This window comes from Macaca fascicularis, chromosome 17 (genome assembly GCF_037993035.2).
Source record: "Macaca fascicularis isolate 582-1 chromosome 17, T2T-MFA8v1.1".
Taxonomy (NCBI): domain Eukaryota; kingdom Metazoa; phylum Chordata; class Mammalia; order Primates; family Cercopithecidae; genus Macaca; species Macaca fascicularis.
Genome location: NC_088391.1, coordinates 102923908 through 103067785, shown reverse-complemented (window position 1 = coordinate 103067785; position 143878 = coordinate 102923908). Strand labels below are relative to the sequence as shown.

At 44.6% G+C, this 143878-nt stretch overlaps 1 protein-coding gene and 1 long non-coding RNA gene across 4 annotated transcripts; both read left to right on the top strand.

The window, feature by feature from the left end:
- Nucleotides 1–27141: 27141 nt before the first annotated feature.
- LOC135968156 (uncharacterized) lies at nt 27142–28767 on the top strand. Its single transcript, XR_010582695.2, has 3 exons — nt 27142–27274; nt 28268–28295; nt 28632–28767. It is a non-coding gene; the product is annotated as an uncharacterized lncRNA (long non-coding RNA).
- A 14920-nt stretch (nt 28768–43687) lies between these two features.
- TUBGCP3 (tubulin gamma complex component 3) lies at nt 43688–142068 on the top strand. 3 transcript variants are annotated; one of them, XM_074021464.1, is made up of 22 exons: nt 43688–43934; nt 64052–64159; nt 67199–67266; nt 72156–72233; nt 73109–73326; nt 75843–76011; nt 77063–77181; nt 77886–78011; nt 83063–83131; nt 83496–83628; nt 85287–85453; nt 98951–99061; nt 99382–99490; nt 105010–105199; nt 107769–107904; nt 108743–108811; nt 111198–111333; nt 123261–123349; nt 123845–123976; nt 129081–129221; nt 137598–137714; nt 140927–142068. In XM_074021464.1, exons 6-22 carry the CDS (start codon nt 75978–75980, stop codon nt 141083–141085), a joined length of 2037 nt encoding a protein of 678 aa, XP_073877565.1. In that variant the 5' UTR covers nt 43688–43934; nt 64052–64159; nt 67199–67266; nt 72156–72233; nt 73109–73326; nt 75843–75977; the 3' UTR covers nt 141086–142068. The 3 variants fall into 3 exon arrangements, with proteins under 3 accessions (XP_073877565.1, XP_045233435.1, XP_045233436.1); XM_045377500.2 differs by having other exon boundaries at nt 75839–76011; XM_045377501.3 differs by lacking the exons at nt 137598–137714; nt 140927–142068 and adding an exon at nt 129330–129459 and having other exon boundaries at nt 75839–76011.
- Nucleotides 142069–143878: the final 1810 nt, after the last annotated feature.

The following is a 143878-nucleotide window of genomic DNA, read 5'->3' as shown; positions in this document are numbered from 1 at the left end:
GAATCTCTCCTGTATGAGGTAGAAAAGTTGCAGGAATCAGCGTTGAGCTTATCACTCTTCTCGTTGTTCCTCCAGAACCAGCAGCTGATGTACAGCCACAGAGGGAAACGCGCAGTCTGTGTGCCCTGAGTTAAACCTTAATATACTTTTTGGTGGGATAACTGAGATCACACTTGTTTCAATAAGGGGAAAATACACCCTAAAGAAAACTAGAGGGATAAGTCTCAGCTTCTGAAAACAGACAAATTACCTCATAAACCATGTTTCCATTTATCTGCTCTTTTTCCTTGTCTAACCTTACCTGAATTTCCTCCTGAACGGGAAAGAGAAAAACCTTCAAATATTAAAAAATAAAAAGAAAAACATGCTTTTGTATCCAACCCTAGGAATTAAAACCAGCAGATGATTTTCAGTATCTAGGAAATACAGGGTATGAGATGAAGGCTAACAAGGAAGAAATCAGATAGACCTGGAACACTGGACCTTCTACAAGAAAACTGGCCTGGCCTCTGCAGAAAGCCAGCACTGTGAAAAGAAAGGCAGAGAAGGATTTGGGAGGATATTCTAGACTAAAAGAGGCAACAGAGGCCAGGCTCAGTGGCTCATGCCTGTAATCCCAGCACTTTGGGAGGCTGAGGTGGGCGGATCACTTGAGGTCAGGAGTTTGAGACCATCCTGGCCAACATGGTGAAACTTCATCTCTACTAAAAGTACAAAAAATTAGCTGAGCATGGTGGCAGGCACCTGTAATCCCAGCTACTCAGGAGGCTGAGGCAGGAGAATCGCTTGAACCCAGGAGGCGGAGGTTGCAGTGAGCCGAGATCACACCACTGCACTCCAGTCTGGGCAACAGAGTGTGACTACGTCTCAAAAAATAAAATAAAAAGAGGCAAGAGAGACAGAAAAACAAAATATAATGCATGAACTTTGACTGGTTCTATGATACAAGGCATGTGGGGACAATGGGGACATTCTGAATTTGGACACAGTAGGAGATGGTATTAAGGCATCGTTACTAACTTTCTTAGGTGTGAGAATGGTACTTTGTGCAGGAGAACATCCTTGTTTTTCAGAAACATGTTGAGGTTGCTGAGGGTGAACCACATGAGGTCTCATGAAGTGGCCCAGCAAAAGTAAAATAAAATAAAAAATAAATAAATAGTTAAGTGTGGGCAGTGGGTTATTTTTCTCCACACTTCCTCTAAAGCTGAGGTTGCTCATGATGAAACATTGAAAACAGAGTCTGACAAAGAAAACTATTAGCGGATGGCTTTCTGGCATCTTACTTGTAAAGTGAATCCACACGACTCTGGTTGCTCTTGGGCAGAGTTGGTTTGGAGACGTTGCTGGAGGAGCCATAGGAGGCCGACACCTTGGCCTTCCTGATAGGAAGGTTGCCTGGCCTAAAGTTTATTTGAAATACATGAAAGCAAGATGGATTGGTGGACAGAGCCTTGGACATGGGGCAGATGTGATAAAATGTCCATTGCTAGCATGTAGGAGTGGGTGGTAGGCAGGCGACGGGCACGGAGGTGCTCACTGAGCCATTCTGGAAGCTTTTCTGTGTTTAAATTTTTTCGTAACAAACTATTGGGGGAAATATTAAGTGACAGAACTGAGATTTGAACCAAGGCTCCAGGATCTGGGTTCTCGGCCACGGTGCTCCGACGCCTCTCAGGCAGGGAGGGGATCGATGGAGTTCACACGGCAAAGGCATCACAGGCCTTCGTGCCAACTGAAAGGTGCACGGCCAGCCCTCCTCTCCAGGACAGGACTCGGAGGCAGGAAGTGCTGGCCCAAGGTCCAGGGAAAGGTTTGGGCCCCCAACCCCGCCTTCCCATTGCGGGGCGCGCCCACCGCTGAGGGTTGCCTTGACACCTCGTGGAAACGCCGAGCAATGCGCTGGGATGCTGCTGACCTCCTGCATATGTGGGCCCCGGGACAGGCCCTCTCGTCAACAGTGGGCCTCTGAGCACAGGGATGCTTTTCTCCTGGTACCCGGTGGGCTGGCCTGCTTTCCTTCCCGTGTAGACGCCGTCCTCCTCCTTGCATTATGTCGCCTGCTCCTCTTGGAACACATGCGGTTTATTGAGCAGCACAGGAAACGTTTACCCTTGAGATTAAACATCTTCTGGCTCCACTTCTATTTTTAATGCCTCGGGTTCGTATAGCACTTTCCTTTGATGAGGTCAGCCCTTCACAGACAGCGTCTAATGAATCCTCCTGGACTGGGGGCGTGATGGGCATCGTGAACCGAAGGCCACGGATGAAAAACAACAACCTCAAAGGAGTTGCGTGCAATTGCTGTGTAGGAGAAGGGATCAGAGAGCAGTCATCGCACCTGAAATAGAATCTTTATCTTCTGATTCCTCTTTCAGGGGGCTGGAAAACGGACACCTGCAGTGAGGACCAGGGTGTGGTGTGGAAGCAGGAATGACGACATCTCAGCACTGGAAGCAGCCTGGGAGACTGGCTGCCGCCTCTGCATCTGGCTGACAGGGAAGGGGATAAAGCTGGGCTGTGCCCAGGGTCACAAGGCTTATTAGCACAAATCTCCAGCCAGGGACTGGGCTGCGTAGCCTCACAAACTCCACATTTCAATGGTTGACATTTCATTTTCTAGGAACTGATTTTATTTTATTTTATTTTATTTTTTAACAGAGTCTTCCTCTGTCGCCCAGGCTGGAGTGCAGTTGTGCAATCTTGGCTCACTGCAACCTCCATATTCCGGGTTTAAGCAATTCTTCTGCCTCAGCCTCCTGAGTAGCTAGGATTACAGGCATGGGCCACCCTGCCTGGCTAATTTTTGTGTTTTTAGTACAGATGGGGCTTCATTCACCATGTTGCCCAGGCTGGTCTTGAATTCCTGACTTCAGGTGATCCGCCTGCCTCAGGCTCCCAAAGTGTTGGGATTACAGGTGTGAGCCATCATGGCCAGCCATGAAGTAATTTTAAATTACACACCTCATTCCTTGCTCAGGCCATACAAGCCTTTCTTCACCCACAGCAATTCTGCCTTTCGAGGAAATTGACTTGTAAGATTTACCTCAAGACTAGAGGCCTAGAGAAGTTTGTAAACTGTCACCCCTTTTAGGTGGACATTGGCACAGGCAGCATAAACTGGCACCCCTTTTAAGGGGACATTGGCACAGGCAGCGCATGCTCTGGGGGCATGAACAAGCTGAGCCGGAGGACCCCGCCATGCGGGCCAGATCCCAAGAGCGTCGCCTGGGTGCAGAGCACACGGCTGTGCAGGCCTGGAACTGCTGCCTGGGTGGGCGGGCACCTGTGTTCTCCATTGTGCTGTGCCCAGGCCCGTGAGCACCCAAAGGGAGAAACCCACAATTCCGGTTGTTCCCAGGGTCCCTCAGCCTCTTTGGGACTTCAGGGAGCCAGGCAAAAGGTCAGCTGATGAGTTTTTCTAGAAATTCCATCAATGCTGGGCTGGGTCTCCCTGAACATGTAGCAAAGTTCACCACGCCCGGACTGGTGGACTTGAAGGATGTCTCTGGGCTCTGCAATGTAAGAAATTGCTATCACAGGTGTTTATGCAAAAAATAAAAGTGCTGCCACATGGCATTGGTACTCAGTCCTCTAAACCAATATTCCCGATAAGATGTCTCATTTCATCTTTAGATTAAGGAAGGGTAAGAAGGGATAAGAGTTCCTGAGTAAGAAACCTCCTCAAGAAGGAGGTTTTTGGCCAAGCTTTTTGTCTGTTGTTTATGTATCCATCCATCTGTCTATTCATCCATGCATTTATTTATTTAATCTATCTGTCCATCCCTATCTAACTATTTTCAGGTAAACAAACTAAATTAATAATAATCCTTGCTTCGGCCGGGCACGGTGGCTCAAGCCTGTAATCCCAGCACTTTGGGAGGCCGAGACGGGCGGATCACGAGGTCAGGAGATCGAGACCATCCTGGCTAACATGGTGAAACCCCGTCTCTACTAAAAATACAAAAAACTAGCCGGGCGCGGTGGCGGGCGCCTGTAGTCCCAGCTATTTGGAGGCTGAGGCGGGAGAATGGCGTGAACCCGGGAGGCGGAGCTTGCAGTGAGCCGAGATCGCGCCACTGCACTCCAGCCTGGGTGACAGAGTGAGACTCCGTCTCAAAAAAAAAAAAAAATAAATAAATAATAATAATCCTTGCTTCACATAGCACAGTTTTATCATTGGCCAATATGTTGAGCTGTTAGTTTTATTTTGATAATGTAGACGGAGCATCTATAACCCACCACCCCAAACAAAAGCCAGGATTTTGGCCGTAACCTACCTTAAACTGCACAACTCCACCTCATCCCATGCTCCCGCACCGTCCCCTGGCTCTTCACCCCCAGGTGACCATCATCCTAAATCCCATGTCCCTGCTCCCCCGTTTTCACTTTTTAAAAAATAGTTTTGCACTCATATGTATTCCTAGAAAATGTGTGTGAGTATAGATGTGCTTAACTTTACCGACATGGTATTGTGCTTTCTGTAGTGGTTTTAGACTTACTTTTTGCCTTATTATTACATTGCTAAGTTTTACCATGTTGTGTCTCACTGCAGTGCATTCATTTTGACAGCTGTGTAATCATCCACCATATGAACATAGTGCCAGAAACTGTGAAAGACTGAGATTTCACCACTTGTGAGCTAACACATCAGCCTGCCAGTTTCACGGATGCTGTAGGAGGCATGAGATTCCGAGGTCAGAGACAAAAGCCTGTCACTCCTGGCACAGGCAGCATGGGCATCCGCATCTTTATGGCGGTCCCTCTTGTCTTCCAGTGCCATGGGGTGAGTGGATGGGCACAGGTGGGTGCCCCCACATAGAGCAGGTGCATTACAGAGAGAAACTGCGAGCTCAGAGGATACAAATCTTTTATCATAGGCAGGAAACATGCTCACCCTTTTGCTCCAGAGAGAAACTATCTGTATCTTTCAAGGCTGTTTGCTATATAGTCATTCTGGAAAAGACAGCTTTGGACAAAGGCAGTTAGTGCCTTGCCTGCCAGACACACAGCGACGTGAGAGACCAGTGGGGAATTCTCTCCCAATGTACACTACAGAATCTTCACGCTTTCAACGTGGAGGCACTACGGCCAGCAGAATAGAGGTATCTCTAAGATGGTAACTGTATTGAGCTTTATCAAACCAATTATGTCTTAAAGGAAATTAATTTATCAGATTTTTAGCCCTTTGAGAGGCAGATGAGTTACGTTTCGAGTTGGGGCACTGGGAGGGGAGGACTATGGGGGCCGAGTCACAGGATGTGGCGTGAGAGGCCACTGAGGGTGGCAGCAGCAACGCTACGCTCACCATTCCCGTCCTGGGCGACTGGATTACTGTGGCCGTGCGGCTGGTGGGACAGAAGCACTGCCTACCTACACGGCCATGGCATTGAGGAGATGCTAGTTGATCTGACAGCACTTTCATGCTGTGCTGATTCAGCAACAAAACAAGGACAGAGGCCGAAGGGAACAGGAAAGAGGGGCCCTCTAGGGCTGTCAGAGCAGGGCAGGGTCTGGCACGGACACTGAGCTAAGAGACTTGGCATTTCCAAAATTCTCCTTTCTCTATAAAAATCATCCCTCCCCTTAACAGTATACTTAATGGAAGAGGTAGATCGACCAGGAACACCTGCTTGGCAGGGGCTGGATGTGTGTATCCCCTGGGACACTGGCTCTTAGCCCGGACTGTACCCTGTAATCACCCGGCGCGCAATAACCAAGTCCCGTGCCCGGTACAAAATATGCCAGGTACTAAATAGGAGGTCATTGAATCGGTGCTTAACTGAGTCGCAGAGATGCTTCTACTCCAAACTGTGAAACAAAGGCCGAGAGCAGAGCTTTGCAGCCAGCTTCGTGGCGTCACCTGGGAACTTGTCGGAAACACCACGGCAGGGCCACACCCCAGGTGATAGAATCAGAAACCTGGGGGTGGGGTCCCGGCCAATTTGCTTTGAAAGCTTCCCCGTTGCGACGCGTAGCTCCAGGGGAAAGACATGAAGACTCAGACCCTCATTTGCTGTCTGCACAGAATGTCAGCTAGATCATGCTGGGCAGGGCAGGGCGAGGGCACAGGGAAGGTCAAGGCGCACACGCGATCGTCTGTTTGACCTCATCCTCGGCACCCTCCAAGCCTGTCCTGTGCCAGAGAGTCAGCTTTGGCCTTTTCTCTCTTCACCCCTGCAATCAAATTAAATCTTCCTGGTTCCTGCAGAACCCGCCTCATTTCACAGCGAGATGTTTTCTGCTGTGAGGTGGCAGCTGAAGCCTCCTGCAGCAGAGGTGGCCAGTGGGCCAGGCAGGGGGTTACAGGACCCACCCCCTACCCGAAGGTGGCCGTCAGGTCTGGGATTCTGCACTATCGTTCCTTCTGTGGTTGCCAGAAATACGTTACAGGACAGGGGTTCTGATCCAGACCCCACGAGAGGGGTTCTCGGACCTTGCACGAGAAAGAATTCAGGGCGAGTCCACAGGGCAAAGTAAAAGTAAGTTTATTAAGAAAGCAAAGTGGTGAAAGTGCAGCTGCTCCATAGACAGAGAAGGATGTTCCAGAAAGTAAGAGGAGGAACGTGTCCACCCTGGGAAAATGCTTGTGTATATGGGGAGATGTGCTGTGCCACAAGGGTTTGTGATAAAGGATTCACTTTATTAATTACAAGAATAGGTATTATTCACTTTAAAGCAAAATTAGGAATGCCTTTGTTCTCCAGATATGGGGATATCTGGACACCCCCAAGTCTGGGTCTGTTTAGTAAACATTGTTAATTTGTTCCCTGAACTGTAAATGTCTAGAGGCTCGGAATGCCTGACTTTCTAAGAATGCAGCCCAGCAAGGCCCAGCCTCATTTTCCAGCCCTCACTCAAGATGGAGTTGCCCTGGTTCCAACGCCTCTGACAGTGGCACTGCGTGAAGGAAACTCTGGCTTTGCAAAATCTCCGAGGAATTCTTCTCGGGGGTCTGGAGGCTGCTCCGGCGGCAGCTCCTCGGATCTGTCTGCCAACGCCAAAGTGGGAAGGAGAACGGCCCGGGCCTCGCCCTCCTCCTTCCCTACTGCCTGGCCTCTTCTGTGGGCTCCTGCGCCCACTCCTCCCCGTGGCCAGGGGCTCTTACTGCAGAATCTTGCATGGCCTTGGCTGCCAGGTGGCAGAGCCGCTGCGCACGGGCGAGGGCAGCAGACGGTGGCTCCGTTGCCCTCCTCCCACCCGTCTCCCATGTTTCTGCCACCTTTGTAAGGGTGATGCTGCTCGCTGCAGTAAATACCGTCCACTGACAGAAGCATGTCAGGCTGTGGGGTGAAATAATGACCCGGCGAGCCATGCCTGTCGTGGACCCGATGGAAGCCAGGGCCTTGCCCTGCAGCAGACGTGGGCCTCAGGAGGGTGGAGGTGTCTGCGGGCGGAGGTCCCACTCGAGCCCTTGTCATGCACAGCCCCAGATTTGCCTTTGGCCTCCAGGTGCCACATGGGGGCAAGCTGGGAACCAGGAGAGAAGTGGGATAGTGCTCAGAAAACTGGTAGCTGGCAGTGGATAGCATAGCCATGGGCCTGCCCTGCGTGTTACTCATACAAACCCTGGGACCCAGACAACCCCGTGAGGCCCACAGTGAAGGCTGTTGGTGCAAAGCCCAGGTGGAGCACAGTGAAGGCTGTGGGTGTCGGTACAAAGCCCAGCCAGTGCACAGTGAACGCTGTCAGTGCAAAGCCCAGGAGGAGCACAGTGAAGGCTGTGGTGCAAAGCCCAGGCAGAGCAGATCCTGGCTGCCGTGATGCGTGGTCTTGGGCGGCTCCTGACGTCTCCGTGCTCCTGGCTCTTCCTCTGTAACTCGGGAGTCAGTCATCGGGCACACTCGCAGGGTCGTCAAAAGAACGGCCTGCGGGCCGGGCGCGGTGGCTCAAGCCTGTAATCCCAGCACTTTGGGAGGCCGAGACGGGTGGATCACGAGGTCAGGAGATCGAGACCATCCTGGCTAACACGGTGAAACCCCATCTCTACTAAAAATACAAAACATTAGCTGGGCGAGGTGGCGGGCGCCTGTAGTCCCAGCTACGCGGGAGGCTGAGGCAGTAGAATGGCGTGAACCCGGGAGGCAGAGCTTGCAGTGAGCTGAGATCCGGCCATTGCACTCCAGCCTGGGCGGCAGAGCCAGACTCTGTCTCAAAAAAAAAAAAAAAAAAAAAAGAACGGCCTGCGTTGGGACAGTGTCTTGGCCATGGTGCACACCTGAGGGCACTGGCTGTCTTCCCCCATCCTCCCTGGAGGGGACGGGACCTGCAGGTGAAGCCCTTGCTCGTCCGGCAGCTGGGAGTGGCGGGGCTGATCTGCTGTCTGAGTTCCTCAGCCGCGCCCCTTCGGGGAGGGAGCTGGATTCTACAGCAGAGACAGTGAAGAATTGTGGTGTCTCTGGCCCCTGAATTCCTCGGGGTCCCCAGACCTGCACTCCCCCCAGACTTGTGACTCGAGGTGACCTGTTCTCCCGACTGGCCCAGCTCCCCTCATGAGGTTCTCTGTCCCTTGCAGCTGAAAGCATTCTGACGGACACGGCTGGCTTTCCCTGCATTCTGGTACAATCTTAAAATAAAAAGGGAAACCCAGTTCTTATAATTCTGGATTGGCAACTGAGCTCATTTGCATGAGTAATTGACAAACGTTGAACACTGGCTTGACAGAAACTGCTTGCGAGCAGCGCTGCAGAAGAGAAAGGGAAGCCTGCTGGAGAACGAAGACACGAAGAGCACCCACTGGAAGGGGCAAATCATTTAGATGCTGAATTAAGGAAAACACAGATTCGATCTTTGAAAGAGATGTAAAAACGTCAGGGGCAGAATACAATTTGGAACTAACCATAAGCAAATAGTATCAGCTAGATCAATTCCCATTTTGAAGATGCTATATCTTGTGCAATTTTGCAATTAAAAATGTCACTCATGTTTTATCATCATTATCTATAATGCCTCTAGGGCTTTCTATTGTTCCTTTCAAGATTTTCAAATTCTGAAATAACTGGGTTTAGCCCAGAGTTCAGATAGCCTGAAATAACTTAAATACCACCTAAAAACTGGTTTTGAATGTTTTCCTCGGGCAGATCGCCCACAGTTCTCTCTGCCTGTTTCAGATACGCCGAGGATTGGAGTCTGAACTCCTCGAATCTTTGTCAGGGTGGGAGCACACGTGGCTGTAGGACGGGAGAACATGAAGGAGTCTCCTTTTCTCAGAGCCCGTTTTTCTGTTTGCTTTGACATCCAGGATACCTTGGCTATCGAGAATGGCATTGCTGAGTCCTGCCTCCTCTAAGCCTGGGGTGGAGGTCTTGAGGTCCCAAAAGTCCTCTTTCTTTTTCTCCCTTCCTCTGACACCTGTGGGCAGAAAGTGGGAGCAAGGGACAGGCTGCCCCACATGAGACGAGATACACGCCTTGTGACTGCAGGCCGTATGCCCTGCGGGTCCTGTAATGAATTCAAGAAAGAGTTAGGGGAGGGATAACAGGTGGGGGCTGTTGATACTTGGTGTTCTGCTGGGTTGGAGAGAGTTGGTGGGAGGGGTGCCCGCCGCACCCTTTAGAAGCCCCTGACTCTGGCTGTCTTCTCACCAGAGGAATAACTCCAGTGCCATAAACGCATCCTGTATTATCATTAAAGCAAACACTGCATTGATGCCATCAAAGGCGGAAAGGCTGAGGATTAAAAAACAAGAAAATTAAAAGCCATCTATGATCCTAGAATAGATCCTGTGCTGGGGAAAGAGGACACTGAAGGACATTGTAGGTCTGTGGTGAACCTGGAACACAGGCTGCAGATTAGATAAAAATATTTTATCAATGTTAAATTTACTGAAATTGATAGCTGTGCTGTGGTTATGTTAGAGAATATCTTTGGTTTTAGGAAAGACACTGAAATATTTAGAAGATAAATGTTTAGAGGCTAAAGAAAGTATTTAGAGTCCACAATGTATGCAATTTATGCTCAAATATCATATAACTTCGGGGAAAATATATATTTATATAGGATATTTTATTCTTTTGTATGTATGTGATATTTACACATTTTATACACATATATATCAGATGGGAGAGCAAAATAAATGCTGAAGCAAATGTTAGCACTAGATGAATCTGGGAAAGGATTGGATATTCTTAGTACTTTTCTTGCAAATCTTCTATAAGTTTGCAAGTTTCCCAGCAAGAAATTTCAAGGCTCTGGGCTGAATTGTGCTGTATCAAGGAGCAACCTCTGTCTAGGAGACACACAGTTGCACTTTCTCTCTCATGGTTTCCTTCAGGTTCCATTTCTAGTGACCAAGGCATGGGTTTTCACGGTGCTGCCTCATTTACCAAGTTAATTTGAGATGTAATATTGTGAAATAACAAGAAATATATATTTGGTCTTTGTCCCCAGTTACTGGCACAGAACCCCTAATTCCTTGGAATTTCTGGGGTGATAAGAGCACCTTTTGTTCTAATGAGGTGACTCTTGGTGGCCCCTGGGAGGGGGGCTGGTCACTGGAAAGACGGAGCCACCATGAGAAGTCTGGAACCCTCAGCTTCAACCCCCCGGGGGAGCTGGAGATGGAGCTCATCACGGATGACGCCCACATGACGAGACCTCCATGAAATCCTCAACTAAGAGGTTTGGAGAGCTTCTGGTCTGGTGAGCACCCCGACATGCTGGGGGTGGGGCTGGTGGGGGTGCACCCCAGCTCCTGCACTGGCGACTTTCTTCTTCTGAGAGTTCATCCATAGTCTTTATAATCAATCAGTGAACGTAAGTGTTTCCCTGAGTGCTGTGAGCTGTCGGCCAACTATGAAACCTGAAGAGGGGTCCGTGGGAATCCCTGATATGTAGCTACACTGGACAGAAGTGGGACTCCTTTGGGGACCCACTGCTTGAAACTGGTGTCTGAAGTGGAGGCAGTTGTGCAGGACTGAGCCCTCAATCTATGCGGTCCCACTAGCTCCAAGTAATGCCATGACTGAGTTTTAGGACATTGCATTGGTGTCTGGAGCATTGGAGATTGGCTGGTGTGGGGGGAAATCTCCCTGTTTGGTTTCCATAGCATTCTGTAAGAGTAGAGAAAAACAGATATTTTTTCCTCAGACATTATGAAATGTGTCTTTGTTTCTCTTAATTCTCTGCCTTGAAGTCTGCTGAGATCAGGATAGCTGATAGTCCAGTGGTCTCAAGCTAACTATTTGTATCCTTCATCACCGCTGGTCCTTAGCCCACTCGTGTCCTTCGTCACCGCTGGTCCTTAGCCCACTCGTGTCCTTTGTCATCGCTGGTCCTTAGCCCACTCGTGTCTTTATATCTGAAGGGGAACTCCTGAGGACAGCATATAGTGGGATTTGCGTTCTGAAATCCACACTGATAATGTTTGCCTTTTAATTAAAGTGTTAATTAATACTTAAGGCCGGGCACGGTGGCTCACGCTTGTAATCCCTGCACTTTGGGAGGCAGAGGTGGGCAGATTACCTGAGGTCAGGAGTTCAAGACCAGCCTGGCCAACATGGTGCAAATTCCATCTCTACTGAAAGTACAAAAATTAGCCAGACGTGGTGGTGGGCACCTGTAGTCCCAGCTACTCAGGAGGCTGAGGCAGGAGAATCACTTGAACCCAGGAGACAGAGACCTGAGATGGCGCCAATGCACTCCAGCCTGGGCAACAAAGTGAAATTCTGTCTCAAAAAAAAAAAAAAAAAAAGATATTGTTCCACTCTCCTCTGGCCCTGTTTCTCATGAGCAGTTAGCTGTTCTTTGAGTAATGGTTCCTCACTATATCATGTACAGAGGGAAGACAGGGTGAGGACGCAGGGAGAAGACAGCTGTCTACAAACCAAGGGGAGAGGCCTCAGAAGGAACCAGTCCTGCGGGCACCTTGTCCTTGGACTTCCAGGCTCTAGAACCATGAGAAAGTAAATATCTATTGTTTAAGCCACACAGCCTGTGGTGCTTTGTTATGGAAGCCCTGGCAAACTAACATACTGGGAAGCTGTTTCCTTTTTCTAAGTGTCAATTTCCCTCTAGAATTTGTCTTCTTTTGAGTCATTCTTCAGGTAGTTGAATCTTTATTTCTTTTTTCTTGAGACAGGGTCTTGCTCTACCACCCAAGTTGGAGTGCACTGGTATAGTCTCGGCTCACTGCAACTTCCGTTTCCCAGGCTCAAGCGATCCTCCCACCTCAGCCTCCTAAGTAGCTGGAACCACAGGCTCGTGCCACCACGCCTGGCTAATTTTTAATTTTTGGTGGAGACGGGGGTCTTGTCATGTTGCCCAGGCTGGTCTTGAACTCCTGAGCTCAAACAATCCCCCAGTCTCAACCTCCTAAAGTGCTGGGATTGTAGGTGTGAGCCACTGCGCCTGGCCTGTTAGTTTATTTCTTTTTTTAAAAAAACTTTGTCTTGAGTTTATAGTACTTTCTGTAAGAGGATTGGTTTGATAGGAGCTTACTTGGTCATCAGTAGAGACAGATCTTCATTGTTTATTTATTTATTTGTTGTTTTTTTTGTGTGTGTGACAGAGTCTCACTCTGTCACCCAGGCTGGAGTGCAGTGGCATGATAACAGCTCACCGCAACCTCTGCCTCCCAGGTTCAAGCAATTCTCATGCCTCAGCCTCCTGAGTAGCTGGAATTACAGGCATGCACCAACACGCCTGGCTAATTGTTGAACTTTTATTAAAGACAGGGTTTTACCACGTTGGCCAGGCTGGTCTTGAACTCCTGACCTCAAGTGGTGCGTCTGTGTCGGCCTCCCAAGGTACTGGGATTACAGGCATGAGCCACTGCACCCGGCCCACAGTTTATTTTTGAATATTGACCTGTAGTCACCTTCATCTGTATTTAATTTTTTTACATATAAAATAATTTTTTCCATGAGTAAACACAGTTTTATATCTTCATTAGCAATCCTTAATGTATTATTATTATTATTTGCTTTTGTTCTCTGTCTAGAACTCCAGTTAAAAGGCGAGAGCGTAAGTGGTAATAGTAAACCTGCTTTCTGCTCCTGATCTCAGGGTAACACTGTTTACTGTTGTGTGATTAAGTAGAAAGCTTGTTATACTTGCTCTGTAAATTATATTTTTCAGATTTAAAGTGTTGCCATATTAATTGCTGAGAACTTTGATCATGAATGGATGTTGAATTTTATGTTTTGTGCATCTTTGGAGATTGTCACACATTTCACTCCTGTGTTCTACTACTGCTGTGAGTTATATTGATGGATTTTCTAAAGTTGACTAATTTTGCATTCCTGGGATTAATTCTATTTGGTCACAATGTATCATCATTTTAATTAGAATTACTACACATAGTTTGCTTTTTTTTTTTGAGACAGAGTCTCTGTCACTCAGGCTGGAATGCAGTGGCACGATCTTGGCTCACTGCAACTTCCGCCTCCCAGATTCAAGTGATTCTCCTGTCTCAGCCTCCTGAGTAGCTGGGATTATAGGCGTACGCCACCATGCCCAGCTACTTTTTGCATTTTTAGTAGAGATGGGGTTTCACCATATTGGTCAGGCTGGTCTCGAACTCCTGACCTTGTGATCCACTCACCTTGCCCTCCCAAAGTGCTGGGATTACAGGTGTGAGCCACCACGCCCGGCCTGTTTGCTATTCTTAATATGATTTTTGCATCTATGTTTATAAGGTATGGTGGCCTGTAAGTTTTACTTCTGGCAATGTTTTTAGAAGTTCGGTATGAAGGCTATCCTGGTTCCAAAAACGAGTTAGTGCACGCTTCTCATCTTTCTTCTCTCTCCATCAGCACATGTGAGACCGCTACGTTTCCTTAAAGTTTTGGAAGAATTCACTGGAGAGGCATATAGGTTTGGATTTTGTTTTGTGAAAAGTTCTAAAGTTATGAATGCCAATTTCCTTAATAAAAAAAGACTATTCAGATTTTCTATATCTTCTTGTCTCTGTTGGGGTAAATTGTGTTTTTCAAGGAATTTGTCCATTTCATCTAAGATGTCGAAATACTTGCATAAAACAGTTCAAAATATCCTTTTGTTATTGCTGTTGTTTTGTTATGGTTGTGTTTGTGTTATAGTAACCTGGGCTGACTAAAACACCACTTCCCGTACCATCAGCAGTGAGCTCTCAAACCCATCCTGAGGATGCACTTTTCAGACCACCTCTGGCATGGACTATTTTGCCTGGGTTGCCCCAGACAGCAGAGCTGGAGACAAGGGCCTGTGTGAAGGTGGTTGATTTGGGAAGGGAGGCCTGGGGCAGGAGAGGGAGGCTGCGAAGCGTGGAACCCGCACGGAGGAAGGAGAAATTAGGCGTGTGCTGTCAGGCTGGCTACCACTGTTGGTGACAGGCCTCAGGGGAGCCCTGTCCACTCTGCAGTGGGGTGGGAGGAGTCCTGTTACTCCTGGGCCCCTATTCCCTGGTGTCCAAGCATTGCCACAGGGAGTGTTGATGCCCTCATGCGTCCAGCCTGGGGATCCTGCATCAGGAATGCCCCAGAGAAAAGCAAGGGCCGCAGAGAGCAGCTGTGTGACACTGGCCACCAGGGCAAGGATGAGAACACAAGGTGGGACTCAGGGGGTTGGGGCAGGGCCACAGAAGAGGCCAGTGCACCTGCAGAGGGCCACAGAGAACAGTTGGGTGACACTGGCCACCAGGGCAAGGATGAGAACACGAGGTGGAACTTGGGGGTTGGGGCAGGGCCACAGAAGAAGCCAGTGCACCTGCAGAGGACCACAGAGAGCAGCTGGGTGACACTGGCCACCAGGGCAAGGATGAGAACACGAGGTGGGACTTGGGGGTTGGGGCAGGGCCACAGAGGAGGCCAGTGCACCTGCAGTGACCTTCTACCAGCTCCACTTGGCTGGTTTCTGTTCCCCCTTCAGCTCTCAGACGGCCAACTGCCCAGTGCCGCAGGGAGGCCCCATTCTTCTTCTTGGGATTACTTCCCTCATGTTTTTGTTCCCCATAATTTGTAGCTACAATGTTGTTTACTTGTTGACTGTCTTCCTGATTCCTTGAACTACAAGTCCAACTAGCCAGAGACGTGTATTGATTGTATGTTCACCATTACGCAAGTCGCCCGAAAGAAGTGCCCTTCTGGTCACATCCTTCCAGGGGGTGCCTGGTACCCACATGAACTCCTGGCAAGACTGTCCTCAGAATAGTCTGCAGAGCCATGGTTCTGCCATCCCATGGGGTCCCTGCCCGGACATCTCTGTGAGCAGTTGGTTGAACATTTATTTATCTGTCTCTCATTTATTTATCTACACAGGCAAAAAAAAAAAAAAAAAAAAAAAAAAGGTGGGGTGGTGGGGACTTCGAGAACCTTGTTAGGCATCTGTCTGAGCTTGAGCACTCACTGAATGTCCATTCGTCACCAGATGGAGGGTCTCGACAGCGAGCTGTACAGGTTCTTGGCACGGTGAACAAAGAATTGAACAAAACGCAGAAACAAAGCAACAAAAGAATGAAGCAATGAAAGAAGAAAGAAGCAACAAAAGCTCAGATTTACTGAAGCAAAAGTACATCCACAGAGTGGGAGGGAACTTGTGCCAGCGGCTCCAGAGTCCCCCGTTAGGGATTTTATTAAATCGCTACCTAAAAGAATTTGGTAACACCCCCAGCTGCCCTACAGAGGCCTCCAACTGGCCACATCCTATTGGCCCACGACCAATCAGAGGCTGAAGTGGAGGCAGCTCGTGGCCCATCAGATGCTGAAGTGGAGACAGTCTTGTTATTTCAGGAGGGAGGCTGTGGCCTGCGTGCTGCCTGATCCCGCCCAGAACTGGCTGCACCTGCTGTTCTTTTACTTCTGCCTTATCCCTTGCTTACCCTCATTCCCTATTCTCCTGCCTCACATGGGCCTCTTTTCCTCTTCTTTAAAGTGGGGATAATAATAGTCCCTACCTCACCGGATTGTCAGGAGATCGGCAATCAAGTAGGTTGGCATATGTAATATACTTACGTTTGGTACACAAGACATGCCTAGTTATTATGACTACCTGTGCATTCTAAAATAGAAGAGAACCTTTATTCTTTACCTTTCAGCCATAAAGAATACAGAGTCATTAATGCAAATGTGTCCCTTACAATGTATCTCATAAAAATATAGACAACAGAATGTTACATGAATTTTAATTTATTCCATTTCCTAAACCCCAAACGTTTATGGTTTAGGAAAAACAGGGGCTGGTGGTGGAAGCGTGCACAGCAGGACGAACCCAGCATTCTGCTCAAAGCGGCCGAGTCCCCAGGTGCCAACCAGAGTGAAAAGGAATCTTAGGAACAATAATAGTAGAAACCATTAGAATGTGTCGCAGCCTGCCAGGCGCGGTGGCTTGCGCCTGTAATCCCAGCACTTTAGGAGGCCGAGGCAGGCGAGTCCCTTGAGGTCAAGAGTTCAAGATCAGCCTGACCAACATGGCAAAACCCTGTCTCCACTCAAAATACAAAAATTTGCCAGGCTCCGTGATGGCAGGTGCCTGTAATCCCAGCTACTCAGGTGGCTGAGGCACGAGAATCGCTTGAACCCAGGAGGCAGAGGTTGCAGTGAGACGAGATCTCTCCACTGCACTCCAGCCTGGGCAACCGAGTGAGAGTGAGTGAGACTCTATCTCAAAACAAACAAACAAAAATAATTTGTCACAACCTTGAGACACAAAACTTTATAGGTGAGGATACTCAAGTTCAGGAAGATTGAGGAACTCCCCCAGGATGAGACAGCTAGAACGTGGCGAACTTGGACTTCTGCCGACCGGCATCCGGCCTTGGGCCCCTTGCTTTTCTCGTTGCTGAGGATCGAGAGGCCTGGGGCGGCTGGGTCCAGGGAGATGCCACCGGCCCTCCTGTTGTGGCTGCCACTTGCTGTCTCTGAGCAGCTTGGGATGACGTCACTGTGTCCAGGCCCCCAAGAGGGGGCGCAGGTGAGCTCAAGAGCTTCGGGGGGACCCTCTCAGGGCTCAGCACCTCGCCGCTTCCTCTCAAGGCCTGAGTTAGCATGAAGTAGGAGCTCAGAAATTATTTACTGGCTGATTAGACATTTCTTGAGTTTAAGTCTTAGTAGAGATGCAACAGGTCTCTACCAAGAGAATTTGCAAAAAGAATAGAGTTTGTAATAAGGGCTGGGGAGAAGCGTGGTGCTGGGGGCTGGGCTAGTTCATGGACTCATGGGTGACCCCACACTATAGCATGTCCTGTGAAAGAGGACCTCTCCACAAATTTCTCCCCTGTGGAAAGGCTGAGTCCTTGGGACGGCCATGTCCAGGGAAGACAGCGAACGGGCACTGAGTGGCTGCCTCTGGGCTGCCGTCTCAGCGGGCATGGGTGTGGCATGTGTCCAGATCTCAGGCAGGCCATCTCCTAGCCCAGCATCCAAGGGTCAATGCTGTCTGTCACACGGTGAAGAATCTGGAGCTCCCAGGGACCTCTGCTGTGACCTGGCCGGGGGTCTCCTGCTCTTTCCTTCTCTTTGGATCTGTTTCAGCTCTGGATGGGTCACTGGGCCCTGGAGGGAGGGGGTGCCCCAGGTCTCGCTGTGTTCACCTTCATCTTGAATCCCGAGAGAGCAGCCTGCATTTGGATTAGGACTGGTGTCCACATTCAGCCCTGTCTGCAGCCAGACATGCGCCTCCCAACAAAGACAGACGGACAGTGGGACTCCAGCCACCAGGCGTGAACCACCGGCCTCTGGACTGACAAAGCCACCTCCCAGCCCACAGGAGAGAGAGGCTCTGCACCTTGACCTGGTGAAGAATAAGGGGCCGTAAACCATGGGATTCCTTTTGGAGTCCCGTGGGGAGGGAGCTTCTGGCAGAGACGATTCTTCTGGACAGGTTTGATGTATTCAGGTCTCACTTTGCAGTAAGAATTGATTGCAAGAGAAGAAGATGGAATCATCTTCCCTAAAGGTCTTTAACGACAGGATTGGTTTCTAACTGTGTTGGGTCAGTTAACTGGATCCTGCCTGAAGGGAAGAAAAGGAATCAGGGCATTGCCCAGGTTCCTCCTAGTCCTGTGCTTGTGTGACCTGAAATAAAAGAGGGTTTGCCTCTGCATCTAGAAAACTGAGTGGACGGGCTTGGCTGGGTCTCAGATGTAATCTGTTTGCATGTGTCGTTGGAGGTAATTTAAATTATCGAAAATACTTTGTATCTGATGTCTTTTAAACACCAATTTATGAGCACAGTGAGAACAAAATGCTTTAGGCCATCCAAAGAGGTATTAAAGACAAAATACCACACTCCCATGTCAGTGGAAAAACCAAACTCTGCAAAATACTTAAAGAGATTTATTCTCAGCCAATATGAGTGACTGCAGCCCAGGGAAACACAAGCTCTAGAATCCTGACCGAGTGCTCCCAAGGATCCTGACACAGTGCTCCCAAGGATCCTGACCCTGTGCTTCCAAGGCGGACAGCTTGTAACTGTTTCACACATTTCCAGGACGTGTGACCCTTACAGGCAAAGTCACAGATCAACACATGGAGTTTATGCGCTGGCTTGGCCAAAAAGGCAGGAAGTATTGAAGCAGGGACTTCCAGGTCCTAGGTGGATTCCGAGATTCTTAATTTTGAAATTGGTCGAAGGAGCAAGGCTTTGTTTAAAACTTGGGATCAACAGAAAGGAATGTCTAACTTTTGACTTTACCATGTGTTAGTTAAGACAAGAAAGTTTGCTAGCTGTGCCAGAGCAAGCCACGGTTCCTGGGGTCAGGGTGGCCTCTTAGCAAGGCTGATGGTCTGCAGATGCAACTGTTGACAGGTCCCTTAGGAAGGAATTTGGAGTGAAGAGCGGTGGCCAGAGCTTAGTGCTCATTGTCATACTCCAGGACAAACCAGGGTACGTCCCCTGCGGAGGTGCCAGGAACAGTTCCAGACATGCACCTCCAGGCACGGAGGAAGAGAGAAAAATATTGCCAGAAGACCAATTGCAATGGTAATTTCTGGGGGAAAAAAAGCAGATGAGAGATGGATTTACCAATCAAAATAGGAAGCCCTTGAGGGCAACATTGAGTTCTCTAGAGTCAGGAGGACCTCAGGCTCCTCACCAAACCCGATCCCAGCACTTGGGGGACCTCTCTTTAATTTGGAAGAGGCAAATCCACTACTTTTCAAAGAAAGCATTGAGCTTTTATAATAAGTCAATTAATGAAACTCCTAATGATATCATTAATAATAGGAAGAATTAAAAGGATTAAATAAATTAGTTGCTGGTGGAGACAAAATAGCCTTGAGGACAGCTGGGACTTTTAACCACCTGCTGTCAGCTCCAGCACCACTGGATCACTCCCGAATGTGGTGTTTGTACTGTGGTTGTCAGATCCCAGCACCCTGAGCTGGGGGGACGGTGAGTGACCGCGGCGATAACTCTGAGACCTGCAAAGAGGGGCTGGCCGCCAGCTGCAGGGAAACTGCATACATCTGGCAGGTTGACACTCTTTTCAATGTGAAGAAATAGCCATTTGCAAGTTATTGGTTTTACGCCAAACACATGAATATCACACATCACTTGTGTTATTTCACAAAAGCCAAACTTAGGGAGTAAAAGTATCTTTTCTTAGCCTTGTAAAATGCTGAAGAATGCCTCCTATTTGGCCCCTTCTCTGAATATTTATGATTCACTGAAGGTCTTTCCCCTAAGTGCCTTTTGAATCACATTTAATATGTCTTCATTTATTTATTCATAGCAAACACTTATTGAATGGCAATATATCGATGCTGGGATATAGGTATTAATAAAGTATGGCCTCCACCCTCAAGGAGCTCAGAGTCAAATGGATGAATCGCACGAGAGTGGTGAGGTTCTGTGCTGAGGCTGCCCTCACTGCCCTGCCTTGCCCCGGGCACACCCACCAAGGGCCGCTGCTGCCAGTACCTGGGCCTCTTCCTGAGGGCTCCCTCCAACTGCCAAGGTCCACTCAGCCTATGAGGCTGGTGGGGCAGAGGGAGTGGGGTTAGCATCCCTGGGAGCAGCACACAGACTTGGTGGGTAATTACCCAGCATCCAAGTCACCAGCAGGTCGGGGAGACGAAGATACACGAAGCCAAACAGTGCCCGATGGAAGCTTGGAAACCTGCCATTTAAGGGATAGTGGACAGGAGGAACCATTCGTCAATTAGTTTTATAAAACCAGGAAAGAGTGGTGTTCCCAACACCAAGAACAGAGAGCTTCCAAAGCGGTCATTGTCCAGTGCTGGGGAGAGCTCAGGTAGGATGAAAATTCAACACTGACTTTTGACCCGGCACTGAGGAGCTTACGCTGACCTTAGGCCAGCAGAGCAGCTCTTTGAAGGGATATGGAAGGAACGAGGGCTGGGAATGCATAGTAACCCTGTGTCTACTAAAAATGCAAAAATTAGCCAGGTGTAGTGGTACGTGCCTGTAATCCCAGCTACTCAGGAGGCCAAGGCAGGAGGATCACTTGAACCCAGGACGTGGAGGTTGCAGTGAGCTGTGACTGCATCACTGCACTCCAGTCTGGGTGACAACAGAGTAAGACTCTGTCAAAAAAAACAAAAATAAACAAAAAGCCAACAAAAAACAAACAAGCAAACAAACAAAAAACATTGAGGGGAGGTTGGAGACAGGGCTCACTGGGGCCAGGGGTGAGGCGAGGTGTCCTCGACAGGGCCCAGATGTGATATCTTGGGGCGCCGCACAGCAGGTGCACATAGAGAAGAAGCATTTAGGTTTTTCCTTAGTGCAACATGATTCAGAGATCAGGAGGAAGAACGGAGACGCACAGGCAGTCAAGAGCAAGCTCCATAAAGAAGAAAAGGAGCAGGGTCGGGATCTCAAAGCCAGGGCGGACCCAGGGCTGAGAGAACAGGTGGGTCTGTCTGCAACCCCAGGAGATGAAACCTTGCATTCAAAGCCTTTGAGGAGTTCTTTAAAACACCTGCCTTGGGTTCAACCTGCAGAGATCTTGGTGGTATTTTAGAGAGCACTTCAGGGAATTGCACAGCCAGGATTGGGAGTGCTGGGTCCACGCACGGGCGAGCAGAGGCCCGGGATGGCTTTGAAGGTGATTTATGTAAAGTGCCTGCGCTCAGTGGGCACACAGGAAGTTTCTGTTTCTCTCCAGCATCTTTTAGTTCCTTCCACATTTTAACTTCTCAACCATCTCCCACAGATTCTACAAGCTTTGCAAGAAATCTGCCCTTGCTTCTCAATGTTGTGTCCTATGAGATCACTGCAAAAGAAAATCATTTTTTTAACCATCATTTTATTTATTTTGCCAAAATTGCACTTTTGAGTCTACTGTTGGCAGGGGTGGCAGCATCATTTTTAAGCATTATCGCATACCCGACAGTGGCATTATGGAAACTTGATATAAAACACTCTTTCTATCCTGCTTAGATATTGATTTACTATCAGAGGACCATTTTCTTTTCATCTCAACCAGATGCTAAAAGGAACTTGAGGTGGACAGGAAGGACGCGTCCTGGGCCAGCTACCACTCAGCTGACCGAAAATAGAAGACAACTGTTCTTCTCCTTTGAAGCATCTTGAGGCATATTTTAATATATAGAAAGGAACACGTAACTGCGTGTTAAGAGACAGCGGGATTCTAAGTGATAAAGGTAAATCTGAGGGACCCTTTTTGGCTATTTAATTTATGTGCACCCTTCACTGTGACTGTCTGGCATAGGAGCAGAGGTCCAGGCCCACCATATGCCTCCGTACACAGAACCCCAAGAAAGGCCACTCTGAAAAAGGACTAATGGCCACAAACATATTGATAATTGTGTTTATTTATTTGAATACTTCACCTCTTACCTCATTTCTTTTCCTAGAGTTTGCAACAGGGCTTCCAGGGCCATGCAGTCAACAAAGCAACTTCATTTTATTCCTAATCTTAAAGGAAATATTTATATATACCATATAAGGATTCCCTTTAAGAATTTATTTAATAATACATTATTTATTATTATTATTATTATTATTATTATTATTATTATTATTGAGATGGAGTCTTGCTGTCACCCAGGCTGGAGTGCAGTGATGCAATCTTGGCTCACTGCAACCTCTGCTTTTCGGGTTCAAGTGATTCTCCTCCCTTAGCCTCCCGAGTAGCTGGGATTACAGGCATGCACCACCACACCCAGCTAATTTTTCTATTTTAGTAGAGACGGAGTTTCACCATATTGGTCAGGCTGGTCTCAAACTCCTGACCTCAAGTGATCCACCTGCCTTGTACTCCCAAAGTGCTGGGATTACAGGTGTGAGCCACCGAGCCCGGCCAATAAAACATTTAAATGTTTGCTTTTGAGTTAAGTACATATACTTGCTTTATTTAGGTAAAATTTGCATACAGTGATATGCATGGAGCTTCAGTGTCCTATTCAATGGTTTTGACACATGTATATCCCCAGGTAACCAGCACTGCAGCCAAGATATGTGGCGGGATGTGGCATCTCATACCTGCAATTCTAGCACTTTGGGAGGCTGAGGTAGGAGAATCGCTTGAGCTCAGGAGTTTGAGACCAGCCTGGGTTATGTGGTGAAACCCCTTCTCTACAAAAAAAAAAAAAAAAAAATTACAATACATTAGCCAGGCATGGTGGTGCGTGCCTGTAGTCCCAGCTACTTGGGAGGCTGAGGTGGGAGGATTGCTTGAGCCCAGGAGACGGAGGTTGCAGTGAGTCAAGATGGTGCCACTGCACTCCAGCCTGGGTGACAGAGCCAGACCCTGACTTGAATTAACAAACAAAAAGATGTAGAACTTTTCCATCACTCAAGAAACTCCTGCATGCTTCATTTTGATCAGGCCTGACCTCTCCCCGACATGAGCATCCACAGTTCTATCACTGTTGATTAGATTTGTGTCATTTCAACTTCAAATAAAGGCAATAACACACAATTGTTTCGGGCTCCTTTATTTTTTATTTTTTATTTTTTTGAGATGGAGTTTCACTCTTGTTGCCTAGGCTGGAATGCAATGGCACCACCTCGGCTCATTGCAACCTCCACCTCCTGGGTTCAAGCGATTCTCCTGCCTCAGCCTCCCTAGTAGCTGGAGGGGATTAGAGGCATGTGCCACCATGCCTGGCTAATTTTGTATTTTTAGTAGAGATGGGGTTTCTTCACATTGGTCAGGCTGGTCTCGAACTCCTGACCTCAGGTGATCCGCCTGCCTTGGCCTCCCAAAGTGCTGGGTGTTTCTAGCTTCTTTTGTTCAACATAATGTTTCTGAGATTCATCCTACATTTTTATGCTCCAATTGTTCTTTCTTTTTTCAACTGCTGAATAGAATACCACTGTATGATCACACCACACTGTGTGTCTGTTCTCTTGTTGATGGATAGTGCTTTCTGTTGGGGCTATTGTAAACAAAACTGCTCTAAACATTATTGTGAAGTTTTTTTGTGTGGACATATACTTTCATTTCTCTAGGAGAGTTGCTGGGTCATAAGATTGGTGGATGTTTTGCTTTATAAGAAATGTGACACATTTTCCAAGCAACTGCACCATTTTATTATACAATCCCTATGGCAGGAGAGAGTCCAGCTGCTCCATACCCTTTGCTAACTGATATTATCATCTTTTCTGTGTTGGCCATTTTAGTGTAAAGTCCAGTTTTCATTTGCATTTCTTCAAGGATTAACGATTTGATTCATCCCTCGAAGTTGCCACGTGCATGAGTGTAAGTTGTAGGTATGTTCATAGTAATCCCTTTTTATCCTTAATGGCTGCAGGATCTGCAGTTGTATTTGCTGTTTTATTTATTTGTTTGTTTATATATTTATTTTTAAGACAGAGTCTCACTCTGTTTCCAACGTTCTCTTGCTCGTGACAGGGGGGAAAGAGCTCGTCCTCATTCTGAAAACCGCCTTTTTCCGTCAGGCAAAGACTGTGGACCACGATCAAAGAGACTCGTTTGTAGAACTAGGAGAACCCGCCTCCCTCGTTTGCGGAACTACAACCCTCCTTACGGTGAGTTTAGCATTTTCTTCTCTGGCACCGGTTGCGGCTCCCGCTGGACGGCAGGGGGCAGCACCAGGCCGCCTCAGGGACGGACCCGCGCGGGCGGCGCCGGCGCTTCCTCTCAGGCTGCCGGGGTGGGCGGGGCGGGGCGGGGCGGGGCGGGGCAGCCCGTGGCCTGGGCGGAGTCGGGAAGGGCCTGGCGGGCGCGAGCCTCAGACTGAGGGAAGGAGAGGGCGCCTTTCCGCTCCTCTTTCCCTGGAGAAAAGAAACAAGTTGAGAGAATTCAGAGCCAAATGTAGGTTTTCTCGAGTGGCTCATTCCACACAGCGATCTTGCTGGTAGCCGGGAGTGTGCTTCTTCTGCATCAGATGTTCGAATGCTGTCTTCCAAAATGTTTCTTACTGAGGCAGGAATTTCAAACGAGATCCTAGGAGCTAGATGAAGAGTGACAGAGAATCGCGAATTTTCAGGCAAGACGCCAGGGATCTGGGGAAGAGAACAGTAAAACGTAACAGAAACAGCAGCTTCCTGATACGGTGGAAGTCATCTGGTGAAGATTTCTTGTACATTTTATATCGACTTTTTATCTCCTACTTTATTAGTAAAGTGTTAACCGAAGAAGTAAGAATGCATTTTGTAGCTCATCATTGTTTAAATGGAGGCTTTGAAATTCAGTCCGTCTTGGCCGGGCGCGGTGGCTCAAGCCTGTAATCCCAGCACTTTAGGAGGCCGAGGCGGGCGGATCACAAGGTCAGGAGATCGAGACCACAGTGAAACCCCGTCTCTACTAAAAATACAAAAAATTAGCCGGGCGCGGTGGCGGGCGTCTGTAGTCCCAGCTACTCAGGAGGCTGAGGCAGGAGAATGGCGGGAACCCGGGAGGCGGAGCTTGCAGTGAGCCGAGATCGCGCCACTGCACTCCAGCCTGGGCAACAGCGTGAGACTCCGTCTCAAAAAAAAAAAAAAAAAAAAAAAAAAGAAATTCAGTCCGTCTTGGTGATTGTAGCTGCAGTGGCTGCGGGAGGGATCTGGCCTCTGCTCAGCCTCTCGCTGCTGTGGGAGCTTGGCCAGAACACTTGCTGTCTCTGAGCCCGTCTCCTGACACCCAAAGCCAGGCTGTGATATCTGTGGCTGGGCTGTTCCGTGAGGAAAGGCGCCTCATCTCCAGCTCTTCCTCAAGGCTATGAATATAATCACAGGTGGATGCTCAGGGCCGTGAGTAAGAGTTCAGTGATGCAGTGTTTCATCCAGTGCATTTCTCTTCCCAGGCCTCTGTGACATCGTTTTCCCGACCAGCTGCCCCACTCTGGGCTTTTACATCGCTTTGCAGTGGCGGCACTGAGAGTCGACAGCTGCTTCAGGACTTAAGGTTCCAGCCCCGTCCCCTCTTTGCTTCCCAGCACTACCTGGTCAGATGGTAGAGGACAAAGTGGAGGCAGAAGAGGGAGGCGCTGCTGACATGTGGGCCAAGGGCTCCCCAGGCATTCTGAAGAGGTGGCTGACAGAGCCTCAGCTCCATGGAAAGGTTGGGATAAAGACCTTGTGTGATTGTCTACTCCAAATTCCTGACTTTACAAATGGGCTTCAGCCAATGGTTTGGGTCCCAAGCTGTTGTTATTATTATTATTATTATTTTCATTATCATTTAAGACGGAGTCTCGCTCTGTCACCCAGGCTGGAGTGCAGTGGCGCGATCTTGGCTCACTGCAGCCTCTGCCTCCCGGGTTCAAGTCATTCTCCTGCCTCAGCCTCCCAAGTAGCTGGGATTACAGGTGCCTGCCACCACACCCGGCTAATTTTTTTGTATTTTAGTAGAAAAATTTTAGTTTCACCATGTTGGCCAGGCTGGTCTCAAATTCCTGACCTCAAGTGATCCACCCTCCTTGGCCTTCTAAAGTGCTGGGATTACAGGCGTAAGCCACCGTGCCCGGCCTCAAGCTGTTTTTAGAATGGCTTTAACTTTCTTTATATGTAATAGTGAAAAATAAATTTAAAGACAAGCCAGATGTCATGTTTGAAGAGGGGAATTAATCCCATAAAGAATAGCACATCCATGTGATGGGGTATTAGGAGGCCCTTAATAGCCAAGGGGTAGCCTTTTTGATGACAGAGAAAAATATGAGATATGATATTGAGTGAAAAGAGAGGTTACAAAATATCATGTGTAGTGCAGTCACAAGTGTATGCACACACGCAGTGGAGAGAGACTGGGTGGACAGCGCTAACTCATTACCAGGGCTGTCTCCTTTTTTGTGGTTTCCAGATTTTTCAATGCACATTTATTATCTTGGGAGCAGGAAAAAACTTATTTTTGCCAATGAAATAAAAATAAGTTTGGGCCAGGCGTGGTAGCCCACTTCTGTAATCATAGCACTTTGGGAGTCTGAGGTGGGCGGGTTGCTTGAGCCCAGGAGTTCGAGACCAGTCTGGGCAACATGGCAAGACCTCATCTCTACAAAAATTAAAACATGAGCTGTGTATGGTAGTGCATGCCTGTAGTCCCAGCTACTCAGGAGGCTGAGGTGGGAGGATTACTCGAGTCCGGGAGGTCAAGGCTGCAGGGAGCCGTGATGACACCACTGCACTCCAGCCTGGATGATAGAGTGAGACCCTGTCTCAACAACAACGAAACAGTCAACTTTGTTGGTGAATATCTAAAGATAGTTTCTCAAACTAAAAGATACCAAAAAAAAAAAAAAAACCTTGGAAATACAAAAAGAATGCATGAATTGAAAACAAAAAGCCGTAATACAAGACTCTAAAGACATGGAATGAAACCTAATAAGAGACTGGTAGGTCAAATGAGAGCAAAGCATTTGAATTTGACTGGATTGTTTTCTCACTGGAAATAGTGATTCTATTAGTTCATCGTTAACACACTTTTTGAAATTCTGTAAGTAGAACTTACGCAGTGACTTTTTGCCTGGAAAACTGCTATAGGATCCCAGGGAGGACTAAATTTGAACAGAGGAAGTAGACGGTGTTACAGTGTCTGTTCTAGCTTTAAGTTCTAGAATAGGAGAGTTAGAGCACCTATTTGGGGTGGGGAAGGCAGAAAGCAATTCTCGGTATCAATCAAGAGAGCAGAACAGCCTCTCTCCCTCCAACTTCCATCTGCCCTCTTCTCCCTCCCTCCTTCTCTGTTTTCCTTTCACTCTGTGTATGTTAGCTTTGGCCGCATTCCATAAGCCAAGATAAAAATGTTAGGCATGATAAATTTGTGACTGTTACTAACATTTAGGATTTTTTTTTTTTTTTTGAGATGGAGTTTCGCTCTTGTTGCCCAGGCTGGAGTGCAATGGCGCGATCTCGGCTCACTTCAGCCTCTGCCTCCTGGGTTCAAGCCATTCTCCCGCCTCAGCCTCCCAAGTAACTGGGACTACAGGTGCGTGCCACCACGCCCAGCTAATTTTTTTTGTATTTTAGTAGAGACAGGGTTTCACCATGTTGGCCAGGATGGTCTCAATCTCCTGAACTCTTGATCCGTCTGCCTCGGTCTCCCTAAGTGCTGGGGTTACAGGCGTGAGCCACCACGCCCAGCACATTTAGGATTGTCATTTGAAATTCTTCATAGGTTCTAAGTTTTAAAAAAACAAAATCTACCAAATATTAGATATTTAGTAGTTAAATAAAATCATTAAAAGAGAGCAAAGACTCGCCCAGTTTTAGGTGGAGTAAATTCTGGAACTTCCAATACAAAGATAGGCTGGGAAACCGCAAAGATACCTTCGCAGTTCTTCTTGGTGTGCATATCTGTAATCATGGATGGAGAAGCTGGGAGGAGAATCAGAAGGCAAGGTCAAACTTTATGGGACGTGATCCATTTGGTTCTTTAAATAAGAATCCAAAATTGGTAAAATACCACAGTTTGTGTTTCTCAGCTGAGAACATGGGCGAGAGGAAGTAAAATGATTTATTGTCATCAGTAGCAGAGCCACCCAACCCCAGTCTTTGGCCTCAGGCTCTTTCTGTGCCTTATTAAGTCAGCTGCTTTTAAACAGAAAGCCGAGTTTGCACACCAGACTATAATGCAGGTCTTGCTTTGGGAATATTTACATGGTAATCTTATATTCATTCGCATTATACACTAAATGTTAGCTGGGCCATTGTGTAGAAATATAATTTGTGCAAAATAAAACTGTTAATGTGTAAAATACATGATGGGGGAGTTTCTTGGTTTTGAGTGTCTGCCTCAAATTATACAGACTCATCTGTAAATTCCAGCTGTATCTTTAAAAATACACTCAAGCTAATGTTGAGTAAAATGAACAAACACTAGTGGCAGTGCGTGATCGGTCACTAGCCCACTCAATTGTTTTGTGAGGCAGATGAAATATAAAAATATGACAAAGAACAAATGTTTTCCTCTCCTTTGCAGAGATGAACTGAAGCCTGCCGCTGCCAAGGTAATTTATAACATATTTATAGAAATAAATGGCCCGTCTGGGCGTTCATGTGTTTCAAATCAATCATGGAGTACAATGCTCAGTGCCGAGGGAAAAGAGAGGTATTCAGAGGCCTTTTGAGACCTCCTCTGACCACGGTGGTGGCTCGCAGAAGAGTTTGCAGCTGCAGGTTCTGTGGTGGACAGAGGCTCTCTATCTTTACATTATTAACCTGGGTGAAGCGCTTTGTTCAAGCAGAAGGGGAATAAGCGCTCTAATCATCCGGAAACTCATTAACTTCTTTCTTTCAAATGTCTTATCAGATTTCTCCCTTGATGCTTTCCTCTAATTCCTTAGGACTGAAGGGCTAAAGACACTGGAGAGTGTATGAAAATATATTAAGCAATCACAAATGTCTGAATGCGAGGCACTGCCGTAGAGCTGGAAAGCAACAGCCTGGGGGTCTTGCTGCGCAGATTCAACCCTGGTCTCCCCCCACCGTGAACTTGGGCAGGCTACTCACAACTTCAGATTGCAGCTTCCCTTTCTATAAAATGGGGAGAACAAGATTGACCTTGTTCAGTTGTTGTGAGGATTGGAGATGTAACTGCTAAGCGCCTGGCACAAGGAGCAGTAGTGCAGTGATCTTAATTTATGAAACAGCAGTGACATCCTAGGGCTACAGAGGCACAGCAGGAAGTGCAGACACCAGGACTTCTAGGGTGCTGGGCTCTCTGTAGCCATGGCCCAGGGGCACCTGAGCTCTCCTACCCTCTGGCTTCCAGAAGCTTAATAGACTTGATTGGTCACAAGGAATATTCTGTCATGAAAATCAATGTTTTGGAGCAAGCTGAGTCCAGAAAAAGGCTTTGAGAAGGTTTTATAAGCCTGAAAAGGGGGGACATGGAGCTTGCCTCACATGGCTGGGGATGAGTTGGACCTGATTGGGGCACACCTAACTGCCACCTTCAACTCGACTCCAAAGGTCTGGACCTTCCAGAGAGATCTGACCTTAGAACCTGACATTCCAGATGTCTCAGGCCACCTGGGCGAACACAGACATCTCAGCACACGCTTCTCGTTACCTCATCCACTCCTTACAGCAGCCCTGGCCAGAGCTGTGGGAACTGTGAAGCGCTGTTAACGCTACCGAGAGAATGAATCCATCCTCATCTCAAGCCCGGGAGACAGAATGAGAACACTAAACCAATTTACGAAGAAAACCAGTTTATGAATAAACAAGTTAAAGTTCATGGCAAGTGCATCATTAAATGGGCCATATGAAGAAGAGCAAGATGAGAAAAGATTAAAACATTAGTCATGGAATTTTGTGTCCAAACAAGGACATTTCAGCACCATTATGAAAAGCCATTTGTATTCTTTTTAAATTTGTTTCGTTTTGTTTTTGAGACAGAATCTTGCTTTGTGGCCCAGGCTACAGTGCAGTGGTGCGATCTCGGCTCACTGCAACCTCTGCCCCCCGGGTTGAAGCAATTCTCCTGTCTCAGCTCCTTAGTAACTGGGATTACAGGCAAACGCCACTGCGTCGAGTAGAGATGGGGTTTCGCCATATTGGCCAGGCTGGTCTTGAACTCCTGGCCTCAAGTGATCTACCTGCCTTGGCCTCTCAGAGTGCTGGGATTACAGATGTGAGCTAAATTGTGTTTTACAATTAAAATACGTTTAGAATCAAAGAAACAGTGTTCCCCTTGAACACCATACTAAAAAACTTAATATGCCTCAAAAACTGTAACTATAGACCTGAGTTGTAAGACAGAAGAATACAAGCAGAAATGATTCTGGAGAAGAGGGGAGTAGTGGCTTCTGCTTGCTAACCTGGAGAGAGAGGCAAAAAGCATCCTTCGATCCTAGTGATATTTATAGTAAAGCCTTATCAAATGTCAACCTTTGAAAATTAATTCCACTTTTTAAAAAAGTATAAGAAGAAACACTACATGCTCATAAAGCAAGATAACAGAAAGGAGAGTGGCTTAAAAGACTTCTTGACTTCTAAAGTAATTTATCCATCTACTTTCAACAGTTTAATGACATTTTCCTGAAAGAGAGGAGTTTTTCAAAGCCTGGTTGAAGTTTCAATCTGTTGAAATGATGTCAGAACAACAAATCATTCTGATCTCATAAAAGAAAAGTGAGTATAAATTTATAAATTAATTGTAATTTAAAAAATCATTCACTAGTTTTAGTCAATCAATCAGAAGCTCCTGATACTAATTGAGTGGAGTACTGATAAACTCATTAGTCATACAGCTTCCAGTTTAGGCAGGTTGAATGCATTTTCCCTCTATAATATCAAGTGTGACATGAGAGATAGAATATAAAAGAATTTTAAAACTAACCCACATCACGGAGAGAAGAAATGGACTCACGCCGAGATGAATGATTTGCAGCCGTCTTTGGGAATTCTGCACCGCAGCATCCCACCAGCGTCGCGTCACCTAAAAGGATCCATTTCATAGAGAAGAGATGACAGTTGGGGCACAAGTGTGGGATTCGTAGTCTTAGCATGGACTAATGTGAACTGTGGACCTCAGTTAATAATCATGTTTTCATATTGGTCCATTCGCTGTGCACTAATGCAAGATGCTAATTATAGGGGAAACCTGCCATGGGTGGGGAGACGGGGAGAGATGTGTGACAGTCTGTACTATCTTCTCATTTTTTTGGTAAATCTAAAATAGTATAAAAATGGTATAAAATCTAAAATGGTATAAACCATAAGGTGTAGGCTGGGTGCAGTGGCTCATGCTTGTAATCCCAGCACTTTGTGAGGCCAAGGCAGGCAGATCACGAGATCAGGAGTTTGACACCAGCCTGGCCAACATGGCGAAATCCCGTCTCTACTATTAAAAAAAAAAAAAAAAAAAAAAATTGGCAGGCCTGGTGGCATGCGCCGGTAGTCCCAGGTACTCGGGAGGCTGAGGCAGGAGAATCGCTTGAACCCAGGAGGCAGAGGTTGCAGTGAACCAAGATTGCACCACTGCACTCCAGCCTGGGCGACAGAGTGAGACTCCATCTATAAAAAAAATAAAAAACAAAAACCAAAAAACCATAAGGTGTACTAATTTTTTTTAACTCCCAATGATGAGAGAATGTGAAGGTGACACAGGAACCAAGTGAAAGAACTTCAAATATTCAAGTCTGAAACAATTTGAGCAATAAAATAAGCAAAGTAGTTTTAGATTATAACTCAAAATATAAATTAACTGCCCACAAATACTGATATAAATAAACTATTGAATAAATAAAAAAATGAGGGAGAATAGACAACTCTCTCAGTCAGAACAATGGTAAATAATTTATGTGGCATTCCATCCATAAGGAAGTGGAGCATAAGGACCCATGTATTAGGTGTGGGCTGCATAGTGACTTGTTTCCAAAGACTACAGTATGGAAAGAAAAAGAAAAGGAATAACCTCATAGAATAACTTTACCTGACAAACAGCACCCCAAGTCAGGTGATCAAAGTTATTACCACCAAGAGTGACAAGTCATGTTGACAGTATGCACCCTTGATAACATGTGATGAGACCTGTACTTTACCTCTGTGGATTTAGTGCTTTTATATTTGATGTAATTTGTGAGATATTTTGGTTTGATTCTGCCATCTTTATATTCTTTTTTCTCTCTTACAGTATGTTTATTTTTATTTATTTATTTATTTATTTTTTTGATTGATGGAAACCTTTTATTGTCTAATAATTTACTCTTTTTTTTTTTTTTTTTGAGACAGAGTCTCGCTCTGTCGCCCAGGCTGGGGTGCAGTGGCGCGATCTCGGCTCACTGCAACCTCCACCTCCCAGGTTCAAGCGATTCTCCTGCCTCAGCCTCCTGAGTAGCTGGGACTACAGGCGTGCGCCACGAAGCCCGGCTAATTTTTTGTGTTTTTAGTAGAGACAGTGTTTCACCATGTTAGCCAGGATGGTCTCCATCTCCTGACCTCGTGATCCACCTGCCTCAGCCTCCCAAAGTGTTGGGATTACAGGTGTGAGCCACTGCACCCGGCCATAATTTACCCTTTATTAGTTTGGTAGTTATCAAAATTTTTACTTTTCACTTAATGGTTTCCCTAGAAACTACAACAAATATCCTTGACATATCAAAGTTTAATATAAATGGTACTTTTACCTCTTTTAGGACATTTCAAGGGTAACAGAGCACTTTAATAATATTTACCATCTTCTTTATTGGTGAGATATTTTTGTTATGTATTTAAGTCTACATATGTTAAACTTAAACTATTATTGTTTTTTCTAATCAATATCCATTCATATTTATCTTGTATTTATGGCATCCACTGTTGTGTGTTCCTGCCTACAGTGCCAGCCTTCAGCTAGTATCATTTTTCTTCTGCCTGAAGGAAATGTTCTTTAGTGTTTCATTTACTATAAATCTGCTGGTGGTAAATCTTTTTCATTTCCATTCTTCTAAAAAAGCCTTTGTTTCTCTTTCTTTGTAAAACGTATTTTGGCCGAGTATAGAATTCTAGATTGGCATTTGTTTTATTTCTGCACTTGGAAATATAATTCCATTTTCATCTGGCCTCTATGTTTTCTTTCTGCTGAAATATCGACTATCAGGTTAATTAGTGCTCCTTTGATGATAACCTCTTTTTTCCTCTGGCTATTAAGACTGTCTCTGTTTTTGCTCTCCAAGGATTTTCTTACATTTGCCTCGGCATGGCTTTCCTTAGGCGAGTGCGGCTGTGGTTTGTGGCACTTCTATCATTGCCTTGATGTCTTTTGCCATATCAGGAGTGTCACTTGCCATGATCTCTTCAGTTATTGTCTCTGACACATTTTCTTTCTCCCCTTCTTCTGGATCCCAATTATATGAATGTTATGCTTTTTCACTCTGTCCTCTATGTATTTCATATTCTTTCTCATATTTTAAATCCTTTTCTCAGCATGCTTTAATGTGTCTGTTTTCTTCATGTCACCATTTTTTTTTTAGTTGTATCTAAACTGCTATTAAGGTCACACATTGATTTTTAATTTCAGTTAATGTTTTTTAATTCTAGAGTTTCTACTGGCTTTTTTTTGTTGTTGTTCTCTAAATTCTTTTTTTTTTTTTTGAGACGGAGTCTCGCTCTGTGGCCCAGGCTGGAGTGCAGTGGCTGGATCTCAGCTCACTGCAAGCTCCGCCTCCCGGGTTCACACCATTTTCCTGCCTCAGCCTCCCAAGTAGCTGGGACTACAGGTGCCCACCACCTCACCCAGCTAGTTTTTTTGTATTTTTTTAGTAGAGACGGGGTTTCACCGTGTTAGCCAGGCTGGTCTCGATCTCCTGACCTCATGATCCTCCCGTCTCGGCCTCCCAAAGTACTGGGATTACAGGCTTGAGCCACCGTGCCCGGCCTGTTCTCTAAATTCTTTTTTTTTTTTCTTTTTTTTTTGAGACGGAGTCTCGCTGTGTCACCCAGGCTGGAGTGCAGTGGCCGGATCTTGGCTCACTGCAAGCTCCGCCTCCCAGGTTCACGCCATTCTCCTGCCTCAGCCTCCCGAGTAGCTGGGACTACAGGCGCCCGCCACCTCGCCCGGCTAGTTTTTTGTAGTTTTAGTAGAGACGGGGTTTCACTGTGTTCGCCAGGATGGTCTCGATCTCCTGACCTCGTGATCCGCCCGTCTCAGCCTCCCGAAGTGCTGGGATTACAGGCTTGAGCCACCGCGCCCGGCCTTCTCTAAATTCTTTGCCATTCCCAATCTTTTCTTTGATTTCCCTTAAGCATCTTATTCATAGTGCATTATCTATGATACCTGTAAATCTCTATTTTCTGTTGTTTCTCTTGGTTTTCCAAAACACTCGTTGTCTCCTCACCTGACTGGTTAAATTGTATTGTGTGACTGAGACACTATGTGAAAGCTTATAGAGGTACTTTGAGGCTAGAATGAAGTTTTGTTTCTCTAATGGGGATTTATGTTTGATTCTTGCAGGTACTAGGGGCACTAGCAATCCTGCACACCACATTAATCCAATCATAATTTGAGATAATTTAAAGCTGAGCACAAATCCCTAAAGAGGACAATATATTTACAGCTTAGTCTGTATTCTACAATTTTACCATCAGTTCCCAACCCAGATCCCTAAGCAACCTTAAGAGCCCATTAGTCAGGCTGACAGACCAACCACCACTCTCCTTATCATGCCATAAACTCAAATTTTTGTTTTCCTAAGTTCAGAGGTAAGTTTAAAGTAAGTTTCAGCTTGTCATTATCCCAGCCATTTCTTCTGGAAATTGGAGGAAATCCATGGGGGAAAACTATTTCAAGTGCCAAGGTCATCCTTCTGTGTTTTCTTATTCTCCCAAATCTTGGTCCCCAGATTTTTTTACTGCCTTATGTTCCAGTGCCTTCGAACATATGGTTTTTATATTGTGTCCATTGTTTCCATGTGTTTGCAATGGGAGGATTGGTCTGAATTAACTAACTAGTCTTTCATTACCCAAAATGGAAGTCTGGAAATGTTAGAATAATAGAAGTCATTCAATCTGAACAACAAGGCCGGGCGCGGTGGCTCAAGCCTGTAATCCCAGCACTTTGGGAGGCCGAGACGGGCGGATCACGAGGTCAGGAGATCGAGACCATCCTGGCTAACACGGTGAAACCCCGTCTCTACTAAAAAATACAAAAAACTAGCCGGGCGAGGTGGCGGGTGCCTGTAGTCCCAGCTACTCGGGAGGCTGAGGCAGGAGAATGGCGTAAACCCGGGAGGCGGAGCTTGCAGTGAGCTGAGATCCGGCCACTGCACTCCAGCCCGGGCGACAGAGCAAGACTCCGTCTCAAAAAAAAAAAAAAAAATTCTGAACAACAAAGAGAAAATATATTTTTTTAAAAATGAAGAAAGCCTCAGAGACTCATGGGCCTATAACAAAATAATTAACATCCATATCACCAGGGTTCTAGAAGGAGAGCAGAATGTGCACAGGACTAAAAAGTTGTCAAGGAATAATGTCTGAAAAATTCCTAAATTTAGCAAAAGACATAAACCTATAGATTCAAGAAGCTGAACAAACTCAAGGAAACCATGTCAAGACATTTCATTGTCAAACTCCTAAAAACTGAAGGCAAAGAAAAAAAAATTCTTGAAAACAGCCAGTGGGAAATAACATCCTAGCATCAGGGGAAAACTATTTGAATGAAAGAAAAGTTCTCATTAGAAACCACAAAGGCCGGGAGGAAGTGGCACAACATTTATCAAGTGTGAACTCAGAATTCCATATCTTGTGAACACAGAGTCAAGATATTTCACATGGAGGAAACAAAAATAATTTGCTGCCATCATACCTATCCCCAAAGAATGGGTAGTTCTCAAAACAGAAAGGAAATGATAAAAGATGGAATCTTGAAACATCAGGAAGAAAGTACAATGAGAACAATGAAAATACGAATAACTACAATAGGCTCTCTTCTACTCATGAGTTTTCTAAATTATATATGAAGCACAGACAGTACCACCATTTAGCGTGGTTCTCAATGTTTGTAGAAGAAATACTTATATCATAAATAGGGGAATGTAAATGGGTATAAAAGGAGATTGGGTTCACTCACACCATAAATTGTCAACAGCAGTAGACAGAAATAAGTTATGTACATGTAAAGTAGTACCTAAAGAAACTCCTCAAAAAAGATGCACTGGGAAACATTAAGGACAAATCAAACTGGAATTCTAAAAAAAATTGTTCAAATAATTCACAGGAAAGCACGAAAAAGAGAGAAATGGAAAACAGAATGAATAGAAAACAAAAAATATAATAGCAGACTTAAGCCTTACATATCATATTATATCAAATGTAAATGGTCTAAATATACCAACTAGAAGACAGAGATTAGAAGGCAGCATTAAAAAAACATGGCCCCTGGCCGGGCGCGGTGGCTCAAGCCTGCAATCCCAGCACTTTGGGAGGCCGAGACGTGCGGATCACGAGGTCAGGAGATCGAGACCATCCTGGCTAACATGGTGAAACCCCGTCTCTACTTAAAAAAAATACAAAAAAAAACTAGCCGGGCGAGGTGGCAGCGCCTGTAGTCCTAGCTACTCCGGAGGCTGAGGCAGGAGAATGACGTAAACCCGGGAGGCGGAGCTTGCAGTGAGGTGAGATCTGGCCACTGCACTCCAGCCTGGGCGACAGAGCGGACTCTGTCTCAAAACAAACAAACAAACAAACAAACAAACAAAAAAACATGGCCCAACTATATGCTATCTATCCTTCAATCACAATCACATAGTAGAATGAAAGGGGAAAAAAATCGAAAAAAATATATACCATGCAAACAAAAGAGGCAGGAGCAGTCCTATTAATATCAGATAAGGTAGACTTCAGAGCCAAGACAATTATATAATGACATAAAAGTCCATTTGCTAAGATGGCATAGCAATTTTAAACATATATACACTAAACAACAGAGCTGCAAAATCAGTTAATGCAAAATTAACTGATAGAGCTGAAAAGAGAAACAGCAATCCACAATTATTGTTAGAGACCCTAACCCTCCTTTCCCAACAATTGATTGATAGAACAACTAAACAGAAAATTCACAAGGACAGAGAACAACTTATGATCAGTCAACTGGATCTGATGGGTATTTGGAGAACATGGCGATCAACAACAGCAGAATAGATATTCTTTTCAGGTGCCCACAAAACATATAAAAAGATACACCAATTCTGACCATCAAACAAACCTCAGCATATTTAAAAGAATTAAAATCTTAGTCTGTCTTCTCTTACCACCACTAGAAATCAACAACAAAATAACAGGAAAATCTCCAAACACATGAAAAATAAATAACACACTTTTCATTACCCATGGATCAAAGAATAAGGATCAAGAGAAATAAGTGAAAGTACACTGAACAGAATAAACATGAAAATATAGCATATCAAAATTCAAAGGCTCAGCAAAGCAGTGCTTAAGACAGAAATTTATAGCACTAAATGTTTACATTAGAAAAGAGGAAAAGTCTCAAACAATAACCTAAGTGCTCACCTTAAGATTCTAGAAATAGAAGAGCAAATAAACCCAAAGCAAACAGAATGAAGGAGATAATGAAGAGATTAATGAAATAAAAGCAGAGACATAACAGAGGAAACAAATGAGACAAAAAGATGATTCTCTGAAACTTAGCTGCAGGTTTATTTTATAGATGACCTTTATGAGGTTGTGAAAGTTTCTTTCTAGTCATAGTTTTTATTATGAAAAGGTTGGTTTTGTCAAGTGCTTTTTCTGTGGCTATTAGAAGGTCATATGGTTTTTTTCTTTTATTCTATTGAAGACTTACAACATTAATTGGCTTTCAGATGTTAGCCCAACCTTGCATTCCTCAGATAAACCCCACTTGGTCATGTTGCTGGATTTAACCTGCAATCACTTTGTTAAAAAGTTGTATCTTTCTCATTTTGTAGTTTTCTTATGATGTGTTTGCCTGGCTTTGGTATCAGGTTAATACTGGCCTTGTAAAATATTTAGGAAGTATTTTGTCTCTGTTTTTTGTAAGATTGATATCATTTGTTTCTTAAGCATTTGAGAAAATTCACCAGTGAAGCGATTTGGTTCAGATCTTTTCTTTGTGGGCATGTAGTTAATTGCTAATTCAACTTGGTTAGTTATACATCTATTCTAATTTTCTATTCAGTGTTGGTCAGTGCTCATAATTTATGTCTCTTTAGGAATTTGCCCATTTTATCTAAATTATCTATTTTTTAAACATTTTTAAATTCCTTTGTGATATTTTTAGTTTCACCATGGACCCTAATATGTTATTTCTTTTATTCCTGATTTGGCAAATTTCAGTTTTTGCATTTCCTTTTGGCTTGTTCAGTGCAGCAAATATGATCAGTTTTGTTTTCCTAGAGCCAACTTCTTTTAGTTTCTTCTGTTTTCCGTATTTGTCATACTGTTTTCTGTGTCACTGATTGCCATTCAGATATTTCTTTTTTTTTTTTTTTCCCTTTTTTTGAGATGGAGTCTTGCTCTGTCACTCAGGCTGGAGTGCAGTGGCGTGATCTCAGCTCACTGCAACCTGTGCCTTCTAGATTCAAGTGATTCTTCTGCCTCAGCTTCCCAAGTAGCTGGGATTGCAGGTGTGGGGAACCACGCCTGGCTAATTTTTGTGTTTTTAGTAGAGATGGGGTTTCACCATGTTGGTTAGGCTGGTCTCTAACTCCTGACTTCAGGTGATCTGCCCTTGGCCCCCCAAAGTGTTGGAATTACAGGCGTGAGCCACCATGCCCGGCTTTATTTATTTATTTTTTTTCTTTTGAGACAGAGTCTCTCTCTCTGTCCCCCAGGCTGTAGAGCAGTAGCATCATTGCTGCTCACTGCAACCTCTGCCTCCTGGGTTCAAGCGACTCTCTTGCCTCAGCTTCCTGAGCAGCTGGGATTACAGGTGCATGCCACTATGTCCAGCTAATTTTTGTATTTTTGTAGAGACAGGGTTTCACCATGTTGGCCAGGCTGGTCATGAACTCCTGACCTCAGGTGATCCGCCCACTTCAGCCTCCCACAGTGCTGGGATTACAGGCGTGAGCCACCGCGCCCGGCGTCCATTCTGATCTTGTTGCCCTTCCTTCTACTTAGTTTGAGCTTGATTTGGTTTTCCTTTTCTAGATTCCTGATGCAGAAGCTTAAACTATTCCTTTTACCTATTCCTTTCTAATGTAAGGATCAAAACTTAGCAGCATCCCATCAATATTTTGAAATGTTTCTTTCTTTTTTGAAACTAGTTTTATTGAAACAGAGTTGGAATGCAACATGCTGCCTGGAAAGTTGGCTGCAGCCCAAATGCCTGTGGGATCTTTCAGGTCTGACCACGGGCGATGACAAAGGCCCCACCTGGCTGCCTCATGGTGTGTGGCCAGTGTACTGCCATGTCTGAAGGCTGTTGTAGGGAAGGACCTGGGTGCCCTGGGCATCCCCTGTGCCCAGCCCAGGCACTTCCCTTCCGAGACCACACAGGTCCCTTGGCTGAGGCCTGTCTCAGGTACCTCTGCCAAAGCCTCCTTGTCAGGGGGCCTGGAAGACATTTTTCCCACTCTGACTCAGTATTCAGCACTTTTCCACTCTAAGCTGCCTCCCTCTCACTCTTCCCCTGACTCCAGGGCCATAGAATGGCAGAAGCCTTTTGTTAGGGGCTCTCTGGGCAGTGAGACAGTATTCCTTCACTGCTGTCTTCACAGACACACCTAACCTTCACCCAGTGCTGTGGGGGAAAGTCAGACACTGGGGTGGGGCTGGCACCCTCCGTGAGGCCTCTGGCTCCTACTCCTGCCGGGAGTGACACCTGCCTGGTGGAGACGGTGTTTGGCCTTTGACCCACCCACCACCCGGCACCTGGCAGCCGGCCCCTCCCGCTCAGTGCCTCACAATGCACAGATTAAAAGTGTGTAGTTTATTACATTTAAGAACCAGTATTGAAACATTATTAGTCAAAGTCCGTACTTTATTCAGACTACCTAGTTTTATCTACTGTCTATGCCGGTTGTGAACTATTCCATCCTGTGTCCAGGCATAATGCAGAGAACGCTGTCCTGGCCACCATGGGTAGCCATGGCCACAGGTCATTGTCACAGAGTCCAGATGTTCCATTTGGAGCCAACCAGTAAACACCTGGTCACTGTGCCCACTCAGTGGTACGCCGGCCAGGACTCTGTAACACAATGGCGTGGATGCCCTGTTCTCTGGCTTTCCATCCCATATCTCCAGTGCTACTGGGCCAGGGATCTTTGATGTGATTCTTTTGTTCCCAATGTAAAGGGGCAAGTGGACTAAGTTGACCAAAAGAGAGGGTAAGCCAGGTGAAACCATCTCAAGTTTGTGTTATGCCATCCCAATACTGAGTGGTCTAATCTCTCGGTTGGCGTAGTACCAGCATTAAGGCATGTGAACTGGTTCCTTTTACTGAAAAGCTCTTCCTATGGCTTTTGCTTTGCAAAGTATTATTAATAGACCAGTGATGCACACTAGCCTTCGTCTTACTAGTGCTAAGCACCAATGACTGTTCCTGAGAAACACAGACACATTTCTGATATTCTGTCTACTCTTGTCCTTGAAGAGGAGCTGCCAGAACCACCAGAAAGGGGCGCGAGGCCACACACCTGTCAAGTGTTGTCCTGTAATTGACTAGCACAGGCCCAAGCCTACTGCAAGATGTTTGCTTCATGGGCAATGGCTGGTGATAGCAGCAACAAAACGTAAGAACTAGGGACAAAAAGAAGGAAATGTGGTGGGAACTTGTGAAGGAAGACCTTCCTCATCTATTAATGATGATTCTCATTAAGATACAGGCCTGGTCAGGTGTCTTGAGAAGGCTGATCGCCTCAGATGTTGTTTTCTTCTCATCCTTGTTGGAACCGGAGAGTTTTAGTTTTAGATCACCAATCCAAGATGAAGTCCAAATTGGCAAAGCAGCTTTCCTTCCATGGGTGGCAGGTATCCAGGAATCAACTCCTTTAAGCTTACTGGCACAAGGGTTGGTTAGGGGTCCCTGATAAGGTTCCTTCCTCTTTGGTGGAGAAAGTCCTTTAAACGATGCTATTTCCTACAAAGTCTCCTGGCTGAAGTATGTGGTCCTTGAGTTTTTGCTTCTTGGAGCTCAATGTGGAAAGAGTCTTTGACTAAGTAACAGTTTTTACTTAGGTGCCTTATGAGGCTGCTGCAATACTACAACCTGTCCCTTTCTAATATCATTGATTTACAGTTTCCTGGAGACAATTTCATAGGTCTGTCCATTATAATTTCAGATGGAGACAGCTGGCATTTACCCATAAGGGCTGATCTTAGGTGAAGCAAAAACAAGAAAGAGCTCCCAGTCAAGGAAGTTTTAAAACTTCAGTTAATTTTGTCAATTGAGTTTTGATTATTCTGCTTGTGCATTCTACTAACCCAGATGACTGGGGTGATAGGCACAATGGAAATGCTGGAAAATGGGCCAGATTTTGCATACTGACTGGATTATTTGTGCAGTGAAATGAGTGCCTCTGTTGCTATGAAGTTCTTGAGGAATTCCCCGAGTCGAAATAATTTTCTGTAAGATAACTACTTACCGCTCAGGCTGCTGCTCTCCTGCATGGAAATGCTTCTGCCCATGAGAAAATACACAAACCATAACTAGGATTTGCCTGTATCTTTGTGATGTTGGTAGCTGAAAAAATCTAGTTGCCACACCTCAAAAGGGCCTTCTGGTAAAGGGAAATGACCTGGAGAACTGGGTCAAGGTTTCCTTGCATTATATTCTGGGAAGACAGCAGTGACTGTATACCTAAGAGAAACAGTTGGAGAAGGTTTCTGATGACATTGTTCTCCTAAAGAAATCAATAATCTTATCAGGGTCCAGTGAATTACATCGTGTATGCACATTAAGAAAGACGGCTGGGCCAGGTGCGGTGGCTCACGCCTGTAATCCTAGCATTTTGGGAGGCCGAGGTGTGTGGATCATGAGGTCAGGAGATCGAGACCATTCTGGCTAACATGGTGAAACTCCGCTCTACTAAAAATACAAAAAATTAGCTGGGCACGATGGCGGGCGCTGTAGTCCCAGCTACTCGGGAGGCTGAGGCAGAATTGTGTGAACCCAGGAGGTGGAGGTTGCAGTGAGCCGAGATTGTGCCATTGCACTCCAGCCTGGGCAACACAGCGAGACTCCGTCTGAAAAAGAAAAAAAAAAAAAAAAAAAGAAAGATGGTTGTAACTTAGTTGGAAGTATGAGTTGGAGATTTGGATTGAGCTAATTTTACATAAAAATCTAACTTCCTTAAAGGCCAAAATGGTTTGATCTTTTTGTTCAGATAGGTTTATGGCCACCCTGTTTGCTATACTATCTGCTAACTGGCTTATCTTGCTTTTTTGAGTGTCTTTGAAAGGCCTGGAATCTTGATAATGGCTAATGATTTTGGCAATAGTATGGTTTCCCATAATTCTGAAACAAGGCACCCTTTTTTTTGTGGGCTGACTAGAAAAGGTTAAAAATCCTCTTCGTCTCCAGAGCATTCCAAAATTATGAGCTACTCTGAGCATATCTGCTATCGGTATAAAGATTAGCAGTTATTCCTTGTGCCAACTGACATGCTCTAATTAATGCTATTAACTTTGCTTGTTGAGATGGTTGCTCCTAGAAGACAAGCACTTTCTATTTCTTTGGGCAAAGGCGCTATGGCATAGCCAGTGTAATACCTTCCAGCTGCATCCTTTAAGTAACAGCCATCTGTAAACCAAATAACATCAGCGTTAGTGAGGGGGGTTTCTTGTATGTCTGTCCTAGGAGACAGCTGGTCAGATAAGATGATGCAGTCATGCAGCGTTTCAGCTGAAGGTGGGGGAGAGGCTGGCAGAATGTAGATGACATCTGGACACTGTAGTATGGGGCTGAGAGAATAACTTCATAAGAAGCCAGTTACTAACTGATCGTGTTGAGTGTGGTGCAGGTTTAGAAGCGCTTCCACAGAATGTGGATCGAAAGCAGTGAGGGGTGATGGCATCCTTGGTGCTCTGGTTGCTCTTGCAGAGCTGTGATGGTTGTTGCTTCATGCAAGGAGGCAGTCCTTTAGCTGCAGGGTCTAGTTGTTGACTGTAATATCCTACAAGTCTGCTTTGTCTCCATGTTTTTGAGTCAGAACGCCAACAAATGTTTTACTTGCTAACAATTCTGCAACCAGAGCTGGACCCAGGCCCGACGGGCTTTGCAGACAGTCACATGTGTGGCTGGCCTCAGCTGGGATGTTGGGATAGCTGGATTGTCCTCCCTCTTCCATTTCATGGGATCTCGGGATCTCTTTCCATCATTTTTCCTTCAGGAAGTTGGCCTTTTAACATGGTAGCTCACGGCTCCCAAGCGTGCACCCATGTGTAAGCTTTAACGATTGCACTGAAGATGGCTTGGTGTAATTGTCCGCTTATCGATCTTTTTCTCGGCAGGTCTTCTCCTGTTCTCTCACTCCGTACGTGATTGATTTATTTTCCCAGGACGTCCCAGTCACCCGGACCTGGGGGAGCGGCCTGCGCGGCGGTGTGAGGTCGGGCCTGAGCAGGGCGCCTGCTGGAGAGTAGCAGGTGACTTGCCACACCGCATAACCCCCTGCACCCTTTAAACAGGCTTCTTTCATCAGAAGCGTGAATCAAACCAATACCGTTAACACACACGCCCCCATATAAACACACCAAATTATGGCCTTTAAGGTGCTACCGGCCACCAAGTGCTCTCCAAGGAAGCCCGTGACGCTCGCGACTCCAGGGCCGCTCTGTCCGCGAAGCTCGAGGGCCTCGGGCCACCTGTCGCCCGGAACTTTCCCGGCCGGACGGGCAGCAGCCGGGGGAATACTCAGGGCAGGGCCGGGAACGCTTAGGCAGCCGCACGCGCGGTCGCGGCGCAGGGAAGAAGCGGGGCATTGTGGGAAGCGCCCGCGCTTTCGGCGGGTTCCGTTAAAATGGCGCCCTGGTGGCCGGCGGCGCCCGCGCCTTAGCCTGTCGGGAGCCGGGAGCTTGAGGGGCGCAGGGAGGGCGCGGGCCGCAGTCCCTGCGCTTGCGGCGGCGGTGGCGGCTCTGCCCAGACCCCCGCGCACAGTCCCGGGCAAGGATGGCGACCCCGGACCAGAAGTCGCCGAACGTTCTGCTGCAGAACCTGTGCTGCAGGATCCTGGGCAGGAGCGAAGGTAGAGGGGCCGGGCGACGCGGGGCCTGCAGACCCACCCCGGGGGCCACTCCCTGCGCGTGCAGCCCTAATACGTCCCGGGGCTGGAGGAACGAGGATGCAGGGCCGGGGCAGAGGGCTGGGGACGGGCCGAGGACGTGGGGCCCGGACGAGGGAGCGGAGGGCTGGGTTCCGGGGTTAGGGAGCCGGGGAGGAGAGCGGAGGGTTGGGGCTCGGGGGTCAGGGAGCCAGGGAGGAGAGCGGAGGGCTGGGGGCCGGGACCGGGACGGAGGGAGTGGAGAGCCCGAGGCCGGGGCCAGAGCGCGGGGCCGGGAGGCGGGAGGGCGGAGCCCGGGCCGGAGCGGGCTGAGTCACCGCTCACTCCGCGCGCGGGTCCGTCAGTGAGGATGGGAGGAATGCCAGCTCGCCAATTTATCCCGGTTCTCTGGTGTCACACGCCAGGGGAGGGCGCCTCTGCGTGCCTTTGGGTTCATGCTGTGTGGGGTGGAGAGAGCGGCTGCGCAGCGGAGGAGCGTGCGGGGTGCTGGAGAGTCACATCATCGTCCCTTTTCATTAGGAAAGTTTAACAGGCTTGAGCATTATGGGAATGGGGTGTTAACGATTATCTGCCATATTTTCTACTGTTTAAAGGGTTGAGGGTTGGATTTGATATAAAACTATTCTGGGAAAGTTCACATGGCGAATATTGTTACTAATAAGCTAAACTAATCCTATACAGTAGGCAAAACCATTTTGTAGCCGAGGTACTTTGAAAGAAATGGTACAGGATGCCATTTCTTGCTCCGTGTTTTGGCCAGGTTGGTGGGGGAGAGAGTGAGTATGCACCGTGAGGGAGTTTTCTGAGTAATGGAAGCAAGTGTGTTACGTCTTAAGGACCAAAATGTGGAAAAGAAGTTATTCAGTTTTTGAAGGAAGACTTCAAAGTTACATTTAAAGTACTGGGAATGCATTTTGACTTTTTATGCTTCATGACAATTACTGCGTGTAATTCATTGGATGTTCTATGATAATCTTTGGGCAATCATGAATTATTTTGTGTTACTATTAAATGAGTGACTTCACACAATTCTTGCTACATTTTGTAAAGTTTCATTTTATCTCTTTATTTATCTAAGAAATCTTTGAGAACAACCCCGTCCTCAAAGTTCCTCCCAGGAACTATGCTAAGTGCTGGTGATGCAGATGCACAAGTCATTCCTCCCACAGATCTGACACTCTAGTGGAAGAGACAGATGATAAACCAGCCATGTTAATTAGCAATAAGTACTGTGGTGAAAAAGTACGGTAAAGGAATAGAGAGAGGCAGATCACGAGGTCAGGAGATGGAGACCATCCTGGCTAACACAGTGAAACCCAGTCTCTACTAAAAATACAAAAAATTAGCCGGGCGTGGTGGCGGGCGCCTGTAGTCCCAGCTACTCGGGAGGCTGAGGCAGGAGAACGGTGCGAACCCTGGAGGTGGGGCGTGCAGTGAGCTGAGATTGCGCCACTGCACTCCAGCTTGGGCGACAGCGAGACTCCGCCTCAAAAAAAAAAAAAAAAAGAAAGAAATAGAAGAGACAGGTGAGGGAAAGCCTCTGAAATATTTACAGAGACCTGAATGGAGTAAGGGAGGGCCGTTTGAACATCTGGGGAAGGTTCTGAGTAGAGAGAACCAACGAAAAGGCCTTGAGTTATGAGCATGGCCTGTCCTCCTTTGTTTTTGTCATTAGCACACTGAGTTTCCTTTCTCATGTTTCATGTTCCTCGTCATAGGGGGAATCAGATAAAACTAAGATTGATAGGACTTATCCAACTTAATGTCAGTGTTTCCCTTGTACCAGTGGTTCCAGAGTTTTTTGTTCTAGGGATAAACCACACATTCATACATTCCCATTGTCATAATTGGATTTTGAAAGTCATTCATCGTGAGCTAAAATGGTATTTCTCAACTTAAAGACTTTTGAGACAGAGTCTCATTCTGTCGCTCAAGCTACCGTGCAATGGCGCTATCTCGGCTCACTGCCAGCTCCGCCTCCCGGGTTCACGCAGTTCTCGTGCCTCATCCTCCAGAGTAGCTGGGACTACAGGCGCCCACTACTACGCCCGGTTAATTTTTTGTATTTTTAGTAGAGATGGGGTTTCGCCGTGTTAGCCAGAATGGTCTCGGTCTCCTGACCTCGTGATCGTCCTGCCTCGGCCTCCCAAAGTGCTGGGATTACAGGCGTGAGCCACCACCGTGCCCGGCCAAAAACGTTTTTTTTTTTTTTTTTTTTTTAAACATTGAAGATTCTTTGATATAAAAGTTTTGCCCCTTCTAAGAGATTGAAAAGCTTCTTTTCAGCAAAATTCTGTATCCTACTGTCTTCCCATTTAGAATTGTGTCTAAATTAAAAGTGGGCTCTCAAATCCTGGCAGGGTCCTCTCTGAATTATTTATTTATTTATTAGAGACGGAGTCTTGCTCTGTCACCTAGGCTGGAGTGCAGTGGCCTGATCTTGGCTCACTGCAACCTCTGCCTCCTGGATTCAAGTCAGTCTCCTGCCTCAGTCCCCGAGTAGCTGGGATTACAGGAGTATGCCAGCACTCCTGGCTAATTTTTGTGTTTTTAGTAGAGATGGGGTTTCACCACGTGGCCAGGCTGCTTTCGAACTCCTGACCTCAAGTGATCTCTCCCCTGCCCCCCGCCCCTGGCCTTCCAAAGTGCTGGGATTACAGGTGCCAGCCACTGTGCCCGGCCCTTTCTGAATAAATTATGTCATGAAATCCATTAAAGGTGATGCTGTTTTTGCTGTGTTCTAGATAGCTAGGATTGTCAAGCATTTATGATATAATTTTAAATTATGCTGTTATTTACTGAAGAATTTATAAATAGTAGCTTACCTTGTTCGTTCATTTGTTATACCTTAGTGAGCAAAGGAGCAATATTAATTACTACCTTTACAATATTTGATGTTAAAAAATTTGATTAGTGGGCATTTTATCTGGTAACTCCAGAGAACATTTGATTAATTATTCTTTGATGACATGTTACCAACAATTGGCCTTATGCTTTTGTAATACATTGCTTCTTTAGTACTATGAAATCAAGGCATAATAGGTACTTGTTACTTTTAATGAGAATTTCATACGAATCACATTTTTTTTTTTTTTTTTTTTTGAGACGGAGTCTCGCTCTGTCGCCCAGGCTGGAGTGCAGTGGCACGATATCGGCTCACTGCAAGCTCCACCTCCCGGGTTCACGCCATTCTCCCGCCTCAGCCTCCGAGTAGCTGGGACTACAGGTGCCCGCCACCACGCCCGGCTAGTTTTTTGTATTTTTAGTAGAGACGGGGTTTCCATGTTAGCCAGGATGGTCTCGATCTCCTGACCTCGTGATCCACCCGCCTCGGCCTCCCAAAGTGCTGGGATTACAGGCTTGAGCCACCGCGCCCGGCCACGAATCACATTTTTATAAGGTATCTTTTAAAAAATTAAACAGTTGACTTCAAGGGACCTTCAGAAGCAAAGCACCTACATAAAATGGTGTTTGACAATTTTATAAAGTTAACATGTGTGATTTACCACCTTTTCCAGCTTATAACATCTGTGAATTTGCTTGAAACACATACTGCCAGCCAGTCATAGTCAAATCCTGTGTTCATATCCCTGCCCCTCCTGGGAGCACATTTATTTATTATGTCTTTGGGTAGTTATTCTTATCATTGGAAGCAGTGTGCTTGATGTTAGTGTTTCAAATCTGTCAGAGGTTACACTTCTTTTCATAGCTACTTTGTAATCCTTTTTCTATGAGGTAAAGAATACATAAAGAGGAATTTATATTAGATAAGTATTTCATCGTAAATGTTCAGGTATGACTACAGTACACCACATATTCGAAGATGATTGCCATAATATGCAAGACTTCTATTGAGTATACTACAAGCCACTAGCAGAAGATAAAGGAATATTGTTTTGGTGATTCAGTACGACAAGTGGTGTTGATTTTGTGATTTTCCAAAATGATAAAGAGCTTTTGATGAAGTTCCAAATACCACGCGATCTTCCTTTGGTTATGTAATTACATCATTGGGAAGATCAATGTGTATTACATGTGTATTAAGATATACATTAGCTGTGTATTAAAATTTCAGAGTTTCAGGCTTTGTTTCAAGTTGTACTTAATGGATTTACTATTTTTAAATAAGTTAAAATTTAAAAATTGTCTTGGTTTAAATTTCTAATATGGTAACTATGGATAGATACAACCTACATAAACAAAAGCTTTTTGGAGTTCTCAATCTTAATAGTGTAAAGAAGCCCCGAGACCAAAAAGTTTGAGAACCACACATCCAGAGTAATGTTTTTGCTGTTTTAGAGCATTGCTTTCCAACTAGAGCCATGCATTGGGATCACCTGTGATTACACAAGAACCAGATGACGTTGATTGCTTGTGGGAGGGGGAACTGGTGGCCAATGGTTGAGAACAGGACTTTTTATGGTATCTAACTTCATGCCTTTTCAATTTTTTTTTTTTTTTTTTTTTTTTGAGACGGAGTCTCGCTCTGTCGCCCAGGCTGGAGTGCAGTGGCGCGATCTCGGCTCACTGCAAGCTCCGCCTCCCGGGTTCACGCTATTCTCCTGCCTCAGCCTCCCGAGAAGCTGGGACTACAGGTGCCCACAACCGCGCCCGGCTAATTTTTTGTATTTTTAGTAGAGACGGGGTTTCACCGTGGTCTCGATCTCCTGACCTTGTGATCCGCCCGCCTCGGCCTCCCAAAGTGCTGGGATTACAGGCGTGAGCCTTTTCATTTTAAACTCTCTAAATGTGGGACCTACTCAATTAATACTGTGGGCTCCATCTCTAGGGCTTCTGATCCTGTAGGTCTCTGTTGGCGCTTGGCATCTGAAACATTAAAATGCGTGAAAGTTACTCTGACTTGCATCTGGAGTCAAGGATGGCTAGTGGATGTGCTCTGTTCCTCTACTGAGCTCTGTGGCTTACTCCCAACTCCCCCCTGATCTCCCCCATCCTTCAGAAAAGCAGGAGTGTGGAACAAATAACCCACACTGTAGACAAGAAACAGGAAGGCAGAAACTTAGGTCTTCCCAAACAGTTCAACTTTTCTGCAGTTTTTTGAATCTTGAGAAAGCACCCAACTGTGGAGTTTCTGTATTCACTTGAGTCGCATTTATTTTTGTGCATCTTGAAGTTCGGTTGTCATTTTTAACCTGAGGGTGTAGAGAATCTTTTGGGGATACAAAGGGCAACTTTTTTGTTTAAAAGCTCTTGGGCCCACATCCAAGTGTCTCTGGAGCCTTCACATTTGGGACTGAGTTCCGCAATTCCAGCTGAGGGTCTTGCCTTGGCTTGGTATCTCTTCTAGTTCCGCTTCTCCTCTGCAGTCAGAGAGTCCTTTCTAGTAAATCAGTCTCATCGAATCTGTTAATGGCTTAATTTGTTCTCTACTAATAATCTTCAGGATGAAGACCAAATTGTCTTGCTTAAGGTTAAAAATTGGGTGCATTTTTTGAGTTGTGATTTTAATGGCTGTAGTATTTTTTGAGTTGTGATTTTAATGGCTGTAGTAGATATAGTATGTATTTAAATAATATTTTCAGGTTAATAATAATACAAATAGCTAACATTTATAGAAAACTTAAAATATGCTGGATGTTGTGCTTATACCGTGGTAGAATTATGGTGAACCTCATTTTGTAGATGAGAAAACTGAGACTGAGAGATTAAGTAGTTGCTCACTATCATCTAGCTAGGAAAGTGCAGGGCCGAGGTTGGAACCCAGGTTTCTGATTCCACAGGTTGGTATTTTGAATTAATTCATCCCTGCTCTTAAGTATTGAATTCGATGGCGAATTTCTCTGTGTGCTTGATAGAGACAAGTCATGGCCCAGCCTGTGGGACGGCGTCTCACTGCTACCTGCTCTTGTGTTTAGAGTGTACAACTCAGCAGCACTGCTCTCTGGTCAGGCAGCGTGCCCTTGCATTCACTGAAATATTTTCAGAGGATCATCAGAGGAGTCTTCACTCCCCTCCCGGGAACCTGAGAACCGCCCACCCCTCACACACCCAGAGCAGATTAGAGGTGGGAGAACTAGACCACTCCTGAGGTGATTTGTGGCCAAAAAAATGGAGTACTCTATTTTTCACTGTTGGATTAAGCAGAGTCATCAGAGATCTGCATCTGGACCTTGTCACCTGGGGTTCTCAATGGAGTGACTGGCTGAGTGGCATTTAGAGCCCCGTGGCACAGCCTTCCTGCAGCAGCAGTGTCCAGTGCCGCCCTTCCCTGTGGGTTCCCCTCTCTGCTCCCGGGGCTCCTCATGCGGCAGCCTTGGCTGCCAGGCTAATGGCGCTTCCTGCAAGGCCCTCCCTCAGCATCTACTTCATGAGGTCCTCCTAGTTGTGAGCTGTCATAGTGCCCTCATTTTCTTTGACGCTCTTATCACAGTCTGCCTTGGGTACTCATGTGCCACATTTGTTGTGTTTATGTCCGTCTCGTTAACCACTGTACATCATATTGTTAGGGCCCGATGTGTTTGGCCTGTAGTAAGTACTTAGAAGTTATTCATTGAATTACTGATTGAGTTTAGTTATACTTTAAACACTGAACAATATTTTAGGAGTATTTAAACCAGAAGTGTGTGGTGGACATTGCTTGATTTTTCCCAGCTTATTCTTTGATTACAGGTTCACTAAACAAGGATTGATTGCCATGGCTAATTTCTTTAGTAGTCCAGATTCTGTGCTTTTCCCTTTGAAACACAGATTACATAGATTTGGTTTAATAAGTAACTGTTGGATTTTGAAAATATTTTATAATCAGCAAGAAGGATAGACTGGAAATTTGGTTGGTAAGAGGACAGGGAGACCCAGGTGTGGCTGAAGAGGTAAGTGGGCGTGAAATGACGACGCCCATCTGAGGTGCAGAGAAAGTGAGGAGGCGAAGAGGAGAGTGTTTCTGGCATTGAAGAGTTCCTGACTTTTTGGTGGGAGAAAGCTGAAAAACATATAAAACATTTGGAGTGGGGATATTTATGTGATGTACTTGAGTGTGAAAATGGTAACCTAAAAATAATTTTTACTGTGTGTGGTGGCTCACACCTGTAATCCCAGCACTTTGGGAGGCCAAGGCGGGAGGATTGCTTGATCCCAGGAGTTTGAGACCAGCCTGGGCAACATGGTGGGACCCTGTCTCTACAGAACATGTAAAAATTAGCTGGGCGTGGTACATGCTTGTAGTCCCAGCTACTTGGGAGGCTGAGGTGGGGGATCACTTGGGCCCGGGAGGCAGAAGTTGCAGGAAGCCGAGATCTTACCACTGCACTCCAGCCTGGGCGACAGAGTGAGACCCTGTCTGGGAAAAAAAAAAATTCTTAACTAAAATAGTGACACAACTTTTTAAGGAAACTTTTCGATGATACTTTTAATATTTATAAAATTAATACATACTCAGGGTAAAAATTCAGAGAGTGTGGAAAAATGTAAGGAAAAAAATAAAAACTACCCCAATCCTGTGACCACACAAAACGTTTTAGGTTTCATTTCGTTCCTTTCCCCACCATGTAGGCATTCCCTGGATCCTTGCTGACACAGTGCACCTGTGTCTGCTTTAGCTAGAATAGAGACAGAATGATGGGGGGTGTGAGTCCTGAGAGGATGTGGAGAAGAGCATGCCGGGCGCCAAGCTGGAGGTGAGCTTGGTGTGTTCCAGGAATAGCAGGAGTGAAATGTGGGGAGCGAGGGGCTGGCTCCGTGGGCTGGGGCCAGGAGTTTGGGTTCTGTTGTGAGTGTGATGGGGGGTGAGTGAGTAGAGTGATGATAATATTTATATTTTAAGAGGATCACTTTGTTGGGTGGATAATTCACTCTAAGGGGGCAAAGGTGGAAGCAGGTGACCAGCTCCTCAGGAGACTTCCTGTAATGGGATGGTAGCTGTGGAGTGATCATATTTGGGATTTGCTTTTAGGAATAGAATCGACAGGATTTGCCGATCTAAATAAGTACTTAATAGTCTGAAAATGTCTTTATTTCCCTTCGTGCTCCTATTCCTGAACTCTTGGATCATCAGTCAGATAGAGACATTTTGGTCTGAAGTGTTTTTCCTCTGCCCACTTTGAAGGTATTCTTTCATGATGGTTGAGAAGTCTGATGTTAATCCATTTCCTACTCCTTTGAAGTTGTATCTGGTAGCTTTTAGGATTTTTAAAAAATCTTTTATGTTCTGAAATTTTGCAATAATGTGTCTAGGTGTGGAACTTAAAAATTTACCTGAATTAACACTTAGATTAAGCAGAGTCATCAGAGATCTACATCTCTTCAATCTGAGGATTTTTCTTTTTTTAAAATTTATTTTTTTTCAAAACTAGTGACATACTTAGAAATTTTTTTTTTTTTTTTTTTTTTTTTGAGATGGGTCTTGCTGTATTGTCTGAGCTGGTCTCAAACTCCTGGGCTCAAGCGATCCACCTCAGCCTCTGAAAGTGTTGCAATTACAGGCGTGAGCCTCCATGCTAGGCTGACTTTTTCTTAATGATAGAAAAATTTTACTATTTTATTCTTCTTCATAATTTCTAACTGTTCTGTCTTTTGTTGTGTTTGATTTTTCCAGCTTGCATTTAAAGTGTCCTTTAGTATCTCCATTCTGCTGTTTAGCCCATTAAAAAAAATTCTCAGTGTTTAGGTTCACAGTGATTTCCTCTGTGCTACCATTTTGCCTTTGTGCTGGCAGCCACGGTCCTGTGTCTGTGGACGTCCCCGCTTCTAGAATTTCGTGTAAATGCAGTCATACAGTATGCAGTCAGAAGTTTTGAGACTTGTTTCTTTCACTTAGCATAACGCATTTGAGGTGCATTTACAGTGCCCTATCAATAGTTCATTCCTTTTCATTGCAGAGTAGTGTTCCATTGTATGATGAACCAGTTTATCCATTTAACCAGCGAGGGACATTTGGCTTGCTTCCATTTTTGGCAGTTATGGATAATGCTGCTATGAACATTCATGTGAACATAAGTCAGTTTTGTAGGATAAACACCTACAAGTGGGGTTGCTGGGCCTCGGGGCAGGTGCATGCTCATTGGTTTCAGAAGTTGCCAGACTCTCTTCCAGTGTGGCTGTGGCTGCTTTGCCTCCGCACCAGCAGTGTGGGAGCGCTCCAGGGATGCCATGGCCCCACTGGCACTCAGCAGTGTTTGTGGTTTTTATCTTAGCTGTTCTAGCAAGTGTGTTTTGATATCTCAGTGTGGTTTTAATTTTCATTTTCCTAGTGATGTTGAACATCTTTGTGTGTGTGTGTGTTTTGCCATTCATATGTCTTCTTGGTGAATTATCCGTTCAAAACTTTTTTTTTGTCTTTGTGTTTTGCAAATTTTTTTTCTCAGTATTTTCATTCTCTTAACAGTGTCTTTTGCAAAGCAAAAGTTTTTACTCTCAATGAAGGCCAATTTATGAATTTCTAAAAAAATGGGGTCATCATTTTGGTGTCATGTAGGAACTCTGCCAAACTCAAAGTTGCCAAGATTTCTTCTTTTGTTTTGTTTTATTTCTAAGAGGGGCTTATATTTTACTCTTTTATTTGAGTTAATTTTTGTTGGGGTGATCAGCCCCAACACGAGGTCGTGGGGGTGACGAAGTCTGGTGGAGTCAAAGGAATGAGAAAAGACAGTTTGAGAGAGAAGGTGGGTTCAAGGGACCATGGCTAAGTGTGGAGGCTGTGAAGGTCCCGAGCTCTGGAGGCCCAGACTATTTATTGGTGATCAAACAAAGAAACAGGTGGTGAGAATGTGGGGGTCGAAAGGTCACGTTGCATTAAGCACATGATTTATAGCTGTGATGGTTTAGCATATGCTCTGCTGCTTGAGATAATGGAGAGCAGGTTCTTTTAACTCAAGTTAACAGTCGATCCTGGGAGAGCAAGGAGCAAGGAGCCAGCAAGTCTAGACACATTTCACAGCCAGGATCCCTGGATTCTATCCAAGCCACGAGGGGTCTTATGCCCTGGGCTTAAATTATGGTGCATCAGGGTAGCCTTCTTCCACCCTTTAGTGCAGAAGTTGGTGTTCCAGAGGCCACAAGGGGTTTTAGACCCTGGACCCCGGACATGTTCCAAGACTCTTTTACATGATGTCAGACATGCCCTGCCTCAGCTTCTCCCAACACTCAGCTTTTCCCAACAAATTTTCATATATGGCATGTGATATAGGTTGAAATTCATTTTTGAGTTTACCAAGAAAGCTTTTTCCCCCCTCACATTTTAGTTGCTTTCTTATCTTGAAGACTAAAAGTTTTAAAACGGACCTTTAAAAAATGTTGATGCCGGCCGGGCGCGGTGGCTCAAGCCTGTAATCCCAGCACTTTGGGAGGCCGAGGCGGGCGGATCACAAGGTCAGGAGATCGAGACCACGGTGAAACCCCGTCTCTACTAAAAATACAAAAAATTAGCCGGGCGCGGTGGTGGGCGCCTGTAGTCCTAGCTACTCAGGAGGCTGAGGCAGGAGAATGGCGTGAACCCAGGAGGCGGAGCTTGCAGTGAGCCGAGATCGCGCCACTGCACTCCAGCCTGGGCAACAGTGTGAGACTCCGTCTCAAAAAAAAAAAAAAAAAAAAAAAAAAAATGTTGATGCCATGGCTCCCCACTCCAGACTAATAAAATCAGAATTTGTGAAAAGTGAGTCTTGGCATTAATATATTTTTTAAAAAAAGTTTTATTTTAGAATGATTGCAGACTTACAGAAAAATTGCAAATATAGAGTTTCTGTAAGCCCAGTACCATTTCATCTATTATCAGCATCTTACATTCCCGTGGTGCACTTGTTAGAATTAATCAGTAATGATACACTAGTATTAATGAAGCTCCATAGTTATTTAGATTTCCTCAGTTATCACTCAGTGGCCTTTTGCTGTCTCTAGGCTCCCTCTGGGAATGTTCCATTCAATTGTCTTGCCTCTTTGGGCTCCGATTGAAATGGAAAATTTCTCAGACTTTTTTTTTCATGATCTTGAGAGTTTTGAGGATTAAAGGTTATTTGTAGACTACCTCAATTGAGTCTGATATTTTTATCATGACTAGACTGGGGTTATATATTTTTGGGAGGAAGACCCCCGAGGTGAAGTGACATTTTCATCACATCCTATGGAGGGTACCTGCCACCAGGGTGATTCATCATTCTTGAAAGGGACCTTCCTCGCTTGGCTAAGGTGTGTGTGCCAGGTTTCTCTGCTGTGAGTGACTCTCTTTTTTCTGCTTGTATTGTGCTCTTTGGAAGAAAGTTACTATGCCCAGCCCACCCTTACAATGTGGAGTTATGTTTTAGCTACTTCCTTGAGAGTGAAGTGTCTACATAAATTACTTAGCCCTTATTATCTTTTAAATTTCTATAAGGTCAGTAGCAATATCCCCTCCTGATTCTGTGTTTTGTCTTGTTTTTCTTGGTCAGTCTGGTAAAGGTTTATCAATTCTATTGTCCTTTTTTTTCTTTTTTTTTTTTAAGAATCCAGATTTTGGTTTCATTGATTTTTTTCCGCCCACCATTTTTTGTTGTAAATTTCATTGATTGCTGTTTTTTTTTTTCCTAATGTATACTTTGTTCTTTTTCCAGATTTTATCGTATAAACTGAAATTATTGATTTGAGGTCTATCTTCCTTTTTAAAGAAAGCATTTTATGCTATAAATTTTCCTCTAAGGACTGTTTTAGCCACATCTCACATATTTTGATATGTTGTGTTTTTATTTTCATTCATTTTCTAATTTTCCTTGACAGTTTTTATTGCCCATGTATTTTTTTTCAACTTTGTTGAGGTATAATTGATAATCCAAAATGTATATATTTAAGGTGTGCAATGTGTTGCTTTGATGTATGTATGGATTGTGAAATGGTTACCACAATGAAGCTAGTTAACATGTTCATTAGCTCACCTCGGTACCCGTTTGTGTGTGTGTTTGTGTGTGTGTGTGTGTGTGTGTGTGTGTGGTGAGAAAAACCTGATTTACTTGCAGCAGATTTCAAGTACACAATCCATTGTCACTAACTGCCGTTCCCATGCTGTGCGTTAGGTCTCCAGAACTGATTCGCCCATGACTACAAGTTTGAAGTGCTTGCTCTTGGAGTAAGAAGTTGCATTGCTTTCTTCTACTGCAACCCCTTGAAAGTGCATTTACTGCAATTTGAGGCTTTTCCCCGAAAGATTTCTAGGACCTTTATAGAGAAAGAGAAAGGAGTAGCAGTTTTTCCAGTTTGAGGCCTGTTCTCACCTTTCTTCAGACAGCTCAACCTTGCTTCCATTAAATTTTTTAACTGTTCAGAATTACATTCATTCCATGAATTTTTAAGTCTTGTAGTTGTTACTGTGAAGATGCAATAAAATGTAACGATATAAAACAACCTTTTCAATAAAGTTTAATTTAAATAATGAAAGGGACATATATAATTTTCCTATGACTGCTGTTAACAGATTACCACAAATTAGTTCATTTATCCCCCTGTGTTTCTGGAGGCCAGAGCCAAAGGCAGTGTTGTGGGCTAACTGCAGGTTGCAGGGCTGGGCTCCCCCTGGAGGCTCTAGGGGGTGCTGCGTCGCCTTTTCCAGCTCTAGTGGCTGTGGCGCTCTTGGCTCATTGGCTCCTTGGCCCATGTGTGTGTTGACTGACTGCCAGATATTTGGAGATTTTTCAGATACCATTCTCTTTTTTTTTTTTTTTTTTTTTTTGAGACGGAGTCTTTGCTCTGTCGCCCAGGCTGGAGTGCAGTGGCCGGATCTCAGCTCACTGCAAGCTCCGCCTCCTGGGTTCACACCATTCTCCTGCCTCAGCCTCCCGAGTAGCTGGGACTACAGACGTCCGCCACCTCGCCCGGCTAGTTTTTTTTTTGTTGTACTTTTAGTAGAGACGGGGTTTCACCGTGTTAGCCAGGATGGTCTCGATCTCCTGACCTTGTGATCCGCCCGTCTCGGCCTCCCAAAGTGCTGGGATTACAGGCGTGAGCCACCGCGCCCGGCCAATGCTTTTTTTTTTTTTTTTTTGAGACGGAGTCTGGCTCTGTCGCCCAGGCTGGAGTGCAGTGGCTGGATGTCAGCTCACTGCAAGCTCTGCCTCCCGGGTTTGCGCCATTCTCCTGCCTCAGCCTCCCGAGTAGCTGGGACTACAGGCGCCCGCCACCTCGCCCGGCTATTTTTTTGTATTTTTTAGTAGAAACGGGGTTTCACTGTGTTAGCCAGGATGGTCTCGATCTCCTGACCTCGTGATCCAACCGTCTCGGCCTCCCAAAGTGCTGGGATTACAGGCTTGAGCCACCGCGCCCGGCCTCAGATACCATTCTCTTAAAGATTACTAGTTTAATTCTGTTAGTGTTAGAGGACATACTTTGAATAATCTTATTGTTTTCTGTTTAATCAAACTGCTTTGTGACCCACAATTCAGTCTGTCCTGAACGTTCCACGGGCATTTGAAAAGAGTGTGTGTTGTTTGGTTGTGGGGTGGGCTGTTGTGTGAATACCGATTAGGTTTAGTTGGTTGTTGGTGTTCAAGTCTATATCCTTGCTCGTTTTCTCTTCACTTGCTCTTTTGATTACTGAGAAATGCCCCTTGGTATCTCCAGATGTATTTGTGAATGTCTGTTTTTCCTTTCAGTTCTGTTAGAGTTTGCTTCATGTGTCTTACAGCTCTGCTGTATAGAGTGTTCACGTTTAGAATTGCTATGTCATCTTGGTGAATTGCCCTTTTATCATTTTGTGGTCCCTTCTTTATCCTTGTTAATTTTTCTTAGTCTAAAGTTTACTTTGTCTGATAGAAATATAGCCAGTTCACGTTCATTTTGAATAGTGTTTTTGTGGACTTTCTTCATCCTTTCATTTTTAAGGATGTCTTTCTTTTTTTTTTTTTTTTCTTTTTTTTTGAGATGGAGTCTCTCTCTGTCGCCCAGGCTGGAGCGCAGTGGCCAGATCTCAGCTCACTGCAAGCTCCGCCTCCCGGGTTTACGCCATTCTCCTGCCTCAGCCTCCCTAGTAGCCGGGACTACAGGCGCCCGCCACCTCGCCCGGCTAGTTTTTTTTTTTTCTTTGTGTTTTTTAGTAGAGACGGGGTTTCACCATGTTAGCCAGGATGGTCTCGATCTCCTGACCTTGTGATCCGCCCGTCTCGGCCTCCCAAAGTGTAGGCATTACAGGCTTGAGCCACCGTGCCCGGCCGAAGGATGTCTTTCATCATGTCTCAGTTGGGCTCCTTCTCGACAGCACGTAGCTTTAAGGGGCACCTTTTTCCAGCTTCCCCTTCTGTGCCGCTGCTCTCACTCTCTGGTTCCCAACACACTTCCTGATGTTCTGGTAAAATCCAAACCCCGCAGCCTGCCAGCCTTGTGATGGAGTCTCGGGGCCATTATTGGTTCTTGCCAAGTGTGGAATGGGGCAGCCCACTGTGCGGGTGCCCCTGAGTGAAGGTGGAAGGGGCCGGTGGCCTGGCACAGGGCTGGGAGAGCGGTGGTGCTTCCTCCCTCCCTCCCCACCTGGGCCCTGGCTGGGGAGACTGGGCCTGGATTGGAGGTGTTTCAGTCTTTGCTTGTTTGTGGTTTGGGTTTTGGAGTGTTACCCGGCCCCAGCTGGTGTCGTAGACAGCAAACACATAAACAAAATATCAAAAAGCAAAAATGGGGGAAGTCACTCCAGGTTTTCCTTTGATCCATGAGTTTCATACCCAGTCTGCTCCTCTTACCCATTGTTCAGAGTCTTTTTAGAGGTGTTTTATGTAAATTTGCCAGAGTTTTACATTTTTTGCCATCAGTAGTGGAGTGTGCTTACTCTGTCTTGACTGAGATGACGTCTGTCTGTAGTTCCTTCTTTCAAGTCAATCCTGTTTATTTTCTTTACATCTTTCAGGGATTCTTCAGTTTCTGTTTCACCAAGAGTGCCCTTCTTAGATCCACTTTTCTGGTTTTGTTTATGTCTTCCTTAAATCCTTTCTTACATTTCTGGGGATTTTGGATTCTCTATGGATTGGACAGGGGAAGCCACACTGGGAGCTCAGAGTGCCCACTTGAAGGTTCTCTGTGGATTGGGCAGGGGACGCCACACTGAGCTCAGACTGCTCACTTGGATTTCCAGATGCCACTCGTAGTTCCACTTCCTTCCTCTGATGGAGAACAGTGTTGGCTTTTGCTGGCGGATGCAGCTGGGCACTGCCCTGTTGGGCTGCTCGTTTGCATCTCAGGTTGAACTGGGCCCAGCACTCAGTGGTCAGGGGATACGGGGATCTGGAGGTATCTACTGGTAGCTTGACTTCTGGAGTCATAGAAGTTGGGTACACAGGCAGGCTATCCCACCCTGGTGCCAACTCCAATTCACTTATCGAAGTGATTGCTTTACTCGGAAGGTGGAGGCTTTCCTAAGTATTTCTTCCTGACCCTTGACATTCTTTTGCTGCTGAGACTGTAGTGGGGAACCATTCTTCTCCCAGATCCCTTGTACTGAGGGTGGGAGTTCCTCAGATAGGGAGTTTGCCTCTGCAGAGATGACAGCCTGGATTTTTTCTTGGGGCTAAGGCAGTTTCTGTGAACCATGTAACTTCCCAGGCCCTTCCCTTATCATCCTTTCTGTCTTGTGTGACTTCTTTGGACATGTATTGCACTCCAGGTTTCTGCCTCCCCACTTCTGCCTGGCCTGATCTGGTGATTTCCTTCTCTTGGCTGTCTTAATTTCCGTCTTTTTGCCTTTTTGTTTTTGTTTTTGAGATACTTCTTCAATTTTAAATACAAGCTTTCTACTTATTTTAAAAAACATCTGCCTTCATACTTTTAATATTCAAGAGCTTGTCTTCTCTGAATTTATGGCATCCTGTTTTATTTCATGGATGTGTTATGTCTAATCTCGTAGGCCATTATAGCTTCTTTGTTTTTGTACATATTCCCCCCATTTTCTTATTTCCTATGTTGTCACTTTTTCTTAGAGCTTCCTTTTTTCCTTCTTGTGTTTGTCTCTTTTTTGTGTTAGATGATGCCCTCGGGTGTCTGGTGATACCTGCTCTTTTCATCTTTAAGAGTGGAGTTGTTGGAAGGTCTTGGCTAGGGCAGCATTTGCCCAGTGCTGAGCTTCCTTGTGGAGGACAGGCACACGTCATCTTACTGTCCTTTATGGATACTGTGTTATTTGACAATTGGAAGGTTTTTGGCACCCTGCGTTGAGCAAGTCTTTAGGCACCATTTTTCCAACAGCATGCGCTCACTTTGTATCTCTGTGTCATATTTGGAAATTCTCACAGTATTTCAGACTTTTTCATGTTATTATATCTGTTACGTTGATGTGTAACTTGTGATCTTTGATGCTACTATTGTAATTGTTTTGGGGTGCCATGAAGTGCACAAACTTAATCAAAAAATGTTGTGTATGTTCTGACTGCTCTGTCAACCAAGGGTTCCCTGCCGCGCCCCCTCTCCTCAGGCCTCTGTTTCCTGAATCACAGCAATATTGAAATTAGGCCAGTTAATAGCCTTACAGTGACTTCTTACTATTTAAATGAAGTTAGTAATCAACAGAAAACCAAACACCACATGTTCTCACTCATAAGTGGGAGTTGAACAGTGAGAACACATGGACACAGAGAGGGGAACAACACACACTAGGGCCTGTTGGAGGGTGGGGGGGGTGAGGGCGGGAACTTAGAGGATGGGTCACTAGGTGCCGGATACCAGCATGGCACACGTGTACCTGTGTAACAAACCTGCCACACGTGTACCTGTGTAACAAACCTGCCACACGTGTACCTGTGTAACAAACCTGCACGTTCTGCACGTGTATCCCGCTTTTTGTTTTTAAAAGAAATAATAATAAAAGAAATTAGTGTTCAAGTGAAATGAAGAGTAACATGTCTCTCACTTTAAATCAAAAGCTAGAAATGGTTAAGCTTAGTGAGGAAGGCATACCAAAAGCTGAGATATGTGAGAATCTAGGCCTTTTCTGCCAGTTAGTCAAGTTGTAATTGAATAGGAAAAATTCTTGAAGGAAATTACAAGTGCTATTCCAGTGAACACAGGAGCAATACATTGAAACAGCCTTATTGCTAATATGGAGAAAATCCGAGTGGTCTGGTTAGAAGATCAGACCAGCCACAGCCATTTCCTTTAAGCCAAAACCTAATCTCGAGCAAGACACTAACTCTGAAGGCTGAGAGAGGTGAGGAAGCTGCAGAAGAAAAGTTTGAAGCTGGCAGGGTATTTTTAGTTTATGAGATTGAAGGGAAAAAGCCGTCTCCGTAACATAAAAGTGCAAGATGAAGCAGCAAGTCATCCAGATCTAGCTGGGACCATTGAGGAAGGTGGCTACTCTAACACAGATTTTCAGTGTAGGTGAAACACCCTTCTATTGGAAGATGCCATCTAGGACTTTGATTGCTAGAGAGAAGTTAGTGCCTTCCTTCAGAGCTGCAAAGAACAAGCTGACTCTCTTGTCTGGGGCTAACGAAGCAGGTGACTGAAGTTGTTGAAGCCAGTGCTCGCTGACCATTCCAGAAATCCCGGGGCCCTTAGGAGTTATGCTAAATCTACTCTTCCTGTGCTCTAGAAATGAAACGACAAAGCCTACATGACAGCACATCTTTTTATAGCACGGTTTACTGAATATTTCAAGCCTACTGTTAAGGTCTGCAGCTCAGAAAAAGATTCCTTACCGCTTGTTGAGAATGCATCTGGAGTTGTCATGCCTGCTTACATGCATCTGTTCTGCAGCCCATGGGCCAAGAGTAACTTCAACTTTCAAATCTTTTCACTTAAGAAACACATTTTATAAGGCCATAGATAGAGATTCCTCTGATGGATCTGGGCAAAGTAAATTGAAAACTTTCTGGAAAGGATTCACCATTCTAGAATTAAGATCATTTGTGATTCATGGGGGGAGGTCAAGTTGTCAGCATTAACAGGAGTTTATGGGAGGAGGTCAAATTGTCAGCATTAGCAGGAGTTTGGAAGAAAGTGATTCCAGCCATCATGGATGACTTTGAGGGTTCAAGCCTTCAGTGGAGGAAGGAACTGCAGATGTGGTGGGGGAATAGCAAGAGAAGTAGAATTAGAAGAGGATCTTGAAGATGTGACTGAACTGCCACAATCTCTTGATAAAATGTGAACGCATGAGGAGTTGCTTCTTGTTGATAGGCAGAGAAAGTGGTTTCTTGAGATGGAACCTACTCCTGCTGAAGTGCTGTGAAGATTGTTGAAATGACAGCAAAGAATTTAGAATGTTACATAAACTTAGTTAATAAAACAGTGGCAGGGTTTGAGAGGATTGGCTTCGGTTTCAAAAAGAAGTTCTACTGTGGGTAAAATGCTGTCAAACAACATCACATGCTACAGAGAAATCTTTCACAAAAGGAAGAGTCAATCGATGTGGTAAACTTCATTGTTGTCTTATGTTAAGAAATTGCCATAGCCCCTCCATTCTTCAGCAGCCACCGCCCTGGTCAATCAGCGTTGTCAGCATCAAGGTGAGGCCACCGCCCTGGTCACTCAGCAGTCGTCAGCATCAAGGTGAGGCCACCGGCCTGGTCAGTCAGCAGTCGACAGCATCAAGGTGAGGCCACCGCCCTGGTCAATCAGCGTCGTCAGCATCAAGGTGAGGCCACCGGCCTGGTCAGTCAGCAGTCGTCAGCATCAAGGTGAGGCCACCGCCCTGGTCAATCAGCGTCGTCAGCAACAAGGTGAGGCCACCGGCCTGGTCAGTCAGCAGTTGTCAGCATCAAGGTGAGGCCACTGCCCTGGTCAGTCAGCAGTCGTCAGCATCAAGGTGAGGCCACCGGCCTGGTCAGTCAGCAGTCGTCAGCATCAAGGTGAGACCCTCCGCCTGCAAAAAGATTGCGGCTTGCTGAAGGCTCAGATGATGGTTAGCATTTTTAAGCAAGAAAGTATTTTTGAATTAAGGTGTGTATATGTTTTTTTCTTTTTAGACATAATGCCGTTCCATACTTAATAGACCATGGTATATTAAACCTAACTTTTATATGCACTGGGAAACCAAAACGTTTCATGTGACTCACCGTTTGTGATATTTTCTTTAATGTGGTGATTGGAACCAGTTCTGCAGTATCTCTGTGGTCTGCCTGAATTGGACTAAGACCCATCTGCTTGTTGGGGATCCCCACCCATCACCATCTGTCTCTCTTTTCTCTTGGGCTGATCAGTTTTCCCATAGACAAATTGTGCATCCTGGCATTCTGGGAAGGACTGGGGGTCCCTGAGTTGTCTGTCACCTTTGCTTAGTGACCGGGGCTACCTTAGTGTCCATCCAGACCAGGCTTGCTGGGCGGGTCTCGGTGGCTGTCTGGCAGTGTGGGATTGGGTGGAGGACCCAGGACTCTCTTTCCATCCAGACTTGCAGCCAGGTCTCCCCCTTCAGCCCTGCTTGCTCGTGCATCCTGAGAGTATCCAGTTCCTTCCTTTCCTGAGCCTGCTTGGGCTCTGCAGTGGGAACTGTATTTCTTTTTGACATTTGTTCCTCCTACTCCCCTCTCCCCATTCTTAATCTGACAGACATTTAGTGTTCAGGTTTCATTGTCCTCTTGAATCAGTTACCACACATCCATCTGCAGTCCAGCTTCTCACATTTTTTGACTTCTGATTCCTTTCTGCCTTGTTTTCTTTGTCCTTGTTGGTTTATGCTTTTAGTTTTAAAAACTCCTTTATCCTCAATTTTATGATGTTTTTGAAGGGAGTGGAGGCACATGTGTTTAAGCTGTCATCTTCATCTAGAGGTGCAAATGCAAATTAACTGTCCGTTTTGACTGTTGAGTGACCGTCTTCTGGCTTTTTGTGTTTGTTGACCTGGGAGCTTCTCAGAGGCTCTCTTGACCCGGCCTCCTCCTCATGTTCATGTGTTGGGATGTGACCCTTTCTGTTCCTTTTCGTGATTACTGAGCCAGTTTGTTTTCTGTCATCTAGGATTTTTCAGACTCTGGTGTGTTACTGTTCTCATTCTTATTTTAAATTGAACTCTTATTTCATTCATTCATTCTGTTTTGATTTCTTAATAGCTTTTCTGTCCTCTCAGTTAAGACCTCGGGGAAATGGAAGATAGATGTTACTACTAGTTCATTGTTCTTGAACTGGAAGCTTCTGGTGACCAGAACTTAACCTGGTTGGTAACAATCCACATCCTTTTGTTTGCCTTTCAGCTGATGTAGCCCAGCAGTTCCAGTATGCTGTGCGGGTGATTGGCAGCAACTTCGCCCCAACTGTTGAAAGAGATGAATTTCTAGTAGCTGAAAAAATCAAGAAAGAGCGTACGTATTTTTCTTAAATGTCATGTGGTGGATTCTTAAACTTGTCAGAACTTAAGCAGATGTATGTATGCATGTCTGTAGGTGTGTATGTAGTTCCCAAGCACATTTTAATATTGGTACAAAATAAGGACAAGTCAATTCTGTTGTAGAGTCAGAACTATTAGAACATAGTACTTTAGAATGTTTAATTCTGGGATGGTGCATAAAGCTTTTGCAAATCCTGGCACCTTGGAGAAGAAAGCTTTCCATTTGTTAGTTTTTGGCTGGCGAGTAGATTATCTGATTATCCCTGGCAGGGCTCTGCCGCCCCACTTCGCCTCTGGAGAGCCTGAGTGGGAAGCTCGGCTCTGAGTAATGAGCCGCCACACATGAGCAGTCCTGTTTGAAAGGTGGTTTTTGCAGGTGGCCAGCTCTCCATCCTTATAGTTCTCTGGGCTGTATAACCCAAACACAGTGGTGCTTTTCAGTTGGCCTAGAAAAGAGGCCTGTGCGAAGGTCAGTGCATTTCCTTGCTGGGCCTCCCCGTTAAACTGCCCAAGTGGAGTGGGCGTTGGCCTTGGGTCTCAGTAATAACTCCTTCTACAAGTTCATTTGGCCTTGGGTCTCAGTAATAACTCCTTCTAGAAGCCCATTTGGCCTTGGGTCTCAGTAATAACACCTTCTAGAAGCCCGTTTGGCCTTGGGTCTCAGTAATAACACCTTCTAGAAGTCCTGCATGGCACAGTTTTCCATACCTGGCGGTTGCATTATGAACTGTGTTTGGCCCATGGTCTGTGGCGGTCCCATTTTAGAACTGTGTGACCGCACTAGATGGCAAGTCAGCTGGGGATAGAGTTGAAGGTGTGACCCAGAGTACTTCACCTAGACATAGTTCAGGGCTGGATGAGCAGTGGAAGTCTGAAGTGATCCATCTGCTGTTACGATGCAGAGCCCTGGGGAATAAAAATGAGGTATTTAAACTGCTGTTAACATATTAAAATTTATTTTCCTCAATGTCTGTAAAACAACATGAGAACACTATACTCTCCTTGAAACCTAAACCATTTTACCCGTTTGAGATGATTACTGAGGACTCCAGCAGTTAGGTACTGCATTAACAGCCCGTTTCCTTTACGAAGTCACATTTCATGGCGTCAGGGTGAGCATATTACCCGTATTTAAACATGCTACTATGCATGTGTCAGTAGCTAAAAATCAAGTTTGTTTAAACTCATACTTAAAGAACTGACAGCTACATTGCTGCAATGGATATTCAGGGGAGTCTGGGATTTTCCTTTTAAAGAAGAAAACTGTAACAATGTAGAGTTTGTGTTTCCTGTGTGTGTTGTGTTTTAAGATTAAGGCATGTTGTGTGTTGACTGACTTGGGTGCCTCTGGGGTGTCCCCAGCAGGTGTCCCCAGCTCTTCTTGGGAACCTCCAGTGAGCACCACCTCTTCAGCACCTATAGTCCTCTCCCGTGATGGACACTGTTTATTTGTCATGTTTTACGAATGCTTAGACATTTGAAATTTGATTACAGTTGTTGATAGATTAGTTGAGTTATGGTAGCTCTGCTCTCTGGAATAATACAGAAAAGTTAATTTTCCATTTGATATAACCGACCTCAAATATAAAGTGCTAGTGTTTTATATTGAAACAAATTGCAAAAGTGATCATGTGTGACAAACATTTTCCACACTGGCAGGTGGGGTACATTGTAACTGGAGATGTGGTATAATTTAATAGAGAAGCAATTTAATAGAGAAACATCACTTATTTGTAAATACTATGTGTTCATTTTTCTTATTTTATTGTGCTGTGACTGTAGTGCATGTATGAATTAGTGCCAATCTCATTCTATAGAAAGAGCATCACTTGCTTGATTTCATGGTTGTAATTGGAATCTGTTTATGTGTTGTAAATACAGTAAATTATATCAAATTTTAATTGCATTCATTTTGTTTAATGCATTTTACATAGTATATTTTAAGATAGCTTTCCTTTTCTATATAGGAAGAGTCGAATGTACAGTTACGATTACATTATGTAATCTCTGGTATGTGCTTCATACCAAAATCCTTTTTTAACTAAAGAATGTGGGGTTGTCTGTAAAGTCAGTCATTGTCTTCGTACAAGTGAATTAGAACATTTAATGCTAAATGTGATTGACTGATGAGCTTTTTATAAAGTCATACTACTAAAATGGGATAAATACAAAGGTTCATTAGAGAGTGTTGAAATTATAAGTTAGCCTTTGAAAGTGGCACCTTTTCTAGTGGGTGTAACAGCTTCTTTGAGAGGCACCTGCGCACAGGTGGTGTTTGCAGTGTTGTAAATGTGAGCAAAGTGAGTTCTCTTCCCCCAGGGAACCCAATATGACCGCAGCTTCTCCTCCTTCATGGAACAGAACATAGAATGAACTTCTCATTCGCTGCAGCTGCTTTCAGATAATTTGTAAGTGTAGCTGGAACAGCCAAAGACATTTGTTAATCAGATGAATTGGTGGATGAAAATTAATAAGCTATTTTGAATTTTATTTTGAAACAGTAATTGATTATGACATTTAATACTAAAACAAGGTGAAACATTGCTGTGTATCTTAATAAAAATGTTTAGGATGTGTAGTTTCCAAGTAGAATGAATGACCATGAATATTGTACTTGTTTACTGTCCTTGGATTCAGGATTCCTGATATTTTCACTTTCCATCCCTACCTCCAAGTGACTACTGTTAACTAGTTACAGTGATCATAGTTTGCCTTACTGTTGATTAATATTTGTAGATAGACTGTAAGTACTCCCATTATTTCTATTACCTTACCTAATTTTCACATAAACTCTTTGATCCCAGCCTAATATTTTCCATACTTTACAAATGTCAGGGAGTTAGATGAATTGATCGGATTCATAGAGCTTAAAAGTTGCTCATCATCTAATTTGACAATGGCTTTTGACTCTGAATTCATCACTTGTGAGTTATGTTATTGTAGGTGAAATAGTATCATACAATGAATTTTGGTGTTTGTAATTACTACGCTTATTTTCTTTCTGTCTTTTCAGTTATTCGACAACGAAGAGAAGCAGATGCTGCATTATTTTCAGAACTCCACAGAAAACTTCATTCACAGGTATGGTGCAGAATTCTGGAAGTCATTAGACTCATTGTTGAGGATATGATGAGTGGTATAGGAACCTTTGAATGTTTTTTGTGGTATCTTATTAAACTTTTCTATAATTGGTAATTGCTTTTAATTGTAGATTGTATTTGCTTTTTTGTGTGAGCTTCAGTATTAGAAGTTTTAGCTGCATTTAGTGCTAAATTGCTTATAAAGATGAATGAAGCTACAGTGGGAAAGTCAACAGAATTTGTGAGTTTGTATTGTAGTCGCTTAAATACATTGCTGGGAGGAAGTACATTGGTAGAAGTCTTGACTTATCTTCATATAATAGCTAAACTTTGATAAACTTATTCATTGGATCATAATTTGTACTGCCATAGTAAATAATGAAAAAATTGATTTTGAATGTGGTTGGATATTGATACTTGAAAATGAAAGATCTAACCTTTTTTTTTTCTTTTGAGATGCGGTTTCGCTGTGTTCCCCAGGCTGGTCTCAAACTCCTGGGCTCAAGTGATCCTCCTGCCTGAGCCTCCCAAGTAGCTGGGACTACAGGTGCAGGCCACCAAGCCCAGCCTTGTATTTTCATAAAAGATTTTGGCAGCCTGTATGCCAATACATTAATTGAATCGTAGGGTGAGATTTTTGTGAATTCTGACTATAAAGGAACTTAGTTCATCCAGCTTTCTTTCCTTTTATGGAGAAGAAAGTGAATCTAGAGAGGTTTAGTGCTTTGCGCAGCAAATACTATTAGTGTTACACAGTGAAAATGATTGAGTTAGGCCTAATGCTGCTGGCAATTAAACTTCCTCTGTTGCTATATTGTGCTCTTGAAACACGCTTAGTTCATTTGCTGTCCATTTTGATTCCTTAATTGTTTGACTTGGGTTCACTGTTTTAAGCATGCTTTTTTTCCATAATATTTGTGATATTATCTTTGTAATGTTTACAGAGTAAGAAATAGGAACCTTTTTTGTCCATTCATTTCCAGGCAGATTATTTCAAACTGCTGTATCATTTGCTTTTCTTAAATCTTTCTCCATTTTTAAGACCATTTTCTACACACTGAATGTTAAAAAGATTTGCTTATTGGATACCATATTTCTCCAGATTCTTAGCCTTACCAAGGTCCCCAAAGGGAGACTTCATCTAGTAAAAGCTGTTGTATTGGTTAATATCAGCCATTGGATGAAAACATATTTAGACACCTTGTGACTTAGAATGGTTGTTTTCCAAAATTTTGTTTGGAGCTATGAATGTTTATTCCTAAATATCAATGTTAAGTAGTGGCCCGCTTCCTGGGGCTCGCCCCCAAAACTGACTTGCTTGGCTTTTTCATTGCATGACTGAAACATGATGAAAAATACTAAGAAGTAATAGTATAAGACCAACGATTAAACAAAGTAGAATAGCAGATTCAGGTTAGTAGCCATTCCATCATTTTACCAAGAATGGCTCCGCAGAAGGGTGAAGGTTGCTGATCCTATTTTTTATCTTGTCTTAGTTAGGGCCCCATGTGTGGGTGTGCTGTGCAGACCACGGGGATGAAAGGTCAAAGGTGCAGTCGACTGTTTGCTCTTGTTGCTGTTAGACCTGGAGGGAAGGAGTCGGGAATGGAAGGAGGGTCCAGGTTGACATGGAGATGGGAGTAGAGTGCCGTGGTGTTCTTGAGTTGGGTCTGAAGCGTGGCTGAGCAGGAAAGGCCGAGCGGGGAGAATGGCTTATGAGGGGAGTAGAACAAGAACATTGTGCAGCTGGACTGCCCAGGCAGGGCTGGGGCGTTGAGGGCAGGGAACAAACGGCGTGCAGGTGCTGTGGCCGCATGGTAGGTGGTGCCCTGTTGATGAGGGGTGTTCTGGTATGGCAGTGCCGGGAAAGCTGAGATCAGCTCTTGTGCTGGGCACTAAGCAGCTGCTTTGCAAAGATGTTTATTTGGTGTTCCTCTAGCTCTTACCATGTACTGATAAGACTTTCTTCACGTACAATTCAGTTTGTGCACAGTTTTAAAAGTTTTATACCTGAACTTGCGGTCCTGTAGTTTCAGAGTCTGAGGTGGCGGGTCTGAAGTGGTTTCGGATGGCTAAAAGCATCTGTACTGCCAGAGTGGTGGAAATGATCTGGTTTCACCCACCAGATTTCTCCTCTACCCACTTCTGCCCCCTCTGAGCTCTGTAGACCTGGCGGATTATACTCCCGGCCTCTTGCTGTGTGTCTCCCAGTTGGCTTCAGCTGGAACTGGCTTAAGCCCCAGGGTGAATCCAGAGTTGGGAGAGGGATGACACCAAACTGTCATCTCCCCTGCTGCTGGGCAGCTGTTTGTCAGTGGCGTAGCTGTGCCCACAGCTCCTGAGGGCAGGCCCTGTGCTGTGTTGGGCCCTCCTGGAGCCTGTAGCTACTGTCTCCAGCCCTGACCCCTCTGGTCTCAGGGTTGTTAGTGGCTCCTGGCTGGTGGTGTTCCCATAGCGGCTCCTGGCTGGTGGTGTTCCACCCGAGTGGGTCCTGGCTGGTGGTGTTCCACCCGAGTGGGTCCTGGCTGGTGGTGTTCCCAGACTGCCTCACCGTCTCCTGTGGTTTCCGTCCACACCTTCGTATCAAATGGTCTTCAGCAGACTGAAGAGATCCTCGGTGTTTTATACTTGCTCTTTTTATAGTTAAAAAATGCTGCCTCCTCCTTTATGTCACTTGCTAGGTTTGTGGTGCGTAATTTTGTTCATTTTTGAAATTTCTCCACCCTTCACCCTCAAATACATCTTTGCTAAAATAAAATCTGAGATTTTTAACCTAGCAGTTCCTTAGTGCAAAGGTAGAACATTTCCTGCCATCTTTCCCTTCACCTAATGGTCATTTCACTCAGAGACTCCCTGAAAACTCCCACAGGTTCTCACAACTTGGCATCCTCTGAGCTGAAGGGAGCGTTGCGCCTTATTCCACCCTTCTGGGCATCCATTCACATCCACCTGCACGCTGCATGCTCTTTCTTCTGTGTTCTCTGTTTTGGTGAATGACAGCACCGTTGATCTTGCCCCCATGAGAACCTGGGTGTCATCTTGACTCCCCAGCTATACCTCTTGTTTGGAGGTGGACAGACCTGGGGGTGAACCCTGCATGTGGCTCTGTGATTTGGGTGAGTTATTCATGTTTGCTATCCTTCGTTCTCTCATTTGTGGCATGAAGAGAATAAGCCCTGTCATAGTGTGGTTGTGACGATGACAGGATTTAATGCGTGGAAAGAGCTAAAGGTTGGCGGCCGCTTGGCTCCTTGGTCCTGGGCCTGAGTGCCTGAGCCTCACGGGCCCCTGATGCCGGCTTGCAGGGACTCGCCAGGGACGTGTGCCTGAGCACACACTCGGCTCACTGTATTGCATTCAGCTGCTTGCATCTCCCTCCAGATGACAGCAGTCTTCCTCTCATGTTGTCCCCTCCAGCCAGTTCGTCACTTGTGTGGTGATGGTGCCTCTCCCCGGGACGTCCTTCGCAGGCTTCCTGCTGTTGTCTTTACCTCCAAATCCAAGTTTCTTGGTGCAGCGTGGAGGCCTCATTCCGATGTCAGCTTCCCTCCTGACTCCTGGCCTTTGTCAGGTTGCTGTGTTCTCCTGTCTGTCCCTCTGCACGGTCCATCTTTCTAGGGGACTTGAGTCTCCTCCGGGAGCCCTTTTGTGAGCTGTGAAGTGCCATTTGACACATTGCATCTGCCCACTTGTCTGTTGCCTGTGGTGAGACACGCTCCATCAGGGCTGGGTCTGTTTCTTATCCTTGTGGCCCTGGCTGGGGAGTTAGTTGAGTTTCTGAAAAAGCCTATGTCAACCAATTTTCTGAAGTTAGACAGTAATTTAAATACCTGGGATGAGCTTACTTTTAAAAGAAACTTTCAGAGAATGTGTTATGTAATGGAGAGTTTACATAATATAAGCAATCATCCCATCATTTGTTTTGTAAATAAAGGTACTTACATATTGTAGCCTGTGCATGCAAAAGGTAAGGCTGTATGAATAGAGTATACTGAGGTTTGGCTGCTGTTATGTTTGTGAATCAGACTGGTATGATACACACTTGGAAATTAATGAAATCTGTGTGATGACCCTTGCATAGAAACCTGTGGGTTAGTTATCTTGACAACTAAGTGCTTCAGACCCACATTTTTTTTTTTTTTTTTTTTTTTTTTTTGAGACAGAGTCTTGCTCTGTCTCCCAGGCTGGAGTGCAGTGGTGTGATCTCAGCTCACTGCAACCTCTGCTTCCCAGGTTCAAGCGATTCTTGTGTCTCAGCCTCCGAAGTAGCTGGGAGTACAGATGCATGATACTATACCTGGCTCATTTTGTATTTTTAGTAGAGATGGGGTTTCGCCATGTTGGCCAGGCTGGTCTCGAGCTCCTGACCTCAAGTGGTCCTCCTGCTTTGGCCTCCCAAAGTGCTAGGATTACAGGCGTGAGCCCCTGTTCTCGGCCCAGACCTACATCTTGACTTTAGGTACACATGATGCTGAGACTAACTTCTGCTTGGGGCTTAAATGGGATGTTGATAAAGGAAAAAATAATTCACATATTTTTATGATGGCTTTGTCTCATAATTATGGTTTTGGGGTCATTGTAAGAATTATTTCAGGGGAGATGATACTGTTATTCAGCAATAGGGTAACTTAAAAAACTTTTCTTATTGGGGACTTTAGAGCTAGTTAATAGGGGAGCGAAAGACCCAAGGGTGTTGGTTGCATGAGGACATTTGCTTCCGCCTTCGGATGGGTGGCACTGTTGAAAATACTTATGAACTGTTAGATTTGATGTCACTATGTGAATTTTGAAATGCATTTCTAGTTTTGAAATACAGTTCAGGAAAGAGGAAAATAAGACTGGAGAGTAATATAAAAATCATTCCTTTAATGTTAACTTTTTTCCAAACAGGGAGTTTTGAAAAATAAATGGTCAATACTCTACCTCTTGCTGAGCCTCAGTGAGGACCCACGCAGGCCGCCAAGCAAGGTAAGCGGCTTTGCCTTCGCGTTTTCGGGTCTGTCGGGACACCCCGGCAGACTTTGATAGGAAACGGCTTCTGCAGCTAAGAAAATCATGCTAGGAAAGCAACAAGCTTGTCTGGTCGTGGAAGATCAAGAGATTTCTTTGACTTTTTAAGTGCGTTTTTAGTCAGTGTGCAGTTTCTTGAAGATGTTTTTCAGAATTTTGTTATTCAGACAACAATGGGTGATTAAATAGAGAATAAACGGTCAGTTTTCAAGATGTTTACTTTGTGAAGTTACTGATATTGGCACCGATTGGCAATTCTTTAGGAGTTTTTCATGCTCTCAGTTGTGAGCGTTCTTTACTTTTGTGCCAGTGAAACCCTGTCATCACCGGGCTGAGTGTCTGCCCTGCAGTATGTCAGAGTGATTCTGGTGCTCTGTGTCCCAGAGTCTGCTGTAATAAAGTACCCACCAGAGACGTGGGAGTGCAAAGAGGGTGAAGCGTGTGGGTGAAAGAGTTCTGTCTATTGCTAAAGGCTTCGTCTGAGCAATCATTATATATTAATATACATGTAAAGCATATAAATATGAATATATAGAAGAAATCATTAATAATGCCTAACTTTAAAAAATATCTAAGTTTCAGTTTGCTTGAATCAGCATGAGTGTTTAGTTATCAGACAATGTAGTAGTTGTTGGAGTTCAGAAAATTTTCTAAAGCTTTATCAGTTTAGGCATATTTCAAAAGCATAACATCTAATTTATTGTTAATGAAGTATAGAATCCAAATCCATTTACAGAAATAGAAGGAAAATCTGAATATAAATGACCTTTTTAGGTTTGGAAAGACTGTTCTGTAATTTTCTGTCTCTGCTCTTAGTGTGTTTCTCTTTTCAGGTTTCTAGCTATGCTACGTTATTTGCTCAGGCCTTACCCAGAGATGCCCACTCAACCCCTTACTACTATGCCAGGCCTCAGACCCTTCCCCTGAGCTACCAGGATCGGAGTGCCCAGTCAGCCCAGAGCTCCGGCAGCGTGGGCAGCAGTGGCATCAGCAGCATCGGCCTGTGTGCCCTCAGTGGCCCCGCGCCTGTGCCACAGTCTCTCCTTCCGGGGTAAGGCCATGCCGACGTGCGCAGATTCTCTGTGTGTTAGAAACAGAGACTCCTGCAGGTTGTTAACCAGACATCGCTGTTCACCCGCAGTGTCAGTGTCAGTGGGCTTCATACGTGCCAGACAGCATTCTGGGCATTCTGTCCGACGCTGTCCGTCTCTGAGTGTTACTCCTCTTCACAGCTGTGTCACCCGTCTTCAGAGCCGTGTCACCCCTCTTCAGAGCTGTGTCACCCCTCTTCAGAGCCGTGTCACCCCTTTTCAGAGCCGTGTCACCCCTCTTCACAGTGGTGTTACCCCTCTTCACAGCTGTGTTACTTACTCCTCTTCACAGCTATGTTACCGCTCTTCACAGCTGTGTTACCGCTCTTCACAGCTGTGTTACCCCTCTTCACAGCTGTGTCACTCCGCTTCACGGCCGTGTTACCCCTCTTCACGGCCGTGTTACCCCTCTTCACGTCCGTGTTACTCCTCTTCATGGCTGTGTTACCCCTCTTCGCAGCTGTGTTACGGCCGTGTCACTCCTCTTCACGGCTGTGTTACCCCTCTTCACGGCTGTGTCACTCCTCTTCACGGCCGTGTCACTCCTCTTCACGGCTGTGTTACCCCTCTTCATGGCCGTGTTACCCCTCTTCACGGCCGTGTTACTCCTCTTCGTGGCTGTGTTACCCCTCTTCACAGCTGTGTTACTCCTCTTCAGAACTGTCCTACGGCAGGGGTTCTTTCCACTTTGTAATCGACAGAGCTGGCTGTAAAGTTCTGGCCAGTTCTCAGCTGTCACTGAAGTGTCCATCACAAAAGAGCTTGAAGTACCCTGTGCAAAGCCCTTCATCTAGAGGTTCTCTGACTGTGTGCTCAGGTTTTTCTCTTAGGGAATAGTGACCTCTTCATTGATGTACATTTTTCTCCTCACTGGATTCTTTAATAAATCGTTAAGTAAAATAAAATAAGGTTGAACTTCCCTCGAGTGCTGAGATCTTTAAGGATTGTGACATTTTAGTGCATGTGAATTAAGATGATGAAATGCAGGAATGCACAGCGAAGGTGTTATGTACGTGGTCAAAGCACGTTTTCAGGAAATACAGGATTTACAGCTAAGAATCAAGCAGGTGCCGTTGTCATTCATGGATGGAACTTTGTTTTCCTTTGTTTTTAATTACGCATTCTTCCTATATGTAGATAAATAGGTGGATTTGCTTTTTGCCATAGTTGGTTCCTGGAAATCGCATTAAAGTAGATTATCATAAAGTAGATATTTTTCCAGAAAAACAGTGACCAAGGATTTAGCATCAAATAAATGGTGTTTTCCGTATAAGTGTAATAGAATTATTAAATCATTTTGTGATTTATACAATTATGTTGAAGACACTCAAAAACAGAATGTGTGTTCTATACGTATGAATTACTAATGGGGTCTAGCATTGTGTAAAGAAAACGCAAAGCGTTTAAAAACAGAACTTGACACATTTAATCTAAAATTTAAATTCCAGCTAAAAGAATCAATTGACATTCTCATTTATACCTTAGAATTTAAATTAATTACTGTTATCCTATTAAAAATCTGTATAGAGAACTTTGAACTGAAAGTCTTTTAGAATTGTCCTCTTAAATTTAGGACTATGCCCAAAGACATAGTTTTAGTGAATGTTGTTGACTTCTTTCCTGGTGAAAATGGAGTAAAATAAGAACTGTTTTAGATCTTTCCTGTTCTCCTTACTTCATGAGTGGATTGTGGATGAACCCCCCAATACTGCACCAGTACTAATTCCAAGCTCTGGCACCTGGAAACTAGTGCAGCTGAGGTTCTCATTTTTGTGTTTTGCAGTCCCAGGAAGTGATATTTAGTTGCATCTGTCAAAACTGACACTATTAGAAATCAGCTATGAGGTTCTTACATTTTTCAAAAAACAACTTTGACATAGTCTCAAAATTGCTGACAAGCCATCTTGACCTTGAATATGCATTTGAATATGCTGCTTAGATTTTATATGTTTGTATATGTTAGAAGTTAATTGAAAATTACAGTGTTTCTTTTCATAGTGAGCACCCTGAAGGCTGAAGACAGGTGTGGCCAGCCGCCTGGGACAATGTCACAGTGACTCAATTCTACTCAGTACATGGGGACTGAACAAGAGTTGTTGATTTGAAATTAAAATAAGTAGAGAATTTCAAAGTGGTTATAGGGTGGGTGTATGTTCATAAAGAAAAGCCAAGTAGATTTGGATATTAATGGTAAGCAATATATATGTAAGGTAGCAGTAAGATGATTTTTCAACCACTGTGTTGGGTCTGAACGCTAGGCCAACGGTCCCAGGGAGGCTTGGCCAAGTTCAGGGGACTTGGGACTGTCTGTTACTGATATATTCGGTTAGGATAAAGTCATGGTATCAGCTATCTGAGATTTATAAATTTACATAATTCACAATAGTAATACAAGATAAATTTCTGGGGACACTTTTGTCTCTTCAGTGAATAGTCTGGCTATTAGAAGATAATACAAGTTTCTTTTTTTAGACAGTCTCATCAAGCTCCGGGAGTAGGAGATTGCCTTCGACAGCAGTTGGGGTCACGACTCGCATGGACTTTAACTGCAAATCAGCCTTCTTCACAAGCCACTACCTCAAAAGGTGTCCCAAATGCTGTGTCTCGCAACATGACAAGGTCCAGGAGAGAAGGGGATACGGGTTGTGAGTAAAGATCTATGTTTATACAGCTTTTCTGTGAACGTTTGGAATTCGGCCTTTCCTTATTTTAAAGTACGGCCCAGGAGCCCCACCTCAAACCTTTTAGTGGTTTCTTGTTCTTATGATGAAGTCCAGAGTCCCTGGTGGTCTGCGGCACCTTGGGGAGTCTGGCTTTCCACCCCAGGCTCCCTGGACTGCTTCCTCCCAGCACAGTCTGCTTTTTGGCTGCTCGTCCATGTGGCCTCCTCCCCACACATCTCTCTTCTTTGCTGTTCCTCATCGAGTTCTCCTGGTCTGTTTTCATCCTGCCATTCTCCCTGGTTTGAAAGTCTTTAAGGCTGGGTTAGGCACCGTAGTAAAAGTCATCTTCTTCCACCAAAGTGTTAAGTCCACAGAGGGGCTAAGTCTGTTTCATTTATGGGGCCAGTGCTTAGCACAGTGCCTGGCATGTCGAAGAGAGTCCCTGAGGAATTACTCGATGGTGAGATGAATACCTCATGGAGGGTTTTAAAGCCCTGCTAGATTCCAGAAGGAAGCCTGAGTTTCTTTCTTGAGAACACTACAGTTAGCAGCGTTTGAAACATGAGTGTCCTGAAAATAGAGGATTGGGCTTCCCTGTTAACTTATAATCTGCTGATTCTGAAATGGCTCTGGATGTTACCTGTACCTGTACCTGTGTAGAATGCGAAGGTGAGGAGCATCTGAGAGCCGGAGGACATCCTGGCAGTCTTAGTCCCCTGCAGCAGTCTCTACCATCTGCCCCACTCCCCCGTCCCCATGTGTAGCTCCCGCGTCCGGTGTCTGTCTGTCCACGGCCCACACTCATGTTGTGTTGGACAGTTGTGTGTTCGTGGCACAGCAGGCCAGCCTCTAGACTGAGACTCACCTTGTTCTTTCTAACTTCATACTCTCTTTTTCATCTTGAACTTATTTATTGAGTTAGTAAATTTCATCCGGGTGGCATATATCTAATCTGAAGCTAATTGTGTCATAATATCTGTTGTATCTTAAAATGTATTGTCTAGTAATTACTCTTTAAAAAATGATTTTGCAGGTACTATGGAAATTACAGAAGCAGCTCTGGTAAGGGACATTTTGTACGTCTTTCAGGGCATAGACGGCAAAAATATCAAAATGAACAACACTGAAAATTGTTACAAAGTAGAAGGAAAGGTACGGTCACATAAAATCTAATTTAAAATATTCAGAAAGAAAAAAAATGTCATGAAGTCCAGATAGTGAGCTGTTGATTGATAAGGTGGTACTGGGATTTTGCGAATCGAGTGTGAGGTGAAATTCCACTGTGGAATCCTGGTTTCTATTTCTGTCCATTGTGCTCGTTCAGTTTTATTATGGGGACCCTTTGTGATTAATGTGTGCCTCCTTTCCTCGCATCTACTGATGGAGCCGCCCCATAGCTGATTTCTGCATCCTGCTGTGTGATGGCTGAGGCATCCAGGGGACAGAGGTCCCTTGGCGCCTTCAGCATTGATGCAGGATTCCAGGTCAGGGGTCTTCACCCACTTTTGCTTCCTTTTTCCATAACCTGCCTTTACCATGCCCATTTCTTGTGGTGTGAGTCACACTGGGGCTTTTAGCTCTTTCACAGCGTAACTGAGATCACAGACCATCTCTGCCACACCGCAGGTCAACTGCAGGGTGGTGTGAAGGGAGCTCATGGTGCCCTTTGAGGTGCTTTCCATCACGCTGTCACTTGATGTGCTTTCCTTCCTTTTAGTGATGGGATCTTAGTTTTAACTTTTATGTCTTGAAGCCTAAGGATTATAATATTAAAAGTGTAAGTGTTTGAGAAAAATACTAGTTAAAACTCTGGTATTGACTTTTAATGTTTAACATATGATGTATTTACCTTTTAGGCAAATCTAAGTAGGTCTTTGAGAGACACAGCAGTCAGGCTCTCTGAGTTGGGATGGTTGCATAATAAAATCAGAAGATACACGGACCAGAGGAGCCTGGACCGCTCATTCGGACTCGTTGGGCAGGTGTGTTCATGGTTCCTAGGATGCTGGGATGCCGCGTACTTTGGGAAACGCTTATTCTAGTTGAAATCTTAGTGAGAAATAGCTCCTCCTACGGCTCTTTCCAAGTAAAGCAACTTTGAGAGTCAATTGTCAGGGTCCACTCAAGAAAGTAGAAACCACAGTAGGTGCTGATGAGGACATTGAATGCAGCAGGTTGGCTCAGGAGCTGCTGGAGGACTGTAAACCACAGAGAAAATGGTGAGACAGAGCTGGCCATGGGGAGCTGGCATTGCCCGATTCCAAACGCTCAAGGGGGGCCCTGCCCAGCTGCTGCTGCCTCCTCCGGAAGGTGGAGGAGGGGCCCTGCTGGGATGGGGCCTGCTAACAGGGGACACTCCCAGCTGCGTGACTCCCCAGGCAGCACGGTGAGGCAGGATTTGGGAACACTGCTGAAGCTGGAGATGGGAATCCGGCTATGGCTGTCTGGACAGCCCTGGGTGGGCACTGCCGGTGGCACAGTGCATGGCTGGGAGGGAGCTGCTGCTGCTTCTCCTCCTGGTGGAGCCTGACGGGGGCAGCCGACAGGAGCTGTGGCATCTCCACTGTCCAGCCCTTCTTCGTGGCTAAGCAGCATGTGTTCTTGTCCATAGGTTGCTTATTGGACAGTAATTACTGCCAATGAAATCTCCAAAAATTACTGACTCACAAAATAACTGTGTACTATAAGCCCAGCATAGCACAGGACTCATGGCAGTGTAGCTGGTGAGTAGGAGTGTGGCTAGGGGGTAGGAATGTGACTGGTGGGTAGGAGTGTGGTGCTGCAGTGTGGCTGGTGGGCAGGAACATGACCGGTGGATAAGAATGTGGTTGGTGAGTAGACACGTGGTGTGGCAGTGTGGCTAGTGGGTAAGAACATGGCTGGTGATTAGGCGTGTAGTGTGGAAGTGTGGCTGGTGGGGAGGAGCATGGCTGGTGGGTAAGAATGTGGCTGGTGAGTAGGAGCACGGCCAGTGGGTGGGAATGTGGCTGGCGAGTAGGAGTGTGGGTGCTGGGTAACAATGTGTGGCTGGTGAGTAGATGAGTAGTGTGGCAGTGTGGCTGGTGAGTAGGAGCCTGGGCGGTAGGTGGGAGCCTGACTGGTGTGTAAGAATGTGGCTGGTGGGAAGGAGTGTGGCTGGTGGGAAGGAGCATGGCTGATGGGGAAGAACGTGACTGGTGGGGAGGAGCATGGCTGGTGGGAAGGAGCATGGCTGATGGGGAAGAACGTGACTGGTGGGAAGGAGTGTGGCTGGTGGGAAGGAGCATGGCTGATGGGGAAGAACGTGACTGGTGGGGAGGAGCATGGCTGGTGGGGAGGAGCATGGCTGGTGGATGGGAGTGTGGCTGGTGGGGAGGAGCATGAGCATGGCTGGTGGGGAGGAGCGTGGCTGGTGGGTGGGAGTGTGGCTGGTGGGGAAGAGCATGAGCATGGCTGGTGGGGAGGAGCGTGGCTGGTGGGTGGGAGTGTGGCTGGTGGGTGGGAGTGTGGCTGGTGGGGAGAGCGTGGCTGGTGGGGAGGAGCGTGGCTGGTGGGTAGGAGTGTGGCTGGTGGGGAGGAGGATGAGCATGGCTGGTGGGGAGGAGCATGGCTGGTGGGGAGGAGCATGAGCATGGCTGGTGGGGAAGAGTGTAGCTGGTGGGTGGGAGTGTGGCTGGCGGGGAGGAGCGTGGCTGGTGGGGTGAGAACGTGGTGGGTGAGTAGGCCTGTGGTGTGGCAGTGTGGCTGGTGGGGAGGAGCGTGGCTGGCGGGGAGGAGCGTGGCTGGTGGGTGAGAACGTGGTGGGTGAGTAGGCCTGTGGTGTGGCAGTGTGGCTGGTGGGGAGGAGCGTGGTTGGCAGGGAGGAGCGTGCCTAGTGGATAGGAGTGTGCTGTGGCAGCATGGCTGCTGAGTAGGAGTCACACTTTGAGCTTTGAAGCAAGGCAGCCCAGGGTTCCAGTTTGGGCTTCTCCTTTAATGGTCACGTCATCTTGCACAGGTTATCTTCTGTTGGCCACAAGTTTCGTCCTGCGTAGAGTGGAGTAGTGATTACCTCCAGATTGTGAAGATGGGGAGAGAATGCGTATAAAGATGCTGCTCCCCAGGCTAGGACCGTTTTCTATTCTGTTTCCCAGTCTAGTGAGTTGCTCGATGACCAGCCACCATTCTCCTTCATTGCAAAGGCAGAGAGAAGTGAGCTGGCTCTTTCTTGAGGCAGGTGGGACTGATGGGCCATCCCCTCAGCAGCCAGCTGTGATTTTAGAGTCCCTGTCCCCTTTCTCGAAGGGAGTGTTTGATCGTGTCTCGGTTTATATCATCATCTTATGGAAGTGTCACTGATAAGTCCTAGTTAACTTGGTAGACATGAAGCAAGACACACACACAAAATCAATACAAGATAACGAAATAAACCGTTATGTAGATACTTTATTACAGGAGGTGGATTGATCATCACTATAGTAGTATCATATTATGTGTTAGAGCAGGGGTCCCAGCTCCTGAGCTGTGGACCGGTACTGGTTCGTGGCCTGTTAGGAACTGAGCCGCACAGCAGGAGGTGAGTGGAGGGTGAGCAGGCGTGACCGCCCGAGCTCTGCCTCCTGTCAAATCAGTGACGGCGTTAGTTTCATAGGACGTGAACCCTGTTGTGAACCGTGCATTCGAGGGATCTAGGTTGTGTGCTTCTTATGAGAATCTAATGTCTGTCTAATTATCTGAGGTGGGAACAGTTTTATCCCAGAACCACCCTGCCCCCCCATCCCACACTGGTCCATGGAAAAATTGTCTTCCACAAAACCAGTCCCTGGTGCCAAAAAGGTTGGGTACTGCTGTTTATAGTACTGGACTTTAGAGCCTCTTTTATCTCCTTATTGATTATCATAGCAGCCCTCTAAAATGATCAGGGCAAGCATTAATTGTCCCCATTGTGCAGATGTGAAAATTGAACCTTAGCAAGTTTAATTGATTTGACCAAGTTGCCCTGACTAGTAGATGGCAGATACGGACCAGGGTGTGATGTGTCACTTCTGTTCCAAAGCTGTCTATGTTCTATTTCCATTTCCTCCTTTTTGAAGTCATTGCTTTGTGCTATCCAGTTGCTGAAGGAGTGGTGGTTTATTTATCTTATTTGAAGTGCCAGCGTGTGCACTCAGTGGGGTGACTGTGTGCCCTAATTTATGCCTTGCATAATTTGTGTCCTGTGTCAGTATTACCAGTGCCCCCAATTAGCCTTGGAGGTGTCCTGGCTCTAGACATACCAAGTGGAGCAAAATCATATATGAATGAAGATACTGTTTTGTAAGCGTGAAACTTACATGTGCATTTAATGAACCAAGGTGAAAACAGCCTCTGCTAACCATAGGCCTTTCCGTTTGAGTGAGTGCGGCGCTGCCACACTCTGCCTGCTCTTGCACTCTTTGGTTGTAGACCTCTCAGAAGCTGACTCACATACTCCTGTGTATAAATACTTCCATTCTACACGAAGGATAATGATTTGATTATTTCTGCAGGGTTTTTTTTTTTTTTTGTGACAGAGTCTTGCTCTGTCACCCCGGCTGGAGTGCAGTGGCGCCATCTCTGCTCACTGCAAGCTCCGCCTCCTGGGTTCGCCCCATTCTCCTGTCTCAGCCTCCTGAGTAGGTGGGACTACAGGCGCCCGCCACTGTCAGGCTAATTTTTTGTATTTTTAGTAGAGACGGGGGGGTTTCACCATGTTAGCCAGGATGGTCTTGATCTTCTGACCTCATGATCCGCCTGCCTCGGCCTCCCAAAGTGCTGGGATTACAGGTGTGAGCCACCGCGCCTGGCGGCATATTCAGCAGGTTTTTAAAAGCTTCGATGTGTTTGTGTTTCTGCCCTCCTGCCCTGGGGGCTGGGATGGAGTTTTGGTAAAGAGTGATGCTGTGCCTGAGCAGATTCCATGTCATTTTCTCTGTAAATATTACCGAAGAAAATTGACCTATGGTTTAATAAGCACCTTTGGGCTCACCCTGTGCCAGGCGCTTGCCCTAGGTTACTGCATTTATTCTTCCCTGTGTAGATGAACCAAGAGGTTCATACCATTGGGGGCTGATGCTGGTGGTGCCTCCAGTGGGAGCCCTGGATTTTGCCCTGTGGTCTGTCTCATTCCAGACTCTAGGACGTTTCTTCTTGCACACCTCACTTTTGACGTCGTCTTTTGTGTCTACAAAATTAGTATGTTTTATGTTCATTTTTGAACTTGAAAATGTTCACATTTGTCTTAGTCCACAAACCATAAATGCAGTAAAATACACCTATAGAAGACTGCTGATATATTTTAAAAATATACAGAAAGTTATGCAACCTACATATTTACTTAAAGAAAACAAGTTTAAAAAACATTAAAAAAAATTTTGATGGCTTTTTGCTGGATAAAACTGAATGAGAAAGAGCACAGGTTTATCCCTTGCAGGCTGCTTCTGCTGTAGGCAGCGCTGCCCCCAGGCATCCTGGAGTTACATCCCACAGTTCGTCCCTGAAGGCTCTTGCCACAGGACCGGATGCAGGTGTATAAGGTGCCTCTTCCAGCTTCTGATTCCGGTTGTTTTGACCTGACTCCTTTCAGCATTTAAGATTGGAGATGTGTGGAAAAGTTCTTACTACTAATTGAGGTCAGAAGAGCAAGCAGTGCAAACAGAACGAAAATTAGGGGGATTGGCACTGAGCTGCTAATTTTTAAATTTTGTTAATTAAGAACCTGAAAGAAAATTACGTTCTAACCCTGAATATTTACAGGGGATATAATCTTCAAGGATCATTCTCTAAAGTGACTGCACTTCATGAAAACTATACCATATATTTTTTTTCCATTCCTCTTCTGCAAAGTTCATGCTTTTTGTACTAAGGAACAACACTTTTTTCATGTTATTAAAATTATATTGTGGTGATTAAGATGATTAAATTATTGACAAAACCTGAATTTAAATCTTGTAGCACCCCACCTGAACTTTATCTAAAAGCATTATACCTTTCCACTTAAAATCAGTCCATGTATAATGAGTGTGTCGTGCTTTAATTATATTTCTCTTCCACACAGAGCTTTTGTGCCGCCTTGCACCAGGAACTCAGAGAATACTATCGATTGCTCTCTGTTTTACATTCTCAGGTAAATATTTTATTTTTATTTTTATTTCTTCATGATTCTAAGCGTTATGAAATTGAAGCTATATAGAATGTTTTAAGTTACTTCATACATTACTTTAAAAAGACAGCAATATTTTTCATAATATTATTTGTAAGATTTGAATATCAAGTTTCAATGTATCCCAGAGCCAGTTAATTGCTAATTTTCGGAGTTCCACCGGTTAAAGGTCACTTGTAGCTTAAAAATACTATTGTTTTTTTTAAAGGGGACTTTGGCTTCATTTTTATGAGGATAATCATTTTCTTATATTCACTTGATATAGATTAAGAAGTGTGACCTATGTAGTTATTTGTACTTAAACATTTCTATCTTTGTTGTTTTTTAGCTACAACTAGAGGATGACCAGGGTGTGAATTTGGGACTTGAGAGTAGTTTAACACTTCGGCGCCTCTTGGTTTGGACCTATGATCCCAAAATACGACTGAAGACCCTTGCGGCCCTGGTGGACCACTGCCAAGGTCCCGTGCGCGTCTCTCCTGTGCGCGTCTGGCGCTCGCTTTGTTTTAGAACTCGTTGTAGGGTGCGCCATCCAGGCTTGCTTTTGTGTCCTGACCTTTTTTATCCTTCATGGCCATGTTGATTCAATAGGAATCGACAGATATGAACCGAGAGGGAACGTAACCAGTTGCCAGTGTGGCCCAATATTTATACGGTAGAAGCTCGGGCTGGCATTGAGATGGAGGTGGGAGGGAGGGAGGGTGTTTTGCGTTTAAAGATTTCTCTCTCGCGTGGTCCTCGGTTACCGTTCCTGACAGCGCGTGTCGCTCCCTTGGTTGCCTTTCCTTGCATTTTGCTTTTTGCCTTTATTCCTTCTGCGGTCGGGGACCATGTTGGTGACTCTCGGTCAGATGTTCCCATATTTGCATGTCTTGCTTTGGCTTCTGTCTCTAGGTTCTGTATTGCTAGTTGCTTTCTGACATTTTTTCTCATTGTTTGTACTACCATAGCCAAGAACCTCTTTGCCTTTTCCCTCATTTGTATCATTGAGATCCTAGTAGCAGTTACCTCTTAGGGTTGTTACGACGACATGAGATGGGCGAGCCGGCCATCTGCCGCACAGGAGTTCCTTTCTCACTGCCATCCTCTGCTCAGGGTGGTCCCCAGAATCTGGAGGGCCCCATTGGTTGTCTTGCTGTCTGCACACCCTCCTCTCTCACCTCTTGGCACTTCCCTCAAAAAAGAGAGAAGTGGAGAGCAGTAAATAAACACCAGTGTTTTCTCCAGTTCCCAGGGCTCCTCCGGAACTGGATTCCCCCCAAACTCCTCTGTCACTTTCCGTGTCCCGCGGGCCCCTGGGGTCCTTCACTTCCCTCACTCTGCTCAGCCTGTGCGCTTGGCCTTGGCACTGTAGGGGCTGTTATAAGAGCTGCTGTCCGATCCCCATATTCAATCTCACACCCCCACTTTGTGTACACACAGCGGAGCCATCTTCTTAAAATCAGACCCCGTCACTCCTCTCCTTAAAATCTACCAGTGGTCTAATAAAATCTTGAATTCTTAGCATAACATAAGAATTCTTCATGTGCTTCTATTTCCAGACCGGATTTTTGCCACTCCCAGTCCTTCATACTGAGTAGCTCTGGCCCAGGCCTGGGGGCCTCTTCTCTCCACGCAGAGCAGTGTTTCTCACACTGTGTGTTGTAGCCAGTTAATGGGTTATAAAATCAGTGATAGGTTGGGTCTAGCATATCATACCAAAAAACGTGCAAGTATTGATTCATAGAACTTTTGTTTTTCACATACATTTGTGCCCTCCATTGCACCGTGACGCGTGAGTCTTAGTATGCCTCAAGGAAAAAAGGCATGAAAAGTCATGTGAACTTTAGATTGTGTAGCCAGCAATTTTTTTGCTACTTTTTGTTTCTGAAAAATTCCTCAGCAGCTAAAGAGAGGAGTGACTCACAGACTTGTGTAAAGCCAGGGTTGGAGTCTGGACCTCCTGGTTTCTGAATCATGGCATGTTACTGCTGCTTCTGGGTCCAAAATGGTATTAACTGTAAGAAAACAAATGCTCTTTATCTCAGTTACTTGGGTGTCTTTGGTTAGTGTGAAGTGACTGGTGTGTACTATGAGTGTAAATGTGGATTTTTTTTGTATTTTCCCCCATTTCTCCCAGGAAGGAAAGGAGGTGAGCTGGCCTCAGCTGTCCACGCCTACACAAAAACAGGAGACCCGTACATGCGGTCTCTGGTGCAGCACATCCTCAGCCTCGTGTCTCATCCTGTTTTGAGCTTCCTGTACCGCTGGATATATGATGGGGAGCTTGAGGACACTTACCACGAAGTAAGGATCGGTGTTCGGTTCTGAGACTTGGATTTAAAAAGCATGGACATGCAGTTATGCTGTTTCATTTTTCCCCTCGTGATTACCATATTATCCTAACAGGAACGCGACTGCACTTCATTTGAATACGATATACGTTTTACACAGTGCCTTGACAGCTGGTTAGCTCACTGAACAGCATGAGTTCTTTGGTTAGTGGAGAATTGTCCAAGTTTATTCCTCTCAGCAAGGTGGAATCACTCGTCCAAGTTTATTAGCACGTGGATGGCAAAGCAGGACAAGGCCTCCTGAGTCTTGGGGGAGTCTTCATCGCAGATTCTGCTGCTTTGCCATGATTACTTTGCAAACTCACTTTGGTGCTAACAGCTTAATGAAACAAGTTAGTTGTATATATATCTATTGAAATATGGTCCGTTCTGTAACACAGCATGTGCTGCTTAAAAATCACTTGTGTAGTAAATCACATGATGGAAATGATAGGGCTTTTGGTGGGAGGTAGGGTGAGGGGCACCACACTCAAAAGGTTTGTCAGAAACATTAAAACAACAGAAAGACAGGAATCTAACGAAAGTTGTACAATTTAACACATTAAAGCGTTAAGAAATACATAAGCACTGCCATAAATATCACATTGGCCTTGGAAAAGCCCTGGCGTTTGCTTGTGGAAGTGGGCTGTTGGGGCTGCAGCCTGTGTGTGACGGGAAGTGGCAGAGGCCTGGCCATCTGAAACGCAGGTGTGCCTGTGTGTGGGTGCTGCTGGCTGTAGTGGCCTGTGTTCTTCTGCCGTTTCTCATGGATCAAATTGCAAATAAGCAAATGTGAAGTTCGTATTATGTTCAGTTTGTTTTCTAATTTATTGTTTGTGCTGTTACAAGTTGTTTTTAAAGCAAGCGTTGGGGCAGAATGGAGTCTCTCTGGTGCTCTGTGTGCTTTTGAAACACATGGGCGGCGTGGCACACGCGCATCTGCTTGGGCGAGCTGCTCAGCCTGTCTTGTAGCGCTTTCCCGATGGTGTATGTAGTTTTTCTTTTTTTTTTTTTTTTTTTTTTTTTTGAGACGGAGTCTCGCTCTGTAGCCCAGGCTGGAGTGCAGTGGCCGGATCTCAGCTCACTGCAAGCTCCGCCTCCCGGGTTCACGCCATTCTCCTGCCTCAGCCTCCCGAGTAGCTGGAACTACAGGCGCTGCCACCTCGCCCGGCTATTTTTTGTATTTCTTAGTAGAGACGGGGTTTCACCGTGTTAGCCAGGATGGTCTCGATCTCCTGACCTCGTGATCCGCCCATCTCGGCCTCCCAAAGTGCTGGGATTACAGGCTTGAGCCACCGCGCCCGGCCTGTAGTTTTTCTTTATTACTGGACATTATTTCACGATAGGGACAGATCTGTTTTTATCTAGCCACTCTCTTATTGATGGAGATGATGTTTTTTGTAGTTTTTAATCTTACGAACAGTATTAAAATGAACATCCTTTTATGTGTCTTCTTGAGCGTATTTATGGCCCAGTCTCGGCTCACTGCAAGCTCCACATCCTGGGTTCACCCCATTCTCCTGCCTCAGCCTCCCAAGTAGCTGGGACTACAGGTGCCTGCCACCACGCCCGGCTAATTTTTGTACTTTTAATAGAGACGGGATTTCACCATGTTGGCCATGATGGTCTCAATCTTCTGACTTTGTGATCCGCCCGCCTTAGCCTCCCAAAGTGCTGGAATTACAGGTGTGAGCCACTGTGCCTGGCCCATGGGGATGCATATTTTATTTTATTTATTATTATTTTTTTATGGTGATGCATATTTTAAACTTTGATTCTGCCACGTTGTGCTCAGGAGTGCTTATCCAGGTTGACCCAGCTATCAGCTTTCTGTTATAATCCTCATTCCCGCGTCCTTCTCAACACTTTGTATAATAATATTTTCACATAATGCACAAAATGTGCCATCTCACTGGGGTATTTATTTACATTTCCCTGATTACTAGTGAGACTGACCAGCTTTTCATGCTTATAGGGTTTTTTTTTTTATTTCTTCTCTAATTACCTGTTAGTTTCCTTTGCCCATTTTTCTTATGGATTTTTCTTTTTAGGAGTGAATCATGGATGGTTTTATATTTTCAGATTTTTATATATGGAATTGCTCTTTTAAAAAATTGTATCTTTTAACTTTTTTTCACGTTCTTCCAAACTTATAAAAAAGTTGGAAGAATAGTACAAAGAGTCATTGTACTGTTGACTGATCCTTAACTGAGACTCCACACAAGTTTTACCATGTTTTATCATAAACTAAATTTCTCTGTATTCTTGAATCTGTTTCTGGATTGTCTTTTTTCTGTTTGCTTTTTATCTGTCAGTGTTATTTAAATGACTCTACTCTGTGGTTTGAAATTTGGTAGAGGCAGTCCTTTTGTTCTTTTCACAATTTCTTTGTTGTTGTTTTTGCACATTTATACTTACATATGAATTTAGAATCAGCCTGTCAATTCTGTTAAAAGATATTTAAAAAATTTTTATAGGGATTGCATATTGAATTTGGAGATTAAAAAGAATTTTCAGGCTTCTTGTCTTCCTTTTGCTGAATGAACTTTCTTTAAAAAAAAAAAAAAAAATTGAAGCTTTGTAAGGTATGTTTTATTTCACTAATGGTTCCCTAAAGTTTTTCAAAGCTTTTGTGAGCCTGTATCTTCCTAAACGTTGAAATCATGAGTAAACTTTTTAACCCCTTCCTCCATTAAGATGAAGAATCGTGTCCATTTCCCGGGTTCTGCATACCTGCATGCACCGCCACACACTTTTTTTTTTTTTTTTTTTGAGATGGAGTCTCACTCTGTTGTTCAGGCTGGAGTGCAATGGTGCCATCTCGGCTCACTGCAACTTCCGCCTCTGGGGTTCAAGCAATTCTTCTGCCTCAGACTCCCAAGTAGCTGGGACTACAGGCGCACGCTGCCACACCCAACTAAGTTTTTTGTATTTTAGTAGAGACTGGGTTTTACCCTGTTGCCCAGGCTAGTCTTGAACTCCTGAGCTCAGGCAGTCCACCCACCTAGGCCTCCCAAAGTGCTGGGATTACAGGCATGAACCACCGTGCCCGGCCCTGCACTCTTAAGCTCTATACCTGTTGTTAAATCTGTGTTATTTTATATTTTTAATTTTTTGTATGCAATTTGTAATAAGCCACTATCCAAGTCAAGAAATAGCACTTATCAGTATCCCTATTGTGTACCCATCGTTGTCCCCTTCTCCTTAAAGGTAAACTTTATCCTGACCTCTGACACTGTAGTTAGCTCAATTCTTATTTTAAATTTTATATAATACTCAATGTTAAAATATATTTACATGTCATCTATAGAGGTATATTTGATATTCATCATTTAAATTTGAATCCTTATTTTTAGGTTTCTGGAAAGTATTATAAAATTATTTAGTTGACTTAAAGTTCTAGACCTAATTTTTCAAGATTAAATGGAGTCTTAAATTCTTGTACTATTTAGTTTTTATCATCATGATAAGGTTCTAAGGACACGTAGGTAATGGGCATTTCCTTTGGTAGAGTGAAGCTTATCATTTTTAATGCATTTATGTTCAGTTATTCCATAATTACAGGATGAGGTGAATTTTGGAAGCTGTTTAAAAACCTGTGCAATTGATTATTTAGAATGCATATTATAATTTTAACCAAGGAAGTGCAAGACTTGTACTCTGAAAACAATAGAACATTGTTGAGAGGAATGAAAAAGGCCTAAATAAATGGAAAGACATTCCATGCTTATGGACTGAAGATTTGATACTGCTAAGATGGCAGTACTCCCCCAACACGGGCCACGCTTTCAATGTTTGATATTGTTAAGATGGCAGTACTCCCCCAACACGGGCCACACTTTCAGTGTTTGAGATTGTTAAGATGGCAGTACTCCCCCAACACGGGCCACGCTTTCAATGTTTGAGATTGTTAAGATGGCAGTACTCCGCCAACACGGGCCACGCTTTCAATGTTTGAGATTGTCAAGATGGCAGTACTCCCCCAACACGGCCCACGCTTTCAATGTTTGAGATTGTTAAGATGGCAGTACTCCCCCAACACGGCCCACGCTTTCAATGTTTGATATTGTCAAGATGGCAGTACTCCCCCAACACGGGCCACGCTTTCAATGTTTGAGATTGTCAAGATGGCAGTACTCCCCCAACACGGGCCACGCTTTCAATGTTTGATATTGTCAAGATGGCAGTACTCCCCCAACACGGGCCACGCTTTCAATGTTTGATATTGTTAAGATGGCAGTACTCCCCCAACACGGGCCATGCTTTCAATGTTTGATATTGTTAAGATGGCAGTACTCCGCCAACACGGGCCACGCTCTCAATGTTTGAGATTGTCAAGATGGCAGTACTCCCCCAACACGGGCCACGCTCTCAATGTTTGAGATTGTCAAGATGGCAGTACTCCCCCAACATGGGCCACGCTTTCAATGTTTGAGATTGTCAAGATGGCAGTACTCCCCCAACACGGGCCATGCTTTCAATGTTTGAGATTGTCAAGATGGCAGTACTCCCCCAACACGGCCCACGCTTTCAATGTTTGATATCGTTAAGATGGCAGTACTCCCCCAACACGAGCCACACTTTCAGTGCAATGTCTATCAAAATTCCAACAGCCTTTGCAGAAGTGGAAAAGCTGATCTTCAAATTCACAAGGAAGTGCAAGGAGCCCTGAGGCCAAACAGTCTTGTAAAAGAACAAAGTTGAACAAACTTTCTGATTCTGATTTTAAAACATGCTACAATGCAGGGTAATCAAAACAATGAGATACTGGCATGATAGACCTCTGGGTCAGTGGGATAGAAGCGAGAGCCCAGAAGTACATCTTCATTTTTATTGATTTTCAATAAAGCTGCCAAGATGACTCAATGGGGAAAAAAAGCCTTTTCAGCAAATGATAACGGGACAACTGGATAGCTGCATGTAGAAGAATGCATTGGGATCTCTGTCACATACCATCTGTAAAGATTAACTCAAAATGGATCAGACACCTAAACTTAAGTGCCAAAGTTATAAAACTTAGAAGATATTGTGGTAAATCTTTGGGACCATGGATTTGGCAGCAGTTTCTTAGATATGTCACCAAAAGCATGAGCAATGAAATCAGACTTTATCAAAATAAAAACTGTGTACATTAAAGGGCACTTTTGAGAAAGTGAAAAAACCACTCACAGAGTAGGAGAAAAGTTTATCCAAATCGCTTACCTGATAATGGTCTAGTATCCCAAGCAACTCAACAAGAAAAACCACTTTAAAAAGGATTTGAGAAGATATTTCTCCAAAGAAGATACAAAAATGGACAAATAAGCACAGGAAAAGATTATCGTTAGAGGGAAATGCAAATCAAAACCACAGTTAAATACCACTTCACAGCCATTAGGTTCGTTAACAAAAACAAACCAACAGCCAGAAAATAACAAGTGTTGGCAAGGATTTGGAGAAATTGGAAACTGCATCATTGCTGGTAGAAACACAGAATGGTGTAGCCACTCTGGAAAGCAGTTTGGCAGTTTCTAAAAATATTAGATATGGATTTACCATGGGACCCAGCAGTTCTACTATTAGGTGTGTACCCACAGAAACGAAAACACGCATTCATCTAAAAACTTGCCTAGGAACATTTATAGCAGCATCATTTATAATAGTCAAAAGTGAAAACAGCTCCAGTGTCCATCAACTGATGAATTGATAAATAAAATGATGTATATCCACACAATGGAATATTATTCAGCCTTAACAAAAAAATGAAAATCTGATACTTGCTACAGTGTGGATGAACCTTGAGAACATTGTGCTCTGTGAAATCAGCCAGACACAGAAGGCCATATATTGCATGATTCCATTCATATGACGTGTCCAGAATTGGCAAATGCATAGAGATAGGGACTGGGGGTGGGGAGGCAGAGAGGAATGAATGCCTGCTTAATGGATACGAAGTCTCTCTCCAGGCTGATGAAATGTTCTGGAGTTAGATCTTAGGAATGGTTGCACGACCACATGGTAAATATACTAAAAGCCACTGAGTTGCCCACTTTAAAATGGTGACTTTTATATTATGTGATTTTCATCTCAATTAAAAAAAAATGTAGAAGTTCTGAGGGATGCCAGCTATGGTAGCTCCTGTGGCTCTTTCCTGGGCCTTCTCCCTCCCTGCTGGGTTGAGGTGCTCCGGTTCACCAGTGGAGTCATCGTGCCTAAGTAGAGCTCTGTAGCTCTCAGGCTGCACATCTGTTTAGCCACACATGGGGCCTTGCAGGAGTTTTAATGTGGACTGATACGGGCATGAGGATTTCCAAAGCCCTGCAGTGTGTCTGCTGTGCACTGAAACTTGAGGACCCCTGGCCTTCCCACCCTCTGATTCCCTGCAGCAGCCCCCACAGTCGGGCGGGGACCTGCAAAGTTAGTTCTAAAATTGAGGTGATGGGAGGGGGCTGAGTTCAGAGTGCCACCTCCTTCCACACCAGCTCTGCACACTCATCTCCCTTCCACACTCACACTCGTCTGTGCAGTAGTGCAGGCTCCACGAAATTCCCTTGGAGGGAAAGAGTGGGAAGAGAGTGAGGGATAAACGATTGCAAATTGGGTGCAGTGTGTACTGCTTGGGTGATGGGTGCACCAAAATCACACAAATCACCGCTAAAGAATTTACTCATGTAACAATGAACAAACACTGCCTGTTTCCCCAAAACCTATGGAAATAGAAAATTAAAAAAAAAATTCGCTTAGGAAGAACTCTGCTTTATCTAGTATGTCCAAACTGAATGTCACGTCAGTGATGTGGCTTATTTTTTAAATAAATAAAATTTAACACATTAAGAAGGATTAGTGCCTATTTCAAAACACCTGCAACAGCTTAACATCTGATGTGAAATGTGTGGCTCCTGTTGTGACAAAGGCACGGGTACTGTGGTTTGTTAGTCACATTTATAATTGAAGGAAGAGGTATATTTCAGATAGAGGTTAGTGAGGTTAGTGAAAGTAAAGATGAGATTAGTTTTCCTCCCAAGTCCACAGACCCGTGCTGTGCTGTCTGTCTGTGGGTCCTGGTAAGGGAAGCCCAAGTGGGAACAGGACCCAGGGCTTTTCTTTGACCCGGGCTTTTGCAAACACGAGAGATGCATGGGCTGGGCATGGCGCTGGTGTGAGAGCTGCACTTTCTGTATTGACCTGATACCTGAATTCACCTTGACCTCCAGTTCCTCCTGCCTGGGAGTCGGAGGATGCCTGTTGAATGGGGACGCGGTGCGTCTCCCTCTTGGCTGTGTCTGTACTACTGCTACTGCCTACTGCTGTTCCTCAGGGACTTCCTTACATTGGGCTCCTACCAGTCTCCGGGACCTCGATCTCTCTGTTGATGGCCCAGAGAAAAACTTCCAGATGACATCTGGGCTTTGCTGTGTGTGCTGTGGTGTCATTGAAAGCTGCCTCTAAGTCTAACATCTGAGATTTTACTTTTTAACAATAAAAAGGATATAGACCTTTAGCCCACGAGTGCTAAGAATGTTATCTAAATTTTATTTTGCTTTTATTTTTATTTTATTTATATCTTGTACATTTGCAAAGGCAAGACAAAAATAGAGGGCTATAAGAGTTTGGAAGGTATTCTGAATGATTAAGTTGGAAAGCACTTTCAGCATTTGGGAAAAGTATATTTTTTGCTCTTTTTTTTTTGTTGTTGAGATGGAGTCTCGCTCTGTCGCCCAGGCTGGAGTGCAGTGGCCGGATCTCAGCTCACTGCAAGCTCCGCCTCCCGGGTTTACGCCATTCTCCTGCCTCAGCCTCCCGAGTAGCTGGGACCACAGGCGCCGCCACCTCGCCCGGCTAGTTTTTTGTATTTTTTTAGTAGAGACGGGGTTTCACTGTGTTCGCCAGGATGGTCTCGATCTCCTGACCTCGTGATCCGCCCGTCTCGGCCTCCCAAAGTGCTGGGATTACAGGCTTGAGCCACTGTGCCCGGCATTTTTTGCTCTTAAATGTAAGTACTGTGAAAGTAAACCAAGTTTTTCCATTGTGTTACTACTATCTGGAGAAGCTGCATGGTGAATCCTTTCTATAACTAACCTGGCTTCTTCCCCCGTAAACTGAAGGTAAACAAGTTATGCCAATATATTCAAGTTACAGGCAAAACCACTCAGTTTCCAACTGCCCTTTGGATAGTAAAGATTAGGTGCTTCGACTAGCAGCAAGAAAAGATGGGACAAGTTAAAATTAAACTCTCTTGCTTTCAAAATTGGATTTCCAGACTTGATTCACATGTTTACTTAAATGCTGTGATAATATTCTAAAACTACGTCCTTGAATTTGAAGATCCACAAAGTATGGATGAGACAGAATATCTCTGGATCTATTTAGCACCCTTGCTGTGTTACTGAAATTTAAAAGTTTATCATATAAAGTATCTTACGCCTTTGGAATTTTTATGCCATACCTCTTGAAATATTGTAATTATAAGTTTACCTTGTAAATTATCCTTTGTTGTACAGAGAATCTGACCAATTTACTCATTCCACTGGTCCAGCTGCCATTTTATTTATTTTTATTTTTTTTTGAGACGGAGTCATGCTCTGTCGCCCAGGCTGGAGTGCAGTGGTGTGATCTTGGCTCACTGCACGCTCCACCTCCCGGGTTCCCGCCATTCTCTTGCCTCAGCCTCCCGAGTAGCTGGGACTACAGGCGCCTGCCACCACGCCCGGCTAATTTTTTTTGTATTTTTAGTAGAGACGGGGTTTCACTGTGTTAGCCAGGATGGTCTCCATCTCCTGACCTCGTGATCCTCCCGCCTCGGCCTCCCAGAGTGCTGGGATTGCAGGCGTGAGCCACTGTGCCCAGCCCATTTTATTTTATCTAAGTGTGGCCTTAGGAGAAATCTCTTGGTAGCTGCCTGCATGATTGGCAAGTTGAAGTTGGAATTTTTTATGATTTGTATTAATGGATCTGATTTTTAGAAGTTGCTTGCTAAGAAAATTACCCTCTTCATTTCTGTTTTTAGTAGGGAGGCCTTGGCATTTGTCCAGCAATTAATGAGAAATCATGGTACAATTATGTTTTATTTTTTTTCTTAATTCTTTCTGCGTTTGACATAATGGTGAAAATTAAAGAACCTTGAGTGGAAAATGCCTTAGCAAAATAAAAGCGTATAGCAATTATATTCTGACCTTGGTTTTTTTCCCCTCTGTAACTATATATTTTTTCACAGAATTAATTATATTCTAAAGCGTACCCAGGCTCTCTGTTTGCTACGAGATGTTTGCTGCTAGAGTGATTGCGTGCTACTTTGCCCTTAGATGAAGCAGTGCTTTCATAACTTCTAAAGATGCCTGAATTGCCTGAGATTTTTTATGGTTTAAATTAAGTTTTCTTTATTGTTCATACTGATAGAAATCCGGCTGTACTCCAGCCATTAGGATAAATTAGTGTGTTGTCTGTAGAAACGAGCTCGTCTAACGGAATAACAGACACACAGTTTATATGCAGTTACTCTAATCTGTAGTATGGCAAGGTACAGAGCAGTCCCGGCATGAGCACGGTGACTTAGTCGCTGCTGAGATTACTCACGGGGGCTTATTTCTATCATGGACAATTTAAGTCTATGTTAAGGTGATGACGCCTCCGTGATAGTATTGCTGTTTGCCCCCTGAAAGGTAATGTAGATCACAAAAGTCTAAAATAGATCAGTGAATGCTTCAGTCATTTAAATTGATACTTAAAGATAAGACATTTTAGTTGAAAATAAATGTAGCAGCCTCTTCCCCGTGGTCATAAACATGTTGGCACTTACTCATGTGCCTGCTGATGCAGGAGATTGGCTGTGCATAATTCATACTGTCTGGCCCTTAAAAGGATCAAATAGAAGATCTTGACATCATTAAGATTTAGTTTCCTGAAATACTTACTCTTGGAAGTAGATTTCTGTGAAAGAAAAAAATTCATTTTTAGTTGGTTGCCCTGGGAGAATGATGTTATTTAAAAAAACAACAATTTACTGGTAGCGTGTGTTCAGTGTTTGGCTAGAATTACTTGATTCTTTTATTAAACTATTTTTTTTTTTCTAATAGAAAAGTATTTGCAGTTTAAACAGTGTTGATCACATAAGCACATACAGAGGATGAAGTTAAAATTTTCCAGTAATCCTGTCAGGACCAGACACATTCTGTTAATATTTGTATATACTGATTTTTTCTGTGTATTTGTATGTATCATATGCATAGTATTTTGTCAACTTATTTTGTTGAAGTAAATAATGAACATTATTTTATGCCATTAAATATTTTTTTGACACCAAGGCTTATTAAAATGATCTCTGAAACTCTATTTTGTGAATATAATCGTCCCGTGGTATACGAGGGGAATTGGTTCTAGGACCCGTGTGGATACCAAACTCCACACGTACTCATGTCCTGCAGTCGGCCCTGTGGAACCTGTGGGTTGGGAAAGTGGGCCTCCCGTACGAGTGAGTTTCACACCCCGAGGAGGCTATGTTTCTGTGTGTGCCGTTGGCTGTAACCCGCACAGTTCAGATTGGTGTGATTCAAGGGTCAGCTGTATCTGCGATTTTTTCCTGGGAAGAACTACGCTTTTCATCAGATTATTGGAAAGGGCTATGGTAGTTAAGAACAATCTATTTTTAATGACTACATGGTAATATTTTATAATTCATTTATGTATTCCCTTGTTTTTAAGACATTTAGCATAGCATATTGGAAGTATGATATATGCTGATGAAGAATATTTTATTCCAGTAATGCAAGTATAACATTTTATTCAGAGTTTATTCATATTCACAAATGAGACTGTCCTGTAATATTTTTGGTATTTTTCTAATCACATGTGCTAGTGCCAGTTTCATGAAATCAACTGAGGCCATCCTATATGTATTTCTGTGGCCTATAATACATTAAGCAACCTAAGAATGATGTCTTAAAAAGTGTTAGTAGCCCTGTGCCTTAGTGATAGTATTTTGTATTTCCTGTTTCTTCTGAAGATACTGTTTTCAGGGTCTCCTCTCTCTTGCTTCTTGGGTTAATTTTGACCATTACATTTTGCTAAGAAATCGTTAATTTTGTATTGCTATGTAATTTTTAAAGATATTCGGGATTTATGGAAAGATCACCAAAAAGGCACTTGGGGTGTGATACGACTGAAATGTGTTTTACCGCCTGACTGGAGAAATCAGCCATGCATCACAGGGCAGTGCTGAGTCTTAGGCCTTCCAGCTTTTAACTGAAAATACTGCCAAGTGCTGAGGTCATGGTCCCAGTGCCATTTCTCCTTCAAAGGAAGTAGGGCTCCTTGGAGAAGTGGCGGATTCTAGGTATTGGAAGAAACAGAGCTAAGCCTGCATCACGATCTATAGCAGAAAAGCAGGGCAGATCACTCGGGTCCAGTGTGAAGGACTCAGGAGCGGCTTGAAGAGGCTCCCCCTCCCCACATAGGAGATGGAGAGCCCCAGGAAGAGCATAACTGTGATGGAGGAAGCACTGAATATGCTTAAATCCACACTCTCATGATAATTAAAAACGAATTGGTTATCATTGGAGAATGTAAACAGAGGCATGTAAACAGATGCTTCCTCAGCATTTTTTGATATAGTCAAATGGTTTCCTCTTTTAATCTGTTGATATAATTAATTATGGTGATATTAACAATTCCTGATGAGGCATCCTTAGCTCAGAGGAAAGGATGGTGTATTCATTAAATGGGGCTGGCCCGGCCAGTAAAGAAAAAAATGCCATCTAGGAGAAAACATAGACTTCCCCCTTATAACATACTGTGTGCCAGGATTATACCAAGTTCCAGAGGAATTAAAGATCTAGGTAATAGGCCGGGCGTGGTGGCTCCTGCCTGTAATCCTAGCACTTTGGGAGGCTGAGGCAGGCAGATCGCTTGAGCTCAGGAGTTTGAGAGCAACCAGGGCAATATGGTGAAACCCTGTCTCTACCAAAAATACAAAAAATTAGCCGGGCATGGTGGTGTGCTCCTGTGGTCCCCGTTACTTGGGAGGCTGAGGTGGGAGGATGGCTTGAGCTGGAGGGGCAGACGTTGCAGTGAGCCAAGATCGTGCCAGTGCGCTCCAGCCTGGGCCAGAGAGTGAGACCCTGTCTCAAAAAAAAAAAAGATCTAGGTAATAAAAATAACTCAATAGAAATACTGAAAGAACTTGATGGAGAATATTTTCATAATCTAGGAATGGGAAGATCTTAGGAAGACAGGAAACTCCAAAACCATAAAGGGAGACAGACATTTATCTGTATATAACAAAACATAGAACCAAAATATGGACCATACTATAAACAATGGCAAATGATTAACTTGGAAAAATTAAATCTCTACTATTTAATGATTCACAAATGATCACTATTCCTAATGTACAAAGAATTTTTGTATATTGATGAGAGAACAAAATGAATAGAAAGATGGGTCAAGGGCATGAAAAGACCATTCACAGGAGAAGAATGGCAAATGGCAGTTAGAACTATGAAAATATGCTCAGCTTCGTTTTTGGTTAATGACAGCAATATAGGATAACCATGATTCCACCTAACTGGCAAAATCTGAAATGAGCCAGGATTGCAAAAACAGGACATCCTGCCCCTGGGAGTGTCAGTCTACACAGCTGTGTGGAAAGGAAACCTGGCATTGTTTATAAAAACTAAAAGCTACTTCAATTCAGCAGTTGTGCTTTTATAAAACAAGTTTATAGAAATAGAAGCGCTAGTCTGTTAGGGTGTATGACTGAAAAATGAGAATGGCCTCATTGTTGCAGTGGCAAGTAAACTGGAAGCAACAGCCATTGAATTTTCTCCTTACTACTCGGTTTCCTTTCTAACGGCGGTGCTGTAGGTGCCCATCAGGGTCAGGGCAGGGGAGCTGTGTGCCAGTGAGGAAGAAAGCTCCTGAGCACAGATGGTTCCCCGGGGAGCCACACAGGGGTCCCTTCTACAGTGCCACCTGGCTGGTGCTGGCCCCTTGTACACGTGGGTACATGTACAGCAAGGTCTGCCCATAGAGCCTGGGACTTGTCTGTGAACAGAGGACCCCAGCCTGGGCCCCTCTGTGTTCCAGGCTTTGGGGCTCTGCAAAAGAGAGACTGCAAGGGCAGGCAGACTGATGGGAGGAGACACAGCTGCTGCCTGTGAGGGAGGGAACCCCAAACGCCTGCACTGTTACTGAGGAAGAGCTCCGTGCGGCCCAGGAAGCCTCAGTGTTAGGCTGCAGAGGCTCTAATGGACGTTCTGAGTCTCCAAGGAAGACATAACTTGTTTTTGTTATACTTTAGTTTTAAAAGTTTAGGAAATACATAGTTCAATTGAGAGAGATTTCTGTGTTTCATATAAGTTTTATTGTATAAATGGGTAAGAGTCCCTGTGTCTGGAGAACTTGGCTTTCTAGAATAACTTATTCTTTGATGTTGCTGTTGGTTATTATTTTGCCATAAATATCACTCTTTAATGTTTCCATGCCCCTTCGCTTTCAGTTTTTTGTAGCATCAGATCCAACAGTTAAAACAGATCGACTGTGGCATGACAAGTACACTTTGAGGAAATCGATGATTCCTTCATTTATTACGATGGATCAGTCTAGGAAGGTAGGATTAGAAGAGATTTTTGTGATTTTGATGTTTTATGGCTATGTATACTTGGATTATGTGACAAAACCAATTTCCATAAAACTTCATGCATTTTGAGATTGTTAATGTTCTGGAGATGAAGTAAGTGCATATTAATTGAATACATCAATATAGTATGTGTTCAGTGTATCTTTGAGTTACTAGAATTCGCTCCATACTGTAGCAGGTGCCTTGTTACTTTTCAATCAATAGCCAATTTGTCGCTTAGGAATATTTGTAGATTTGGGCAATCGTTTTAAATTTACATAAAGGTAATCATAGAATGTTTTTCTTTTTAGGTCCTTTTGATAGGAAAATCAATAAATTTCTTGCACCAAGTTTGTCATGATCAGACTCCCACTACAAAGATGATAGCCGTGACCAAGTCTGCAGAGTCACCCCAGGACGGTACGATGATGCTGGTGGGATGGTGATGATGTGAGGACGGTGATGCTCGCAGTAACAGTGATGATGATGACGTGGTGATGGTGATGGTGTGATGATGGGGATGATGGGGATGTGATGATAACGGTGTTGGGGATGGGTGGTGATGATGATGATGGTGGCGTGGTGGTGGCAGTGATGGTGGTGATGATGGTGGTGGTGTGATGATGGTGAGGTGACGGTGTTGGGGATGGGTGGCGAAGATGGCATGGTAGTGGCAGTGATGGTGGTGGTGATGTTGATGGTGATGTGGTGATGGTGATGGTGTGATGATGGTGAGGTGATAGTGTTGGGGATGGGTGGTGGTGATGATGGCATGGTGGTGGCAGTGATGGTGGTGATGGTGATGATGGTGAGGTGATGGTGTTGGGGATGGGTGGTGGTGATGACGTGGTGGTGGCAGTGATGGTGGTGATGATGGTGATGATGGTGAGGTGACGGTGTTGGGGATGGATGGTGGTGATGATGGTGATGGTGATGATGGTGAGGTGATGGTGTTGGGGATGGGTGGTGGTGATGGCGTGGTGGTGGCAGTGATGATGGTGATGGTGAGGTGACGGTGTTGGGGATGGGTGGCGATGATGGCATGGTAGTGGCAGTGATGGTGGTGGTGATGTTGATGGTGATGTGGTGATGGTGATGGTGTGATGATGGTGAGGTGATAGTGTTGGGGATGGGTGGTGGTGATGATGGCATGGTGGTGGCAGTGATGGTGGTGATGGTGATGATGGTGAGGTGACAGTGTTGGGGATGGGTGGTGGTGATGACGTGGTGGCAGTGATGGTGGTGATGATGGTGATGATGGTGAGGTGACGGTGTTGGGGATGGATGGTGGTGATGATGGTGATGGTGATGATGGTGAGGTGATGGTGTTGGGGATGGGTGGTGGTGATGGTGTGGTGGTGGCAGTGATGATGGTGATGGTGAGGTGACGGTGTTGGGGATGGGTGGCGATGATGGCATGGTAGTGGCAGTGATGGTGGTGGTGATGTTGATGGTGATGTGGTGATGGTGATGGTGTGATGATGGTGAGGTGATAGTGTTGGGGATGGGTGGTGGTGATGATGGCATGGTGGTGGCAGTGATGGTGGTGATGGTGATGATGGTGAGGTGACAGTGTTGGGGATGGGTGGTGGTGATGACGTGGTGGTGGCAGTGATGGTGGTGATGATGGTGATGATGGTGAGGTGACGGTGTTGGGGATGGATGGTGGTGATGATGGTGATGGTGATGATGGTGAGGTGATGGTGTTGGGGATGGGTGGTGGTGATGGTGTGGTGGTGGCAGTGATGATGGTGATGGTGAGGTGACGGTGTTGGGGATGGGTGGTGATAGTGGCGTGGTGGTAGCAGTGATGGTGGTGATGATGTTGATGGTGATGATGGTGGTGATGATGGTGATGTGATGATAGTAATGACATTGATAATTGTGATGGTGATAGTAATGATATGATGATGGTGATGATAGTGGAGGTGATGGTGATGATGATGTGCTGATGTTACAGATTACTTAAAAGTGTTTTTTGTACCATAGGATTTATAGATCATTGGAATTACTCTCTAAAACACCTGAATACATAGAATTATGTATGTATATGTGTAGTACTGTGTAAATTTTTAATTTCCTTTTTATACAGAGTTAAACAGGAAGTGTTGGAATAGGTATAGCTATTTTGTCCTTCTTAATTTGTGTTACTTTTTAAAATGATAAAGTGACAGTGTGCCAAAATAAGGAACAACAGAAGAAATATTGCTAATGGTAGCCCATTCTTTGGGATGCAAAGGTTTCGTTTGGAGAAGAGCCAGGACTTACTGCACTTACTGTGTTTATTGCATTCAGAGTGCTGCGTGAGGGTTCAGCTTGTGTGAAGCGCTGAGGCTTTCCCTCGTTCTCTTCCTTTTCCCCATTTGCTGCCTGCCCCACCCTCAGTAATTTCATGCTGATGTTTTGTGTGTGGCTAACTTACGCTCATCGCTCTCCAGTTTTGGCTGTATTTGCTATTGTCATGGTTCATTCAGAAGGTTTACTTCGCGTAGGACACTGTGTTTGCTATTGTCATGGTTCGTTCAGAAGGTTTACTTCGCGTAGGACACTGTGTTTGCTATTATATTGTCACGGTTCGTTCAGAAGGTTTACTTCGCGTAGGACACTGTGGTGGCTGCGGGGAAGAGATGATGACTTCACCACGACTGTTCCTTCCTGAGCTTCTTAGTCTGGTCTTGGAGAGGAGATGCGTAATGAAATAACCCGTAGTCAGCAGTAAAGGTGGAAAGTGATCAGGGATGTGAGATTTGCAGGGGAAGTGCTTTGGGTATTTTCAGGCAAGGCTCAACAGGAAGGCTTTGGAAAGAGGCAGGAATCGCACTGGCCGTGGAGAAGGAGGAGAATTTGGTTGTGGGTTATCATGCAGCCCAGGACAAAGGAATAACGTGCATGAAAGTGCAGATGAGAAATAGGACGAATTAGACTTATCTAAAGATTGTAGTGAAAATAAAAAGGTGGAAGTTATTATTATTTATTAATGTGACAGACTTAAAGAGAGACAGACTAGGACCTGGTGTAGGAAGTAGGATAGGTTACTGGGTGTGGTTTTAGCTACGGGTGTTACTGGAATGACAGATGTTCTCTAACAGGACTTGGCTCTCTGGACAGGAGGGCTGGGGATCAGGAAGTCAGTGATGGCACTAGAACTCTGAGCTCATGAGGCCTAGTCGGAAGGGCAGCAGGGAATTTCGGAAGAGGATAGCACTGAGAGAGGAGTGTCATTTAGGGCAATTTGGTTTTCAGTAACTGAGAGGACTTACTAATGGAGGCTTCCAGCATGTATTGGAAATGCTGTACTGAAACTCTGGTTAAAAGTTAGGGCCAAGTATAGAGATTTTGGAAGCATTTATCTCACCATGGTAACTCAGGACAAGGCAGGATGGTGTAGCAAGAGCTCCCGTGTGGTCCAGGGCAGGTCCCTTTTCAGGCGTGTGAGAGCCATGGCCCCTCTCACCCTAAAGCATTCACACACCATTTTACATGTATTTTTTGGGGGGGAGGTCCATATACCCCAGATTCGTTCCTGGAATAGAGATAGATGTGATCCAGTGCAGATTTTGGGGAAATGCTTCTACATTGAAGAGGTGGAAGGAAGAAGAACCAGGAGAGCAGTTGTGTTCAAGTCATGACCTTTCATGGTGCCTAGAGAAGATGGCGCAGAAATGGCCTGTGCCTGGGACAGGGCGTCCCCACGCTCCTGCTGTGCGGGAGACTCTCCATGAAGGTTGCTGCTGCTTGTGCGAGCTCTGAGTCTGCAGTACTGCCGGCGGCCCCCACACCCACCGCCCCACATCTGCAAATTCAATCAACTGAGGATCAAAAACACTTAAAAAATGCAGCCATTAAAAAAATACAAAAAAAATCCACCCCAATAGTGTAACAGCTATTTGCATAGCATGTACATTGTGCTAGATATTATAAGTAATTTAGAGGTGATTTAACGTACATGGGAAGATGTGTGTAGGTTAGGTGCAAATATTGCTCTGTTTTATAGAAAAGACTTGAGCATCAGGGGATTTCGGTATCTGTGGGGGTCGTGGGATTGGTCCCCTGCAGATGCTGAGGGCGACAGGGCGCTGCTGCTTCTCTGAAATGACTCCTGCTGTCCCCATCGTCCTGTCCACGGCTGCCAGGGTCAGTGGAGAGCAAAGTTTCTGCTGTTGAGTGTTTATAGTATAACTGGGAAGATAGAAGACACAAATCCTAAAAGACTCCGGCCGGGCGCGGTGGCTCAAGCCTGTAATCCCAGCACTTTGGGAGGCCGAGGCGGGTGGATCACGAGGTCAGGAGATCGAGACCATCCTGGCTAACATGGTGAAACCCCGTCTCTACTAAAAATACAAAAAAAAAAAAACTAGCCGGGCGCGGTTGTGGGCGCCTGTAGTCTCAGCTACTTGGGAGGCTGAGGCGGGAGAATGGCGTGAACCCGGGAGGCGGAGCTTGCAGTGAGCCGAGATCACGCCACTGCACTCCAGCCTGGGAGACACAGCGAGACTCCGTCTCAAAAAAAAAAACAAAAAAAAACAAAAAAAACAAATCCTAAAAGACTCCTAATAATGGTCAAAAAACAGGAGAACATGTCAGATTCATCTTTATCTGTGAAAAGGTTATGAAGATGTAAAAGTGTGAATAAAGAATAAAGAGTGAAAATTTAAAAACTGGAGCACGAGAGATGCCTCAACCCTGAAGGAGCAAAGAGAGTTCCGAGGAGGCTCTGGGTTCTGTGTCTTCATAGGCTGGTTTGGGCTGAGACTGATTAAGACTGATTCAAACCTTCTCTTTGGAATGAAAATGTTTAATGACTCAAGGGAATAATGAAAACATTTCCAGAGAAAAATCTTTATATCATTAAAATTACGTAGATCAACGGAAATAGAACCCCATGCCCTTAAAACAGGACCGTGGTGAGCTCATCAAGGGGTTCCGTGGTGTCGTGACTCCGGGCAGACCTCACTCATCCTCAGATAACTACAGCTCCTTCACTGGGAGCATCTTAGTTTTTTACTACCGGTGTGTAATTGGAATAATAGCAACACTAAAATAGGCCTGTCTTAACTGCTTTCTTATTCTGAAGGACAAACAAATCTTAGGAGTCTTCTGATATATTTAAACTGGGTAACTCAGATAATGGAAAGAGACTTAAACTGAATCAGAAGCTCTCGCCTTTCTTGTCCTTGCTTAGTCTTTAGCTAGCGTTTTGCTTTCTCTCAGTCTGAGGTTGTTCCTCCCACTGGGGTTATTGTCTAGCTTAAGTGTTATTGTGGGTTTAATGACTGATGTATTCATGTAAGTTTTAAAACCGGTTTTGTGCTTTGCGGATGTAAATCAGCATTGTAAGAAGCTCTGTTATGTGTATAGTCTCCACCTGCGATTTCTTCTCAATAGAAAGCTATGGAAATGCTTTCTTCCCCTATGTTACTGCGTAGAGTCAGGCGTCTTTACTGGTGACAATCTGGGTTTGTCCCCTAGACGTCTCCAGCAATCTCTGTGGAGTTCACTCTATGATGCGTGATACTACTCAACTTTTGCGAGTTGTACAATTCACAAAGCTTAATAAGCATGTGCTGTTTTGGTCTTAAGACTGATTTATGGAAACGTCTTATGGGTATGGACGGGTGACTCAGCTCTGGCTTGCCCTGTTACCAGTGTGTTTAGGTGAGACTTCCGGTTAGTTCCAATGTATTAAGGGATTTGGAAATCATGAAGACACACACGTAGGCGTCTGCTGTGAACTCAGCTGGCAGAAGTGTTCTCATCTTTGTGGTCTTAGGGCTCTGGTCTCCTTCGTGGAACGTCCAGCTGCCTGTGCCTGAGGTCGGTCTGTTACTGGTGCCACAGACCGTGGTTGGCCCTGAGTCTGGGTGTGTGTACCTTCATTTCTCCTTTGTGAAAACACAGGCTACGGATGCATGTGTTCTCTTCCCTGTTGTTCTTTACAGCTGCAGACCTGTTCACAGACTTAGAAAATGCATTTCAGGGGAAAATTGATGCTGCTTATTTTGAGACCAGCAAATACTTGTTGGATGTTCTCAATAAAAAGTACAGCTTGTTGGACCACATGCAGGCAATGAGACGGTACCTGCTTCTGGGTCAAGGAGACTTCATAAGGCACTTAATGGACTTGCTAAAGTAAGACACTATTTTCATTTCTATAAATGAGTAATATATTTGACATGAGAAGGAATCTTGTGTTTAAAAGAATAAATTATATTAAAGGAAAATGAGTTGAATTCTTCGAGCATACTTTTTAAAATAAAATCTGAAAAAAATGTAAAATTTTCAAAAGGTAAAGCCCCTTTATTTTTCTCTGGTTATCAGCAGAGCATCATTGTCATGTTCTGTGCTTTATTCATAAGAGAAACTGGCATTTATTACCAAAACTATGGCGCTTACAGTCTTCATGTATGAGGAGTTTGTCTAATCACAATTAACTTTAGCTTTAGCTTGAAATAAAGTGAAAAATAAAATACACATTTTAAAATTGAATTTTACTTTTATATTTGTAGTTAATGTTTCACATAAAAACAAAACTACAGCCCTTTTTATTTTGCTCCCTGACATTTCTCATGGCATCTTCCCTTCCAGAGTTAAATGTGTGTCCTTCTCCACCAGTAGAGACAGAGACAGTTCTGGACCAGAGCCTGCTATGCTCCTGGGTCTAGAGACAGTGCAGACCCTGGCCCAGGCAGTGTGAGCCTGGGCATGAGCACCCCCGGGGGCCACAGCCTGGGCCTGGAGATTTTCACCCAAGTGTTTAGAAGAATGAAAGTTATTTTTTGGTGTTCCTTTTAGGACACTTAAAGTAAGCTAAATGTTCCCTTTAAGACACAAAATCAGCCGAGCGTGGTGGCTCAAGCCTGTAATCCCCGCACTTTGGGAGGCCGAGACGGGTGGATCACGAGGTCAGGAGATCGAGACCATCCTGGCTAACCCAGTGAAACCCCGTCTCTACTATACAAAAAAACTAGCCAGGCGAGGTGGCGGGCACCTGTAGTCCCAGCTACTCGGGAGGCTGAGGCAGGAGAATGTCGTAAACCCGGGAGGCGGAGCTTGCAGTGAGCTGAGATCTGGCCACTGCACTCCAGCCTGGGTGACAGAGCGAGACTCCGTCTCAAAAAAAAAAAAAAGACACAAAATCATAACTTACCTTTAAACCCTGCCAGTGCTGCCCAGGCAACTGTTTTAGGGCCTCAGATCCTCAAGTTTCAGTGGATTGCAGCCTAGAAAGCTTGCTTGTGGGCCCAATTTAGAGAATGAGATTTTCAGGTGTGGGGTGGAGGATTTGCATTTCCAGCAAGTTCCAGCTGCTGGTGATGCTGTGTTTGTGGGGACTACACATTGAGAACCACTGTTTGAGACATGCAAGCTCTTACATCTTACCTTCTAGCCAGAAGCCAGTCTCCTTTGTGAAAACTCATATGGCTTTTTGAGGCATACACAGCCATAGCTGGCTTGCGACATGCTCATGCCTTAGTCACAGCTGATGTCTGCTAACAGGTTTGTCAGAAAAGAAGGTTCACTAGTACAGTAAATGCTGGCTGTGATGAGGTCAACACCTGTTTGAAGTACGAGTGGTGATGAGCTTTTAAAGGGGAAATGTTCTCTAATGCCATGGGTATGCATGTGGGTGAGTTGGTGCCGCTGGAGATGAGGAGCCAAAGTGAGGTTTGGAGGACCCTGCTGGCGTCATAGGTCACATCATAGAGCCGGCTGAATGCATTTGCCTTGTGCCCAATCTTAATGTTGAAAGTGTCACAATGCTTCCTTGAAAGTGAAAAATTCATTTCTCCTCATGTCGTATTTTAAGTTCCTAGTTTTTAGGTTTATTTGACATTTTGTGTCTTTTTCACCTTGTCGCTGCCCTGCGTTTTGTAGAGCTTTCGTGTCTACCTGAGTTGATTAGTGATGTTCTTAACTTGGCAACCCCCTGATTAGAGTAGAGAGGTGTTAGCTTCATAGTTATAAAAGCAGGTATCAGTAACCCTCAAGAAATGCTTGCTGAAAGTGTAGTGGTTCTTGGCCCTTTAGAATCATGACATCCATGTACCTAATTGCTTTGATTCAATAGACCTCTCCTCCTCCCATTGGGTCTAAAATGAAATTACATCAGCTCATGCTGCTCATAGGCCAGCCTAAAGTTTGAAAACTTTGTTAACATGTATAGCACATTTAAGTACTTTCAGGGTAAGCTGAGACGGAGTCTCGCTCTGTCGCCCAGGCTGGAGTGCAGTGGCGCGATCTCAGCTCACTGCAACCTCTACTTCCCAGGTTCAAGCGATTCTCCTGCCTCAGCCTCCCGAGTAGCTGGGATTACAGGTGCCCACCACCATGCACGGCTAATTTTTGTATTTTTGGTAGAGATGGGATTTCACTATGTTGGCCAGGCTGGTCTCAAACTCCTGACCTCAGGTGATCCACCCACCTCGGCCTCCCAAAGTGCTGGGATTACAGGCTTGAACAAATGTTCCTGGCCAAAATCAGTATTTTTGAGATTTTAAAGAAATGTAACTCCACAATAATTAGTAAGCCCTGTTTGCAGTTTATGCTCTGAAGCTTTCGTTGCCACATTATTGTATTGGTCCCATTTGTCTTTCGAGTTTTTATAATTTGAACTCTTACTTTTTATAGTTTATATGTTTTTTAAAGTTCATTAAGAATTGAAGTAATATTTTCTTTAATTTTTAAAAAATTTGTTAAGACCAGAACTTGTCCGTCCAGCTACAACTTTGTATCAGCATAACTTGACTGGAATTCTAGAAACCGCTGTCAGAGCCACCAACGCACAGTTTGACAGTCCTGAGATCCTGCGAAGGCTGGACGTGCGGCTGCTGGAGGTACTGCGGCTCTGCATGTTGGGAACGCTGCCCTGGCACCGAGGACCCACTGGGCTGGGGTGTTCTAGCGAGTGTTTTCCATGTTATTTCAGGCACAGCTAGCCGTTATCTTTCTGGAAACTGGGCAGCCTGAGTAGGAACTCCACTCTGTCACTTGTTACTGCCTGGTCAGCACATCTCCTCCCTGTACACCATCTGGGTCTCCATTTGCCCATCTTGCAGGGAGCCTTGCAGGGCTGCTAGGCTTAAGTTGGAGAAAACGCATGACACCCTTGCCCTGAGCTGGGTAGCACACACAGATGCTTAGAAAATGGAGCTTGCTTCTCATAATAAATCCAACAGGAGCACAAGACATGGTGTATGATGATATTTATCAGAAAATTGATGTTTTTTAGTTTCAGTTTGGTAGGACATGACTTTCCTTTAAGGGTATGGGTATTAACATAAACCCACTCTTTACTTAGTTGAAATGAAAGATCATTAGCAGAATGGTTGGTTTTCTTAAAATATTGCAAGAGTCATCTTGGAATAACTAAGGATTTGGAACATATTTAGAGGAGTGGGTTTTTGTTGTAAGCAAATGGTGATGAATTTTAAACACATATTCACAATATTCATTCAGAAATACACCATTCCTTGCCAGATGTTTGCAGAGCACCTACTGTGTGCTCGTTATTGCCTAATCGGTGAGGTTGTAGAAGTTAACCAGAAGATGCACTCAGAACTGCTGAGCAGTTTTTAACAATGGGGCGTTATTTTACTGCTTTTTCTTTGCGTCAACAAGTTCTTCAGCAATAAGCTTAAGGTCTTGCAATTATGTGTTTGTTTCTGTTGTTAGGTCTCTCCAGGTGACACTGGATGGGATGTCTTCAGCCTTGATTATCATGTCGATGGACCAATTGCAACTGTAAGATTATCCTGCATCATTTTATAGTATTTACAGCTGTTAAGATTGTTAAACATTTTGTTTGAAGTTAACTTTCTTCTCTGGGGACTTCTAATTCAAGTGATCACTCGACATCTAAGATATACTCATTGAATAAATACTTAAGCCAAAACTGTGTGTTTTTTAAATGATTATTAATGAGTACTGAAATACTCTCTTATTTTAAAAATTCTTAAAAATATCGTTTGTTCTATCATAGGTTTCAGCAACTCCTTAATAAATGGGCTGTTCATTCCGTTCCATTATTAGACTGTGGCAACTAGTTTAGGATAATTTGAAAGGAACTGTAAAGTGTATTTTAGGGGAATCATATTTTTACTACTTAGATAAAATGTGGTATTTAGTATTCATTTAAACCGATGAGGAAACAGCTGTACTTTGTTCATAGTGCCTTCACCTACATCACAGTTACCACATTATAAAAGGCTGACCAGGAAAGCTGTCTGTTTACATGCCTGCAGTTAAAGTGCCTCTTTTTAGTGCTCATTTTGCAAGTATTCAGACTTGAATAAATTTCCTTGACCAAGATACCCCTCTAAACTTACTTCAATCATTTTTGTATCTGAAATGCTGAAGGAAGGACACTGCATTTCTTTGAGGTATTGGGAAGAGTATTTTGTTGAGAAGGAATATAGTTGGGCTCTAAAATTTTTTCTTAGTGGTTCTGGTAGAGGCTGCTTCGTGCTGTTTTCCCGCCTCTCAGGGTGCACATCACGCTGCTGAAATAATTGCGTCAGGGCACACTCACCCTCTTTCCTCTTGGGGGTAAGAAACCTGCCACTGGTAAGCGTGTCTCTCCTGCCTACAGTGAGATGGGAACTGCTGGTTCCCTTTACACCTAAATTCCTGGTGTGTAACCTTTATTGATCAAAGCTACTATATTTTCAGTGTATAGCTTCTCTTAAATGTAATTTCTCATCCTATTCAAATTAGCTTTTTCTCTTTTGACTTATGTCCTAACCAATTTAAAATATTACAATGCAAAAAGCAGTGTGATATTTTAGCAAATTATTTATTTAATTTATTTTTGACACGGAGTCTCATTCTGGCACCAAGCCTGGAGTGCAATGGCACGATCTTGGCTCACTTCAACCTCCGCCTCTCGGATTCAAGCGATTCTCCTGCCTCACCCTCCCAAGTAGCTGGGATTATAGGCATGAGCCACCATGCTGGCTAATTGTTGTGTTTTTAGTAGAGATGGGGTTTCACCATGTTGGCCAGGCTGGTCTCAAACTCCTGACCTCAGGTGATCCACCTGCCTCCCTCCCAAAGTGCTGGGATTACAGGCATGAGCCACTGTGCCCGACCTCAACAAATTATTTAAATTAGCAACTTTCATATCTCCAGCCTTGTTAATTTGCATACATTACGTATTATTTTCATAGCATAAAAGATACCATAGTACGGATAATTGCATCGATTATTTCAGAAAGTCTGAGTGCCTTGACAAATAGGTAAACTGAACGTTGCCCAGAGAAGAGATAATTAATTATTTCATAGTATTACAGATCTTATTAAGAGTGTCAAAGGTGTCATGCCATGTACATAAACAGTTGCTCATGCAATATTGTTAAATGTTTAGGTTTGCAAAGCTCTACTTTAGTAGAAGGACTCAAGGAAAAAAGTTTATATCATAGATTTATTTTAAAAAGGCAAATCTATCACCTGAGGCCAGGAGTTTGAGACCAGCCTGGCTAACATGGCAAAAACACATCTCTTCTGAAAAATACAAAAATTAGCTGGGCATGGCGGCACACACCTGTAATCCTGGCTACTCGGGAGGCTGAGGCATGAGAATCCCTTGAACCCAGGAGGCCGAGGTTGCAGTGAGCCGAGCTCTCACCATTGCACTCCAGCCTGGGTGACAGAGTGAGACTCTTATCTCAAAAAAAACCCCACAAAAACCCAAGATAAAAGTAAATCGGTGAATATAACCTGAAGGATTCTTTTCAGACTGGAGATTCTTCTAGGCCTACCTTCCATGAGATTCACCACCCTTAGGAGCTACTGTTACAGAAGAAAGTGCACCCCTGCCTCACGGATCCCTCAGGCGGGTTGGGGGGAGTTGTAGTGAAGAGTCCACATTTTAGATTAGGCTTAGACTAGTCTAAAATGGATTGAAAATCCTGATAAACTGTTTGCAAGTTGTGTAATGTTAGGCCTCTGTTTCCCTGCTTTCTGTTCCTGTGAGTTTGCTTAGCATGCTGCCTAGCATGGAAGTCATCAGTGTGGTTGTTACATTATGATAGTTTGCTAAAATGTACCTTTTGAAAAAAAAGATTGAGACCTGTACTGAGAGGATTCTTATGTGGGAATACTATAAACTCGTCTCCTGCTATTATCCCAGGTGTTTACTCGAGAATGTATGAGCCACTACCTAAGAGTATTTAACTTCCTCTGGAGGGCGAAGCGGATGGAATACATTCTCACCGACATACGGAAGGGACACATGTGCAATGCAAAGCTCCTGAGAAACATGCCAGGTGAGCCCTCAGTGCGGTCACAGGTCCGCACACACTCCCAGCAGCGTCCAGCCCCCACTGGGTGCGGTTTCCAGCAGCTCCGCGGGAGTTAAGGTAGACTCACGGTGTTAGCTATGTATTTTTTCCAGATGGCGAACTTTCTTTTAAAATCACATTTATTTTTTATTCTAGTGTTCACATATATGCTTTTAAAAAATTGCCTATTTTTAGGGAAAGCGGTTTAATACATCACTGACTCATTTAAAATTCACACAGTGTTTTAACTAAATTGTTTTTGAGAATTTCTTTAATGTTTTGTTTTGTCCATAAACCAGAACATGGGAATATATTATTTAAAACAATCTAAAACTGTAGTAAAAATTCTTAGGTATCAGATAGTCAAGATTATTTTAATGTTATAAACATTGAATGACTTAAATTACAAGTAATTTTGAAGTCTTTATATAAAATTGATTTGGTCAGAACCCTTGAGAAAGTATTTCAGTAGGTACATCTCTAAAGAAGAACTAAACGGTACATGCCTTTAATCCTTTGGTGAAAAGTAATTATTAGGAATAAAAAGAGAGCAGTTGTTGGGAGAAAGCAGTTCATGATCTCTGCTTCTTTACCAGCTCAGAGGCTGGTCCCTGAGCAGCTAGCAGAGATCCAGAATAGTGACCCTGCCGAAGGCTGGGGGGCAGGGAGTTGCCTGTCTGAGCCAACACTGACATGTAGAATTGTCGGTTTTTACTGGGTGTTGATACTTGACTGTAGTGGGGAATGAATGGTAGGAATCCTCCGAATTAGCTGAGAGGGAAGCAAAGGGGAGATTTTCTTTTAAAGGCAGTGATGACTGCGGGCTGGGTGCCCTTCTTGTGAATGTGCTGCCATGGGCGGGCCGGGAGGCGGGAGGAGGGCTGTGCTGAGAGGACTGCATGCACGCCTGGGGCTCTGCGGGTCTCCTTTCTCCACGGTTTCACACCGTCCTTCTCGCCACTGTTGCGGGATCCCTCGCTCAGAGTTGTTTTAACTGGATATGTATTTACTTGCCTACACTTTTCCTTCCCTCTGTCTTCTTACGAATACCACTGAGTAGATCAGTTCCTGGCTGCCCCCTTCACGAGGCAGCGTCTTATAGTGAGTTTAGACCAGTTCAAGGCCAAACTGATGCTGTCGTTGTCACGTGTCAAAATAAGCCTCTGCGAAGGCTGAGCTCCATACCAACTTGAAATATGGGCTGGTCGCGCTACAGTTTTCTGATCTGATTATCAGTTTAGCAACGTCTGTATCAATTTGCTCTTCTCTTATTGTATTGAATATCAATAATGAGTTTTGTTTTCTAGTTGGAGATAACTAATACATTTTTTGATCAGTTTTCTATGTATGGGAAAATGTGTATTTTATTATTTATAAAATTTATTTATATCGCTAGAATCCTGCTTCACAGAGTTTAACTCCAGCTTTTGCTGAGCCTTCCCCCTCGCTATTGAAACTTTTTCTGAACCATTTTTAATAGCACGATATTACCTCATGTACATATCATTTCATCATTTCTCTTTGGACATGTTTTTTCCCCAATTTTTTGCTAATATAAATAATGCCATGCATGTTTTTATAAATGCATCTTGATACGCCTCTGAATATTTCTTGAGAATAGATAGAAGTAGAACTGCTTGTTTAACAGTTTGAATTTTAGTTTGACTTTTTACTTACTAAGTATTCATATTTTAACTGTATTGATATTGTCGGATCACTTTTTGGGAAATGTGCACCAATTTAGTTCACATCTCAGTAAGCCCAGATCGTATTGTGGAAAGTTGTCTGTATCACTGTTTTTGCTGACACTGGCTATTAATTCAAATAAATTGTCAGTTCATAGGTGAAAATGGAAGTTCATTTCAACTTTTATGCTTTTTAAATGTTATGCTTTTAAAATGATTGATGAGAGTGAACACTTTTATTTTCAAGATGGGGTCCCCATTTTTGCTCAGGCTAGCCTCAAATTCCTGCGCTTAAGTGATCCTCCCACCTTGGCCTTCCAGAGTGCTGGAATTACAGGCATGAGCCACCAGGCCCGGCCTCTTTTTTCTTCGTTTTGCTGTATTATGTAGTATTCCCTTTATCTACAGGGGATATATTCTAAGACCCTCCCCCCCACCCCATGGATGCCTGAAACCTCAGATAGTATCAAACCTTACATATACTGCTTTTCCCCATATGTACTTACCTATGATAAAGTTTAACTTATATGTTAGGCACATTAAGTGATTAACAGCAATAACTAATGACAAAATAGAATTATTTTAACATCATACTATAACAGACGTTATGTGGGTGTTATGTCTCTCTCAAAAGATCTCACTGTACTATACTTACCTTTTTTTCTCGTGATCTGTTGACCTGATAACTGAGACAGCTACTGAGTGACTAAGGGGGCGGTAGTGTATACGCCGTGAATTTGCTGGACAAAGGGTTGATTAACTTCCTGGCTAGGATGGAGCAGGATGGTGTGAGATTTCATCACTACTGAGAACAGTGCTCAATTGAAAACTTATGAATTGTTTATTTCTGGGATTTTCCATGTACTATTTTTGGACTGCTGTTGACAGCAGGTGACGAACAGCATAAAGAGAAACTGTATGGGGGACTACCATGTTCCCTTTTTCGGGAATTGTTTTACCTGTGTTTCTGTTGGGGTGTCTGTGTTCTTACCTTTAATAAAGAAGTATTTTAAAGTAGTTCATGGCCAAGCAACTTCATGAGCAGAAATCAGCTAGCTGATCTTGCTAATCCAGCCCGTTAGAAATGTCCTGCTAATTATAAATCTGAAGCAGATTACACATGGACCCTGTAGAGAGCTCCCATCAATAGCTGCCACGGGGCCTCGTACAGGTGTGGTGTGCAAAGGACGGCTTAGTCTTACTTAAAGTGTCAACAGTTATCACCCTAGTGTTTTAACAATATTCATCTAAGGAATAACTTGCTCCATCGTGTGCAGTAAGTAGTTACATGTGAAAGTGCTTTTCTGGGGACAAGGGTTTTTAATCATGGTCTACCAGGAAGATCACACCCATTCCTCATGTAAGATTGTCTGCTCTTCCTGCCTTTACCAATCCTGGATGGTAGCAGTTTTTTATGTATTTGCCAGTCAGCTGGACAAAACACAGCGGCTAATACTAAAATGGTTTGTTAGATTCAATTAATCTAAAAAATATTTCTACTACTGGAAACTAAATTCATGTTTCAGATAACATTTCACAAAATGAAATAGACCAGTACAGGTAACTGAGCCTGTATTCTTTCTCAGCCTCTGTGTGGGGTGGGGAGGGAACGAATGGAGGCTTTTTCTTTCTCTTTCAGCTTCCCTCCCTTTCCCCTTTCAAAACAGTGGCATTGAAATAATTTGCTTTTGGTCTTTATTAGAAATAAAATCGATCTCTTACGTTCTTGAGGGAAAACAAGGATGCGTTCATCTTTCATGAAGAATCAAGATGAAATTTACATAGTTAGGTTCCAATAGAAGTCTGATTCAGAAATAACACTTTCTTAGTTTTCCTCTGGTTTTTAAGACATTAACTTACTTATCTGAGACAAAAATTAATGTTTAGACAGTGAGTTTTTAGAGGGCTCTTAAGAGAATATTAATTCTCTGAAATGGTCCCTGAAGTTCTCAGGGAACAGTGGTTAGTGGAGATTTACGTGTACCTTTTTTTTTGAGATGGAATCTCGCTCTGTCACCCAGGCTGGAGTGCAGTGGTGTGATTTTGGCTCACTGCAACCTCCACTTCCCAGATTCAAGCTGCTCTCCTGCCTCAGCCTCCTGAGTAGCAGAATTACAGGTGCCTGCCACATCGTCTGGCTAATTTTTTTGTAGTTTTAGTAGAGATGGGGTTTCACCATGTTGGCCAGGCTGGCCTCAAGCTCCTGGCCTAAGGTGATCTGCCCACCTTGGCCTCCCCCAGTGCTGGAATTACAGGCGTGAGCCACTGTGCCTGAGGGGTTTTTTTTTTTTTTTTTGAGACAGAGTCTTGCTCTGTCGCCCAGGCTGGAGTACAGTGGTGTGATCTCAGCTCACTGCAAACTCCGCCTCCCAGGATCAAGCGATTCTCATGCCTCAGCCTCCTGAGTAGCTGGGATTACAGGTGTGTGCACCATGCCCAGCTAATTTTTTGTGTTAATATTTGTAGTAGAGATGGGGTTTCACTATGTTGGCCAGGCTGGCCTCGAACTCCTGGCCTCAAGTGATCCGCCTGCCTTGGCCTCCCAAAGTTCTGGGGTTATGGGCGTGAGCTACTGTGCTCAGTCACTGTTGAAGATAATGGAACTCCACTCGCTTAAAATGAGATGTAAATATTACTACATTTTAAAATTAGAGCTTGCACACTAGACACTAAATTATTTCTTGTCTAAAATATAATGATAGCAAGTTACAGGTTTTCCTTTATCTTTTCTAATCCCACTGAATGGAATGTGCTCTCGAGAAAGTGAGTGTCTAAATGAGGCTTCGTGGGGTAGGTGTCGAAGAGCAGGGTCTGGCCATGGAAATAGCTTGGTGGGGCCACATCTAAACCAGCAGGTCCCTTACAATTAGGAAGCTTCTAAGTAAAAGGCACTTTGGAGATACCACAGTCAAACCTTCCTGGTGTGTATTGGAGAGCAGCCTGAGACCCAGAATCTGAAAAGGTTGGACTGGCCCACATTTGGTTTAGGCCCAGTATATTGAAAAATAAGATAAATCAAGGTTTAACAGCTCATACTACATTTTGTTTTGGTTTTCCTTTCAAACATATTTTATTACTTCTAAGATACACATTGTTTTCATGTTCTCAGTGTGTCTTAGAGTCTGTTGAGCTGCAGGGCTCCTGTTGGCTGCAGCTGTGTAAACCTGGCCCCAGCTCCTCTTGGTGCCTGGAGCTGGGCTCTGTGCTCCGGCAGCATAGCCTTTGGTACTGGCCACAGCTGCGGTTCGTTGCCTTCAAAAAGATTACACCCTGGCTCCACCCTGGCTCTGTTTTGAAATGAAAAGTTACCGTGTTTGCAGAAAAGTTAGAAATAGCAGTGAAGCATAAATTTGAAATCGATGAAGCACATGATTATTATTGAGAGAAGAACCAAAATGCCACCTTTCCATGTAAACCGCAGATTTTATCCAGGAAAGGCAGGTGCCCGCGGGCCAGCAGTGTCCCTTGAGGGGCCCATCTGCGCAGTGGGTTCAGAGGGTGTTTCCCGCACAGGGCTGAGGTCAGGGTGTCTGTCAGTGTGATTGGCAACCGTTTTACTTTCTTGATGATTCATATAATAACGATTCGTCTTACAAATGACAGTGTCTTAAGACTCAGTGAATGATAGAAGATGAGTTGAAATTTTTCTCTTTAAAAATTTCTGTGTGTTTTTGTATCCTGTGTTTTATATCCTTAATGTGTATCAGCCGTCCAGTGTGGCCTCGGCCCTGCAGGATGTGTGCTTGCTGTATTCGTTGTATGTTTCACTCATCGTTCCCATGTTTCACTAAGGATCCAAAAGATACTTAACAAAAGTCTTTTGGATCCTTAGTGAAACATACAAATAGAGATAAAAAAAATTCTCTGTGCCTGGCTCCAACTGATAGAAACTTTAAGCTGAGCTGTAGGTGCTAGAGCTACATTGCCCGGGGGCATCCCCACCCCACCACCTGTCTCTGAGATTGTATGGCCTCAGCTGTTTTCTTGGTCTTCTGCCTCAGTTTCCTCATCTGGGGGATGGGGTGTTGATGGCACTTACTTCCTAGTGTTGTCAGGATTAAGTCTGAGTGAAAGTACTTGGAACAGCACCTGCCTGTGGTGGGTGCCCCCAAGTTCACCATTGCCGTGGTTACTTGCCTGGAAGAGCAGGAATGCAGATGATGTAAGGATGAGATCCTTACAGGTGATTAGAGACTTTGAAAACAATCCTAGTTCTTAACAAATGTCGTTTGGATCCTTAGTCTTGAGAAAAATAAATCAGATGGGTACTTTGATAAGGTCACTTTTAAATACAGTAGCATCACTATAAATATGGGTTGAGGAGGTGATTTTGAAATTGTGAACTAATTGTTTTAAGGTATTTTCTTAAAAAACCAAATACAATGTTTAGCAGTACTCGGTGCTATCTCTAGAGGCATCTCCGGATGTGAGGGGGTCCTGGTGGAAGGTGCCTGCCTGAACAAGTGTTTAAGAACAAGTGTTAAGAGCCAGTGTTTGAGTCAAACTTGAAGTTCTTTCGACAGCCTTTAGGGGTCAGTGGAGAACTACGAAAGAGCCTGTTGCTTAGCTGCTGCCCAAGCGGGAGGAGATAGTGGCCACCCAATTTTGTGTGTCGGCGGTCCAGTGTGGCGTCGGCCCTGCAGGAGGTGTGCCTCCTGTATTCATTGGACCTTATTGCCAGTGTTGCTTTGCTTTTGGGATTCTTATAATTACACAGTTACTTGTGGGTCAGCCATAAAAACACATTTAAAACACGTTCCTAAAATATATATTCAGAGTGCTAGGTAAAGAGATCCTAGGCATGTTGGCAGGTGTAAATGGAATTTTTTAGGAACTAACGGACTAGTTGTGCCTTGTGAATTGAGTTCATAGTCATTACAGCCTTAGAGCAAGTAGAAGTTCAGAAATAACTATTTTCTATAGTGTTTAATCTCTTATTTGGGAAAGAAAAATAACTGTGGTATTGTAGGGATTTCAGACTTCTGTCATGTGGATGATTTCACCAGGTTTCTTTTCAGTAGCAGCACCCTCACAGCAGCAACCAGATGTCTCTCACTGTCGCGGGGCTTTGCCTTAAAAGAAGACCATTGGAGATGCTGTCCGCTGTGCTCATTGTAGACACGGTAAAAGGTGATTTTTCTAGAAGGAGAACTATATTCACTGGCAGTACTTTAAGACTGTAAAAGGAAAGAACACCTGTATTCACATTGTTGCTAAATTGACCTTGCTTATAGAAACCTTTTGAAAGGTGTGAGTTTGAGTACTCAAGATCTGAAGGAATGCAGACCGCCTGCTCTGACGTTGAGTGTCCAAATCACGCACTTTTTTCAGGAAATCATCGTTGAGGGCCCACTTAGTGCTCTCTGTTGCTGGTTCCCAGTAACGGTGTGACAAACCAGCTCCCTGTGGCTAAGCAGCTCATGGCCTGTTAGGGCAGAGCAGACATTTACACAGGAACTTACAGTCAATCAATACGGGAAAATCCAAGTGGCATGGGAATGTTTAAATGAGGCATCTGACAGACGTGGGGGTGGTTCCCGAAGGCTCCAGAGGTGATGGTGTCCAGTCTGGCCCTGACAGGTGAGGATGAGCTCTTCGGGTCAGTGGGGAGGAGAGCAGCATGTTCGGCAAAGCTGGGGAGGGGGACTGTGCTGCCAGCATGGGGCCGGGGAGCCCAACCGGGAGCACGTCCTGAAGGTCTGGATTCAGGTCACTGAGAATAATGAACCTGGGGCGCGACCGTGGCGATTAGCAGGGCAGCCAGTTGTGATAATCCGTGTGCAGTGACGTTGGCCTTTATGGTTACAGCAGCCGCGGGGCTGGAGGGAAGGGAATGGATTTGAGGGTGACTTGGCCTGTGGCGCCAGCAGGACCAGGTGATGCGTGTATGGAGGCCAGGGGGTGGTTGGAGTCTCAGTGGCACCTGGGTCTCTGACTTGAGGACCTGGTGGGTGGTGGCATCTTTTACCACCCAGGGAGCACTGGAGGAAGAGCTTCTTTGCGGGGGATAATGATTCCATTCCAATACGCTAATTTGAGGTATTTTTTAGGATACCTTGTGAGGCCATTAATTAGACTGGTCTTAAACTTAAGATAGATCTAGAGGTAAATGTTTTAGATGTCATCAGCCTGGATATGCTTGAAGTTGTGGAGTGGAATGCGGAAGGGGCATCAGTGAGTGGGAACTGCAGTCTCACGGGGTGGCATGGCTAGGAGGAAGATGGGGTTGGGGCGGGGGCCGTAGACCTGTCTGTCTCTGTCGTGGTGCACGATACCTTTTCAACTAACAGACCGCTTCGGAGCTGCCATATAGCATCTGAAAATTTAAAGATATACTTCGGAAGAGTTGGGCAAAATCAAAGTCAAAACTTCTAACGAAGTTAGATGCTTTGTTTGTTGGGAGGCTGTTTAAAATGCCCATATGGAGAAGGAAGTGGAGGCTGAAAATCACAGAGGAGGAACAGATGGATTCAGAGTAAGGGGTTCGGGTTAGCCTTTAAGGAGGGAGAGGTTAGCATGCTAGGAGGGAGAGGCAGGCTTGGAGTGACTGGGGGCACGAGGGATGCAGGCAGAGCTGAGGCCAAGACAGCGAAGCAGTGCAAACCTGGTGGAGTCAGGGCTGCGAGATGGTGAGGCTGGGAGTGAGGGAGAGAAGGGGAAGGCCCCAGGCAGCACTGGGACGGGCTGGAGTGGGATGTCAGGGGTTTAGGTGGCACTGAGCATTGCATGACAGTGTTGTTTGGTAGATGTGTTTGTTCTGTTTTGTGGCCATTCAGTAGCATTTTTATTTCCCAGTGTGACATTAAAGAATCTAGAACATTAATCAGAGAAATTGTACGCTCAAGAAAATCAGAGATTCTGAAATAGAATTAGTGATTTAATCACTAATCACTGTGTATCTACTTTCAGATTGATTTGAAGCCAGAGAAAAAAATTTCTGGTTTCTTAATAGAGCAACAGTGAAATGTAGAAGATGTTAGCAAAAGCATATTCGTGCCACGAAAAACCGGCATGTTACTCAGATGCTGCTGGCTTGACTGACCCTGAAAAGAACTCTGGAGGAAGTCTCAGAAATGCAGGCGGAGCAGAGCAGCATAGCCCTGAGCGTTCATGGGACTGAGCTGCTTCTCTCGTGCGCGGAGCACCCAGCAGGGGCTAGAAAATGGAGAATAGCCACAAAAAATTTTTATGCTTCTGTAACAAATCTAGAGTCCCTCAGAGAAAGTGCTGATAATAGCCGGCTTCGCATTTTTAGGTGAAGGTAAACTTTTAGGTGAAGTTTCACCTTTCATTTTTCGATGAAATCTACAGTTTTGTCAGTCGGCTTAAACCTTCTCTGAAAGAGGTCAGGATGGATAAGTATAACCTGGATAGTTGCTTGAAAAGGTAGAAAATAAAACAGATTGTACTCACTGTGCACAGGTGCACAGCTAAATGTTCGGGTCACACTGAGCGTGTACCTGGGAGGGGTCGATGGAGACGTCGATGTCAGGGTAAGACCTGCGAGTCATGGCTTGTGACTTGTAGAATTCGTGACTTTGTTTCCCAATGAAAAGATCCACCAGTTCTGTGATGATATTAACATAAAAATACAAAAACCTTCCACAAGTGGTTTCTAAACTATTTCGTATAACTTTGCTGCACTGGAGAGAAATCAAATCACATCCGAGAAATATCTTGAGGACAAATCTATGTACGCTCTGTGCACCTGTAGAATGTTTTAAATACTCACCGTTCTCCAGGGAAGACTGGCTGTAGATTTTCCGTTATAGTCCAGTGACTTCAGTGGGGGAAGACACAGTCCTCTCATTTGAGCTCTGCGTTAAAACCTAAAATTCAGTGCAAGTGGTATTTTCCTTAGAATCTTACTGAAACCATAACATGGCTGAACATCACTTAAAACAACACTTTATTATACCCCTTTACATTGAAAAGTAATTGTTGTTCGAGGGATTTTGAGTATTATTCGATTAGAAATCTTAGACTCTTATTTATAGTTTTAGTAGGGAAAAATACACTTACAATTCTAGGATTTCAGATGAACCTCAAAGCTGAACCCTTTCTTCAGATACACATTGACCATATCTGTGGGTTGTAGATTCCTAATGGCAAGAAGGATACTTGGGGTATGTGGAGTGCACACTGTGCTGCAGGAACCTCGTGAGCACAGATGCCCGGCAGATATCCCGGGTCTGCAGGAGCCCTGTGAGTACAGATGCTGGGCAGATGTCACAGGTTTGCAGGAAGCCTCGTGAGTACAGATGCTGGGCAGATGTCACAGGTTTGCAGGAAGCCTCGTGAGTACAGATGCTGGGCAGATGTCACAGGTTTGCAGGAAGCCTCGTGAGTACAGATGCTGGGCAGATGTCACAGGTCTGAGGGCAGCTGGGTCTCTTTTGAGGGTGTTAGAGCTGAAAGTGCATCTCATGGCTGTGGACACTATAGTTCACTGTGTTTAACTGTCTGTGGGGCCATGTAAGGAGCGCTGAGGATTCTTTGCAGAGTTGTAAACTTCATAAGTAAATCTTGTATATGCCTCTGATACATCAGTCATAGCCATTGGCAGGGGAGGCACTTGAGCCCTTGAGTGTGTGTGTTTCCTTGTGAGGCGCTGGGTGGCACATGGATATGGACGAGGGCCCTTTGGAGCTCCTGGTTGGTTGGGTTGCCTCCTCCCGCCTGTTCATTGCCTGAGGGACAGTGTGTCATCCCTCTCTTTAAAAAATGAATTTGCTCCTTCTGAAAGGTGCATTGTCTGAGTCTGCCGTCAGTGATCCCTAACTAAAAATTCTTCTGCCTCTTTGAAAGCAAGCTCTTTTTTTGTCTTTTGAAATTTATTTTTTTAAACATCTTTCTTACTGGCTGCCATCTATTTCATTTAGGTAGGTGCTGGTATATAATGTATATTAATGTCTGCTTTACACCTCTCTGGTTCTCCCTCACCTGAGCCCTCTGTGTTCGAGAATTCTAGCCCCGTCCCGAGGCCCAGGCACCAGGGAGGTGAGGAGTGTCCTCCTCTGCAGTGCGCCCTCCTCCTCTCCCCGGTGCACGGCACGTCCCTGGAGACCGGGCACCAGGGTCAGGTGGTGGTGCTGCCTGTTAGTGGAATCTGTGCTTTCGGACAGCGTTCATGCAATTCACATACATATTTCATGCTTATGTAAGTTGATCATCTGTTTAAGGATTTACATTTTTATAAGGCTTAGAATTCTGTCTCCTCCTCTCCCACTTTTCTCTACTAACTGGGCTGTCAAGTGTTAAACCAAGACAGCAAAACTGCAAGGTGTCAGTTAATCTTCAACTTACAGAAAGAGTGTTTTTAAAAAGTTTGCATTGCCATTGTTATTTTTACACACCTCTATAAAGAGGCTTAAGTCCCACTACTTCTTTCCTCTCTTGAGAAGAGGCAAGACTGACGTCTCACATAACTGCATGAGTAGCAAGTCTCGATCTCGTTATCGAGGTAACTCATTGAGTGCATTTGAAGCAGTAACAAAACATGTCCAAGCTGACCTGTGCTACAAAGCCTTTTTGTAATCACCTCACTGATGGGCCTAGCTCTGATTTGTAATCACCTCACTGATGGGCCTAGCTCTGATTTGAGCCATCACATACATTAGTGTAACAATATGCTGCCATAGTCTTTGAACAAAAAATTAAAAGTGCGAGCAGAGAACTGTGCTCTGTGGTGACCTTCCAGCCTGGTGATGGTTGTGTGATCTCCTAAAGGATAAAAGGAGAGTCTGAGCTCGTCCCTGACCTCCCTCGAGGCTCCTCTTTCTCACAGGCGGTAAGGCCACAGTCGGTTCCTTAAAGAAATGTCACCTTTATCTCCAAAGAGCAAGGGAATAGTAAATGTTTCACGCACAGCAGGCAGACTAATTGTAAAGCCATGAAGCAGAGCTTCTGTTTATTCAGTGCACTGCATTATTATAAAATAAATGTTTTGTATTTAATTTTTAAATACAATTATATTTTGTTTCATGTATTCCTTATTAGGCTCCTATTAGGTAAAGTAGTATAGTACTACTTGGTTAGATAGCTCAATTCTCGTTTAGTTTGAAATGTTCAGAAATTGGTTATGGAGAGGTTTTTTCCTGTTAAGGGGTCAAGAATTTAAATGACTGATTTTTTGTTTTCAGATAGCTTGCAGGTGGGTAAGGGAGAACAGCACGTTGTCGGTAAGTGTACCTGCAGTCACCTCTGACGTCAGCTCTTCCCTTGCAGAGTTCTCTGGGGTGCTGCACCAGTGTCATGTTTTGGCCTCTGAGATGGTCCATTTCATTCATCAGATGCAGTATTATATCACATTTGAGGTACACTTCAGTCACTGTGTTGATTTTAGTTTCAATAAGTCATGTCTTGGTATATGTATATGTGGTGTATATATATGTTTTACATGGTCTATATATATGTGGGTATATATATGTGTCTGTGTGTTTATGTGTGTGTGTATATATATATATATTTTTTTTTTCTTTTTTTTTTTGAGATGGAGTCTTGCTGTTGCCTAGGCTGGAGTGCAATGGCGTGATCTCAGCTCACTGCAACCTCCGCCTCCTGGGTTCAAGCGATTCTCCAGCCTCAGACTCCTGAGTAGCTGGGATTACAGGCACCTACCATTACTCCCAGCTGATTTTTGTATTTTTAGTAGAGACAGGGTTTCGCCATGTTGGCCAGGCTGGTTTCGAACTCCTGATCTCAGGTGATCCGCCTGCCTCGGCCTCCCATACGTGGTATATATTTTGTGAGTGATGCTACACTAGGAAGAACATGAGCTTATCTAGCATCTTTAAATTGTTGTTTCCCAGGTGCTTGAATGTTCTTGGGATGAGCTTTGGAACAAAGTCCAACAGGCCCAGGATTTGGATCACATCATCGCTGCACACGAGGTGTTCTTAGACACCATCATCTCTCGCTGCCTGCTGGACGGTGACTCCAGGGTAAGACTCCGACCTGCTTAGAAACAAGAAACCAAAAGAATAATCTTCTTTTCTTGGGTTCTTGTCAAGTGAGGGAATCTTAGAAATCCCCTGATGCAGCCACTTTGGTAATAATTCACATAATTTTATTACAAGTTTAATGTTGAAGGTACAGTTTTTGAACAGAACTGGAACAGTAGTGCAGTAGTGCTGAAACAAGAATATACTCTAAACTAGACATAAAAATGGTAGAAAATAATAATGCCTTTTCATTTTCTAGATATAATGATATCCTATTGTGGTATTCAAAAGAGAAAACCATGAGTTTTGAGGTTAATATCTTAACAAAATAAGCAACACAATATAAGAACAAAACAGGCCAGGCACGGTGGCTCACGCTTGTCATCCCAGCACTTATTGGGAGGCCGAGGCGGGTGGATCACCTGAGGTCAGAAATTCAAGACCAGCCTGGCCAACATGGTGAAACCCTGTCTCTATTAAAAATACGAAAACAGTAGCCGGGAGTGGTGGTGTGTGTCTGTAATCCCAGCTACTTGGGAGGCTAAGACAGGAGAATCACTGGAACCTGGGAGGCAGAGGTTGCAGTGAGCTGAGATCACGCCATTGCACTGCAGCCTGGGCAATAGAGTGAGACTCTGTCTCAAAAAAAAAAAAAAAAGGAAACGAAACACATGGTAACATGTATGACATTTTTTGCAAACATTCTTTTCCTTTAGGGTCCATGTTCTGAAAGTTGCACGTTCCATGTGGCAAATCTTCTAGAGCTCTGCTTTTATCCTGAGGTCTGGGGCAAGAAGGAACCACATTGCTTTCACTTGAAGCAAATATATTGTGAAGTAGGGGGCAAATATCAAATGCATTTTTGACATGAACTCCGTGACTTCACAGACGTTTCCGGCTGGCGGAGGCTGCCTCCAGCTGGGCCTGCACTCTCCTCGGGGCCTGTCAGTGGAAAACACACCACTTCAGGGCCGTTACTTCATCTAAATTTTAGTATATGTAGGTTAACCAGCCATGAATTTCATTATTAAAGAACTATTATGTCAAAAAGTGGTTGAGATCAAAGCTGCTTCTATATGGAATATTTTTTTTTTTTTTGAGACGGAGTCTCGCTCTGTCGCCCAGGCTGGAGTGCAGTGGCCGGATCTCAGCTCACTGCAAGCTCCGCCTCCCGGGTTTACGCCATTCTCCTGCCTCAGCCTCCCGAGTAGCTGGGACTACAGGTGCCCGCCACCTCGCCCGGCTAGTTTTTTGTATTTTTTAGTAGAGACGGAGTTTCACTGGGTTAGCCAGGATGGTCTCGATCTCCTGACCTCATGATCCGCCCGTCTCGGCCTCCCAAAGTGCTGGGATTACAGGCTTGAGCCACAGCGCCCGGCCTATATGGAATGTTTTACATGTTTTTATAAATATGTGGAAATTTTGTCAGAAAAATAATTTAAAATACTTCGAGGATAATTAATAATTAAAGAAATATACATCTTGAGGTTTGAGGCCCTTGAAACCTCTATTACTAACCATGGTCTTGTTATTGGACTAAAACCACAGAAGGTTTCATGGTGACTGCCAGCCGTTGCCTCTCTGTATTCAGTAGATGCCGATGAGCATCGTCCGCACACGTTTAGGACGTCAGTGTAACAAATAGCTCTGTGTTCCTAGACTCGTGTGCCATTGGCCAGCATGGCCTGTCTCACAGTGCAGTTGCATGGCAAGACAGACACAGGCTCTGTAGCCAGGTAGACCGAGGGTTGAGTTTCACTTCATAGCTTTTGACTCCAGTGTTCTGTTTTAAAGGGCGTGATCCTAGTCTCTTCAATAGATTTGTAAGAATTATATAATTCAAGTATAATGTTGACCATAGTGACTGGCAGATAGGTGTTAGTTGCTATTTTGTGCCTGGGTGTGTGTTTTACAGAGGTGTTTACAGTCACTAGATTTCATGCATTTCAGAAAATGTTTGAACTACTGAGGACTAGACCCATACTGGTATCAGTCCAACTGTGGCAAATAAGTAACACTCCACACAGCTGACAGATAATGTAGGAGATTTAGCCCGCCTACAGGTATGAACATTCTGTATAAGATATATTGTCATAGCTTTTGCCCCTAGACAGTTTCCACTGATAAGAACCCTATCTGGGGGAGGAAAATCTTCCCATTTGTAGCACAGTGCTCTTGTGAAAGTGGGAAGTGGGGTGTTCGTGTGTGCGTTGCTCCCACCTGACGTCGTTGAAGAAGTCATGCCAGAGGCTTCATGATCGTTTCTGAACTTGCCTTTGCTGATGGCTTTACTCCTAATTTGATGATTTGTTTAAAATGAGGTTTTTTTTTTTTTTTTAATAAAAAGAAACCCAGTATGTAAAGCAGATTAAAACAATCCATTATTGACATAAGCAATTTTAAGTAGAACAGTTTTATTATGTCACTCACTAAGAAAACCAAGACGGTTCTGATACGTGTAATTTTGAAGCTGGAGTCTGTGCCTGTTTTTGTGGTTTTTGTTTGTGCATTGTTGAGAGAAATTGTGAATTGGTACCACTGAGGTTGCCAAAGAACGGCCTCCTGAAGGTGCCCTGTGCAGACAGATTGCCAGCAAAGCCCTGCCTGGCAGCCTGAGCTTGAAGTCGATGTCAGTGGGTCACCTTGTAGATAGATTAACTCTTCCAAAGATAATAAATTATTCTTTATTAGACTACATAAAGAAACAAATTAGAGAAATCTTTACTAAAAACAACAGATTAATCCGTCTCTTTTATGTTGCTTGTTTAAGATCCTGTCAAAAGGACAGAACAGCTTCTAAGATGAGAACGTGTAAGATGGAAGATGTGTTTACCGCATTAATCATGTGGTGGTTTTATGTTAGGAACAGCATCCCTTGATCACATCCTTCTGTCATTTGCCAAATCAGTCCACATTGTTTTTGTTGCCATGTACTTTGGAGACCTGATTTTGCATAAGGGCATTGTAGTGAGTGAAAGAGAGCATGGGTTGTTCACTGCCCAATACCGAGTTCTCCTGCTTCCGTTTGTTCAAAAACCCAGTCAGCAAATACTCATTTCAGCCTTGTCTCGCTTGAGATCAGACGTTAGTTCAGCTCTGAATGGTGCTGCTGTGACTCAGCAAATGTATTTTGAACCAAAGCATCGCCAGCCTTTCATAACGGAAAATATTTTTGCAGAATAGTATTAGTCCATTAGACAATGGGTGGTGAGAAGTGGCTTTGCAAATGTCTTCATTAACTGTAAAGTTGTGTTAAAAATAGAGTTAACTCAACTTCTTAGTTTCTCCCCAAATCGACTGTATTGTGTCTTCCCAACCACAGGCTTGGAACCTCTCCTGTTATCTCGGTTTCCTTTATGCTTCTCAAGTACAGTTGTGTCATTTTTCTCCTATAAACTTCTTGCAAATCTTTTGTTACATTATTGCTACATTTGAGAAATTTGGCTGGTCTGAAATGGTATTGATTTTATTACTTTGATCTCTAAGTTTTCTAGTCTAATATTTTCTTGGCGCATATTTTTTATAAATAAAACCAGTTTTGTTTCTTTCATTCCACACAGTCTGCCTTTGCTTCTTTTTTACGCTTCAGAGTGTTAGCTAGGCTGACTCTAAGCACAAAGGGAATCCCAGTCTTATTCCTGACGTTAAAGTGATGCTTTGTTGCTTCACCATTGGCTGTTTTGTTTGCAAAGACATTTGATAGGACCTTTGTCAAACTAAGAGGGTTCTGCCCTACTCCTAGTTTGCTTAGATGCTTTATTTAAATTATGAGTGGGTGTTGAATTTTATCACAGTTTTCTTCTGCACTATTGAAATTAATCCCCGCTCTGCCCTCAGACTGTTAGTGTGTTTTTTCAAACCTAAGATGGCAGAGGGTAGAGTTAACCTTTCTCTTCAGTCATAGCACACTGCCATCAGTGGTCCATGAAAAGCCTCTCATATTTTGTTAGGTTTAATTTTATCCTCTGCCCTGCCAGTACTCCAATTCCACCCTCCTCTACCCCCTTCCCTGCTGTTTGCATCAGTTTTAATGTGTTTGCTCTATGGCCTTGGGTATATAGATGGTATTTTCTGTGGATACATTTTTAATTTATGTAAATGATTTTGTGCTGTAGATTTCATTGTGTCCTTCCATGCCACACTACGAGAAAGATTAATGAAGTACAGTAGTTGTTTACTGAAGATTACTGTATAGTAGTTATAAGCAATGAACGGGAGATCCCTGCTGTGACACTGATATTTGTTTAAAACATTAGGAGTTTTTTCCTCATATTAAGGTATCCTTTTATTCCTGGTATAAAATGTGATACACTTTTTAAAAACCTTGCTGAATTTGCTTTTTATATTTTACTAAGTACTTCCTTTCTCATATTTTTGATTACCTGCTTTTGCTATATCTAAAGAAAAATGGAGATGCTTTCCTATTCTTTTTTTTTTTTTTTTGAGACGGAGTCTTGCTTGTCACCAGGCTGGAGTGCAGTGGCATGATCTCGGCTTAGTGCAAGCTCCGCCTCCCGGGTTCATGCCATTCTCCTGCCTCAGCCTCCAGAGTAGCTGGGACTACAGGTGCCCACCACCACGCCCGGCTAATTTTTTGTATTTTTGGTAGAGACGGGGTTTCACCGTGTTAGCCAAGATGGTCTCGATCTCCTGACCTCGTGATCCGCCCACCTCAGCCTCCCAAAGTGCTGGGATTATAGGCGTGAACCACCGTGCCCGGCTCCTATTCGTTTTTAAGTCTTGGAATAGTTTTACTCATTACTACCTGCTATCTAGCTTTGAAATTTGGGCAGAACTTCATTTTTGTAAACTTGTGAGGACTGGAGATGATTTGCAGAGAGCTCCTGGCCCACCGTGGGACTCGGGCAGTCACACTTGCTCTTGTTACGGGTGCAGGTGCAGGACCGTCTTGTTTTGCTGGTGCCCAGCGCAGCACTGCTCAGCTGGAGGGTTCGGGATATGTGTGGCGAGGGAATGAATGAACAGCTAATGAGCACTCTGGGAATTTTAGTTGATATCTTTTATATCTTTTCACTAAATGTCAATGTTTTAAGAAACTTAGCTTGTTGAGGCTCTATTCATAAAACATTGTCATCTCTTTCAGGCACTCTTAAATCAACTTAGAGCTGTGTTTGATCAAATTATTGAACTTCAGAATGCTCAAGATGCAATATACAGAGCTGCTCTGGAAGAATTGCAGAGACGATTACAGTTTGAAGAGAAAAAGAAACAGCGTGAAATTGAGGTATGGCCTTTACACTTGTGAATTTATCTATTTGAATAATGAACTCCTTGCCACACACGATAATCACCAATGCCAACAAATAACTTACTTGCCAAAATTGTCAGACAGGTTGAGATGTGCCTATACTGCGTTTGAAGTCCCGAGAAATCACTGACAGTTGTAAAGAGAGGGGCCACCCTCACTGTCATCATCATCATCCTGTTTCACAAAATAAATAAAAACAGCAACATTCATGAGAGTCACAAGTCTCCTGCCTGTTTTTGTTACTAAGTGCCACAATGCCGACGTCACCTGTCGGAGTCTCCACAGCCGCCTCCACTCTGCATCGCTCTGGTGTTTGAAGCTTGTGGATCATGCACCATGCTGCATTTTGCAAACGTGTGCATCTACAGATGCTCCTCAACTTACAGCAGGCTTATGTCCCAATAAGCACCTTCTACATTGAAAGTGCATTTAATACAGATGGAGCATCCCTAATCTGAAACGTGAGAAGCTCCTAAACCTGAAACTTTTTCATCTCTGACATGACGTCACAAGTGGGAAATTACACACCTGACTCCTTTGCTTTCTGATGGCTTATTGCACGCAAACTTTGTTTCCTGCAGAAAATTATAAAAAATATATAAATTTACCTTCAGGCTACTATGTATTTAAGGTGTGTATGAAGCATGAATGAATTTCATGTGTAGACTTGCGTCCCCTCTCCAAGACATCTCATTGTGTATATACAAATACTGCAAAATCTGAAATTCAAAATACTTCTGGTCCCAGGCATTTCAGATAAAGGATACTCAACCTGTACCCCGATAAACCCATCGTTAAAGTAAAAAAAATCTTAAGTCACACGATCTTAAGTTGGAGACTGTATATGTGTGTTTATATACCTGTAATGTAAGTATATGTGTATATATAATATGTATAGGTATATATGTATGTGTATACGTGTGTGTGTGCATTGCATGTATGTGTGTTTACAGGTACATGCATGTATGTGTGTGTGTACATGTATATGTACATGAACCAAATTTCTGTACTTAAACGGTTATTTTCAGATTTATTAAGCAAGTTTGGCTGTTTATGGGATTTCGTTTATTTTCTATGATCTGTATAATCTTTTACTTTTTCAAGATACAGTCATGTGCCACATAACGTTTTGGTCAATGACAGACTGCATATATGACAGTGGTCCCATAAAATTATAATGCCATATTTTCACTGTACCTTTTCTACGTTTAGATATGTTAGATACAAATACTTACCATTGTGTTACAGTTGCCTACAGCGTTTAGTACGGTCACACGCTGCCCAGGTTTGCAGCCTGGGAGCATAGGCTGTGCCATATAGCCAGGGTGTCGGCGGCTGCACCACTGAGGTTTGTGTAAGGCACTCAGTGATGTTCACACAGGGACAAAACCACCCAGCGATGTATTTCTCAGCATGTGTCTGTCTTTAAGGTCATATGACGGTACTAACTCGTGGGATCGTCAAAGACATTATTCAGTCAGTACAGTTCGGTTAGTTTTACTGTTGAGTGTTGTTTCCCTTAAAGCCTGTGTTAGAGGACCACATGTAGCTTAGAGAGTCCTCCACGGGGAGCACAAGTTATTTCTTTGGTGTATTTTGGAAACATTTGTATCGCTAAGGGCTCTCATTATTCAGAGCGGATTTCGGTAATTCTGGAGTGTTGTCGAGTTGGCACACAGAAGCTCCTGGACCTTGTCCAGGCAACCTTGTGGATAACTTAAAGTCAGACATACTCACGATTCTACCTAACTCTGTAACTTCCTGGCTTTGTGCCTTTGGGTGGCTCACCTCTCCAAGATGTCGTTTCCTTATCTGTAAAATGGGTGATAAGGAATATGACCTCACAGAGTCACTTACCTGTGTGTGATGATATATGACGCTTGTTTAGTAGGCACTCAATGGATGCTGGCCACTGCCATTTGTAAAACTGCCCGTGTGCCCCAGAGAAGCTTCCATTCTAGAGAATTACTAAACTGTCTAAAAGTCGACCAAAATCAATTCTTCGGATTTTAACCCTGTGCTAATAGTGCATCTGCTGGCCATGTGAGAGTGGAAGGTTCTCTTGGGCACTTAGCTGTCACAGTGAGTGGGACAGATGAGCAGGCCACGTCCACGCTGATTTGGGATATTCCATTCAGACTTCCTTAAGGATACAGGAAGAGACACAAAAGCTAAAACCGTATCCGAGAAGTTATTTAAGTTCAAAAGGCAAGATAATATTCAAAGCCATCATTTCGACCTGAGGTCCCCTGAAAGTTCTGAAGAGATCATGCCAGTCGCCTCCTGGAAAGGTGACAGAGCCCCGGGTGTGTGCTGGGACCGAAGCGGCGCCCGCCGGCTGCACCCCCGGTGCCGCCATGTTCTCCTTGTGCTGCCGTTGGGTGAGGGACTCCAAAGGGTCCTTCTCCTCCTCATGGCTCTTCTGTTTCTTTCCACTTTTCTTCTCACACACTATAAATACCAATTTATAGTGATTTTACAATACAAATGTAGGATTAAAGGACTTTTACTTTCATTTTTTATCAATGTATCTTCAATGTTGAAAACCTTGGTTTCTAACATGATCATACTTAATTATTTGCCGTCTTACGATAATGCATCCGTGCTTGCACCCATACATGTGACTGCCTCAGAACGAGAATCCCGATGCTGCCACTGATACGGGAACAGTATAGTTTTGAAAATAGTTTTACTTTTTTTGCAGTTTTTTTTTTTTGAGGGAAAAAATATTTCTTCTGTTATTCTAATAATTTTAAAAAATTTTTTGCTGAAATTTTTTCCACTAAATAGAAGCATTCAAATTCCATGTGGTAATGTCCTTGAAATAATTTGGCTCTCATAAAGGTCTTCCACCAACTCACTGCACGGTTAGGTTAAGTGGTTTCATTTTGGCTTTTAATTTTTAGGGATTGCTTTTACTTAACAAACAGAATTGAATATAGTTATCTAAGATAGTAACCTAATGCCAAAACAAAGCATCTGGGGAGTTTAGCTTTTGTTGCTCTCTGTGTCCTAGTCTCCCTTGTAAACAAGGATTGGGAAATCCACAGTATTATCACACTGATAGATCAAAACGATAATGTGTTACAAGTTTCAGCTTATTCCAAGCACAGAACCCTCCCTGTTATTATTCTAATAAAAATATTGTAATTCATGCTTATAAACTAAAGTGGAAAAATTATATGATCATCTCAATAGATGGAGAAAATCATTTAATACCAAGTAAAACCCAATAAAAAGGTTTGCATGAATAATCTTATAATAAAACATCATACTTGGGGTGAAATATTGGAAGCACATCCCTGAATGAGACACACATGCTCCTGCACTGATGCTCCCAGCCAGGGCTGCGAGCTGAGAGGAAGTACAGAGAGAAGGAAAGAAAGCTGGCATTTTGTTGTTGTTGTTACAAAAGTCTGTGGTTGTGTAAAATGTCTCTTGCCATGTACAAAAATCAAATCGAAATGGATTAAAGACTTAAATCTAAGACCTCACATTGTGGAACTACTAAAGGCAAACATTGGGGGAAACTAGGACATTGGTCTGGGCAAAGATGTCTTGAGTAATACTCTACGAGCAACGGCAAAAATGGACAAATGGGGTCACATCAAGTTAACAAGCTTCTGCACCCAAAGGAAGCAATCAACAAAGTGAAGAGGCAGCCCAGACAACGGGAGAAAATATCTGCAAACTACCCATTGGCGAGGGATTGATAACCAGAATATATAAGGAGCTCAAACAGCTTAACTGGAAAAAATCTAGTAATTCAGTTAAAAAATGGGCAAAGGATCTGAATGGACGTTTCTTGAAAGAAGACATGCAAATGGCAAACAGGCATCTGAAAAGATGCTCAACATCATGGATTATCAGAGATATGCAGATCAAAACTACAGTGTGCTATCATCTCACCCCAGTTAAAATGGCTTTTATCCAGAAGTCAGGCAAGAACAAATGCTGACGAGGATGTGAAGTAAAGGGAACCCTCGCACACTGCTGAGGGGACGGGAATTAGTCCAGCCACCGTGGACATAAGTTTATAGTCGAGCACATGGATGTCCTTAAGTTACAGAATAAGATCACAGTAGTTAAAAGAGTGGTGTGGGCTCAAGGAAAGACAAGTAAGTGGAACAGGGTAAGGGCCAGAAGCCCACAGGAAGACTTTACTCTGTGGCACGTGGCGCTGAGAGCCGTGGGGCCTGGGCCTAATTAGGCAGCATTGGCTAATTTTAAGCAGCTCAAAATATACTATTTTACTCTACTAAGTTTAGATGTTTAATGTTAAAATTTTAAAGGCATACACCAACAAATGTTGGTCAGGATGTGAGACAACTCTTCTGCTGCTGGTTCTGGATAAACTGGAATAACCACTTTGCAATACTGTTAGGCAGTGACCAGTGCTGAACTCAGGACTACTCTGACCCAGCATTCTCTCTCCTAGGTGTAGTGCCCAACAGAAGTGCGTCTCAGGCACACCAGGCCCCATTCCCACAGCCAGGGTGTCTCAGGCACACCAGGCCCCGTTCCCATAGCTAGAGCGTCTCAGGCACACCAGGCCCCGTTCCCATAGCTAGTGCGTCTCAGGCACACCAGGCCCCGTTCCCATAGCTAGGGTGTCTCAGGCACACCAGGCCCCATTCCTGTAGCTAGAGTATCTCAGACACACCAGGCCCAGTTCCCATAGCTAGGGTGTCTCAGGCACACCAGGCCCCATTCCTGTAGCTAGAGTATCTCAGGCACACCAGGCCCCGTTCCCATAGTCAGGGGCGTCTCAAGCACACCAGGCCCCATTCCCGTAGCTAGAGCGTCTCAGGCACACCAGGCCCCGTTCCCATAGCCAGGGCGTCTCAGGCACACCAGGCCCCGTTCCCATAGCCCGGGCGTCTCAGGCACACCAGGCCCCATTCCCGTAGCTAGAGCGTCTCAGGCACACCAGGCCCCGTTCCCATAGCCAGGGCTTCTCCGGGAGGAGAGGTGGTGATTGGAAGGGGCCACAGGAACATCTGGGTGCTGAGTTGCCCTTGCTCTGCATCTGCATGGGGGTGACCTGGGCATATTCATCTTGTGATAACTTATTAAGCTGTTCACGTATGAGTTTTTACACTTTTTAATGTGTGTTATATTACAGTAAAATAGTAAATTTCAAAAATTTGTTTAAAGAAATAAAAGGTTGGTGAGGAAAAGATGGAAAGTAAGTACTGTTATTTCTTTATCTTTTGTAACCAAGCATCAAAAGATACTGTTTAAAGCTCATAAATGAAGTAAAACAGGTATACCTGTGTTAAAAGATGTTAGAGATATGAATAGGATGTTTTCTAAAATCAGATGGCAAAAGGAAGGAGGACAATAATTATTATTGCCCAGATTAGAATATTGATACCATCCGAAGAAAAAGATGGAATGTCTTATGAAGTATAGGTAAAAAGGTAACCACTGGGACACAGTGTCACTGCCTGGCTATTAGAAGAAACACAGGTGATATGGTAGAAGATTACCACCCTCAAACTGGAAAGCGCAGTATAAATATGAAGACAGAACTAAGAGCAGATGTACGTCACGTCGATCAGGGGACTTGGGTTCAAAGCTGCTCAGTAGAGATGGTGTTTGCTTGATGGCCCCGGTGGGGGTGCTGGATGGCTGGTAGCTGAGGGCTGAAGGTCATTATCTGGGCAGACCTACAAACTGGGAAGTTCTGGCCGGGCGCGGTGACTCACGCCTGTAATCCCAGCTCTTAGGGAGGCAGAGGTGGGAGGATCGCTTGAGCCCAGGAGTTGGAGACCTGCCTGGGCAATATAGCAAGACCCTGTTTTCCACAAAAAGGCGGGAGAGGGAAGAAGACAAATTGGGAAGTTGTGGCGTAGAACAGTGATGTAGACAGTTCAGAAAGAAAACAGTGGACATGAACAAGGCACATAAAGCAAATTAAATTCTTCAAAGCAAAGCAGGTTGTGGTTCAGAGCACAGAACAGTGAACATGGCAGGAAGGGCGCGTTGGAGTGGTGGGAGGAGCAGGGCACAGTGAGGACCATGCAGAGCACAAAACAGTAAACACGGCAGGAAGGGCGCGTTGGAGTGATGGGAGGAGCAGGGCACAGTGAGGACCACGCAGAGCAGGCAGTAAACACGGCAGGAAGGGCGCGATGCAGTGATGGGAGGAGCAGGGCACAGTGAGGACCACGCAGAGCAGGCAGTAAACACGGCAGGAAGGGCGCGATGCAGTGATGGGAGGAGCAGGGCACAGTGAGGACCACGCAGAGCAGGCTCCCTGCAAGGCCCAGGTCACGCCGTATCAGTACTCACTTAGAAAACCACCAGCAAACAAGGAGAAATGGGTCAAAACACATGGATATTAGACAAATAATCAGTTTCTTACAGACTATGGAAGATAAAATGCACATAAATAAGAAAATATGAAAATTCATAACTGCCTATATTAATAAATTGGAGAGAATGAAAGTAAATAAACATCCCACTCAAAAAGTTGGAAAAGCAGGAATGAAACCTAAAGAAGAAGCCAAAGGACATAATTAGTAAAGATGAAAGTGAAAATTAGTGAATCAGAAAATAAGTTAATAAAGTCCAAGAGCTGGGCCTTTTTGGGGTCCAAGGAGTGGAGGGAAATTAAGCCATGAAGGAATCTGAGAGGTAGTGGGAGGAGAAGGCACAAACTTACAAAACAAGTGAAAAGAACATACTCTTGCAGCTCTGTGGAAAAAATCTACTTGAAGGAAATAATTTTCCATAGGTTTCCGAAATTGGCCCCATGAGAGAAGGGAAATTGTAAGCGGGACAAATACTAAAGAAGAAACAAAGCCGTTGAAGGGCTCCCACCAAAAAGCGTCAGGTCAGCCGTGCTGAGAAGGCCTCCCAAACGCACCAGTGGTCAGCTTTGTGCTCTGTGAATTGTTCCAAGTCAGAAAAGGAGAGTTTCTAACTTGTGTAGGAAGCATCACGAGGCTGATGCCCTATCTGAGAAAAAACAAATCTGGGTTATAAATATTGATGGAGAAATTTCACATAAAATATAATTGAAAAATGGCTAGCAGAATTTAAAAGCGTAATTTATGAAGACTAGGATTTATTTCAGGAATGCGTAGGTTTGGGAAATCCAGTAGTATAATTCACCGTATTTGACAAGCGAATTAAATCATGGCTGGGAGCGGTGGCTCCTGCCTGTAATCCCTGCACTTTGGGTGGCCGAGGCGGGCAGATCACCTGAGGTCAGGAGTTCGAGACAAGCCTGGTCAACATGGTGAAACCCTGTCTCTACTAAAAATACAAAATTAGCCGGGCACGGTGGTTCATGCCTATAATCCCAGCTACTCGGGATATAGGCAGTAGCTGTTGAGGCAGAAGAATCACTTGAACCCAGGAGGCTGAGGTTGCAGTGAGCCGAGGTCACGCCATTGCATTCCAGCCTGGGAGAGTGAAACGCCACCTCAAAAAAAGAAAAAAAAAAAATCCTATATATGCTATCTGAGAAGACATTTAGTCAAATTCATCATTGATTGAAATGATCTTAAAAATAGAAATAAATGGGTATATCTCCAGTACTGAAAAATACATCATGGTTAGGGAACTAGAAGCATTCTCATTAAAGTCAAGATCATAGTTTAAAGGGTGCGGACACTTTGAGCCAGCTGGTTCCACTTTCACACATACTGTCTTTGTTGTATAAAAACGTGTACAGCACAAGGGAAGGATAGAAGGCTGTTTACATCACACTAAATGAGATGAACGATATACATTGTTACACGTTATACAATGTGATATTAAAAACAGGCCGGGCGCGGTGGCTCAAGCCTGTAATCCCAGCACTTTGGGAGGCCGAGACGGGCGGATCACTAGGTCAGGAGATCGAGACCATCCTGGCTAACACGGTGAAACCCCGTCTCTACTAAAAAAAAAAATACAAAAAACTAGCCGGGCGAGGTGGCGGGCGCCTGTAGTCCCAGCTACTCAGGAGGCTGAGACAGGAGAATGGCCCGAACCCGGGAGGCGGAGCTTGCAGTGAGCTGAGATCCGGCCACTGCACTCCAGCCTGGGCGACAGAGCGAGACTCCGTCTCAAAAAATAAAAAAAAAATAAAAAAAAAAAATAAATAAATAAAAACAACAGAGGCAGTTCTCTGTGCTCAAATGTGTTCATATGAAATATTTTCAAGATACATTGTTAACTGGAAAAAGTAAACTGGAGAGCAGTCTGGCATCAGAAAATTATTGTGAAATTATTGAACGGTACAGAGAGGCATAAAAAGCAGACACCTCCCGCTCCTCACATACCTGTTTTCAGCCCTACTCTGTAACCTGTTTTCCATCATGATTTTACTTACGTTTGGTACTTTTGATGCTCCAGGGCCAGTGGGGAGTGACGGCAGCAGAGGAAGAGGAGGAAAATAAGAGGATTGGAGAATTTAAAGAATCTATACCGAAAATGTGCTCACAGTTGCGAATATTGACCCATTTCTACCAGGTGTGTATGAGGAGTGGCTCTTCACACCACTCTGCCCATGTTCTGTTCCTGACACTTGCTTTCACAGTGACGAGAGCTGAGTCAGCCCTGTCAGTCTGGCACTTACTTGTGTAGGTTTGAGTAGCACCCATGGTGGACCCTGTGACCCTCTGGGGGACTCAGGTATACCTGGGCTCCAGGCATTGCCATTGTGCCGCCAGTGAGAACCCTGGTCAAAGGGTGGCCCCTGTGCTCCCCCGTGGTGGGTGCGGGGACCCGGGGGTAGCTCCTGTGCTCCCCCGTGGTGGGTGTGGGGACTTGGGGGTGGCCCCTGCACTCCTCTGGTGGGATGTGGGGACCCAGGGGTAGCCCCTGCGCTCCCCCGTGGTGGGGTGTGGGGACCCGGGGGTGGCCCTTGTGCTCCCCCGTGGTGGGCTGTGGGGACCTGGGGGTGGCCCCTGCGCTCCCCTGTGGTGGGTGTGGGGACCCGGGGTGGCCCCTGCGCTCCCCTGTGGTGGGGTGTGCGGACCTGGGAGTGGCCCCTGCGCTCCCCCGTGGTGGGGTGTGGGGACCCGGGGGTGGCCCCTGCTCTCCCCCGTGGTGGGGTGTGGGGACCCGGGGGTAGCTGCTGTGCTCCCCTGTGATGGGTGTGGGGACCTGGGGTGGCCCCTGTGCTCCCCCATGGTGGGGTGGCCCTGGCGCTTCCCTGTGGTGGGATGTGGGGACCCAGGGGTAGCTCCTGTGCTCCCCCGTGGTGGGTGTGGGGACTCGGGGGTGGCCCCTGTGCTCCCCTGTGGTGGGACTGTGGGGACCTGCAGGCGTCTCTGCAGCCTTCACTTGGGCTTTTCTGTGACTCCCAATGGGGACTGTCCCTGAGGCAGCTGCCCAGCCTGGGTGAGGGGCCGGGCAGCCAGCAGACGTTGTATAGACCCCAGAAGGCCGGGGACGGCTGCTCTGCACGTCTGTACCTCTGCTTTTGCCTTCATGTATGGGTCCAGTTTCTCATTTCTTCCATTTCTCAGTGTGATCTTAGAAGTAGAGATGAAGAGATTTCATGAAAAATATTTGTTTAATCGCTGATCAGTAGTTGTGGAGCATCAGTCCTCCAGCCCTCCGACATCGTGCGTTTGTGTGCTGGTGCCTTCATGTGGTTCAGAATTGAAAGTGAGACCTCACTCGCTCCGTTCTGTGGCATCTAGTTTGTTTCCCAGGTCCTCATATCTTTTTTTTTTTTTGAGACCAAGTCTCGCTCTGTCACCCAGGCTGTAGTGCAGTGGTGTGATCTTGGCTCACTGCAACCCCCACCTGGTGGGTTCAAACAATTCTACTGCCTCAGCCTCCCGAGTAGCTGGGATTACAAGCATGCACCACCACACCCAGCTAATTGTTATATTTTTAGTAGAGACAGGGTTTCACCATGTTGGCCCGACTGGTCTTGAACTCCTGACCTCAAGTGATCCACCTGCCTCAGCCTCCCAAAGTGCTGGGATTACAGGCATGAGCCACCATGCCCGGCCCTCATACTTTTTAAATATTCATTTTTCTTCAAGATAACTAAGAAGGAACATTGTCCCTTTTACAAGTGGTCTTACTCTGGCCTTGGCCTACTTTTTGCATTCTTGTTGAAGTTTCATAAAAGGGGATAGTGACTGGCAGTCATGCTCTGTGCACAGGCATCCCTATTGAATGGTGTTTGGACACGATGCCTTCTTGAACTCATGTTATTTGTACAGTATGTATTCCTGTTTCTTAAAAATGGGCACCTACTGGTTAGGTCCATACAACTCACTGACATCAGGCAGACAAATCCTTTGTGTGGCTACAAGGGAGCAGCGTGGAATTGTGAAGATTTGTCTGTGCTTATTTCTGAGAGAGACAACGATGTTCTTGTTCATGGTTCCACATTTTCCTGAGGGAGTTAATACATTTTTAAAAAGTAATTTTAATCACCGTAATCCCAGTTTTGCTCAAATTACAGTCTTAAATCTGAATGGTAATGATTTACAAAGAAGATTCTTTTCTGTAACAGCAGAAGCCTGTCTCTGCTCTCTGTGGTGGTGCCGGAGACAGCAGGGTGTTACTGCCATTGACTGGGAAAGAACATCCAGTCTCAAACCTGTGAAGAAATATTCTTAGATTTCCTTTTAGTCAGTTTCTCAGATCGTTGTATTTCGATTTCATCACATCATCACAAAACAGGAAGTCACTGTCTATATTTTGGCAATATAACTTCTTAGGAGTGTTCTCCCCTCACCTAAAAAGGCAGTGATTCTCACACACACACACACACACACACACACGCATGCAGGCGCGCACACACACACACAGTGTTTGCCTGATCAGAGGTGAAGTTACTTTATCAACACACTAGAGCCTGTGCCCAGACCTGCCTGTGAGTTTCGGCATTCGTGTTTCTGACCAGAAGCTGGGAAGGGGCAGCGATAGCTGGTGAAGACTTGGGTGGGGCTTGGTGAGGGCACGGTGCCTCAGTGACTTTTTCTCTGCAGATGAGGCCTTTCCAGGCCAGTAGCTCTTGAACAGATCAGCACCCCGTGGCATGGAGCAGGCTCTGGCACTGGGCAGGCATGGGCCTGTACTCAGTACGCAAGTCTTTCAGCCTGAAATAGAAGCAGCCGGTCCTTTCGTCTAATCAGAGTTAGGGGAAACTTCTGTCACATCTTTACAAACGCCCTTCAGTAACAGGATGGTAGTGACACCAGTGCCCATGAAGAGGGCGGCTGCAGCCTCACGTACAGCAGCTAGACCCACAGACCCGACCGATGCTCTCAATTTGTTCTCCAGCGAGGGCTCTAGGACGAAATCCTCTTTTGTGAGTCATGTGAAAGATGAACTGTGTGGCACTGAGTTCTGCATTCAAAATGAAAAGAATAGAATGTTCTAACATCTGTTACTTTGCTGTTTTGCTTATTCTCGTGGAACTTAAGAACAAAGTGAAAAAACCTATTGGTTAGTTGTTTTCAAATAAAATGTATTCTTCACTAATTTGTCCTTGTGAAAGGGCGCCTGTTCCTAATGCAGGTGCACTGGCCATGTGCACTCCAGGGTCCCAGCAGCTCTCGCTCCCTGGACACCTGCCCTGGTGGGCATTTACTAAGGGCCTGTTGATCTGGAAGGAAAAACAGACCCAACCCAAAGGGGATTAAGGTCTGGGGAATACATTTGTGGGTCGTTCTTTCCTGAAACAATATTTCACTCCTTTTGCTTCTTTTCAGGGTATCGTACAGCAGTTTTTGGTGTTACTGACGACCAGCTCTGATGAAAGTCTTCGGTTTCTTAGCTTCAGGCTGGACTTCAATGAGCATTACAAAGCCAGGGAGCCCAGGCTCCGCGTGTCTCTGGGTACTAGGGGGCGGCGCAGCTCCCACACGTGAAGCTCGCGGTCCTCGCAGGGAGCTGCAGATGATGTTCGTTGCACCGCTAGACACGAAATTCCCATCGACGTCCTCCAGGACCTGCACGCTGCGGGTGTCCTGCCCTTCTGCCCACGAGTGCGCCATGTTTCAGCGGAGCGGCGTGCGGGAGAAGCCACGTGTGTTTCTCACGTCGGAGTCGAATGCATTTGTAAATCACTAAGTCAAGTAGGCTGGCTGCCCTGTTCACATTTGTCTCTAAAAGTCTTCATCGCTAAAAGATACCATAATTTGCTGAGGCTTCTTAAGCTTTCTATGTTATACTTTATATTTGTCACTTTAAAAAATCCATTTCTTTTAGAAAAAGTTAGGGTGATAGCATATTCATTAGTTAAGATGGTAACGTCATTACTATTTTTTTAACATCCTCTTTAGAGGTAATTTTTGTTAACATAACCAAAAATTAAATTGAAACAAAATGTCCCAACTAAGAACATATATAGAGCATTTTATTTTTTTTGAGTGTTGTAAAATATTAGCCTCTGTGAGATCCTTTGTATCTTAATGCATTACCTTTACACATATTTATTCTTATTTTCTCTCCTTCCAGAGTTTACATTTTTATATTTAATTTACTATTTCAGATTTTTAAAATAGTATAGAAAAAAGTAGGAGTGATAGAGAACAAAAATACTGTTACACAGTGCAACCCAAATACCGTGAATGCGTCAGCTAAAGCAGCGTGTACATAGGAATGATGAGAAAAAGTTAATGGAGTATTTTATTTTCAAAGTCCCTGATAAGCATTGGAAAGAAATCGACATGGATAATGAAGATTTCCTTTTTCCTTGCCTATTTTTTCATTGTAAATATTTATATACTACTGACCAAGATGTTGGGGTGGGGGGGATTGTTTTTTGTAAAAATGTCATTATCAGGTCACATAAATCTGCCTTTATGTTGCATAAGTGAAAATTTAGAAAATTAAAAGCAATTATCTTTCAGATGCATTCGTTATTTCTTGAATAGTTAAGGAAGGGACAGTTTACTTGCTGGATTTGAGGGTTGATAGGATTTGATTTAATATACTACAGCGTATGAATTATTTAATAAACGAAACCAGGAAATTAGACTTTGCATGACTTTCGGTGTAGAAGCGAAGGCAGTGCCACCAGTCAGGCCTCAGGAGCTTCACACCTCGGACTCCTTTAGGTGTGAATTCCATTTAAAACTGAAGGGGCTGTCAGGAATCTTGGCCATGCAGAAATGAATCCATGGCGAAGGCCGGAAATTCAATGTTATTTTAGTTTTAAACTTCATAAAATCAGAAATTTGAAACAGGTTTTTCTACTGCAAGGTTTTCTAGAAAGTATGGCGTATTGTGTATCTCCGAGAGAGATGTGCCCAGGTTATTGACCATGCAGCCAGATTTTATTTTATTTTATTTTAATTTAATTTAATTTTATTTTATTTCAGAGAGTTGTTCCAGGGATTAATCCTCGGTAAAAAGCACCCTAGCAAAGCCCGCCCTCGATTTTAGGGATTATGACTCCATTGGAGTGTAGGAGTCACCAGGATTTAGGTCAGATTTGTGGACTATGGAGGGCTTCTGGGGGGTGTGGCCCTGGGGGGTACCTGCGGGTCTGAGGGTGGGAGCTGGGATGGGGTGAGGCCTCTGAGGAGCTGCGTGGGACCCACTCCCCGTCATTGTGGATGCACAGCTGGGCTAGTTAGGGAGCCGGGGTCCCAAAACCCAGCATCAGGCAAGCATGGATGACTTGGGGGCTCCACACTGGGCTTGTGCGAAAAGGAGAACCCACGGTGTGGGCAACCGCACCAAGCTCTGGGAGGGTCGCGTCTTTATCCAGAAAATGCTAACTGTTCTTACGTATCATGCTTATTGTAAAGATTAGTGATGCTGTATCCTTAGGGTCCTGGGCAGCTCAAGCAGGCCACCTGGCTCCGTCCACGAGGACACCTCTCGCCCACCAGGAAGTTCAGTGACTGTGGCCGAAGACACAGATATCCTTGGTTAGAAGGGTTGGCAGCCCTCATATCCTGCTGCATGGGTAGGCTCGACTGGAGAGGGGAATATTCTTGCCTTTCTTGCCTGGTTGTCAACTGCAGTGTTCATGGCATCATGATTCTCAAGTACCTCTGGAAAAATGTGCCTCCAGACATTAAAATGTAGGACAGAAGGACACAGCTTTGTTGAAGGAAAAGAGTACTTTTACCAAATAGCCATAGGCATACTTGAATCGTGTTAACGTGGCCTGTGTGGAAGAGATGTGTGGTGCAGCTGAGGCATATGTAAGGGGCAGCCTTCATCCACAAACGATGCGTGTGTTCTGAGCGCCCCACTGCGTGGCCATTCCCCAGCCTCTCTGCCTCTTCTCAGCCCTCTCTATTCCTAGACACAGCAATATTGAAATTAGGCCAGTTAACCCTACGGTGGCCTCTAAGTGTTCAAGTAAAAGGTAGAGTCACACGTATCCCACTCTAAGTCAAAGGCTAGAAATGACTAAGCTCAGCGAGGAAGGCGTGCTGAAAGCCAACATAGGTTGAAAGGCCTCTTCTGCCAAACAGTTGGTCATGTGAATGCGAAGGAGAAGTTCTTTAAGGAAATGAAAAGTGATATTCCAGTGAACATAGAAAGACAGGAAAGCAAAACAGTCTTATTACTGATACGGAGAAAGTCGTAGTGTCTGGCTAGGAGATCAAACCAGCACAACATTCACTTAAGCGAAAGCCTAATCCAGAGCAAGGCCCTCACTTCAATTCGGTGAAGGCTGAGAGAGGTGAGGAAGCCGCAGA

What these genes read in the sequence shown, in the direction of transcription:
- TUBGCP3 (XM_045377500.2), top strand. Translation starts at nt 43,859, where the DNA reads ATGGCGACCCCGGACCAGAAGTCGCCGAACGTTCTGCTGCAGAACCTG. An exon ending in TGAAAAAATCAAGAAAGAGC is followed by an intron (nt 64,160 to 67,198) that starts GTACGTATTTTT and finishes CTGTCTTTTCAG; the next exon opens with TTATTCGACAACGAAGAGAA. An exon ending in CGATGGATCAGTCTAGGAAG is followed by an intron (nt 99,062 to 99,381) that starts GTAGGATTAGAA and finishes TTTTCTTTTTAG; the next exon opens with GTCCTTTTGATAGGAAAATC.